The sequence below is a fragment of the Lithobates pipiens genome, unplaced genomic scaffold (assembly GCF_037356315.1).
Source record: "Lithobates pipiens isolate NorthernLeopardFrog02 unplaced genomic scaffold, aLitPip1_a1.2 Scaffold_13, whole genome shotgun sequence".
Classification (NCBI taxonomy): Eukaryota; Metazoa; Chordata; class Amphibia; order Anura; family Ranidae; genus Lithobates; species Lithobates pipiens.
The window spans coordinates 233,282,136-233,426,314 of NW_027507718.1; the positions used below are offsets into that span (position 1 = coordinate 233,282,136).

Consider the following 144,179-nt stretch of genomic DNA (forward strand, 5'->3'; position numbering starts at 1 on the left):
GCATTCGCGGATGATGTGTTGTTTTACCTCTCCGACTCTAGAATTTCAATGCCAAATCTGTTAAAAGTTATTAAAGACTATGGAGAATTATCTAATTTTAAAATTAATCCGTGGAAATCAGAAGTATTAAATGTAAATGTCGAGCCGAAAGAAGAACAGAATATCCAGAAGGAATTCCCCTTTATATGGAAGAGGGAAATTAAATATCTAGGGGAAAAGGGGGGACCTATGTCGAACGCAAATGTAAACAAGATGGTCTCTGGATATATTGGTATGGGTGGGATGGGGGAGAATATGGACCCTCTCTCTCTCTCTTAAGGGTTATATAACATATTCATGGAGATTACAGAGATGAGCAGGTTTTATGTTCCCCTTTATCTCACTTTTTTTTTTTCTTATTCTTTCCCTTCTTTTTTTGTTTGTAATAAAACTGTGGAAACGAAATAAATAAATACAAAAAAAAAAAATGTTTTTAAAATTTTAATAAGGCACTTCTTTTTTAATCAAAGTAAACACTATTGCCCATTCTATGATGTGTTGAAGGCAGAAAAGTGCATGCAGAAATGTGGAGCATGCCACCATGCAAGCAATGAAAGGATTCCATTCATTAATTCCTGACATATACTGAAAAAAATACAGGTTAATTAGACCTACATGTTTCAGTGAACAAATACGAACGGGCCCGGAGCTTCATTTACATCGCTTGGCAAAACTCTTCTAATTTAGGATTAGCAGCTGCTTCACACTTTTTTATCCTCTGATACCTGAATACATAACAAACACAAAAAAGTTAGATGTAGTTACCAAATTACCCAGGGTTTTGTAATTTGCATATATAACATCAAAAAGGTGACATACCCTGTGTTTGAGATAAGACAGGTAGACATCCCAGCCCAGGGCTATGAAATTAACGTACATTACCCGGTACTTAGTAGGTAAGAAATAAAAGTTAATTAATTGGGCTGGTGGCCACACACACCATTCTGCCTGCAAGTAATAAAACAAAAATATTAAAAAATATTTTAAGTAATTACACATAAACCCCCACCCCATGTACACATATATTGTGTACAAGTAGTATGTAAAGGAAGCTTATATAAAGCATTTGCTACGCTTTCTAGCAACATAATTTAGTCTTTAAAGCAACTTTCAGCTCTGGTTTGGGAATGTTAAACATAAATCCTAGTATTTATTACCACAATCATATAAGTCACTGCCAGCCCCTCTATTATAACTAGTCCTAATACCGAGGGTAAATGTTTCATGAAAACAAAGCTTTTAAATACCATTTTAGAGCGATCTTCAGGCCGGTCGCGTGACTCCTGACCAGTCTCCTACTCCGATCCCCGGCCTACAGGAGGAGGGCCAGAGGTCTCCCTCTGACATCAGCCGGGGAGGTCACGTGGCTGCTCAGCCCCTCCTGCTGTAGCCTTGGGATCAGAGTAGGAGACCGGCCAGGATGGTATTTACAAGCTTCTTTTTCAGAAAAAACACTTACACCGTGTGTTAGGACTAGTTATAATAGAGGGTCTGGCAGTGACGATTATCATGGTCAGTGCAGAGAGGGGTACACAGGAAGTGGCAGGGTTAGCCAGGTTTTTTTTACAGTTTATAGAGGGGCAGATTAGACAGCACACGTACTGTGCTGTTTAATCTGCTATAAGGGAACAAGATCTTTATTTTTATTTTTTTTAGGGTTACAAACACTTCAGTGGGAAAGCTGGTTTTTACTTTGAATTGCTGGAAGGGTTTAGTACAGTGTTTTTCAACCTTTTTTCAGTCAAGGCACCCTTTAAAAATTATGGACAGTCTTGAGGCACCCGATTCTAAAATATAAAAGCTATTCTAAAAGTTTTACCGTATTTGCCGGCGTATAAGACGACTGGGCGTATAAGACGACCCCCTATTTTTCCAGTGAAAACTTAGGTTTTGGGCTATACTCGCCGTATAAGACTACCCCCTTCTGAGGCAACACCATTAAAAAAAACTTCAGCCTTAACATCAGATTTGATTTAAACAGAGTCATTTTAATGAACCATCAAAAAAAAAAAAACATCAGACTTAACATCAGATTTGATTTAAACACGGTAATTTTTATGAAAATGGTTGACTTTCTGTTACTCAAAATCCTTCAAAATCCTCTTCATGTTCATCCTCTGACATCATAAGTTCATCAATGACATCTTGTGGTACAGTAAGACAATCATCATATGGATCCAATTCCACATCAGATGGTGTGGCTTCAGCTTCGGCTTCCTCTTCATCTTGCCACAAGTCATCGTCCTCCATACCATCCAATGAATTTGATATGCCACACTTCTTGAAAGACTTGATGACTTTTTCTGCATCAATATCATTCCAGGCTTTTATGACAAAGGTGCACAAAACATCCAACTGTGGAGCACGCATGTTTCCTCCTTTTGTGAATGATTTTTCGCCGCTAACCATCCACTCATTCCACTGTTCTCGAATTCGATCTTTAAATGGCTTGTTTAGGCACACATCCAGTGGCTGTACCAACGATGTCAATCCTCCAGGAATAACCGCGGCATCTGTGTTTATTCTTTTCAGCCTTTCCTTTGTGCTGGGAGTTAAATGAGCCCTGAACATATACCACACCAGTAGGCTACATTCTCGACGAAGTCAACCTGGTCGTCTACTCCATACATTTTCAAGCCATAGCTTTACCCCTTCTTCATCCATCCAGTCTTTTTCATTCACATGTACAAAAACTCCAATGGGGAACTTGATTTTCGGCATTGTTTTTCTTTTGAAAATAATCATGGGTCTTAGTTTGGTACCATCAGCTGTACATGCTAGTACCACTGTAAAACTGGACTTCTCATGTCCTGTTTTAAATTAACACAGTTTTGGCACCTTTTGAATTGACGGTTTTATTTCCAACCATATCGAAACTCATAGGAGTTTCATCCATATTTCCAATCTGACTTAACGCATAGCCATGTTTCTTGCGCTGCTCTATTACATATCAATGGAAATTGCTAACTTTGCCATCGAGATCTGCAGGTAATTTTTGTGCAATTTTTTCTTTTGCCTCAGTACCAAATCATGCCTTTCCAAGAACCTAGAATACCAGAATATAGTGGCCTTAAATCCTTTGCTGTGATCTGGGTTAGATTTGGCCCACTGAAGTGCAAAGATCCGTATGCTGTTTCGTGTCACTACAAAACCATTGTGACGATGCTCATGCACCATGTCTGCTACATGCTTCTCGAGTTCTTGCCAATGTGGGGTGCCTCTTCTTAATGCACACTTAGCCCTTGGCATACTCTTTAATGCATCTTCCTTTGCTCAAGTCTCGGATCATCTTTTCCGTTACTCCATATTGTCTTGCAGCAGCGCAGTTATTATTTTCCTTGGCAAAGTTTACAACTTTGAGCTTGAAACTGGCTTCATGTTTCCTTCTCCTTGCTGGAGCCATGCTGGGGCCCTGTCTATCAGCCATTTCCCACTACAGGAAATCTAAAATCTGTCAGGTATTGTAATCTGTCAGGTATTACGCCATCACTTTTATGTAATCAAAATGGAAACTGGTGAACTACAAGTCCCAGAGATCCCACAATTGGTAACGTACCGGTAGGTAGCAACAATGACTCCTCTCCTCCAAAGCACCATAAATCATACCAGTATTTTATATGAAGAGGAGATCTGGAGTTGGATGTGCAGTACAGTATATATGATGCTTTGTTGCTTTGTTAGTAGGTACAGTACGGTATGGTATATATGATGCTTTGTTGCTTTGTTAGTAGGTACAGTACGGTATATATGATGCTTTGTTAGTAGGTACAGTATGGTATATATGATGCTTTGTTAGTAGGTAAAGTACCGTATACTGTACCATATACTGTATATGATGCTTTGTTAAGTAGGTACAGTATTATGATGGTTACTGCAAGCTTGCCAAGTTGTCACTTCCTCACTGGTAAAAGGTTAGGTTACTGATAGGGCTTTTAAATCACAGGAAGAAGTGTACCATACAGTATACCGGTATTATTTTGTATATCCGAATACAGTGTGAATACTGAGCCAATCACAGCAGGCAATGCATTTTAATATCTCTTGGATGGATGCAAAGCCTGCTCGGATTGGCAGAGGCTGTGACATCATCAGCCCGCGCCGCTACGACTCATGCCTGCTCGAAATGGAGAAACAACCTGCCAATCCGAGCAGGCTTAACAGGCTCTCTGCATCAGCAAAACAGTGCATCGCCCGCCAGGATTGGCTCAGCAGCGCACAGTGTATGGATACAGCGCACTCGGCGGCCTCTTCACCCGGTCCCGAAAACCGGACTGTTAATACTTCAATCTGGTGGCCTCTACCCCATTTACTGAGCAGGTACACCTGCCTTGCAGCCTCTGCACCCGGCGTATAAGACGACCCCCGGTTTTTGGCTGTGTAATTCGGGTGTAAAAGGTTGTCTTATACACCGGCAAATAAGGTACATAATGCAGCAACATCCACAAGTCCAAGTAGGACACCCAACATTAAAAGTGATTTATTCTTCCAATGCAAATATACTTTTGCAAACTGGTACTGATTAGAATTCCAATGTTTCCCTTCTCCCTTCGTTTTTCTCTGACCCTCACCGCTGATGGAGAGGAGCAGGAGAGAGTCAGACAAGGATGCTATGCAGGCGACTGACATCCTCCTCATCAATTGATGATGCCATTAGTCATTAGGACGTAGACAGCTAAAAGGATGTAATGGTGCACAATGAAAACCTGTGACTTTGTGTAACTAAAAAGACAGTCTTCATTCACACATCGGCTTGTGGACAATTTTTGGGAAATTTTTAGGCATTTTGCCAAGGCACCTCTGAAGAAACCTCAAGGCACCCTGGTTGAAAAAGCCTGGTTTAGTAAGCTTTAACGCTACACGAAACTTATGGAAATCCTGTTTGACCACTTTTATACCAGGGTAATTTTTTATTAAAATTTGCATTTTTTTTGCCAGAAAATTGCTTTAAGCCCCCAAACAGTTATATACATTCTGAAAGCAGAGGCCCAAATGGAATAAATTGGTAGCATATTTTTATCAAACGCATATCTTTAAAAAAAAAAAAAAAAAAAAAGTATTCAATTCATTTGGTGCAAACAAAAACACAATATAATACCCAATTTCAGCATAAAATTTTAAAGATGGAGTTGTGTCAAGAAAATGATTACCAAGTGAGACAAGCCCAACTGCACATGGAATCACAAAAACTATGGACTGAATATTGTGCTTACACAACATTTTAAAAGCCTTTACAGGTAATCTAATTAGAGGTAGGAGCCTAACATGTTTTTATTAATTTTATAATTCAAACTTTTTTAATAAATAGAATTTTTTTAAACATTTTTGCTATCATAAGGGGGCTAACAAATCCTCTATGTGACTGCAAGGGCAGGGGACAGGTCCTCTTTAAGCAGACATCAGGGTTCTATTAGATCAAGTCACCACTGCCCTTCACTACAGCTAATCAAGCACAGATTATGCTTAACCACTACAATACAGGGCACTTTTGCCCCCTTCCTTCCCAGACCAATTTTCAGCTTTCAGCGCTCTCACACTTTCAGTGACAATTGCGCGGTCATGCTACGCTGTACCCAAATGAAATTTTTATAATTTTGTTTGCACAAATAGAGCTTTCTTTTGGGGGTATTTATTCACCAGTCCGTTTTTTTATTTTTTGCGATATAAGCAAAAAAAGAGCGGAAATTTGGAAAAAAAAAAAAAACAATATTTTCGTCTTTATATTTTAAAATAAATCCAATAAAATCGAATTTTGTCATAAATTTAAGCCGAACTGTATTCTGCTACATGTTTTTGGTAAAAAAAATTCCAGTAGGTGTACAATAATTGGTTGGTGTGATCACGGACATATGTACGCAAATTATCATGTACAGATGTGTGCAGATAATCATTGGGACATGTGATTTTAGTCGGACATATGTGGGGACATGCGTGTTTTGGGGACATTGTGTGAGGACATTGTGCGTTTTTTAGACTGTGTGTTTACACTAGACTGGTGATCAGTGAGTAAAAAGCTGTAAAAAACAGCTCATACTCACTGATCACCAGCCGGCTGCAGCGATCTTGCTCTCCTCTCCTCAGCGACAACTTCCGTGTGAGGAGAGCCAATTGCCTAGCAACCGGCTGTTTGTTTACATCATGTGACGGCTGTGATTGGACACGATCATCATGTGATCAGGAGGGCCAATCACAGAACCCTCCTGCCGATCGGAGATGTGCCGCGTCCAGGTGACACGAGCGCATCGGGATTGCGCTGCTGCGCAGGCACGCTTACGTGATCCCCCACCTTCTGAAGGACGTTCCTGAACGTCCATTTAGGAGAGAGCTCCCACCTGGCTGTATATGTACATTGGCTGGGTGGGAAGCAGTTAAATAGCTGCTTTCCCAGCTACAGTAGCCAGGAAATTACAAAATCCATGTTCCAGGTTCCTTAGTCGCAAAGGAGATCAGAGAACAGATGTTTCCCAAGCTCCTCCTGCTCTCCATGCTGAGACATTTCACCGTGTTGCTGGACCAGCCAGAGTAATGCGGAGCCTGGAACCATCAAAGGTGGCACCATCAGAGTCCCATTAAAGTAATCACTTTTTCACAAAAGCCAATTGCCATTAGCATCCTCCTCCTGAAAATGCTAGCTGCCTGCCGGATCTATTTTTTTTTTTTTTTCGGGGGGGGGGGGGGGGGGGGTTAGGTGTTGCTATTACTACACAACACATAGTTGATCTGAGACAGAAAAGTTTAGCTCTTCTGCAATATAGCATGCGATGATGCCTTGTGCTCAAGAACTATTACTTTTCAAGAAAAGTACGTGGGTGTATGAACTGAATATGTTTTTAGAATCAACAAAGTCTTGTTTTAAGTATGCACATTTTTCAGCTGGGTTGGATTTATTTAGGGTTAATTTGGCCATCCTTGCAAAACCCACCTTGTACATTTCCCAAAATTTGCTTCGAAATTCATTCCAGCTTCCATTTAGAGTTTGTCCCTCCATGGAGCCAATACCTGTAATTAAAAACATAAAGGTTCATCTTTAAAAATACATTTCTTGGTATTCATTGGGGCTTTTTAGTCATGAGTGCAAGCTAAAATGGAATAAAGGCTTTAGGGTCCATTCACACCAGATGCAGTAGGACTGCGTTGGGCGGTTATTCCAGCATAGACCCACAGCATGACAACACAAAATGCCTTCTCTCCTGTGTGCCTGGTTCACACCACTGCGTTGAGGTGATGTGTAGACACAATGAGCGGAAAATAAAACTAGTGCATGCAGCGGCCAATTGAACTGTATGAGTGAAACCGCTTTAATTAGCTAGTTCATCATCTAGTTCAACCACTGGTTAAAAAAAAAAAAAAAAAATAGAAAAGTTTCATACACAGAACCCAATACCCACAGTTTATCCAGGGAAAGGCAACTCCCTCTCCTACAGTGCAAGGTCCAAATCCAGCTGTGTATAAAAATTTAAGTTAGACTTACCGGTAACTTTTTTTCCCAAGACAGCACCCGAGAGATCATGGCTCTTTGGAAAGGTGGCAACTCACCACAGGCGTTTGACCACTATTTAAGGTAGGTCAAATTGCACATTTGGAATAGTAAATTAATTCCCACTGCCAACATCACTCTGCTCCAATGGACCCTCCAGATGAAGCTAGGGCATAAAAATTGACTCCATGGGAGACAAGAGAGGAAGTCTCATAGTGTTGTATATTTAATAAAATTTAAAAGCAATGACAAAGTAGTAGGTTACACTCACGTGTAAAAGTGCCTCCCTGGCACTAAGGAAAACAGCATGTGCGGATCTGGCTGGTTCCTAACGCGGTAGCACGCATTCCATGTCCTGCTTGTAGGGTTAGAGCCTGGTGAGGGGTGACAAATAAGGACCCGGAAGTGACGAATCCTCCTCGCGTTAGGAACCAGACAGATCCGCACACGGTTTTCCCTAGTGCCAGGCAGGCACTTTTACATGTGAGTGCAACCTACTACTTTGTCATTGCTTTTAAAGTTTATTAAATATACTACACTATTCTGTTAAAAAAAATAAAACTAATAAAAATTATAATATATATATATATATATATATATATATATATATATATATATATATATATATACACACACACACACACACACACATACATACATACACACACACACACACTACACACTCTTGTATCCCGCTCATGTGAACCCCCCAACCCTGGGAGCTAGCATCCTTCGCTAACCTTACTTGGACCAGGAAGTACCATAACAGACTTGCTGAAAACCTTGTCTGGTTCTTCCACCACCAAAGACTCCTTTTCCCTTGCTGGTGATCCCAGGCTTTTAACAAGAAACTTTGCAGGGGTCTAAAGTGAAGTCTTGCCCACTGAATTGCAGGTATGGAAGAGGGCAGGGTTCCCAATGCTGACATGATCTTCCTGATGGGCAGGAGATGACTGGACTACAACGATACTACGTCCATGAGCTTTTTTCTCCTTTTCTTCTGGAAAAAAGATCTTTTGCTCCACTGAGTTGATACGGTACCTCAAGAATAACACCTCCTATGAGAGAATTAGATTCAACTTCTGGAGGTTTAAGGTCCATCCTATGGACTCTAGGTGAGCCTGAGCTCTGATCAGGTAACAGGTATTTCTCTGGTTTGAGCGAAAAACAGCAGATTGTCCAGATAAGGAATCACTGAGATTCCTTCTAGACGCAAAAGTGCCAATGCTTCAGCCATCACCTTCATAAAAACTCTTGGGGCCGATAACGGGCCAAATGGAAGTGCTCTGAACGGCAGGTTTAACACCTTCTTCCCTACCTTCAATGCCAACCTCAGATATTTTTGGGACCTGGCAGCAATAGGTATATGGAGGTAGGCATCCTGTAACTCTACTGATGCCATGTAGCACCCTTGGTTCAGGAGGTTTTTGAGAAGATGGAATTCATCCAAAATCTTCTTTACCAAGCGATTTAGCACCTTGAGATTTAGGATGGGACGGAACTTTCCTGAGGGTTTCTGAACGAGGAAAACCTGGAAGTAGAAACCCTGGAAGAACTCCCTTGTAGGGACCAGAACAATGACTCTCTGTGATCTTAGTTCCTGAATTAGGGACTTCATGGTGAGAGCCTTGGTTGGATCCCTTGGGGCGTTTGTCACCAAAAATCTTCTTGGAGGTTCTTCAATGAATTCTATCACATAACCCTGGGAGAGAACTCCTAGAGTCTTCCCCTGACTGGGAGGAAGGAGTCACTGCGACTTTCCGAAAGTCGCAGGAGGATTGAAGAGCACTCCACTCCTACATTTGGGCTTTTGGAAAGACCATGGCTTCCTTTTACCTTCCGTTTTACCTTCCTGCTGCCCTTTCTGAGGCCAAAAAAAAAAACGCTTACGCATCTGCACCTTCTTTTTCTTGACTGAAAACGATTTCTTCTTATCGGCTGTGCGGTCAAGAATGGATTCTAATTCTGAACCAAACAGCAAGGGGATGCTACACAGCCTGTTTGATGCTGCGTCTCCAGACTAGGTTTTTAGCCATAAGGCCCTCCTAGCAGAGTTTGTTAATGCTGCGGACCTAGCCGACACACACATATGGACTCTGCTGAAGCATCCGCAATGTATGACACTGCTGCAGATAAGGTTGTAAAGGAGTCCAAAATCTCCTGTTTCGGGAATCCACAGTAATATGGTATTTTTTTTTTTATTCAGTGCTCTAAATTCCTAGCAATGCATGTTGTTGCCATTGCCAGCTTCAGATTGATCATAACCGATTGGCAGGCTCTTTTATGGAGTAGATCCAGCCTCTTATCCATGGGCCGCTTTAGTTTACCCATATCTTCAAAAGCAAGGTCGGTTGACTCCGAAACCTGCAAGAAAGCGAAATCCAGTTTTGGGACCTTGTTCCAGATGGAGTCTTTTGTGGCAGAGAAAAGAATGGTTTCCTCTTTGGCTCCAGACATTATTTTTTAATCATGTCTGTGATTATTGAATGGACCGGAAAAGTGTGGCCTTTGGAGTCTCCTAGACCTGCGTACATGCGGTCGTGCAGAGAGCTCCTTCTTCTCCTCTATCCCCAAGGTAGCGTGGATTACTTTCAGGTGTCACCCTACCTCTTCCAGGGATATCTTGTACTTAGGAGGTGGCATCTGCCTAATTTTCCTCTTCCCCAGAATCTGTCCCCTCTTGAGAGGGGGAAACAGGTTCTTGAGAAGTATCCTGGGAGGCCGGACCTCCCACCTCTATCAGAGAAGCCCTCCGAGACTCCGATAATGGCTGTAGAGCCCTGGGTTCCCCTGAGGATCCTGGCTCTTCTCTCAGGTTTGCCTGGAAAGCTTGGAAGATGGCCCAGAGCTCATTCTTAATGGTTGTATCCAGATCGCCACAAATGGATGGAAACTCCTCCTTGACTAAATCAGAGATACTATCTGCACATGAGGCTTTGTCCAGGATTCGCTTAACTCTTCCTTGCAAAGAGGGTGCCTCCGCACACCGACCATCTGCAAAGAAAATTGGGCAGCACTCCCAGGCAGTACAGCACGGAAGGGGGAGAGGGAGCCAATGGGACCATCAAGAAAGAGGCAAGTGAGAGGATCACATCTCCTGCAGATGAAGAAAACAAAAAGGACAGGTGAGAACCTTTTTGTCTCCCAGGATAGCCCCGAGAGATCATGGCTCCCACCAGAGGTGTTCCTCCGGCTAGAGGAAACACCAAAAACTGAAGGAAACTGCGTGGAGGCCTCCTATTAAAGCTTTGGATGATGAGGTGTTTCCTGTTGTGGGAGGACCCATGATCTCTCCTGTGCTGTCCTGGTAGTATTTTTGGGAAAAAACAATAAATTATTCCCTGGATCAACAATCTCTGGTGTTATTACCTGTAAATGTTAACCACTTGCCTACTGGGCACTTAAACACCCCTCCTGCCCAGACCAATTTTCAGTTTTCGGTGCTCTCACAATTACTCAGTCATGCAACACTGTACCCAAATGAATTTTTTGTCCTTTTTTTTTCCCCACAACTAGAGCTTTCTTTTGGTGGCATTTGATCACCTCTGGGTTTTTTATTTTTTGTGCTATAAATGAAAAAAGACTGAAAATTTTGGGGAAAAAAAAACGAATTTTTCTTTGTTTCTGTGATAAAATTATGCAAATTAATTTTTCTTCATAAATTTTGGCCACAATTTATACTGCTACATATCTTTGGTAAAAATAACCCACATTAGTGGATATTATTTAGTCTTTGTGAAAGTTAGAGTCTACAAGCTATGGTGCGAATTATAAAAAATTGATCACATCTGATGTACTGGTGGCCTATCTCATTTCTTGCGACCCGAACAAGCCAGGAAAGTACAAATACCCCCCAAATAACCCCTTTTTGGAAAGTAGACATTCCAAGGTATTTAAAAAAAGGCATAGTGAGGTTTTTGGTGTTGTAATTTTTTCCCACAATTCTTTGCAAAATGAAGATTTTTTAGTTTTTTATTTTGTTCCCACAAAATTGTCATTGTAATAGGTTATTTCTCTCACATGGCATGTGTATACTACAAATAATTCCCCAAAATACATTCTGCTACTCCTCCTGAGTATTATGATACCACATGTGTGGGACTTTTTCACAGCCTGGCCACTTAGAGAGACCCAACATGCAGGGAGCACCATCACGTGTTTTAGGAGCATAAATTACACATCTAACTTGTTGACTACCTATTACACTTTTGAAGGCCGTGGAGCACCAGGACAATGACACGTGACACTGACGTGGCACTGATGGCATGTGACACTGATGTCAGATGGCACTAATACGTGGCACAGATGACACGTGACACTGATGTGGCACTGATGACAGATGGCACCAATACGTGGCACTGATGACAGATGGCACCAATACGTGGCACTGATGACAGATGGCACCAATACGTGGCACTGATGACAGATGGCACCAATACGTGGCACTGATGACAGATGGCACCAATACGGGGCACTGATGACACGTGACACTGACGACACGTGACACTGACAGGTGGCACTGATACGTGGCACTGATGACACGTGACACTGACAGGTGGCACTGGGGACACATGGCACTAGGGACAGGTGGCACGGATAGGTGGTACTGGGCACAGATGACACTGTTAGGTGGCACTGGGGACAGGTGGGCATGTGTGTGTGTGTGTGTGTGTGTGTACTCACTGATGCTGCAGCACGCTGTCTCTGTGTGAGGAGGGGAGCCGACGATGAGAGATGATCTCATATGTTTACATATGAGATCACCTCTCATTGGACAGGCCGATCAAGTGCTAAATGGCCGCTGTGATTGGCCATTTAGCACGATCTGTGATTGGCTGTGTCCGAGGGACACAGCCAAAACTGAACTTCCCCGATGCGCGCCGCCGCGGGCACGCATTGGGAAAGTAAACAGGAGGATGTCCAGGGACGGCCTCCCGGCAGTTAGTGTCCGCTCTGTAGCCATCTTTTGGCTATAGAGCGGGCGCGAAGTGGTTAATATGCAGTTATATTGTTTATTTTTTTTTCACTTTTTGTTGCATCACACGTGTGATGTTAGAGAGTTTAACATATTCCCACTAGCTAATACTAAAGACTGTGTAAAGGGTTATGCCTAAAATCAACTTTTACAAGAGTGATTAGTCTTAATTTCCCTTTTGCATTTGCTCATAGGGGCTAAAATCTTCTGGTGAAATCACTGTCACCTTAAGTGGGAGAAAAGGTCCATATGAAATTTCACTGAAATTTGAAGAGAAGTAGTTTAACCCTAAACTGCGTACAGGGTTCTTTACTGTCAGAGCGTTAAGGTTGTGGAATTGGACAATAGAAGATTGGAAAAATGTTGCCTGGTCTGATGAGTCTCGATTTCAGCTGCGGCATTCAGATGATCAGGTCAGAATTTGGCATAAACAACATGAGAGCCTTGTATCAACGGTTTAGCCTGGTGATGGTGGTGTAATGGTGTGGGGGATATTTTCTTGGCACGCTTTGTGTCCCTTAGTACCAATTGAGCATCATTTAAATGCCACAGCCTTCTTGAGTATTGTTTCTGACCATGTCCATCCCTTTATGACTAGTCTACCCATCTTCTGATGGCTACTTCCAGCAGGATAATGCACCATGTCGCAAAGGTCAAATCATCTCACCACTGGGTTCTTGAACATGGCAATGAGTTTACTGTACTCCAATGGCCTCCACAGTAACCAGATCTCAAGCTAATAGAGCACCGGGAGATTTGCATCATGGATGTGCAGCCGACAAATCTGCAGCAACTGCGTGATGCCATCATGTCAATATGGACCTAAAAAGGTTCAGACACCTTGTTGAATATATGTAATGAAGAATTAAGGCAGTTCTGAGTGAAAGGAGGGTCCAACCCAGGACTAGCGAGGTGTACCTAATAAAGTGGTCGGTGAGAGTATATTGGGTGAGAAGCAGTTCTGAAGAGAACAAAAGCCTGTTGACATTGACTCCAACATTAATGCATGTATTTACTATAACGATCTTCACTGCTATGTTTAAGATATAGAAAATGTATAGAAATGCTTACCCAAGAAAAATATAACAGAAAGGATGGGTGATACCACGATCTGCTCCACAAGAACTTTCTTCACCACTGCTTGAATTGATGCACCCGGTAGTACCCGATCCAGCCAGATATACCAATAATGATCCACTGGACTCAAGCAAGTGCCAATAACAAACATCCTACCTGTAAAGGTATTTTATGCAGAAAAATATTAACTCAAAAAATGTAATTAAATCACATAATTAATCTGCAAATTCTCAATAGGAAATCACTATCACTTTATATACAATTATTTTCAATGGGCGCAAGTTAGAGTTGGGAGCTGTAGATTGTTGTGATGCATTAAGCCAGCCTTTCTCAACCTTTTCAACACAGAGGAACCCATGAAATAGTTCTCCGGTCTCGGGGAACCCCTGCTAAAAATGAGAAATCTACAACTCATGATACATTATTGTGATGGTCAGTGGGAAGAATGGTCCTTACATTTGTGGTCATTGGGAAGAATTACCTCCTTACAGATGGCTAATAAGATCAATAGTGTTGGTGGGAACATATCTGAGAGGCAGAAATGGCCCAATGCTGAAGGAACCTCTAGCAACCTCTGGAGGAACCCTGGTTGAGAATCACTGCATTAAGCTAAAGCTTTGTAAGTGTAGCGCTGGGCTCTTTAAAAAAAAATCCCAGCAGTGCTGACAAAATAAGCACAGAAAGGATTTTTGTCTTCTCTCCTGTGATGGACAGCTGCAGGGAGAGAGGGGACTGGACTGTGCCCTGACAACTGGACCTGCCCCTAGCAACCCTAGGAAAGGGGGACTACTGATAAGCCTAAGCCAGGCTGGTTCCTAATTGACTGTGGGACATTTTTCAGCCCCACCACCACTGAGAGAAGGAGGAGATCCATGTGGCATGCGACATGGCTCTGGGACCCATTTAACGAGCCTGGGAATCACTTGGGGAACAGAAGTGCCTGGCCAGTACAATATATCCCTGTGAAGTGTTCTGTGAGTAAAGAAACAGAAGTGAGAACATTCTGTGACTGCTATTACAGAGCCTGGGAGCTGAATTGTGCTGTGTGTGCCAAGAGAGTGTTAGCCTGGAAGTTTGTGTTATAGGTCTTAGGGCTGCAAGAAGCCACAGAACTGTTGTTATGACCTGCTGACCACATGCTGTTGCCAGAGGATCTGTTCTGTCAGGGTAAGTGTGCTGCACCTAAACTACGTACAAAACTGTGTGCAGGGACCAGGCTGTGGGCTGCTGCTATGCTGAACACTACTTAATGCAGTGAGGGAGGAGCTTACATTCCAGTGTGTTCCAGTTGCTCCCAGTGACCACGTATTCCAGCTACCTGCTAAAGCTGCAGAGCTGGCTCAAGAGGAAAGACCCTTTCACCAGCCACAGAGGAACCCCTCAGAACTAGAATCAGTAATTGCGGATTATCTACATCAGGGATCTTCAAACTACGGCCCTCCAGCTGTTACGGAACTACACGTCCCATGAGCCATTGTAAAACTCTGATATCCACAGATATGACAAGGCACGATGGGAATTGTAGTTCCTGAGTAACTGGAGGACCATCGTTTGGAGACCCCTGCACTACATAGTCCCACTGGCCAATGGTTAGGCAGAGAAACTCTGCATTAGGTAGTAGGTAGGCTGTATTGCCCTTTGTACTGCTGTACTGTGTTGGATTGTCATTCTGCAATTAGGCCCCTTTCGCATTGTAATATTTTTAGTGCCGCTTTACCATCATTTTATTGCCAATATTCAGCTGCTAGCGGGTTGGTTTTAACCCCCGCTAGCAGCCAAAAAAGGGTTAAATCGACCAATAAAATGCCGCCACAGCTGGGTTTTGCCGGCGGTATGACAGCGCTGCCCCATTAATTTCAATGGGAAGGAGCGGTGGAGTAGCGGTGAGTTCACCGCTCCTTCACTGCTCCAAAGAAGCTGCTGGCAGGACTTTTTCTGACGCCCTGCCAGGAGGGCTTTCACACTGAAGTGAATGGAGCAGCTATTTTAGGGCAGTTTGCAGACCCTATTTTTAAGGATATAGCGCCTGCAAAACGCCCCCAGTGTGAAAGGGGTCTTACAAGCCATTATCGCTCACTGGCACCTGTCTAGTACATTTGTGCACCAGTTGCTTCCCAGGTGGATGTGGTGAACAAACAGTGACCCTGTGAATTGTGTCACTTAATAAGGTGCCTACATTGCTATATTGTAAATTGTCGTTAATTAACCCATTCCTTTATAGGGCTTTGCCATTAAATAAAGCCTATTTAACCACTTGCCCACTGGGCACTTAAACCCTCTTCCTAACCAGACCAATTTTCAGCTTTTGGTACACTCACACCTTGAATGAAAATAACTCAGTCATGCAACACTGTACCCATATGAATTTTTTGTCCTTTTTTTCACACAAATAGAGCTTTCTTTTGGTGGTATTTAATCACCGCTGGATTTTATATTTCTGTGCTATAAATGCAAAAGGACTGAAAATTCTGTAAAAAAAAAAAAAAAAGTGTTTTTCTTCATTTCTGTTATAACATTAGTAATTTTAGTAATTGTTCTTCATAAATTTTGCCCAAAATTTATATTGCTACATATCTTTGGTAAAAATAATCCAAATCGGTGTATATGATTTGGTCTTTGTGAAAGTTATAGAGTCCACAAGCTATGGTGCCAATCTGAAAATTGATCACACCTGAAGTACTGATGGCCTATCTCATTTCTTGAGACCCTAACAAGCCAGGAATGTACAAATGCCCACCAAATGACCCTTTTTTGGAAAGTAGTCATTCCAAGGTATTTATTTAGCAAGATGCATGCAGAGTTTTTTGAAGCTGTAATTTTTTCCCCACAATTCAATGCAAAAATCAAGATTTTTGTTTTCTTTTTCACAAAATTGTTATATTAGCAGGTTATTTCTCACACACAGCACATGCATACCACAAATTACACCCCAAAGCACATTCTGCTACTCCTCCCGAGTATGGCAATACCACATATGTGAGACTTTTACACAGCGTGGTCACATAGAGAGGCCCAACATGCAGGGAGCACCATCAGGCGTTTTAGAAGCATAAATTACACATATAATTTCTTGACTACCTCTTGCAATTTTGATGGCCCTGGAGCACCAGGACAATAAAAACGCCCAAAATATGACCCAATTTTGGAAAGAAAACACCCCAACATATAATCTAATAATGAGGCATAATGATTCTTTTGAGCATGTCATTTTTTTCTACAAGTTTTTGGAAAATGTAGAAAGAAAATGAAAACGCATTTTTGTTTACACAATGTTGTCCATTTATAATATTTCTAACACACAGAATGTATATACCAAAAATTACATCCCAAAATAGATTCTCCTACTCCTCCTGAGTATAGCAATACCACGTGTGGTAGACTTTTCCACCACCTGGCCACATACAGAGGCCCAATATGCAGGGAGCACCATCAGGTGTTCTGGGGGCATAAATTTCAAATCTAATTTGACTACTCATTACACTTTTGTGAGGCACTGTAGTGGTATGGATGTGGCATGGATGAGAACTGATGTGGCATGGATTAGCATGAATGGGGATGGAAGAGACGTGGATGGGGATGGCTGAGCATGGTTGAGCCATGAATGTGCATGACCGAGTATGGCTGGGGATGACTGGGGATAAACGAGTATGGCGTGCATGGGATGGCCAAGTATGGATGGCATGCAAGGGATAGCTGAGTATGGATGGCATGCACGGGATAGCCGAGTATGGATGGCATGCACGGGATGGCCGAGTATGGATGGCATGCACGGGATGGCCGAGTATGGATGGCATGCACGGGATGGCCGAGTATGGATGGCATGCACGGGATGGCCGAGTATGGATGGCATGCACGGGATGCCTGAGCATCGGATGGCTGAGCATGGATGGATGAGTCCCCGAATTGTCACAGAGCAGCGCTGTGGGCACTACACATCCAGCCCACAGGGCTGCTGCACCCGATTTTTCCCCTTTCCCCTTGCACTGTAGCAATTGGTACAGAGAGGTGAGAGAAAAACCGGACATGACGCCAGCTTGTTTACAGCTTGTTTACAAGTGATCACATGGCAAATGCCGCTGTCAGCAGCTATTTACCGAGATCCGTGATGTGCCTCCCAGAGTTACTGAGCCACGCTAAAGCCATCATTCGGCTATGGCGCGGTTGTTAAGTGGGTAAACCTTCAAGGTGAGTCAGTGTTCTCGGGTCCAGGGAAGGGGAGAGTCAAAGGTGCAGGGCTGAAGGGACTCAATAACTGCAGGGGTAGCGCTACATGAGCAAAATAAAAGCAAATAGTTATTTTATATGGGAAACAATATATCACTATTTAGAAACCATCATGAAGGCTTCCATAGGTTCCCAGCATAGCAGTAGCTACAACATTAATTTCATTATAGTTCAGGCACAGTTGTCTCATTTATTTCTTTTTCCTTTTCAGCCATGTGATAATTGTTTTTTTGTTAAACAGTGGCTGACATCACGTTGCAAGGCAGCAGCTCCCCATATGGCAAGCTATCTGCAAACACAAGGCATCCCTGGCAAGCCAATGATGTACTATATACTCTGACAAGAAAACAAAGGGAGATCACAATTATCTATTCACTTTCCAGCAAGTCAGTTTTATTTCAGTATACATTATATTCTGCACAAACGTTTGGTGTTTATATGGGCAAATCAGTTTTTCAGTGATATTTCATTTTAGCTGCATTCGATTCATGTTAATTTTATGTTAACATTATCTTATTCCTATAAAAATGTGGTAATTATTCAGCTCCAAAAATATACCAAATTTTCCTAGAATGCCTACTTAGAAAATAAAACCAATCAAGCAGTGCACAACCTGGAGTATCTGTATTAGAATTTTAAGCCTGAAATCTAATCAGGAAGGAAGTTGCTTCCACATTGTAGATTACTTACTGATTAATTAGAAAATAAAAAATAATATAGCCCTTAATTGGTGTGTGGATGGGTAGCTTTTGTTTCAAACCTCGGCAGACAGATCAGATGCAAGTAAGAACAGAGTATTTTTATTTTTTTACCTGTCCTCTGCCAGTCTCGACTTTTCTCAGAATTTTTCCTGATCTCCCATGTCTGTTGAATAGAATCTGCAACAGCGAAAAGTATCCCACCGCTCACTGTGTTTGTCAGCAGCAAATTTTGCCCTTGAAACATTTTGTGCCAGCAGCCCGTAAACTGTTTCAATAATACCCTACCCTGGGGAGTCATTGTTTTTATAAATCTGCAACCAGCAAATAGGCATTGAGCAGGCAGAGATCACACTGTACACCTAAAGAAAGATACAAAATCACATAAAACTCAAATTAAAATCATGTAATAGAGTATTATTACACTTGAAAGAGCACATTTTCAGAAATCAAAAGTACATGGAAAAAAAAAAATCACAATTCTGATTTGCTATCAAAACAGACATGTACTTTTACAAATTCATCATCACAATGTCAACAAGACCCTGATCTTAGCCAGAACCCCCCCCCCCCCCCCCCCCCCACACACACACACACACACACACCCAAGTGGGTTATTATTATTATTATTATACAGCACTTATATCCAACAGTTTGTGCAGCACTTTAGAAGTGGCTCGGACCACACCTGCACAATAACCCTCCATATACTTGAATGAATTACATTTAAAGTGATTGTAAATCACTTTTTCTTCATTAAAAATAAGCATGTTATACTTACCTGCCTTTTGTAGTGAATTTGCAAAGGGCAGCCCCGATCTTCCTCCTCTTCTCGAGTCCCTTTTCTGTGATCCTGGCCCCTCCCTCCTGTCGGGTGTCCCCACAGCAAACAGCTTGCTATAGAGGCACCCAAGTCGAGCCACAGCTCCATGTGTCCATTCAGACACAGAGCCGCGGGACAGCCCTGCCCCCTCTCTCTCCTCATTGGCTCACTGACTTTGATTGACAGCAGCAGGAGCCAATGCCACCACACTGCTGTCCCAGCCAATGAGCTGGGGAGTCCCAGGCAGCCCAGACACTCCTGCAATATCCCTGCATCTAGATGGACCTCAGGTAAGTATTAGGGGAGCTGCTGTGCAGAAGGCTTTTTATCCTAATGCATAGATGTATGCATTAAGATAAAAAAAAAAAACCTTCTACCTTTACAATCCCTTTAAGTCCATGGGGAGTTAATGAAAACCTTTTCAAGAGCTGCTACCACTAAAACCACATCAATAAATTGTCTATACGTGCAATATAGGGAAGCGTTCCAGTGAACGTAAGTATACAGCAATTATTTAAAAAAAATGAAATGAAAAATAAATACACTAAAGCCTCCCCCCTAAAAAAAAAAAAAAAAAAAAAAAAAAAAAAAAGTCATGCAGCCACCACATTTTAGGACTGATAAGCTACAAGATATTCAATTCTTGTTTTGGGGTTCAATACCACTTTAAAGCATATGTCCACTTTTTCAGCCATATTAGAATGATATTTACTTTATATTTGTTACACACCTCGATTTACACAGCATAACCACCTAACGGTGATATTTCCTTCATAAATGTACAAATCTGCATTTTTTTGCTAGAAAATTACGTAGAACGCCATACTTTATATATTTTTAAGCAGAAGTCCTAGATAATAAAATGGTGGGTGTTGAAATCTTTTTATATCATATGATATTTGCACAGCAGCTTTTCAAACTAGGGCCAAAACAACTAATCGATTATGAAATTAATCAATTACTATTTTCATAATTGATTAATCGTCCAGTAACATAATGGGGTTAAAAAAAAACTAAAAAACTAAAATGAGCTCTTTATAGTACAAAAAGATCAAATAATTGCTACTGTAAATATTACTTTCACAATTCTACAGTATAAAGGGCTAATTTTAGTCTTTTTAACCCCATTATGTTACTAAACGTCTTAGACCTGGTTCACATCTATGTGTTTATTGGTGCTTTTTGTAGAAACGCACTACAGTTCATTTACATGGTATCCTATGGGACACGTTCACATCTGTGCTTTATTCAGCCGCTGCATATTTGGAAAGGGTCAGGGACTTTTAACGCAAAACAGTGCTTTTTTGGTTCAATGTACTTCATTGGAGAAGCTGCAGAAAAGAATGTAATGTTTTTTTGCAGCAATTTGTGTTTTTTAACCACTTCAGCCCCGGACCATTTTGCTGGTCAAAGACAAGACCACTTTTTGCGATTCGGCACTGCGCCGCTTTAACTGACATTTGCGCGGTCATGCGACGTGGCTCCCAAACAAAATTGACGTCCTTTTTTTCCCACAAATAGAGCTTTCTTTTGGTGGTATTTGATCACCTCTGATAAACGCATTATTTTTTACTTTTTGTTATAATAAATATCCCCCAAAAATATATAAAAAAACATTTTTTTCCCTCAGTTTAGGTCGATACGTATTCTTCTACATATTTTTGGTAAAAAAATAAATAAAAAAAAATCCCAATAAGCAATTATTGATTGGTTTGCGCAAAAGTTATAGCGTTTACAAAATAGGGGATAATTTTATGGCATTTTTCTTAATTTTTTTTTTTACTAGTAATGGTGGCGATCAGCGATTTTTTTTGTGACTGCGACATTGCGGCGGACACATCGGACATTTTTGACACATTTTTGGGACCATTGTCATTTATACAGCAATCACTGCTATATAAATGCAGTGATTCCTGTGTAAATGACACTGGCAGTGAAGGGGTTAACCAGTGGGTGGCAGTGTAGGGGTTAAGTGTTCCTAGGGGTGTGTTACTAACTGTGGGGGGCTGGGCTTTCATTTAGTGAACACTGATCTCTGCTCCAATCACATGGAGCAGAGATCAGCGTCACTAGTTGCTAGGGAGAATGGGGAAATGCTGTTTACAACGGCATTTCTCCATTCAGCCGCGTGTGAGACGATCGCGGGTATGCCCGCAGCGATTAAGTCTGCGGGACCCGCGACCGCGATGGCAGGGCGGCATTAAAGATTGGACGTACCTGTACGCCAATATGCCTGCCCGTGCCATTCTGCCGACGTACATCGGCGTGCGCCGGTCGGGAACCGGTTAATCTGCCCAAAAAAAATGCAAAAAACGCAAATTGCAGTAAAATCATGTGCGCAAAAATCAAAACGCACAGCAAAAAGCGCTGCAGAAACAGATCAAAAGCAAAAACTGCATAGGTGTGCACCGAGCCTTATGCTGGCCTCACAGATCAATTTTCAGGTGAGAATATTCAGATAAAAAGAATTTGTACATGAATGAAAGAATTTTGTTTGAAATTTTCACTTCATTTCTGAACAAAAACCACATTCACTGTCAGAAAACTTCTTGGTCAAAGGAATTTTTAATTTTCAAATTTTCTCATCACTGTGGATGAAAATGAACATCAATTTGACCCACTTTTTTTTTTTAAGGTTATTAACCAACTGATTGATTAATTGAAAAAATAATCGGCCAACTAATCGATTATGAAAATACAATTTTTTGGGAAAAACTACACCTATTTTAGTGTACACTAGAATTATTGTTAACACAAACACAATATAATAAACACCTTTTTTGCAAAATATAAAAGATGATGTTGCACCAAGTAAATAGGTATCAAACATTTTAGGCTTCAAAATTGTGCAGGCCCATGGAATGGCAAAAAAAACATGGTACATTGAAGATCACAATTCTCGTGGTGTAACATCATCTTTCACATTATACTGTTTCATTTTTTTTTTTATAAAATATTGCAACAACCGCCATTTTATTTTCTAGGGTCTCTGCTAAAAAAAAAAAAAAAAATTACTGATTTTAACTTGTAAGCAACAAGTGTCAGAAAAAGGTTTAGTCTTTAAATGGTTAAACTAACCTCATTTATAGACCTAAGTTCATCCTTTGATCTAAATTGTTACAATGTTTCTCTTTATCTCTGGCTAAGCTAAACTTGGCAGGCTGCCTGTTTTTTTATTTATTTTTTTAAAGCAACAAAGCTTTATTTTTAACGACAAAAATAACAGCTCTTAAAAGTTGTTCTAAAGGCAAAAGGTTTTTTTGTTTTTATTAAAAAAACCTTCAGTGTGCAGAAGCCCCCTTAATAATTGCCTGAGCCACATCCCGATCCAGCGATGTGCACGAAAAACTAGTGCCAGCACGGGGATGTGTGTGTGTAAACACACAAATCCCTGTTCTGCCAGGGGAGGAGATACAGATCGTCTGTTCCTACTAAGTAGGGACAACGATCTGGCTCCTCCTCTAGTCAGTCCTATCCCCTTACAGTTAGAAACACACCTAGGGAACACATTTAACCCCTTGATCGCCCCCTAGTGTAACCCCTTCCCTGCCAGTGACATTTACACAGCAATCAGTGCATTTTTATAGCACTGATAGCTGTATAAATGACACTGTCCCAAAAATGTGTCAAAAGTGTCCAATCTGTCCGCCGCAATGTCACAGTACCGCAAAAAAATCACAGATCACCGCCATTACTAGTAAACAAAAAATAGAATATATATTGGCCTAAACTGATGAAGAAATTCGTTTTCTAAAAACATTTTTGGGGACATTTATTATAGCAAAAAGTAAAAAAAATAGTTTTTTTTGTTTTTTTTAGGGCTGTTACTGATTAAAATTTTCGTGTTCGATTAATCGTGTTTTTTTTTTTTTAATCGATTAATTGACTAATTTCGATTAATTATAACGCACATAGAGATCCAACTACTTTTAGCTGATCTCCTTCTGCCACCATCATGCCCCTCTGCCTCCATCCATCCCCCCCTCTGCCACCATCCATCCCCCCTCTGCCACCATCCATCCATCTTCCTCTGCCACCATCCATCACTCTGGCTTGCCATCATCACCTGCTGTCACCGTCGTCAGTTTGGCTCTGGAATCTGAATGCAGGGCTCCATGTGCCGCTCAGCCTCCTGGCTGCTCTAGTGCTCCTGGATACAGTTTTAAAAACTGGCGATACTGGCGGGATGTGCTATTACATCACTCGCCTCGCCAGCATAGTGCGCCGCACAGCCTCTGTGAGATCCGCCCCCCGCCGGCCGAATACAGGATCTGGTTGACAAGCTCCGGAACTGCAAATGCACAGTTCCAAGCCAGAACGGTCACGGCTATGTGATGTCGATGTCTGTGACTCCCTGAAGACCGGAAGCCGGCAGAGAGATGAGTACCGATCAAAATAATTTTGATCGAACAAAAAAATTAACGATTAATTGAGGAATTAATCCTTAATTTCAGCAGCCCTATTCTTTTTAAATTGTCGCTCTTTTTTTGTTTATAGTGCAAAAAATAAAAACCGCAGAGGTGATCAAATACCACCAAAAGAAAGCTCTGTTTGTGGGGAAAAAAAGTTTGTTTGGGTAGAGCATTGCATGACCGCACAATTGGCAGCTAAAGTGGCGCAAACTGTTAAAAGTGCTTTGGTCAGTAAGGGGGTAAAATCTTCCAGGGCTGAAGCGGTTAAACTGAAAAAAAAGGTACCAGTTACTTACCGGTAACTGTCTTTCTGGGAAATCTTCCAGGACGGCACACCTGAGAGATGAGAGGCTCCTCCCTACAGGAAACACAATCAACCGACAGCTGTTTTAAGTCCCCACCCTTCCCCTTGATCCTCAGTTTGTAGAGAAGTAACTCCTGAACCAGGTTCACAAGGGAAATCATTCCTCATAGGTACTCACCTTCTAGTGTTCTAGAATTTTCCCTCCTCCAACGGGCGGGAAGTAGGCCTGCCGTCCTGGAAGATTTCCCAGAAAGACAGTTACCGGTAAGTAACTGGTACCTTTCTCAAGTCATCTTCCAGGACGGCACACCTGAGAGGATAAACAAGTACCTCAGGCCTACCTTAGGGTGGGGCCACTGCAAGACCCTCTTGACGAACCTTGGTTCTGCAGTGAGCTTTACCTCCACTCCATACGCTCATATGCTTGATGAAGGCATCTTAGCTGGATCATGCGGCTGATCTGCAGGTCTGCTCCACAGATGTTCCCGCCTTTTCCGCTTCGGATGCAGTATCTAGGTGAAATGGGCTCTTAAAAATGGAATCAGAAAACATGTTAAACTTGTAGGTTAGCAATCTCACACATCTAACAACCATGGCCTATTATGCCTGTAGGTGCTACTTAGAACCACTAAAAAGATAAACAAGAGACCTGTGTAAGACAAGGACACTACATTAATCAATAAGAGGGCCTGTCTTAACACTACCCGGTTGAGGGAAATAAAACTGCAACTGTTCCTTTTTATCTTTATGTCAGCAAAAGACTAAAGGGAAGCCTACTTAAGGGAAATAGATTAACAGAAGCTTGAACCCTGGGTTTAAGGCATGCCCAATCTATGTCCTTACACCTGAGAGCCTTCTTCAGGAGATTAAAGTCTCTAGCAGGAGTAGACTACCCATATTGCTACGTCTAGTTTTGCTAAAAGGGCGAAATGAAGGCCATGCACCGAGCCGAAACCTATTCGATCGGGTATACATCTTTATACTTCATCCTCAGGCCCTAATACTCCTCTGAACAGAACTCTCCAAGTTCTTACTAAACAGGGCGATTCATTATCCCCTTCCTCCAGTGTCCCATAACCCTACAGGGCTTCAACCCTAGGAAATGGTTCTGGCATCCCTGTATTATTAATATCACAAATAAAATGATCATAGATTGTGGGCACGGCACAATAGATTTAGACAAAAAGGACACAAGCATAGACAACAATGTTGTGTGCCTAAGTGTGACTAGCTAAACCAATATATCAAATATGGGAAGAGACCCAAATCTGAACCTCAATGTAGACAAACAGTCCTCACAGTCTAGTTTTCTGATGTGCTGCCAAGACGTAAAAACATTAAGACTTAAGCAAACCCTAAATGCTGCGTATTTCTTTAGTGCAGCTAGCTAGGTCATAACTGATATATAAATACAGAAAGGACAGGAACCCCCTTTACTGTTGTGTTTTATGTACAGCAAAACAAGGCTATAAACATAAAGACAGAAAGACCCAAACTTCTATGTTGTGTATTTCTGCCAAACCACCAAATACAGTTATAAGATTAATATGAACACCAACTCCCGTGTTGTGCATTTCTGCTATGCCACAGGGAAAAATACGGAACACAAGACAATCCTTTCTGTCATGCACTTCTGTAGTGTAGTTCAGATAGAACCAACACTAAGAAAGGACACAAGCAACCTGCAGCATTGTGTTTTTCTGAAACAGAAAGCACCAACAAGCTTCAATCTTGAGTATTTCTGCTGTGCAACAACATAAAAGCAGACACTGAGGAAAAAGACAGACAGCCTTTACAGCTGCAATCTTTCTGGTCTGCTGCAAAATAAAACAATAACTCCATGATGAGTATTCCTGCTGTGTAGCAAAACCTCAATCAGAAGGGACAGATAAGTTTAGGGTTCCCACACCCGTGCGACCCAACCTGCGACTTGGGACTGCAAGACGCATGAGAAGTCATATACTATGGCTTCCAATGGGTACCATTTGTGTCTGTGCGACACTAGCAGTCCCTGATTCCTGGATCCACAGACCTCAAGATTACACAGGTCGCAGGGAAAAAAAAAATTGCAATTTTCAGGTCGAACAAGTAAGGGGTCCCCAATGCTGTGACTCCCTGGAGGATTGCAGCCAACAAACCCCTGCTGTGTATCCCTAAGATGCAGAAAGGTAGATCCATGAGAAACACTGCTCACTGCTGTGCCTGATATACAAACGATAAGGCAGTAACTATAGGACATACAGGACACAAACATTCAATCTTTGTGTATGTCTGATGTGTAGCAATATACCAATACTGAGCAGAGATGCCACCATCCTCAATGTGTCTCTCAGCTGAGCAGCAAAAACTAAAATCAGAAAAAGACAAGCAATCTCCACTGCTGTGTCCTTTCTGATATGCAGCCAATAAGGCAGTATATGCAAGACATAAAAAGGACAGACAACCTTCAATCTTGTATATGTCTGATGTGCAACAATATAACAATTCTGAATAGAGATAGCACATCCATATTGAAGCGATTTGGCTTTGCGACTCAACATGTCAAATCGCATGGCTAAAATAAGCACAACACCACTTTGTGGTGCTACACGGATTACCAAAGGCAGTATATGTACTACATCTGGCAGGGGTTCAATTTGTATTTCTGCTATGTAGCCCAACAAATTCGAACCATCAATTTTCACTGCTGCCTTTCTGATAAGGCAGTAATACAGGACACAAAACCTCACAGACCTTAATGCTGTATATATCTGATGTGCAACAATAAAACACTGTGAATAGAGATAGCACATCCATATTGAAATGATTTGTCATGTGACTCAACATGTCAAATTGCATGTTTAAACTCGGCAGCCATTGCCGTTAATAGCACTGTCTGAATCAGCACAACGCCACGCAAATCAGGACCATCAGACTTCACTGCTGCCTTTCTGATAAGTAAACAAGGCAGTAATACAGAACACAAAGCCCCAGAGACAGACCTCAATCTTGTGTATGACTGATGTGAAGCAATATAACCGTTATGAGCATAGATGTCACCAGACTCAATGATGTGCATTTCTGCTGTGCAGCACAAAACCAGAAAGTACAGACCACCTTCACTGTTGTATTTTTCTGATCTGTAGCCAAACAAAAGCAGTACCTTTAGTATATAAAGGACAGCAAACAAGCTTCAGTGCAGTGCATTTCTGATGTAGAGCAATATAGCCCTTATAAGCAGAGATGTCACAAATCTCAATGTGTATTTCTGCTGTGCCACAAAAACATCCCAGCAAGCACAAACCTTCACTACTGAGGTCTACTGGTGTGTCGCCAATGAGGAGTCATGGTCTATCCCTTTATGAAATAACCAACAGGCAATTTATTTCATAGGCATAGCCTGGGCTGTAGATACTAAACCTTCACCACCAGTGAAGGAACAAATCCTAAAATGGTTGGACACCCTACTATTAGTAGTTGTTGTCCTACCTTACCTCCATAGACTGAGCAAACGCTAGCCAGATCAAACCCAGGTGGTGCTGATTAGCAACTAAAGTCTCAATGAGCCCAGCCCTAGAGACCAATTTAAGACAGCCTCTAGAAGAGGTGGTTACCAATTTAGCCTGGGGGGGGTAAATAGCTATTTGCAAGCTTCAAACAAGAAATTATGTAGCTCTTGCATAGGTTTGCACAGAAAATCCTCAATTAAAAGGATGTAGGAAGCGATCTATGGTGAATCGCCCTTAGATCTGCCACTGAGTGGATGGTAGCCCAAACCAATAAAAAAAGTTTCTTCTTACCTCCTACACTATAATATAACCACAGTGTAAAGGTGGAGTGGGAGGTTGGAGCTTATGAAAGTTACCTATAGCAAGCAACCCCCAAAAGGAGGATCTGTGACAAGGGAACCCCTACTGTGCCACACAGTAGCTTGGTCTCTGCCCATCCTTGAATGTTAGGTCAGCTTTTAAACATCGTGAAGCAACTTCAGATTCCTAGCAGCTGGGCTAATAGGGCCGGTAACCTAGTGTACCTGCTGACCAGGGGAGCTTCTGAATCCACCAACCACTGCCCAATCAATAACTTGTTCAGTGGTATACCTGACCTGTAAGTAACTTTGTATGTACCAGGTCCCCTCTGCATGCTATATTCATCCCTACTAATGTACCACAACTGGGCATGTAGGGAGAGGCTGGCAGCCTACTGCTGCGATAACCACAGTGTCTCTGCTGTAAGAGGGAGCTGTGGCTGGTGGTTTTAGCAGTGGCGTCTGCGCTATTTGTATCCCGACCCCAGGTTCTGCACTGCACCAGTCAGTATATACACAGGGAAGGGGGAGCAATGGCCTACCTACCTCTTTATCATCTGAGGTGGTTTAGGCACACTCGTTCCTCTGCACCACCTGTCCACCATACAGCTTCTCTGATGTAAGAGGGAGCTGCAGCTGGTGTTTTTAGCAGAAGCTTAAGGGCTATTTGAATCCAGACCCCAGGTGAGATCTCAAATGCCCAGAAACCCTCTGGCTGGAATTGGGGATTTTGCAGCTAAATTCCCACGGCAAAAGGAAAGTACTCACCGTTGTCGTCTTCCTCTTTTTGCCACAGCCAGCGGGCTTGCTTTTCCATCCTTATGGTCCACACGCAAGGAGGATAGCCGCCAAAGTGCTCCCCCCCCAACTGCTGTCCCCATAGGGAGGTGCCAGGTTAGGCTGTGTCCTGCACTGTACCAGTCAGTCTATATACATGGGGGGGGGCAATGCCTTCCATTCCTCATTCCCATCTTCCCATCTGAGGTGGTTAAGGCAGACATCCATCGTAGTAAACTGGTGCCTCCTCGCTCTAGAGAAAGGAGGATGTGGGCGCCTGCTCCTACTGACTCTCAGCCTTCCCTCCTGGGTAAGAACGCCGCCGCCATTTTCCCGCAGTTTGAAAATGACGCGGTGCTTGTTGCCACGCCCTCTCCGGCAGCCCACGCGAGCTACCGGGGACCCAGAAGTCGGGGACATGATCCCCCTGGAAAGAACCGATGGCCAGCACCCCCGTCTGAACAACCACCTGTACAGGTAAGGAGGGGAGACAGGATAATGGCCCCTGAAGTTCTGGGTACACCACTGTACCCAGGGTCCTTCAGCTCTCAGGGGGGCTCTTCCAATTTCTGCTGCCCCCCCTGAGGAAAAGATAGGGGAACCCCCCAGGAAGGACAAGAATATCCTACCAGGCTTGTGGTCCGGCTCCCAGGGGGAGACCACCAGCCCCAGGCTTCGGGTCATTTGGAAAAAAACAAACAGTTTCGCTGTGTAGGGAGAAACACAATCAAAAACTGAGGATCAAGGGGAAGGGTGGGGACTTAAAACAGCTGTCGGTTGATTGTGTTTCCTGTAGGGAGGAGCCTCTCATCTCTCAGGTGTGCCGTCCTGGAAGATGACTTGAGAAAAAGACTTTAATATCACTTTAAATTTATATATAAATGAGATTAGATTATAAACTCTAGCAAGCAGGGCCCTCTGATTCCTCTTGTACCAAATTGTGATGTAACTGCAATGTTTTCCTTTATTTTGTTAAGTGCTGTGCAAACTGTTGGCACTATATAAATCCTGTATAATAATTAGGGATGAGCTTCAAGTTCGAGTCGAACATTGCCTGTTCAGCGAACAATTTGGGGTGCCGCAGAACACCCTGTACAAGTCTATGGGAGAAATCTAAAGTGCTAATTTTAATGGCTAATATGCAAGTTACTGTCCTAAAAAGTGTTTGAGGACCTGGGTCCTGCCCCGGGGGGACAGGGGTCAATCCAAAAAAAAGTTTTAAAAACTGAAGTTTTTTCGGGAGCAGTGATTTTAATAATGATTAAAGTGAAACAATAAAAGTGTAATATTCCTTTAAATTTTGTACCTGGGGGGTGTGTATAGTATGCCTGTGAAGGGGCGCATGTTTCCCGTGCTTAGAACTGTCCCTGCACAAAGTAAAAAAGAAAAAAAATTCAATGACGTATGGGTGACCCCGCCCCCCTCTGATGTAACGGAAATCTAATAGTGTGTAGCGTCTGATCAAGCCAAAAATAATTTCAGTTTACCATGTTCATGACCTTCTGGAGCTCACAGAAAGGAAATATTCTACTTAGTTCTGTTTGTTATGAATACCAATCAGCTCAGGCATGTTTGGATCATAGTTTGAACCCACCTACGTGATCCCACCAGGAAGTTGTCACTGTAATGGACCAAGCATCTGCAGCCAGGATTTTCCCCACCCTGGCATGCCCTGGCAACGTATCATTGGCTTAGTGCAAAGACAGTTTCCTGGTGGGAAGCCTTATGCCGCGTACACACGGTCGGAGAATCCGTCGGAATGCATCTTATCGGACCGTGTCGTCAGATAATCCGACTGTGTGTGGTATGCATCGGACTGATTCCGTCCGAATCTCCGTCAGACCCAATTTTCCAACATGTTGGAAATATTTCCCGACCAACTGGGCCGGTCGGACGTAATCCGATCATGTGTAGAGAATTTTGATCGGACCAAGTGCCACGCATGCTCAGATCAAATTCCTACATCAAAGCTATTGGCTACTAGCCTGAATGTAGTCCCATCATAACGAAATTACGTCATCACGCTCTGAAAGATCGGATTTTTCGACAACTTAGTCCGACCGTGTGTATGCAACAGTTTCGGACACAATCCATCAGACTAAATCTGACGGACAAAATCCGACGGATTTGGTTGTGGAAATCTCCGACCGTGTGTACAGGGGCTTAGGTTGGTTCAGACTAAGTTCCAAACATGCCTGTGCTGATCCCTAGTTAGGGGGAGAGGGGCTGTGTTTGCAGTAACTAATCCTGTTTGCATTGTACAAGTAATTAACATCTCATAAACTGTAATAGATCTGAATGCCCTACAAAGCATTAAAAGTTTGAAAACTGGGCTTCTCCCATTTGGTAATGAGAACTGGATTAAGCCAATCCCTGGTCTATTAGGACAGATCATGCTATTCTAGTTGAGAAATGCTAGCAGTCATTCACATCACCTTCTCCTCAGAATCATCTAAGGCCTCTTCACACGGGGCGGATCAAGGCTGATCTTCCCCATGGATATCCGCTTGCTCAGCGATGAGCAGGAAGATGACGGGTCTGTCTCTGCACACTGTGCAGGGACAGACCTGTCAGAGCGCAGATCTGCCCTATGGGAGATCGGATGACAACAGACTGCAGTGTCCATCGTCACCCGATCCGATGACGAATGGAAAAGTAGGTTTTTCCTCCGTCACACTTTTTCAGATCAGAGTGGGTCAGATGTCAGTGGACATGTCACCGTTGACATCCGGCGCTCCATAGACCTCTATGGAGCATCCGTTCAGGTCCGCCTGAAAAACTGACAGGCGGACCTGAACGGATCGACGTGTGAAAGAGGCCTAAGGGTTCCTGCACATTGCAGGTCGAAAAAACAAAAAAAGCAAAAGCTGCTTTTCTAGGCATTTGAGCTTTTAATTAAGCTTGAAGCATCTTGTACTTTTTGGGCTCTTTTGCACATCTTTGTTGAGCTTATTTGAGCTTTTTCATGCTCTTTTGTGTGTTTTTTAGCACTTAGGCATCTTTTGTGCTCGAAATCTCCTCTGAAAAATGTGAGTTTGGTGGGGGTTTTGTTTCTGACTGTAAACTCCTGAAGAATCCAAAGTGCGCATGGGCCTAACATGGAGGGGAGTTTCCAGGCAGAAAAAATGAGAACTTAAAAACCTGAGCAGCTTCTTTGAGTTGCAGTGTGCATGAGCCCTAAAACAGAGGAAGTATGTCTTAAGGGTTCCCACATGATTCACATGTAGTTCTGTGCTGTGCGGTTTCAGTCCTATTAATTTTGAATGGGCTAAAATGTCACCACACCAAAAGAAGTAATGCATGCACTATTATTTAAAATCCATGGCAACTGCATCGCATGCTACTTTTGTACGATGCAATCCGGTGTGGGCAAACGCACTGCGTTTGCAACCTGTGCTTGGGGTGTTGTTAAAGGGGTTGTGAACCTTTGTGGTTTTTCACCTCAATGCATTCTAGTGCATTGAGGTGAAAGACCTCTTGCAGTGCAGCAGCCCCCCAGTGCCCCTGTTTTACTTACCTGAACCCTCTTTTCCTCACACCGGGGATGAGCCCACCAGCTCTAGACGCTGTCTTGTGTCCTGATTGGCTAGACTGATAGCAGAGCAGTCATTGGCTCACACTGCTATCAATCAAATCCAATGATGCGGGCTCGGGGGAGGGAACTGAGTCCGGCATTCGTGTCTGTGGATGGAAATGTTGGACTAGGGAGTGTGCCCGCAAGGTAACCCTCTCAGGAGAGCGCTTCTACTAGGGGGTTATCTGATGCGGAGAGGAGCCTCTGGGGGACCCCAGAAGAGGATATGCAAAACGAGCTGCACAGTGGAGAAAAGTATGATATGTTTATTATTTAAAAAGGAAAAACGATCCTTTACAATCACTTTAACTTTGCAATGACCCCTGCAGCAGATCGCAAGGACAGTGTGCCTGGAATGTAGTGCGGGAAGCACATTCTAGTGTGCACAGAGACCTAAACGTTTTGCAGAGGATGCTGTGTAAATGGGAACACAAGTTAAGCAGGATACACATTATGCAATTTTTGTTGTGCAATTTCCTTTAAATTTCCCTTCAACTATGTATTGCAGGGGCCTACCTGATTGCATACAAATTGAAAGTGTTTAGATCTGACTTCATATTATATGGTTTTAGTAAATCTAAAGAAAATTGTATAGTGTGTAGCCAGTAAGGATGAGCTCCGGCGTGTTCGCACAGCCCACATGCAGAGCCAGGAAGTCAGCACTGCACAGCACTAATCACAGGCAGTGAGACATTGTCCCAATGCATGGCTGCAGCGATCAGGAAATGTCTCACTGCCTGTGATTAGCGCAGCGCCGACTTCCTGGCGGGCTCTGCAAACACGTCAGAGCTCGTCCTTAGTAGTCAGCTTTAGATTGGAAGCTCCAACGGCCAACAAACCCACTTGTATTGTATGTGTACTGTCTCCCTTTATAATGTAAGACTTGTATAAATCCTATACAATAATAATTTGACTGCAAAAGTGGAAATACCCTTTAGGAAATTTTTGAGACAAAAATGCTGATCTTTAACATGGTTTGCAGCAGCACGTGTCGCAATTAGCCCCACCTTTTCTCAGGAATTTTCAAAATCTTCCTGATAGCACAGAATTGTGTGTGTTAACGTGTATTTCCTTTCCTTCCTGGACTGAAACAACAAACAAGCAAAACCTGACAGAGGTTGTTTTAATCCTTCAGCTCCCCTGATCATCATATCTGACCATACATAGAATTGGGAAACCTCACAGCCTGCAGCGCCACCTGCTGGGCACTTCTGGAACAGAACTCGCACATGAGGTTTACTATACTTGAGGAATAGGTTATCAGAACGTAATGACGACATTCTAATAACAGGGAACAAAACGAGGGGTAATGCGCAGTAACTTTTGCCTTACACCCCTAAGATGTGTATAAATTTGTACCATGTCCTAATGTAATAACCACACACCATACCTCCAACCGGAAGAACAGGACACCAGCAGGTGATACCACCGAGAAGGCGGAAGGACCTTTGCCGACGTCATCATCATGTGACAGCTCACATGGTGCCCTGAGACAAGCTTATGAATGGGGTCACTGCCAACTTTGCTGAGATGTGTGTGATTCACGAACAGACATGTGTTGTGTTACAGTCTGACTCCACTGATAAAACTCTTGGGTGCTTTTTGCTTACCTTACAAACATGTGAGCTCAACCCATGTACATGGGAATTAAAAATTTATTTTGGGGTAAATTCATTTGCTTTTCTTTTTTTTTTTTTTGTATAAAAATGGGGGGGTTATTGCTGTTGGGAGGATAGATCACCTCTATTTGTACTGGCAGGGCCCCTGTTGGAAATCACAGGGCCCATACAGAACATATCTAAACTACATTTTTAAAATACGCTCAAATCATTATTAGCAGACACAACATAACCATACCTCTCAACTCTGGGGAATGAGGGACACCTATTAGCAAAAGTGTGTAGGCAAAGCAGTATATAAAATAAAGATTAAACCCGCCAGTGCTTTTTATTTTATTTTTTACCACTACTATTTCTTTATATTGGCTTTGGGAATTTACAAATGCAGCCGTTTAGAAATTGAATGAAAGGTTTAGCACTGGGAAATAGTGCATTTTATATAGAACAGACCAAAATGAGGGACAAATGTGGAGAAAAGAGGGACAAATTATTATTATTATTTCAGTTACTTATATATATACATTGTACATTCACATCAGTCCCTACCCTCAAGGAGCTTACAATCTAAGGTCCCTAACTCACATTCATTCATACTAGGGACAATTTAGACAGGATACAATTAACCTACCAGCATGTCTTTGGAGTACAAATGTAGAGGAAAGAGGTACAGAGGGACTTTGCTCCAAATCAGGGACAGTTGGGAGTTATGCATCACTTCAACAAAATTCCTGCTAAATGTAAAGGATAGAACTGTATTGAGTTACTAAAAAGTTGTTTGTAATGAGGTCTTGAGGCTCGTTCACATAGGTGCTGTGTCCTGTACAAATACATGTCTTCATTTAACAGGCTTTTGGATGCAGGTGTATGGCCCCCGAACATTGACCGTGTGCATTGCGGTTCACTCACCCACACCCATCAAATTAGGACCTGAGGCTGTGTTCATACAGTGCTGCATCCTTATAGAGCAACAGACAACAACCCAAGATACATTTTTACACATTTTTTGTACAAATATTAAAAATTATTTTTTACAATTTATAATTATTTTTTTTCTTTCACAATGCTGTTGAGGGGAAGAAATTATAGGAACAATGCCTCGTGTCTGTGTTTCTCCCTGCAGCAGCTTAAAGCTGGTGGGAGGGCGAGGAACTGGCTCTCAGCTTCGGCAGACAGCCACACAGGGTACCCTTCTGTAAGATTTAATTCACACCTCTGCGTGTGGCTGTGGGAACACACAGTGAAATACCACCCACAGTGAAACCCGCCCAGGACTTCTATTCATTCTTAAGCCCCATACACACTATCAGATTTTCTGCTGATTTTTTTCCTTCAGATTTACCAAAACCATATAATATGAGGTCAAACCTTAGGCGTTCCAATTTGCATGCAATCAGGCAGGCCCTTGCACTACATGGTTTTGGTAAATCTGAAGACAAAAATCAGCAGAAATTCTCATAGTGTGTATGGGGCTATATTGGCACCCCCACAAATGCAAAACCACAGTGTGGACACCACAGGGAAACCGCTTGGTCACGATTTCCCTGCAGGCTGCGTTTTGAAAAAGGTGTGTGTACCTTTTTCTGCAGGAGACACTGGTACGGCAGCCCATTAAAATGAATGGTCTGCCATACCCGCACAAACATGGCCCGCAGAAAAATACACATGTGAATCTAGGGTTATTGCCCCTCTGCCCTGCCGCACCGATTTCCCCTGCTATTCAGCCCCTCCCCATGTGACCTGGGCCCCTATAAAAAGGAACAGTAGTGTGTGTCCCCCCATCAACGGCCCTGCGTACTAGTGACTAAGGAATAGATAAGCTTGGGTGTGTTCGGATGCTCTTCTGAACCCACCAGAAAGTTGTCACTTCTAATCGTCCGAGCTGGAAGCATCAGATGTTCATGTTCCTCCTGTATATATGCAGCCTGAGGGTAGGGAATGCCTGCCATGGATGATTGGTCCATTAGAGGGTAACCAGTTTCCTGGTGAGCTCAGCCACATTGGTTCAGAAGACCGTCCAAACACATCTTAGCTCATCCCTGCAGAAAATTTTCAAATTGCAGCTGCACAGAACCCCATTTTCCGATGTGTGGGGGTTCCATTATGTGCTATAGGCACTCCCACATGTCTGCTAAGACGCAGTGCTTTTTACTTGATTAGCTTTAGCACACAATCTCTGACCTGTATATGTGTGAACCTAGGTTAAGAGGGGGATTCTCAATTCCCACCAATGTGTCTCTGGGACAGAAAGTGAAGGGAAATTTCCCTAACGGCACACAGATAGCAAAAAATAAAAAAATAGATAACCTAGATGGAGGTTTTAATCCTACCCTGGAACAGAAAAAAAAATGGTTTGGCTAAATATACACTTTAAAGCAGGAATTAAATAAAAAAATAGTCAATGTTATTGTGCCATGACAATATGGCTCCTGTGCACATGCATGGGAGTGACATTATTGCAGCTTGGCCAATCAAGGGGCCGAAGAGTCTAAATCCTGAAGGAAGACTGGGAGAAGATAGACATACCTGTTGAGTGCTGACAGCACAGTGCTGGAAGTAAGCCTGCCAAATTGTGCTAATATGCTGTGCATCTAGATGCCTAAATGCATTGAGTTGCTGCCATGCATGCATACATACACACACACTATATGTGATTTTTTTTTTATTGCTCCTTGTATAGCCACTGTGGATGGGCAGCAACTACAGACACTGCAATGTACTGGTACGTTGCTGCCCGTTTCCGGCCCCACTGTGATTTGACTCAGCAGAAGTATGTCAGCAGATCCCAGCCAATGATTCATGGCCAGGACCTACTGATCAGTGGTGTCAAATCAGCCTAGAGCTGTGTTGGTAAACACCTACACCCTTGCCTGTCTCTGCACTGTATCTCACGGGTACTGTTCCCTTCCTGCTGTACGGCAAGACTATAAATATAGCTGCCGTCCAGACACATTCCAGGTGTTCTATCCCGTATTTTAAACAAAATGTACCAAAAAAAAAAAAAAAAAAAAAAAGGTCCGCAGACAGTGTCCAAAACTGGCCCTTACTTTTCTACTCCAACAGTGGATGCACCTGATAACTTCTCTTACGGGCATGCAGTCTCAGCAGTACAATGGCCATAACCATGAATAAGCCTGCAAGTGCAGGCATCTTCTCTACACAGCACTCAAAAGGACAATTCCAAGAGATAAAAAGGAAAAATCCGGAAACACATCAAACATGCATTAAAAAGCACATGCAGAAACGATCTGGAGGACGTTTTTGTGCTGTGAACTAGCCCTATAACAGTTCATGTGATTGTTGGTACTATTCTGAAAATCATAATCAGAAAGTCAGTAAAAGGTGAACAAACCTTTGCTGCACTGTTGCCCATTTTTTTTTTTCTATTGCAGTACTGGTGGGGTTTCCAAGCCATTAAGCTGCAAGAATAGTGTGTCGTGTACCCTATGCCAACCCCTAAGAATGACACTCGCATTTTGCGAGTGAATTTTGAGGGCTGGTGGGAAGGGCTGCCTGGGAGCAGGGGGGGGGGGGCAAGCACTGCCGATCACAGGAGGGAAGAGAGGAGAGCCGCCAGCTGGATTATCAGAGCAGGAATCATCACAGCTTTCATTTCAACAGCTGTGTGTTCCAGCGCCGTGCGCCATCACATAAGCCCCTCCTCTTTTTCCAGGACTTTGATCGACCGATCATCCGTCCAATCCTACGACGGGTGACATGTATCAAAGTTCCCCAGGACAAGGGGGAGGGGCTTATGTGACGGCGCATGGCGGAGGGACCACACAGCTATTGAAACGAAAGCTGTGATGTTCCCTGCTCTGATCATCCAGCCCGCTGCTCTCCTCTGCACATGGCGGACACAGGCTGCATTGGCGGGCATGGATAAAGTTGTTAATATTTTTATAACTTAATTGCATAAAACATTAATGTGTCATTTCATTCGATAATTTGAGGATAGGTTAAGGGGCGGGGCAGGGTAGGGGTTGGGCAGGGCAACTGGTGGCGAGTAACCCTTGAGGCCTGGCTAGTAGCTCAGGACTTGACATTTTGAGGCCTGCCCTATGCTATTGTGACCATATGTACAAGGTTTGATTTGATTTAATTGCACACTTGGCAACTGGCTTTTTCTCTGTACCTTTAACGTCCTCCTGCCCGCAGTATGGACAAATGGCAGCAGACGGGATTCCCTATCATTCTGGGACAATGTCATATGATGTTGCCCAAGTCTCACAGCGATCTCGGTAACCATCTGCTGCACAGCAATCTCGGTAAAGAGAGTTAATGACGTGGCTCTTTACCCATGTGATCGTCTTTGTCCAATCACATGTAAAACACGGAGCTGTCGTTTAACGGCTCTCCTAGCCTCACACTGACCAGGTGTGAGGCGAGGAGAGCTGATCAGCGGCATCTCCCCACAGGGGAGAATGTACAGATAAGCAGCGCACTGCTTATCTGTGCAGCCCCAACAGTGCCCAGCAGTGATGCCAGTCAGTGTCCATCAGTGAAATCAATCTGTGCCCATCAGAAATGCCAGCCAGTGCTGAATTTCAGTGCCGCACATTACTGCCAACTCTTCCGAGAAAAATTACCCATTTACAACAACATTTTCTGACAAACTAAAAGAATTCTAAAAAAAAAAAAAAAAAAAAAAACACACCACGCCCAGCGGTTATTAAATACCACCAAAAAGAATGCTCTATTTGTGTGAAAAAATTATCAGTTTAATTTAGGTACAGTGCTGCATGACCATGCAATTGTCATTCAAAATGTGACAGGGCTAAAAGCTGAAAATTGGCTTGGGCAGGAAGGGTGTAAAAGTGCCCAGTATCAAAGTGGTTAAATAAAGTGGTTTAATTACTTTCCGGAGAAATCTCTCTCTTCCTGCATTAATAATCTATCAGGTTCTAGATTAACAAAAATGATGATGCGCACAATAAATTATGTTTAATTATATACATAATTTACAAAAAAAATATATAAAAATAAGCACCAATTATAAAAACAGTTATTTCATACAATACCCCCATGAATTTTACATATCAGTACACAAGAATAGCAGCCTCTTTTGCAAATTTAGAAATATACAGCAAAATAATTGTGACATCTGGTGGTTATAAATTGCATTTTAAAAGGACACCTTTGAACTTTAATATAAAATACTGTAGAAATGGCAAAATGTGTTGGTATATCAAAATCATGCTTAGTTTTACTTTGCAAAAAAAAAATAAAAAATGAAGGTTGGGTGGTGCTATGGCATCAAAGATAAAATTATATCTATATGTCAGACGTATGCACAAGGCAGATTTATAGGACAAGTAGTACTTTCCCCTAGACATTTTTATCTAGAGTTTTTGGCAGCGGAGTGGACATCGTAGTGGCAGGCACACTTTCTTCTAGAATTGGTCTCTTTGGTTCTTCGGCAGATTCTTCAGGCTGTACATGATAAAAAACACAAAATAAAATTTACTTCCTAAAATGTTTAATATTTTACAGCTTTACAGAGAAAAAAAAAAAAAAGCATGAACAAAACAAGAGATTTTTTTTGGTTCAAATCTAGTTTTACATTGCCCAGGTTTGTTCCTCCTCTTATATCAGTTACTGTTTCAATGACACAAACAGCAATAAAAACCTAATGTCTAACTTATCATTTTATCCAAAAAATGTTTTGCATGGACATACACTTTCCCACCTGCTGCCCAGACCAATTCTGGGCATCTCAAACACATGTTAAAAATCAGCATTTATTGTGCTAGAAAATTACATACATACACATACACATATACACACACACTTTTTTTTTCAAAAGAGGCCCTGAAGAATAAAATGGTTGTTGCAATTTTTGTTATTTGTAGCCAGTCATTTTTAAAATGCACATTGTCAGGAAAAAATACACTTGAATGAATTTAAGTGCACATAAACAAAATATAATATCAAATTTTATGGTAAAATATAAAAAGATGATGTTACACTGAATAGATACTCAGCATGTCATTATTTAAAGCGGAGTTCCACTTAAAAAAAATAAAAATAAAAAGTCAGCAGCTACAAATACTGCAGCTGCTGACTTTTACTGATCAGACACTTACCTGTCTCAGGGTCCATCGATGCGGGGGATCGAAGCCCCACTCGGCTCCCCCTCCGCTCAGCGGCATCAGCATTTTAACTGTGGGCTGTGGCTTCACAGCCGGGCACCCACTGCCGTGACTGGCCCCGCAATCATCTGGGACCTGTGACGTGTCCCATATGACTGCCTAGAGGGAGGGGAGAAAGATGATCTCCCTTCCTGCACCAAGGCAAGTGATGTCAGGAGCCAGATTTCAAGGGACCACAGAGCAACAGGCATTAAAAAAAAAGTAAAAAAAAGTTACACACGTCCATGGAATGGTGACAAACAAGGGTTTCCAGTTTAGAGCTGAAAGGGAGGTCTGGTGCTAGAATGATTGCTCCCATTCAAATATTCAGTGATACCTCACATGTGCGATGCAATCACTGTGTACATATGCATGTGGGACCTACGTATACGGTCAGATTTGCAGAGAGTCAATAGGCGCTTTGAATTTTTTTTTAAATATTATATTTTATTTCTCTCTCTTTTTTTTTTATTTATTTTTTTAACACTTCATTGCCATCACAAGGGATGAACAACATCCTTTCTGACAGCATGGGCAGCGACAGGTACTCTTTACTGACAGATGTACCTAATCCTCCCGTGTGGCCAGCTGAACACAGAGCAGGGCCCCCTTCCACACACTGCTGTAGAAGTGATTGGGCAGATACAGTGGGGAAAATTTTTTGAGCCCCTGTAGATTTTGTAAGTTTGCCCACTTACAAAGACATGAAGGGTCTATAATTCTTATCATAGGTGTATTTTAACCACCTTCAGACCGGACCATTTTGCTGGTAAATGACCAGAGGTCTTTTTACAATTTGGCACTGCGCTGCTTTAACTGGTAATTGCGCGGTCATGCAATGTTGTACCCAAACAAAATTTGCGTCCTTTTCTTCCCACAAATAGAGCTTTCTTTTGATGGTATTTGATTGCCTCTGCGATTTTTATTTTTTTGCGATATAAACGTAAAAAGACCGCAAATTTTGAAAAAAAATGATATTTTCTACTTTTTGTTATTAGAAAAATCCAATAAACTCAATTTTAGTCATACATTTAGGCCAAAATGTATTCAGCCACATGTCTTTGGTAAAAAAAAAGTCAATAATTGTATATTTATTGGTTTGCGCAAAAGTTGTCACATCTACAAACTAAGGTACGTTTTCTGGAATTTACGCAGCTTTTAGTTTACGACTGCCTATCTCATTTCTTGAGGTGCTAAAATGGCAGGGCAGTACAAAACCCCCCCCAAATGACCCCATTTTGGAAAGTAGACACCCTAAGGAAATTGATAAGTGGCATGTTGAGCCCATTGAATATTTTATTTTTTTGCCTCAAGCGATTGAATAATGACAAAAAATAATTTTTTTTTTTTTTTACACAAAGTTGTCACTAAATGATATATTGCTCACACATGCTATGGGCATATGTGAAATGACACCCCAAAATAAATTCTGCTGCTTCTCCTGAGTACGGGGATACCACATATGTGGGACTTTTTGGGAGCCTAGCCGCGTACGGGGCCCCGAAAACCAAGCACCGCCTTCAGGCTTTCTAAGGGCGTTATAGTTTTGAAGGCCATAAAATGCCAAGATGGCACAAACCCCCCCAAATGACCCCATTTTGGAAAGTAGACACCCCTAAATTTAGGGGTACACTAGTGAGACTAGGTAATAAATGGCGGGTGCCCTGAAACTATAAAAAAAAATAACTAACCAACCAGCGTCACCTGTAACAGTTATATGGTGATCACTGGTGAAAGGGTTAACTAGGGGGCAATCAGGGGGCTTTATGCGGTAGTATATGGGGGTCCCTGGCGCTATAAAAAGCTGCGGCGAACCTAAATACCTACCTGCCTAACTAGCGTCACCTGTGATACTAATACAGTGATCAGAAAAACGATCGCTTATTAGGCTGGGTTCACACTGGAGCGATGTGGGAACGCCACGAATGCGCGGCGGGTTCCCGCATCACATGCCTCCCGGCGGCAGTTCACACTGCCCTATGCGAACTGCTGGGAGTGTCAGTGAAATGTTAATGACACCCCCAGATCAGTTCGCATATCGCAGTGCGATCTGCAAACTCGGATCGCATGGTGTGAACACCCATGCGATCCGATTCTGCTGCGGACCAAAAAAAGGGTCCCGTGCGAGTTTGCGGCGGGTGCGGTGGGTGCGACACGAATTCAGCCATACTATCTGTATGGCTGAACTCGAATCGCACAGAGATCGGATGTGATTTGCACTGCAGTGCGGTGCGAATCACATCCGTTCTCATAAACCGCTGCAATGTGAACCCAGCCTTAGTGACACTGGCGACGGGGGGTGATCACGGGGTTAAACCTTTATTGGGGGGGTTAGGGGGGTACCTTAGAACTAAAGGGGGCTAACCCTAACTGCCCTAACAGTTATTACAGTCACAAATGACACCCGTCGGGTGATCAGGGGGTTAAACCTTTATTAGGTAATAAATGGCGGGTGCCCTGAAACTATAAAAAAATAACTAACCAACCAGCGTCACCTGTAACAGTTATATGGTGATCACTGGTGAAAGGGTTAACTAGGGGGAAATCAGGGGGCTTTATGCGGTAGTATATGGGGGTCCCTGGCGCTATAAAAAGCTGCGGCGAACCTAAATACCTACCTGCCTAACTAGCGTCACCTGTGACACTAATACAGCGATCAGAAAAACTATCGCTTATTAGGCTGGGTTCACACTGGAGCGATGCGGGAACGCCATGAATCCGCGGCGGGTTCCCGCATCGCATGCCTCCCGGCGGCAGTTCACACTGCCCTATGCGAACTGCTGGGAGTGTCAGTGAAATGTTAATGACACCCCCAGATCAGTTCGCATATCGCAGTGCGATCTGCAAACTCGGATCGCATGGTGTGAACACCCATGCAATCCGATTCTGCTGCGGGCCAAAAAAAGGGTCCCGTGCGAATTTGCGGCGGGTGCGGTGGGTGCGACACGAATTCAGCCATACTATCTGTATGGCTATACTCGAATCGCACAGAGATCGGATGTGATTTGCACTGCAGTGCGGTGCGAATCACATTCGTTCTCATAAACCGCTGCAATGTGAACCCAGCCTTAGTGACACTGGCGAGGGGGGGTGATCACGGGGTTAAACCTTTATTGGGGGGGGTTAGGGGGGCACATTAGAACTAAAGGGGGCTAACCCTAACTGCCCTAACAGTTATTACAGTCACAAATGACACCAATGCAAAAAAAAAAATAAATAAATAAAAAAAAAAAAAGCAATTGGTGTCACTGTGACTGGGGGGGCAGGGGTAATTGGGGGGTGATCGGGGGGTAAAGGGGGGGTGTGAGTGTGCCTGGCATGTTCTACTGTGTAGTGTAGTGCAACTCACCGATGCTCTCTCCTCGGTGCCGGAACGAAAAATACCGACACGGAGGAGAGAATACATCACTTCCTCTCCTGTGTTTACATTACAGGAGAGGAAGTGATGTCACGGGACATTTTCATTTGTCGGGAGCGATCGCGAGGGGGTGGCCATGAATGAATGGCCGTCCCCTCGTCCGGGATCGCTCCCGAACGAATACCGACCGCCGCAGGCACCGGGCGGGGGCCCGATCGGGCCCCCGACCGGCGGGCAGGCAAGGACGTACATGTAAGCCCTTATGCCTGCCCGTGCCATTCTGTCGACGTACATCGTCGTGCGGCGGTCGGCAAGTGGTTAAACAACAGACACAGAATGTGAACCAAAAATCCAGAATAAACACATAAAATAAATGCTATAAATTAAGTTGCAGTTCAGTGAGTAAAATAAGTATTTGATCCCCAAGCAAAACACAACTGGTCCTTGGTGGGCAAACCCTTGTCTTCTAGGACATGTGACAGGTTCCAGAGGACTTCATCCATTATTCACGATTCGCAGCGCTGCTCACGCATGCGCAGCACGCTCCTGGCTCTGAAGCCGCAAGCTGTCACAGCCAGGTGACCATAGTGAAGATGCCGCCGAGGAACGTTGATAGTGGGTGAAACCGACTGGGTCGAGTACACAGCTGGATCATGGGACAGGCGAATGGATGTTTTTTTTTTGTTTTTGTTTTTTTTGTAGTTGCTGACTTTTTCCCCAGGAGACTGGAACTCAGCTTTAAACAAAATGTGCAACTAGAGATCTACTGAAAGTTTCTTTTTTTTCGTTTAAAAGTGAAGAAACAAAAATTAAAAAAATAAATAAGTAATGACCCCTTTCATATCTCTACTAATACAAAATAGTGTGAATAGACTTAATATTTTTTTAACTTCTGTCTACTACATCTAGAAATAAAATTAACAGTAAAGTAAGGACCCATTCACACCATAGAGCAGAGCATGGAGTGGATGCGCTTTTGTGTGTTGGAAAGCCAATTCATAATGGACGACCTCGACGTATGGAAAAATAGGACTTGCAAGATTTTTTTCAGCACAGGACAGGGAAGGGGTAGAAATGTCCAGAGGTGCAATTCTCTGCATTTCTCCACATGTCTCCAACACATATAAGCTATAATGCAGGATAGAACACGTGCTATGGTGTTGATGAGCCCAAGCAGGATGGATAAAAAAAAAAAAAAAAAAAAAAAAAAAAGTAATAGGAGGCAAAATCTTCTAGTAAGGAAACTAATTGTGGTGACCTGGGGGGGTCACCAAAGAGTGCTCTTAATTTGCAGGAATTTTCTCTTACTTCCTGTTTGACTATGGGGCAGGGAACGGAGGTACATCTCCACAATGGGACACAGATGGTGTATTGCTATGGCCATTTGTATTGTTTTGATATCCATAATAATAGAGTTAGATTTTTAAGAGCATATGTTTGCAGAGAAGCCAGCCCCCCACCCCTCCATTGATATGTAAATAAAACCAGTTGGACAGGTTTTTCGAGCTGAAGCTCCAAAAATATTGAATAAAATGTATTATTATATATTGTTATTTTATAATTTATGATTTTGTGTTTCAAACTTTATCATACCCGTGATGTCTACTAGACTCTGGTTTGGACAGATTTAAGCGAGTTATTCCTAAGAATTACAGGCCTACAATATAAAACATCAAAATTTCCAAGCAAAATAATTGTACCGCTTTCAGCGCCAAAAATCCGACATAATCATACCGCCAGGGAGGTTAAGGAGTTGAAGCAAGTGGTTGGAAATGATAGTTTGTCACTTTAAGTGTTTCTGTTGCCATAAAATGTCTTCAAAGCCATGCTGTGAAGACTGGACATGCAAGTTTATTTGTTACGCTGGAAGCCATTGCCTTTCAGTGAAAGCGTTTCAAGGCAACAGTGGGCACCCTACAATAGTTTTGCAGTTAGAAATGGGCAGATAATGTCAGCAGTGAGCTGTTTTTAGCACAGTTGGAAGGAACATATAATCTGCTTTGTCTCTTACTCTTTTCAGGTACTGAGCATCGGGAGGTTGAGTAGGCAGAGCAAATGACCAGGCTAGATGGGAGGAGGCAGGCCAAAAGAAAGCCTAAGGAAGATGCGGATGATTTCCTGATGGTGGCTGAATTGCATTGGACTTTTATCTGAGCGTTTCCTTATGATCAAGACAAGAGACTTTCATCTGGGACTTTTACACTAACTGCCAAAGACATTATTAACCCTGCTCAAAAGTAATGTTGCAGGCTTCCAGGGACAACAAAACAAAAAGTCTTGGGGTTGAAAGGGAATTTTTTTCCTCCCATTTACAATACGGGGGGTATTTCACCCTTTTCTGGACAAAAGGCTTGATGTTGACGTTTCTTATATTATGCTATAAAGTCAAGAGGTTGTATGTGTTGCTATGGCTATTAATCACTAAAAATAATATAGTTGGATTTTTAAGAGCATATTTTTACAGAGGCTCTTCCTCTCCATTGATATGCAAGAAAACAGTTGGATAGGTTTTGGAGGAGACAGGAAGTTGGTGGGAGGTGCTTGGGCCCTTTTGAAAGAAACATGTTGTCGGACAAGAGATGTGTTTGGAAGGAAGACATGAATGCGAGGAGCTTAGAGTACTTTGGAGACGTTTTGAGTTGGACTGAGCAAGGAACCATGAAGGACATTACATCTTAAATCCTAAGCTGAGTAACTGTTTAGTTTACTTAATGCGTACATATTGTACATGCTTATATTTGTAGGCATATTTTGTAAGCTATGAATTGTGTATCCTACAGTTGTAAGTGCATCTATTCTGTTTAATAAAGCATTGATACAATACAGAAATCTAAGCTTCCTTGGTTTTACCGCAAGAACTTTGATAGAGACATAAAGAAAAACAGATGGCGGAACACATGCGCCAGTGTCCTGAAAGTGGCCGGACGCATGGATGGGAGGGGGCAGAGGTGCCCGTGCGCCCTTAATGGACAGGCCGCCCCTGGTTAAAACCCTCCTTTACTCTATCCAAAATGAAAAAAAATTTAAAAAATTGTTTTGCCTACAGTTCTACTTTAATCCGGTTTGTCAAAAGAAAAGCAGCTACACAGAAATTGCATATGTTGGCAACACACTTTATTTTCTTTTTGCAATTTCTATCTTTCTGTAGCCCAAGGTTCAAATTAGATGATCAAAACTGTGCTTTGGATCAAACAAAACCCACTGCAGTGTAACTTCAAAGATATTTTTTTTTATGCATTTCTGTGCCTAAATCTATTTTTTTCTTTGTCACTTGCAACAAAAGGACTGAAACAAGGGCTGTGGTTGAAAGCTGACAGAAAGCAAAATTAAAACATGAATGGCCAGTATTTGGAACAGAACACTTTATGTAGGTATAGTTAACTTAAAAGACTCACCCTGTGTTTAAGGTAAGAGAGGTATGTGTCCCATCCTAATGTGATCACATTGACATAAATAACACGAAATTTTGGAGGTAGAAAGTAGAAATTGATCATTTGTGCAGCTGGCCACACAGTCCAATCAGCCTATAAGAAAAACAGAAGTGTATAGCTAATATTATATTATACAGGATTTATATAGCTCCAACAGTTTACGCAGCACTTAACAAAATGAAGACAGATATTACAGTAAGAATCAATACATTTTTATGTACATGTTAATTAACATTGCGCTTAAGAACAACAATGTTATTATAAGATTCAAAGAAAAACATTTACTAGAAGGAAAACTATTTGTAGTTTACAGAATTAAAAAATCCTTCCCATGCCAGGCCCTGCCATCCATTTTTCACCTCAAGACATATAGCCATCAGAGTTAGTAAAAGACCTCCCAAACCATATATTTTCTGAAAGCACAGGACTGGTAGAAAATGGTGCTACAGATTTTGTACAGTTGGTATAGAAATGAATCTCAACCCCCCCCCCCCCCATTTTTACATAATCACATTTTGTTGCTTTGTAGCCTGAAATTAAGACTACACAGTTTTATACAGCTGTATTTATAACACTCAAGTGAAGGATTTAATACAGGAAAACAAAAAAAACAAAAAAAACAAAAAAACACACAACAAAAACAGAATCATCGAGTTGGAAAAAAGGATTGCCCCCCTCTTGAAAAGGGCTTGTAAACTCACGCATGGTGTAGCTAATCACCTTCTCAATGGCACACAAAGCCATATGACTTTCAACTGTGATCAGTTGTGGTCATTCTGATTAGCTCAGCATGAAAAAAGCTTTCCTTGAGCATTTCAGTTCCCTGGTAGTGCAACTGAAGCAAACAATCATCTATGGGTGGCAATGCACTGTCAAAAGATCTCTGGGATAATGTTGAAGACAGGCACAAGTCAGGAGATGGATACAAAATAATTTCAAAGGCTTTATAAAATGTCTAGAAGCACAATGAAGTATATTATTAAGAAGTGTAAGGTATTTAGTACAACACAGACCCTCCCTGGATCAGGACGTCACTCCAAACTGCATGAAAGAGCCAGGGAGGTTACCAAGTGGCCTACAGCAACTCTGAAGCAGTAGCAGGAATTTATGACAAAGAGTGGTCGTTGTGTGCATAAGACAATAATCACAAATTCTCCACAAATGTGGCTTGTATGGGAGGTTGCAAGGAAAAAGCCACTCCTCAAGAAAGGCCACATGCAGTCATGACTAAGCTTTGCCAAAAACGCACCTTAAAGTCTGGCTGAAATCCAATGCAGCTCACCAGCCACATAACAGCATTCCTACAGCAAAGCATGGAGGTATTACCTGTTATCGGGGTCTTTTTCTGCGGCAGGGACTGGAGCACTTGTCAGGATAGAAGGAAGAATGGATGGGGCAAAATACCATCACATTCTTGAGGAAAATCTGCTGCCCTCTGCTAAAGTTGTCAATGAGAAGAAGGCTTACCTTCCAAAGCATGCAGCAAAAATGACCGAACAGTGGTAAACCGATTCACCCCCGGAAGATTTTACCCCCTTCCTGACCAGAGCACTTTTTGCAATTCGGCACTGCGTCGCTTTAACGGACAATTGCACGATCGTGCGACATTGTACCCAAACAAAACTGAAATCCTTTTTTCCCCCCACAAATAGAGCTTTCTTTTGGTGGTATTTGATCAACTCTGTTTATTTTTTGCACTATAAACAAAAAAAGAGCGACAATATAGAAAAAATAAAATAAAAAATAATGCTTTTTTTTTCTTTGTGCTATAATAAATATCCCCCAAAATAATATTTTATATTATATAATATTATTTTGGGGGATATTTATCTTCCTTAATCTCCTTGTCCCCTGATACCCAGCGCTAACCAACACTGAAAATGGAAGTGCTCAGTATTAAATGCTTCCTTGTAAATTAGTAAACATGCTTTTCATCTTTACCAATCTCCCTCAGTGCTCAGTACAGTGCTGAGATGGCAGAGACAGCGGCCAGCACATGGAGGGACGGCACACAGTGGTGGAGGGCAGTTTCATTCTTTAAGAATTGATGCAATTGCTGTAGAGCACAACTGTTCATGAAGCTGTAAAGTCTGGGGGGACCATTCTGCTGCAAGTTCATTGTTGCTACTGCAACCATCAACATACAACATAGCGTGATTGTAGCAGATGCAAGGATTTCTGAACCAACCCGCTGCAAGAAGTTTTGTTCACGTGTAACATTTACATACGAACACAAGAGTTTTACAAGGGGCTGGCTTAGTGGCCACTTGACTCTGGTCTCATCCCTAGTAAGAGCAGGAGTTGTTTTTTTTCTATTAACCACTTCAATACCGGGCCTATTCTGGCACTTCTCTCCTACATGTAAAAATCATAATTTTTTTGCTAGAAATATTATTCAGAACCGATAGATATTTTTTTTTTAACAGACACCCTAGGGAATAAAATGGTGGTCATTGCAACTTTTTATCTTGCACGGTATTTGCGCAATCATTTTTCAAACACTTTTTTTGGGAGAAAAAAACAGCTTAGTGAATTAAAAAAATAATAAAACAGTAAAGTTAGCCCATTTTTTTATATAGTGTGAAAGATGATGTTACACTGAGTAAATAGATACCCAACATGTCACGCTTTAAAATTGCATACACTCATTGAATGGTGCCAAAAACTTTGGTACTTAAAAATCTCCATAGGCGACATTTTGAAAATGTTTACAGCTTACTAGTTTAGAGTTAAATAGGAGTTCTAGTTCAATTGTTGCATACACTCTAACGCATGCAGCGATGCCTCACATGTGTGGTTTCAACAGCGTTTACATATGTGGGCAGGGCTTACATGTGCGGTTCAAATTTTTTTTTTTTAACCTAATTTTTTTTCTTTTTGCACTTTTTTTTGGATCACTTTTATTCCTATTACAAGGAATGTAAACATCCCTTATAATAGGAATGGTGTGTGATAGGTCTTCTTTATGGAGAGATGTGGGCTCAATAAGATCCCACATCTCTCCTCCAGGCTGGAAAGCATGAGATCGGGAAAAAAAATTAAATAAAAAACAATTCACCAATCTCATGCTGACAGCTGCGATCACGGCTTTGTTTATTTCCGGGAACCTGGGCGCGACGTCATAACGTCGCGCCCAGGCCTCCGACAGCCATAGAGATGACTGGTGACCATCTGGTCACCGGAAATCTCTATGCTCGTCATCCGGCGATTCTTTCTCCAGTGCCCCGATGGCACGGGAAAGCACGGAGAAGCATCGGGTGGCGGGAGGGGGCATCCACTCCCGTCACCTATAAGAACGATCAATCGGTGGAAATTCCGCTATGATCATTCTTATCGTGCACAGAATCACCGGCCGGAAAGAATGATATCTGAATGATGCCTGCAGCTGCAGGCATCATTCAGATATTCCCACTCAATGTCAAGGGCGTCATATGACGCCCTTAGTACTGAAGTGGTTGAAGGAAGAATTAGCCTTAGCTGGGATTTAGGCCTACTGGCTAAATATTATTGCTTTTATTATTACTATAACTTACTATTTCCTTACCTTATAGAACTCCCAAAATTTGTGTTTGAATTCCAGCCAACTCTCATTCAAGCTTTGCCCTTCCATGGAACCCATACCTGTGGTGTATGAGAATATAGTTATTGCTTTTCATAAAACAGACACTTAAATAAGACTGCTGTAGCTATGTTGCAACAAACATGAAATCATATACAATCTTCTGACAACCAAGAGGGCTGGTCATTAATATTTGCCACAAATTACTAGTAAAAACTCAATGTGAAAGTTACATTGTAAAATGTTCTCCCAAAAAAAAAAAAAAAAAAATTAAAAAAAAAATGTAAAAGAAAGCCAAATCAGTTTTTGGTTAGCAGCCAATGCCAAAAAGATGAAGTTGTGCTGCTTGCAGCCTTATGAAAGTTTATATATACCCCAATCTGCTATAACTTTACGACCACTGACAGGGTACCGTAAGTGAACAATTACCTTGCTACAATGGCATCTGAAAAAGTCAATGGGATATATTAAACATGTTGTCCGTGAAGAAGTTGATGACTTGAAAGAAGAAAAAATGGCCATAGCAGTTTCTTAATTATGGAGCCGTCAGCCCATGCTGACCCACATCTATAGCCAAAAGCCCCTACAATGGGCATCAGAACTGGACCATGGAGCGATGGAAGGCAGCTTGAATTACTTTTTCTTTTACATCGCGTAGATGGCTGGGTGAGAGATGGCACCAGGATGCACCACGGGAAGAAGCCAGCAGAGGCAGTGTGATGCGTTGGCCAATGTTCTGCTGGGAAACCTTGGGTCCCGTAATTCATGTGGATGTTACTTGACATGTACCACCTCCCTAAGACCCCTTTCACACCACACCGTGCTTTGCGTCGGCGCTAAAAATAGCGGCGTTTTACCGCCGGATTTGCGGCACATTTCGGCCGCTAGCGGGGCGCTTTTACCCCCGCTAGCGGCCGCGAAAGGGTTTAAACCGCCAGCAATACACCGCAATAGCGGCGTTTTGCCGGTGGTAATACAGCGCTGCCCCATTGATTTCAATGGGGAGCAGCGGTAAACACACCGCTCCAAAGAAGCTGCTGGCAGGACTTTTTTCTGACGTCCTGCCAGCGCACCGAGGGCTTTCACACTACATACAATGGTGCAGCTTCTTTAGGGCGGATTGCAGGCGCTATTTCTAACGCTATAGCGCCTGCAAAACGCCCTGGTGTGAAAGGGGTGTTAATGTTGCTGCTAACCAAGTATGCCACTTCATGGAAACTGTATTCCCTGGCGGCAGTGGCATCTTTCAGAAAGATAATGGGCCCTGACACATGGCAAAAAACGTTTTAAGAGTGGTTTAAGAAAGACAACAACAAGTTTGAGGTGTCGACTCCAAATTCTCCAGATCACCTCACAACTTATTAAGACTTAGGAGTATCTGCAGCTTGGTGCCAGATAACATAGCATACCTTCAGGAGGTCTAGTGGCGCCCATGCCTTGATGTGTCAGGGCTGTTTTAGCGGATAGAGATTATATATATATATATATATATATATATATATATATATATATATATATATATATATATATATATATATATATATATATATATATATATATATATATATATATATATATATATATATACATACATACATATATACACACACACACAGTATATTATACAGTGATACACATTTATGATTGTAGTTGTTAGATGTTCCTGATCCCACTGGCAAATCCTCCCTCCCTAGAGCTGTTAGCTAGCAAGCTTTGGCTGCTGTTGTAGATTTAAGAAAACTTGCATAATTTGAGCTCATGCACATGGGCAGACAAACAGCTGCTGCTAGGGACCTCAGGCTTTTATTTTTTTATTTTTTTTTATTTTTTTTTTAATGCAGCATCATGTTATATACAGTAATGTGGCCATGCACAGGTGCTTGCTTATGTGTGAATTAACACACAGCATTCAGGAACATTATATAAAAAAAAAAAACTTTTTTTTTTTTTTAAATCCCGAAAGCCGATTTGGAGAAGTGCTGGTGTAGCACATATACACACTACCTTTAGCTAGATGGAATAAATAAATACCTGTGTATCTGTAATATTTATTTACACCATAAATTATAATATATATATATATATATATATATATATATATATATATATATACATATATATACACACACACACTTTTTTTTTTAATAATAAACAAATTGAGCATGTGCAAATTCTAAAGATAACCTGACCAAGCAGGGTCAGTAATTTCCCCAGGGCCAGGAAAATCTTCTTGCACACTCTGCATATGGCAGGTCCTAAAACAGAAAACTGCTTTTACACATTTTTCTCTTTCCCCTCCAGTTCTTTACAGCAAAACTTATACAAGACTATGCAACTGGTAAAATGTTTAATAAGGCACTGAGGAGAATTTAAAAAATAATCCTAAAATCTTACCTAAAAAGTACCACACGCCAAAGAATGGGGAAGCCACTAGCTGGTCAGTAAACACCTTTTTCAGCACCACTTTCATCCCCTGGCCAGGAAGGGTCCTATCCAACCATGAGTACCAGAAATGCATAATCGGGCCCATTGAGCAGCCTATAACAAACATGTGGCCTGAAAGGGAAAAAAAAAAAAAAAAAGGAGAAGACAACAAATGAACAGTGAAAAACGTATGTCCTGGATTAGAAAGACCAATACTTGTTAACATTTACCTGTGGTATAACATTACAGCAGGCCTAGATGCTAAATTAATCCAGTTATTCAAATGTTAGAGAGTGGGTAAGCGTATAGGGCTTTATTCACACTAGTAGCATATATCTGCCATTTAACAGCATGTTGAAAGAAGAGTTTCTTATGTTTTTTAGGCTTCAGAGTATGAGGTGTCTATTAAATAAAGAACGATACTGGGATCCCACCTAGTAATCAAAGCAGTCAGAACTGCATGTGTGGTGACCTTGAACAGGTTTGAACCTACACAACAAGCAGCAACACTGACATTCAGTTGATTGCGAATCACCATTTAGTTTGTTTTCTCTAGTGTGCCAAAACAAGTGCCATGTTTAAAAGTTAAACAACGTGTCAATTTGAAATTTTTAGTAAAACTTTGTAAAATTGCACACACGTGTGGTTTGAACACTGTTTTCATATGCGGGTGCTACTCGTATGCGTGCGCACAAGCTCGGAGGACTGGGGCACGTATAAAAAAATTATTACATTTTTTTCTGATTTTTCTTTTTAATCTTTATTTTATTTTCTTTTATTACACTAGTTAAAAAAAAAAAAAAAAAAAAAAAAATTGTGTCACTTTTATTCCTATTACAAGGAATGTCTCTTGTAATAGAAAAAAAAAAAAAAAGTATGACAGGATCTCTTAAATATAAGATCTAGGGTCAAAAAAACCCAGTTCAAAACTCAGTTCAAATATTTACACTAAAATGCAAAAAAAATAAAAAAAACGTAGTTTAAAAATAAATAAAAAAAAATTAAAATAAAGTCCCTTTAACCACTTTCAGACCGGACCAATTTGCTGGTCAAAGACCAGACCACTTTTTGCGATTCGGCACTACGTCGCTTTAACTGACAATTGCGTGGTCGTGCGACGTGACTCCCAAACAAAATTGACGTCCTTTTTTTCCCACAAATAGAGCTTTCTTTTGGTGGTATTTGATCACCCCTGCGGTTTTTATTTTTTGCGCTATAAACAAAAATAGAGCGACAATTTTGAAAAAAACGCATTATTTTTTACTTTTTGTTATAATAAATATCCCCCAAAAATATATAAAAAAAAATTTTTTCCCTCAGTTTAGGCCGATACGTATTCTTCTACATATTTTTGGTAAAAAAAAAAAAAAAAAAAAAAAAAAAAAAAAAAAAAAATCGCAATAAGCGATTGATTGGTTTGCGCAAAGGTTATAGCGTTTACAAAATAGGAATAGTTTTATAGCATTTTTATTAATAATTTTTTATTATTTTTTTTTTTTTACTAGTAATGGCGGCGATCAGCAATTTTTATTGTGACTGCGACATTGTGGGGGACCCATCGGACATTTTTGACACATTTTTGGGACCATCGTCATTTATACAGTAATCACTGCTATATAAATGCAGTGATTCCTGTGTAAATGACACTGGCAGTGAAGGGGTTAACCAGTGGGTGGCAGTGTAGGGGTTAAGTGTTCCTAGGGGTGTGGGCTTTCATTTAGTGAACACTGATCTCTGCTCCAATCACATGGAGCAGAGATCAGTGTCACTAGTTGCTAGGCAGAATGGAGAAATGTTGTTTACAACGGCACTTCTCCATTCAGCCGTCCCGTGAGACGATCGCGGGGATGCCCGCGGCGATCGAGTCCGCGGGTCCCGCGACCGGACTCACGGGGGTCCCGCCGGCGTGCTCCCGATGGCAGGGCGGCAAATTTAAAGGGACGTACATGTACGCCCATTTGCCTGCCCGTGCCATTCTGTCGACGTACATCGTCGTGCGCTGGTCGGCAAGTGGTTAAGAGCAATGGGCGGAAGTGGCGTTTTGATGTCGCTTCTGCCCTGCAATGGTATGGAGCTGGGTGGGGGCCATATTCCCCTCACTCGTCTCCATACCCAGGAAGCAGAAGGATCCAATCGCCTCCACCGCTGCTGGCAGCTCCGGTAAGAGGCGGAGGGTGTGGGCCCCCCCCCCCCTCACCACCAATAAAAGTGATCTTGTGGTGAATCCACCGCAGAGACCACTTTTATCTGAAAACCGACCATCCGTTCTCGATGACAATATTTTCAAACAGCCGACGAATAACTACGGCAGGTGGTCGGCAAGTGGTTAAAGAGACACGCTTTGAGTCATTTGATGCTGTAAAGAATAAAACAGCTGAGAGAAATTGATTTTCTCCAGTGGAAAACAAGACTGCAGCAATGTATTAGTGCAAATGGGGAATATATATTGAAGGACAAGCATTAAAATTTGTAATCCATATAAAAATTTGTAATGTCGTTACTTAATAGACACATTTCGTATATTCTTTTACAAGCGCTTGTATCAGTTTACATGTTTATACATTTACCATGCATTTCCCATAAAGTAATGGGAAATAAAAGGTCCCATAAAGACCTGAAATGCTTGTACTTTGTACAATGCAGGTAAACTTTCTAACCATGTAATTGGTATAATTTTTTAACATTACTTTTAGTACGCTGCATATTAACCCAGTTCTACTTTGCGTCACATGATCTCACTTTCATTGGAAATGGCCTTTAGGCAAGTTAGGCTGGATCATCTAAACTGCTATGCATATTTGTGGGCAATGTCTGCTCCCTCCCCCAGGATAAATTCCTGTACTTCAAATGGACCACAAATGGTTGCAAAAGCAGTTCAATTGGCACAAAAATACAAAGCTGACCGCCAAATGCTCTCTGAACAGCGTTTGGAATGCCAATTGCTCTTCAAAAAGCAAAGCTTGTGTGAACCAGCCTTTAGATGTCTTCCTCAGAAAGCAGAATGTACAGGGCTGTGGGAATTGTTAGGGAATACAAATCACACACAGACCTGGCTGGACCTGTTTTTTTTCAACCTTATAAACTATAATGCCAGCCATAGATTGAGTGATTCTTTCCTGCAACCATGGGTTGCAGGAAAGAAAATCACTAAAATCCCCCATCAACACAGTAAGTGTTGATGGGGGAATCCCTCCCGCTGAGCCAATGTATTTTCCTGGCGGGGGGCAGTCATGCACGGCGGGAGAACACAGTGATTACTGCTATGGGCTATAATAGCCACTTAGCTGGTTATACCCAAGTTGATCGATCGATTGACTTGTCTACATTCAGCCTGCCCATACATGGTTTGAATCTCAGCCGCTCCCTGCTTAACCAGCCAAGATTCAAACCATCCATGTCCTGCTTTAGACACAGAGATACCTCCCTGCAGCCATCTGTCATATTGAACCCTTTCCCGTAAGTCTTAATCTGATCAGTGACTCTAGAGAAATAGCTGCAATAATAAGTACTGTTCCTTTCCTATTTCCCTGTGGCTCACAGAAGTGCATTTATTCTTCACTCCTGTGACCCATTTTCAGCAGACCGTGGACTGAAGCAAGCTCACTGTCTAGTCTGCGGGAAGATCCCAACAACATGGCTTGGATCTGCCCACAACCCTGGACTGTCACCTAGCTCAGCCACTTGATGAGCCACTGAGAGCCTGAGCCAGCCGCTCCCACCCCTTCCACAGCCCAGTGCTCCAGTGAGCATGGGGGGGGGGGGGTGCAGAGAGCTGCTGACTGACAGTCATCAGCTTTGCTAACAGAGCTCTGAGAACTAAGTGAGCAGCGGTCTTTGATTGCTCGGTTCTCAGTCTTAGAGCCAGCAGGGGACTAATGCTGCATTCACCTAGGCAAGTACGATCTAAAAAAATAAATAAGAAATACATCCAAATCTGCTCATTTTTCAGCTTCCCTGGTTTCTCCAACATGCTAATGACATTATTAAATAAAACATATACCTTTAGACTCCATGATACCATTTCTATTTGTGTCTTTGTGCAATGGGCCGCAAAAGGTGCTATACAAAGCTTTCTGAAAAGGGGAAGCTGCGATAACACCCACATATGGTGCTGACCCCTCCATGGATTTAAATAAACTGCAATCCAATTAAAGGGTGGGCCAGGAACTAAGTGGATGCTGGATGTCCTCCAGCTAGGACATTAGGTAGGTGAGCTCCGATTTGCTGCAGGTTCTAATGCACACTGTGAGAAGTTTATAGCAACCAGTGAAAAATCAGAGTAAGCAATTTCAGTACAACTGTGCAAGACTGAGCTCAGCTTTAACTCCAATCCAAGAGCCTTTCCACCCTATAGCCCCTTGAGTTGCAGAGTGTCGCCCCCCCCCCCCCCCCCACCTTCCCATTTTGGAGCCCCTTTAGCCTTATGTAGTCTACCCCAACATTTTACATTGTTTTTAGTTTTCTGAGGACAGAAAGCAGTTTAACTTTGTAGCAGATTTGGACACATTTTTATTTCCTAGATTTAAAGTGTATTTCCACTTTTGCAGCCAAATTGAGATAACGCCTAAAAAACAGATGAATGAGGGTGTTCCCCATCTGTCTAGCGGATCTAATGGCACTCAGGTGTAAATCAGCAGGTGGTCCATTTACACCCAACCGCCCATAGAAGAGAGCGTGATGCGTCTGTGTCCGCTCTGCATAAGCAAAGCAGACATGGACCAGCCATCCACCTGCTAAGCGGGGATCAGGGGACAGATCCCCCACTGAGTAGGCGGACTTCTAGCAGAGCCCACTCCATGTAGAAGAGGACTGAGTACAAAAAGATGGTAGCCCAAGATTCTACACCTTCAAAACACAAGCAAATCCCATAAAAATGTAGACTGCTTGGAAAGAAAAGGAAGAGAATGTAAAATTCCAATACAAACCACCATCAGGGGAGATAAAACCATAAAGATTAGATTTTTTTTTTTTTTTTTTTTTTTAAATAAAAAGAAAGAAAAAGGGGGTTCCTGGTTTGTTATTACAGGCTTTAGCAATGACACGTTTACCTGTTCGTAGCCAGTCTCGTTTTTTTTCTGGGTTCTTTCGCTGTTCTCTTGTCTGTTGGATCGTATCACCAATACCCAGCAGGACTCCACAGCTAACCGTGTTGGTGACCAACAAAAAACGTCCCGTAAAGAGGGGCTTCCAATAGCCAGACATTCGAGCCAACAATAATCTACCCTGGGGAAGCATCCTGCCCAAATGTCACAAACCACAAGAAACACTGCAGCATCGACCTGCAACATAAAAACGGATGTTGAAAATAAAGCAAACTTTAAACTGATGTTTCCATTTTAAAGGAATCCTCTATATACGCTACAAGGTTAAAAGAATATTTATTAAAGCGGTGTTAAAAAAAAAAAAAAAAAAAAAAACTTAAATTTATTGAAATGTAATTTATTGTAGCTAAACAATTCTTAGATGTGATGGCTGCATTAGGTTTCTTTTTTTAGACTTACTTTCTTTTATTATCCCCTGGTGATCCAGACAGTAATTCTGTTTTTTTTCAACACAAGAAGCTGTAGTGCAGATGTAGCAGATAGAAGGTTAAAGAGGAAGTAAACCCTGATGGGTTTACTTCCTCTTTTTTTCCCTGCAAAGGTAAAGCATAATGGACTACTATGCATCGCATAGTAGCTCATTATGTGTCACTTACCTGACACAGGAGCCAGCGAAGTCGCCGCTGTCCCCTGTAGTCCGCCGCATCCATCTTGCTGGTGGCGTCTCGCAGCTCCGCCGAATCACAGCGGCGAAGCCGCGATGACGTCACTCCCGCGCATGCGCACGGGAGTCGCGTCTCGCAGCTCCGCCGCTGTCATTCGGCGAAGCCGCGATGACATGCGCACGGGAGTCGACAAATTAGGCAGCTCCATTCTTGGATTTGCCGCGTTTAGTGCGCCTGCGCGCCGCTGTCTACGGCGCATGCGCCGTAGACAGCGGTGCCCATTTTCGGGCAAATATCTCCTAAACCATATAGGTTTAGGAGATATTGCTTGGACCTACAGGTAAGCCTTAATCTAGGCTTACCTGTAGGTCAAAGTGGTTTGAAAGGGTTTACTTCCTCTTTAAGCCCCGGTACACACTGAATGCGGGTTTGAAATTGTGTGAGCTCAGCTGAACTAGCATGATTCCAAACCAGCATTTCAGTGCGACTTCAGGGGCGATTTGAGAGACATCTGTGCGGGTTCATGCACGGATTTCAGTAGACATCTCCCCTGAAGTTGCCAAAAGTAGTGCAGGAACTACTTTTGGGAAACGGTGTTCAGCCACAAAGTTGGTGTAGCACCGATTCAGACAGTGCCCTTGCCAGCAATAGGCTCCGATTTGACATGTCAAATTGGCCCCGGTGTGAACAAGGGATAAAGTATATACAGTGCCTTGCGAAAGTATTCGGCCCCCTTGAACTTTTCAACCTTTTGCCACATTTCAGGCTTCAAACAAAGATATAAAATTTTTATTTTTTGTGAAGAATCACCAACAAGTGGGACACAATTGTGAAGTGGAACGAAATCTATTGGATTTTTGAAACTTTTTTAACTAATAAAAAAATTAAAAGTGGGGCGTGCAAAATTATTCGGCCCCCTTGCATTAATACTTTGTAGAGCCACCTTTTGCTGCGATTACAGCTGCAAGTCGCTTGGGGTATGTCTCTATCAGTTTTGCACATCAAGAGACTGAAATTCTTGCCCATTCTTCCTTGCAAAACAGCTCGAGCTCAGTGAGGTTGGATGGAGAGTGTTTGTGAACAGCAGTTTTCAGCTCTTTCCACAGATTCTCGATTGGATTCAGGTCTGGACTTTGACTTGGCCATTCTAACACCTGGATACGTTTATTTGTGAACCTTTCCTTTGTAGATTTTGCTGTATGTTTGGGATCAATGTCTTGTTGGAAGATAAATCTCCATCCCAGTTTCAGGTCTTTTGCAGACTCCAACAGGTTTTCATCCAGAATGGTCCTGTATTTGGCTGCATCCATCTTCCCCTCAATTTTAACCATCTTCCCTGTCCCTGCTGAAGAAAAGCAGGCCAAAACCATGATGCTGCCACCACCATGTTTGACAGTGGGGATTGTGTGTTGAGGGTGATGAGCTGTGTTGCTTTTACGCCAAACATATAGTTTTGCATTGTGGGCAAAAAGTTCGATTTTGGTTTCATCTGAGCACCTTCTTCCACATGTTTGGTGTGTCTCCCAGGTGGCTTGTGGCAAACTTTAGACGAGACTTTTTATGAATACCTTTGAGAAATGGCTTTCTTCTTGCCACTCTTCCATAAAGGCCAGATTTGTGCAGTGTATGACTGATTGTTGTCCTATGGACAGACTCTCCCACCTCAGCTGTAGTTATCTGCAGTTCATCCAGAGTGATCATGGGCCTCTTGGCTGCATCTCTGATCGGTCTTCTTGTCTGAGCTGAAAGTTTAGAGGGACGGCCAGGTCTTGGTAAATTTGCAGTGGTCTGATACTCCTTCCATTTCAAAATGATCGCTTGCACAGTGCTCCTTGGGATGTTTAAAGCTTGGGAAATCTTTTTGTATCCAAATCCGAGTTTGCTGCACTGAAAGTAAAGGGGCCGAATAATTTTGCATGCACCACTTTTCATTTTTTTATTAGTTAAAAAAGTTTCAAAAATCCAATAGATTTCGTTCCACTTCACAATTGTGTCCCACTTGTTGGTGATTCTTCACAAAAAATAAAAATTTTATATCTTTATGTTTGAAGCCTGAAATGTGGCAAAAGGTTGAAAAGTTCAAGGGGGCCGAATACTTTCGCAAGGCACTGTATCTGCTCAAATCCAACTCTGCATAGTGTCCCGGTCCTGCCGTTCATAGTAAACCATGGCTGCTGGAAATCCTCACAGGGCTGGAGGAGATGTATAGGCAGTCCACCCCCAAGCTGACATCACTTCCTCCTTATACCCACAAGGGTCCCGGAACTCCTTACATCTCCTCCAGCAGCCATGGTTTTCTATCATCGGCAAAAAGGAGGACACTATGAAGAGATGGACTTGACCAGATGTGTACTTCAGCCCCCGTTCACACCGGTGCGACAAGTCACACCCTATTGTCTTCAAAAGGAACTGTTCAAATTGCTGCAATACCAACTTTGTGGTGCCACACTGATTTGAAAAAAGTAGATCCTGTACCAATTTTGGTGATTTCGGGGCGATGCCAATAGAAATCTGTGCATGAACCTGCACAGATGTCTCTCAAATTGCCCCCCCCCAAGTTGCACCTAAAGTTGCACTGACATGAAGTTTTGAAATCGTGCAAGACACTGGCTTTTGCTGGTGTGCACGTCTCAGGCACGAGATAGAGGGGGTACAGGTACATAACCCAGGGGCTCAGGGGAGCTTCAGCATTACATGAGGTTTTTCACTTCAATGCATAGAATTCATTGAGGTGAAAAACCTTGAGGGGTTACAACCCCTTTAACGTGAGTTATAACATTTGTAAACTGCCCACAAGATGGCACTTCCCTTTCTATACTGGGTTCACACACACACACACACACACACACACACACACACACACACACACACACACGGTGGGGGAAAAAAAAATCACATGCAACGCAGACAGGAATTCCACCGCATTCCTGTTCAAATCGCATGTGATCTTTTGCAGTGCGATTCGCACCCATTAATTTTGTAATGACACAAATCGCACAGCAAAACCAAAAAGTACTGGTATTTTGTATTGGGGAGTACTTGATTAAAAGAATCGGTACTCGTCGACAAAAAAAAAAAAAAAAAAAAAAAAAAAACACATTACGGGTGAAACCCTAATGTCAACTATAGATTGATTATGCTTATCACTAGAGATCAACTAGAAAAATAGGATTTTTGTACTCACCTTAAAATCCTTTTCTCTGAAGTTCACTAATGGACACAGCTCCATTAAATCTTAACCGTAGGATTTATCACGCCACCTTCAGGAGAGGACTAGGCAGAACATGTAATACATGTGAAAACAGGAGCTGTACAGTTCCACCCAATGGGCGGTCCCTCTGTCTATAACCCCTCGAGCTGCTTCCTGGAGCTCAGTACATCAACAAGCAGTATAACGTAAAATATTAGGAGGGGTGGGTGATGTGTCCGTCAATGAACTTCAGAGAAAAAAAAATCCTATTTTCCCTTTCGTTCATTGATGGACACAGCTACATTAAACCATAGGGACGTCCCCAAGCAGTGTCAGAACGAGGGGTGGAAACAGCAAAACATAACTTCACCCACAGCCAGAGGCTCCTCAACAGAGGCATTGCTATCTGAAATGACCGCATCAGAACGCGATTACAACCAAAATGTAACTTTCTCATACAAGGAAAAAAAGATAAAAAAAAAAAGTGGAAATTGCAACGATTACATGGCCGCCTGCAAAACTTTGCGGCCAAAGCAAGCATCTGAAGATGGGCTCACATCAATTATGTGAAATAGTGAACGGACACCTGGGAGACAGACGCTTGCTGTCGGAAAGCCCAGGAGGTCCCAATTGCCCTGGGGGGAATGGGCCGTGACAGAAAAGGGGAGCACCTGCCCCTGCAAGGCGTAAGCTTGGACCACGATCTGTCTGATCCACCGCAAAATGGTGGTCAACAAGACCGCCAGCCCTTTTTTCGGCCCAGTAACCAAAACGAACAGAGAATCTGACTTCCAGAAGGGAGCCGTGGCAGACAGATATACCCTTAGGGCCCCGACCACATCCAGGGAATGGAGGGCCACCTCCTTAGGATGTGTTGGCTTAGGACACAGGGATGGTAAACACAATGTCCTCATTGTGATGAAAAGCTGAAACCACCTTTGGAAGAAAGGAAGGTTGCGGACGCAACACCACCTTATTCTTGTGGAAAACCAGATAGGGCGACTTGCAAGACAAGGCTGCCAACTCAGAAACCCCCCTGACAGATGTAATAGCCACTAGAAAGACTACTTTCTGAGAAAGAGTCAACAAGGGAATTTCCTGATGTTCTCAAACGGTGGTTTCTGAAGCACCAATAGCACCAGGTTCAGATCTCACGGAGGTAGGGGCGGTCAAACCGGAGGGACTACATGCCAAACCCCTTACACAAAAAGGTGCTTACCAATGAGTGATATGCCAGGGTCATTGGGGGAAAAAAAAAAAAAAGACAGCCAAGGCTGATATCTGTCCCTTGATGCTTAAGACCAGTTTCTGGTCCACTCCTCGCTTTAAGAACAGCAGGATCCTGGAAACGGAATAGGTGCGCGGACGCCACCCCATCTCCTCACACATGGAGATATAAGCCTTCCAAGTACGATGGTATATCTTTAGAGAAGAAGATTTTCGTGCCCTCAGCATAGTGGAGATTACCGAGTCCGACAGACCTTGGTTCCTTAGCACCTGGCTTTCAACAGCCATGCCATTAAAACCAGAGACAGTAAAAGCAGGATGGAGCATCGGACCTTGCGAAAGAAGGTCTTCTCCCATCGGCAACCGTCAAGGAGCATCCACCACCAGGCGTAACTAGGTCAGCGTACCAGGGACGCCGGGGCGATCAGTATGACTGGAATCCCCTTGGCCTCCACTCTGCGAAGCAGACGAGGCAACAGTTTGAGCGGAGGGAAAGCATAAATCAACCGGTACTGCTCCCATGGAGCCACCAACGCGTCTGATGCGTCCGCCCAAGGATCTCTTGTCCTGGACACGAACCTCCGCACCTTTCGATTGAGCCGAGAGGCCCACCAAGCTGCAAACTCCCGAAGGCGACCTCCCACCCGTATGTTGGTCGGGGGCAAACCTTCATGCGGTAGTACTTTTGCTTGCAGGCTTGCGAGGCCAGGGACGCTTTTGTCCCTCAGCAGTCACCCTGTCAGACTGGGAGTGCTTACCTGACGTCCCGGACAGACAAAAAAATATTTTCTGAGCAGAAAAGGAGGGCCCTTGCCTGCGGCGTGGCTCCTTACCCTTCCCTGACTGTGGGAGCAACGTGCTTCCCACCTGTAACATTCTTAATGATGTTGCCCAGAGAAGCTCCAAATAGCCGCTCAACAAGGAAGGGCAAATCCGTCAGCTTTTTTAGATGCCTGGTCCGCAGACCAGCATTTCAGCCAGATCAGGTGCCGTAACACCACTGCGGATACCGATGCCCTAGAGCAGGCATATGCAATTAACGGACCTCCAGCTGTTGCATAACTACAAGTTTCATCATGCCTCTGCCTCTGGGTGTCATGCTTGTGGCTGTCAGAATCTTGCTATGCCTCATGGGAATTGTAGTTCTGCAACAGCTGGAGGTCCGCTAATTGCATATCCCTGCCCTAGAGAGTAGGGGAAATTTATCCAGGGCCGCATCACGGACATACTTAATGCCGTGCACCAGCTGGTCCGATAGTTCTACGCAGACTGGAGGAGACTGTTGCTTCTCCAATTCACGGTGCAATAGTTTTGCCCACTCAGTAAGGGTCTGCGACACCAATGCCATGGCCAGTACTGGTCGTAGCGTTGACCCCACCACCATAAACATGGACCGGGCCACTGCCTCGGCTCTCCTGTCAGTAGGGACCTTAAATGCAGGAGCCCCTTCTACTGGAATCGTGGTTACTTTATTTAACCTGGATATGGGGGGGGGGTCAACGACTGGGGGAGCCAACCATTTTTTAAGGAGGCTCTCTTCAAAAGGGTAACGCACCGCCATCCTTTTTGGAACTGAAAAGTCAATTGTGGGCTTCCCCATTCCTTGTATATGAACTTATCAAAATAAATCAGATACGGAAACACCTTATGTGTACAGGCCGGCTTACAAGACCCAATGGGGACTGTCACCTCAGCAGAGGATCCTACTGCATCCTGTATTTTCAGGGTATCCCGCACAGTGGTGATAAGTGCTCCAACTAGCACTTTTTCCTGCGTGGACCCGGAAACGGAACCATCCTCACTGTCCGAACAGTCCTGGTCAGCATCCTCTGACACATCCGAACAGGGGCTGCCAGTCACCACAGGGCCCGAGTCTGAATCAGAGCTCTCCCTGGAGGACGGGGGGGGCAGGGGACTTTTTTTAACCCCCTTGCGCCCGCACGCCGCCTCAACCCTGGCAATGAACGTTTCCGGGACCGCAGACAAAGCATCCAAAGGCACTGAAATATTTGCAGGCGAGCCGGTTGCAATTGCATGGAGATCTGGGGAAGAAACTAGATGTCGACCGATATTTGGCGTTTTTTTAATTAATCAGCATTGGCCGATTGTGTTGATAAAAAAGGCAGATTATAACTTCAGCGGGACTTGCAAATGACTTCTGTAATAGAAGTCAATGCAAGTTGTTTGAAGTCTTCTGTGGAGCCCCTTCTCCTCTCTGAGCAGTCTGCCAAGAAAAGACCAAAGAGATACAATGTTTATACTTATGAATGACCTTAACTGGAGGAGTTCTCAGTTTAACCATTTAAAGATTACATCTTTTCTGACACTTGTTGCTTACAAGTAAAAATCCTGTATTTTCTGCTAGAAAAATCACTTAGAACCCCCAAAAATTATATATATATTTTTTTTAGCAGAGACCCTAGGGCAGTGAAGGCGAACCTTGGCACTCCAGATGTTTTGGAACTACATTTCCCATGATGCTCAGGCACTCTGCAGTGTAGTGGAGCATCATGGGAAATGTAGTTCCAAAACATCTGGGGTGCCAAGGTTCGCCATCACTGCCCTAGGGAATAAAATAGAGGTCGTTGCAATATTTTATGGCACACGGTATTTGCGCAGAAGTCTTTCAAACGCAATTTTTGTTATTTTTTTAAATACACTAATGATTTTTAAAAACTAAAACAATAAAGTTAGCCCATTTTTTTCGTCCAAAAGTTTTGATTACCTGTTTTTGTGTATTTAATATATAGTTTTTTTTTGTAACCTAAATTAAACATACAAGTGAACTGATTGGAGGTTTGTTTAATAAATGTTTAAATATAAGGAGGTTTTCTGTGTCACTTATTACTTAAGGCTGCTTACACACTGACGTGGGCAGGCGTTGATGGTAAAACGCTGCTAGTTTTAGCGGCGCTATTCGGCTGCTAGCGGGGCACTTATATCCCATCTAGTGGCCGGGGAAGGGTTTAAATGCACCCGTGAAAGCGCCGCTGCCAAATCACATTGCAGGTGCTTCGGGAACGGTACCCATTCATTTCAATGGGCAGGAGCGGTACACACTGCTCCAAAGATGCTGCTTGCAGGACTTTGTTTAACCACTTAACAACCGGCCCATAGCCGAATGACGGCTACAGGGCGGGTGTTTAACTCTGGGAGGCCGTCATATGACATCCTCCTAGAATTCCGCTCTCTCGAGAGCATCCGCGACCGCCGGGTCCACAGGATCCGGCGCATCAGGGATCACGGTAATCGCGGCCGTTTACCACGTGATCGCTCCGTCAAATGACAGAGCGATCACTTGTAAACAAACCGGCCTCATCCCTCCCCTCTCTGTACCGATCGGTACAGCGGAGGGGGAAGAGATCGGTGTCAGCAGCTCTGTAGGCTGCATCTGCAGTGCCCACATCGCTGCTCACCGAAATTGAATCCCTCAATTCCCAGCCAATACTCTGCAATACCTTGCCAATACTCTGTAATACCCTGCCATAAATTGCCATACCTGGAGATACCCAGCCGTACTCGGAGATACCCTGCAATACCCAACCATAGACATCCCCCCCCCCCCCCTCCAGCCGCCCTCCGGTGCTTCTACCGACTCGCCAATACGATCAAAGCCAAAATCTTTTTTTTTTTTTTTTTTTTTTTTATTTCAGGCTTCCCAGCTTAGAGATGAGATGAGATGTGGGGTCTTATTGACCCCATATCTCACTGTAAAGAGGACCTGTCATGCCATATTCCTATTACAAGGGATGTTTACATTCCTTGTAATAGGAATAAAAGTGATCAAAAAATTTATTTTTGGGGAAAAAAAAACGTCAAACTAAAATAAAGTAAAATGAACAATAAGAAACATTTTTTTTTTTTTAAAGCGCCCCTGTCCCCATGTGCTCGCATGCAGAAGCGAACGCATACGTAAGTCCCGCCCACATATGAAAACGGTGTTCAAACCACACATGTCAGGTATTGCTGCGAACGTTAGAGCGAGAGCAATAATTCTAGCCCTAGACCTCGCCTATGGGGATTTTTAAGTAGCGACGTTTGGCGCCATTCCACGAGCGTGTGCCATTTTGAAGAGTGACATGTTAGGTATCTATTTACTTGGCGTAACTTCATCTTTCATATTATGCAAAAAGTGGGCTAACTTTACTGGTGTTTTTTTTTTTTTTTTTTTATAAGCACAAAATTGTTTTTTTTTTCCAAAAAAAAAGCATTAGAAAAATTGCTGCGCAAATACCGTACGAGATAAAAAGTTGCAACGACCACCATTATATTCTCCAGGGTGTTTGCTAAAAAAGCATATATAATGTTTTGGGATTCTATGTAATTTTCTAGCAAATAAATGAATGATGATTTTTACATGTAGGAGAGAAATGTCAGAATTGTCCTGGATGCTCCAGAACGCCTGATAGCGCTCCCTGCATGTTGGGCCTCTGTATGTGGCCACACTGTGTAAAAGTCTCACACATGTGGTATTACCGTACTCGGGAGTAATAGCAGAATGTGTTTTGGGGTGTAATTTGTGGTATGCATATGCTGTGTGTAAGAAATAAACTGATAATATGACAATTTTGTGAAAAAAAAAAAAAAATCTTGATTTTGCAAAGGATTGTGGGAAAAAAAATGACAAAAAAACTCATCATGCCTCTTACTAAATACCTTGGAATGTCTTCTTTCCAAAAAGGGGTCATTTGGGGGGTATTTGTACTTTTATGGCATGTTAGGGTCTCAAGAATTGAAATAGGCCGTCAGTACTTCAGGTGTGATCAATTTTCAGATATTGGCACCATAGCTTGTGGACTCTATAACTTTCACAAAGACCAAATAATATCCACCAATTTGTACTTATTTTTACCAAAGATATGTAGTAGTATACATTTTGGCCAAAATTTATGAAGAAAAATTACTAATCTGATACATTTTATAACAAAAACGAAGAAAAATTCATTATTTTTTATTTATTTTTAACAGAATTTTTGGTCTTTTTTCTTTTATAGCACAAAAAAATAAAAAAAACGAGCGGTGATTAAATACCACCAAAAGAAAGCTCCATTTGTGTGAAAAAAAGGACAAAAATTTCATATAGGTCCAGTGTTGCATGACTGAGTAATTGTCATTCAAAATGTGAGAGCACCGAAAGCTGAAAATTGGTCTGGTTATTAAGGGTGTTTAACCACTTGAGGACCGCCGTATTGCCATTGTACGTCAGCACAATGGCACAGGCAGGCATAATCACGTACATCTACGTGATTGCCTTCCAGCGGGTGGGGGGTCCCATCGGACCCCCTCCCGCTGGTTACGGCGGTCCGATTCGGTCCAGGAGCGCTCCGTGATGAGGGGATGGCCGTTCGTTTTCGGCCACCCCCTCTGGATCGCTCCTGGCCAATGAGAAGCTTCCTCCCCTGTGTATTGTTTACACAGGAAGGAGGAAGTGATGTCATTCTCCTCGGGGCGGTCTTTTTGACCGGACTACGAGGAGAAGAGTAAAAGTAAGTCTGCACGAACACTACACTGACATGTAGGTACACACAGGCACACAAACCCCCCCCGATCCCCCCCCCGCCCCCCCTCCCCCCCCAGTCACAGTGTCACTGATTGCATTGATCATTTCTTTACTGATCAATGCATTCAGTGTCAGTTGTGACAGTAAAAACTGTCAGGACAGTTAGTGTTAGGTCCAGGGTAGCCCCCTATCACCCCCCAATAAAGATTTAACCCCCTGATTGCCCCTAGAGTTAACCCTTTCACCCCCTTTTGCCAGTGTCACTAAGCGATCATTTTTCTGATCGCTGCATGTGTCGCTAGTGTCGCTAGGTAGCTAGTTATTTTTTTAGGTTCACCGCCAGGTTTTTATATCGCTAGGTACCCCGATATACTACCCAATAATGTTTTTAACCCCCTGATTGCCGCTAGTTAACCCTTTCACCCCCTTTTGCCAGTGTCACTAAGCGATCGTTTTTCTGATCGCTGCATTAGTGTCGCTACAGTCGCTAGGTAGCTAGTTAACTAGGCTCCCAAAAAGTCCCCCACATGTGGTATCCCCGTACTCGGGAGAAGCAGCAGAATTTATTTTGGGGTGTAATTTGACTTCTGCCCATAGCATGTGTGAGCAATATATCATTTAGTGACAACTTTGTGCAAAAAAAAAAAAGTTTGTAATATTCCCGCAACTTTTGGCAAAATATAAAATATTCCATGGACTCAACATGCCTCTCAGTAAATAGCTTGGGGTGTCTACTTTCCAAAATGGGGTCATTTGGGGGGGTTTTGTGCTATTTTGGCATTTTATGGCCTTCGAAACTGTGATAGGTAGTGAGGAGTTAAATCAAAAATTTGCACCCTTAGAAATCCTGAAGGTGGTGATTGGTTTTCGGGGTGCCGTGCGTGACTAGACTCCCAAAAAGTCCCACACATGTGGTATCCCCGTACTCGGGAGAAGCAGCAGAATGTATTTTGGGGTGTCATTTCACATATAACCATGGCATGTGTGAGCAATATATCATTTAGTGACAACTTTTTGTAAAAAAAATTTTTTTTTTTTTTTTTTGTCATTATTCAATCCCTTAGGACAAAAAAAATAAATATTCAATGGGCTCAACATACCCATCAGCAATTTCCTTGGGGTGTCTACTTTCCAAAATGGGGTCATTTGGGGGGGATTTGTACTGCCCTGCCATTTTAGCACCTCAAGAAATGAGATCGGCAGTCATAAATTAAAAGCTGTGTAAATTCCAGAAAATGTACTCTAGTTTGTAGACGCTATAACTTTTGCGCAAACCAAAAAATATACGCTTATTGACATTTTTTTTACTAAAGACATGTGGCTGAATAAATTTTGCCCTCAATGTATGACTAAAATTTAGTTTATTCGATTTTTCTTATAACAAAAAGAAGAAAATATCTTTTTTTTTCAAAATTTTCGCTCTTTTTCCATTTATATCGCAAAAAAAAAAAAAATCGCAGAGGCAATCAAATACCATCAAAAGAAAGCTCTATTTGTGGGAAGAAAAGGACGCAAATTTCGTTTGGGTGCAATATTGCATGACCGCGCAATTACCAGTTAAAGCAGCGCAGTGCGAAATTGCAAAAAGACCTCTGGTCCTTAAGGTGTTTATTGGTCCGGAGCTGAAGTGGTTAAGTGCCCAGTGGTCAACGACCTGCCAGCGCATCGCCTCAGTGTGAAAGCCCTTGTGCTTTCACAAAGACTGCAGGGGAGCTGTTTTTCAGACACTTTACAGGTGCTATTTTTAGCCCAAAAGTGCATGAAAAACGCCCCAGCGTGAAAGGTGTGTGTTAGATTTTATGAAATGAAGGGAAAAAAAGAAATAAAAAACGGCTTTGTATATCGGCCGCCACGATTTCTAAATATCGGCATTAGAAAAACCCATATTGGTCGACCTCTAGAAGAAACGCCAGCTTCTGGCGCCATGCTGACCCACCCTTTCTGCCACCCTTGGGGACTTAGGACAAGGTGCTCAATCCCACCCTCCTAGCTGCTCACAGCCTGAGGGGCCCCACCACAGGACTCACCACCCAGACTGAGTGCTGTGCTGCCACTGATCGCCGTGTCCTGTGTCAGTCCCAGGTGTCCAGGAGTAAAAACTGCGCTGTTCTGAGGCACAGGAACCAGCGCTGGGGAGAAAAACCACGCTGAGGCTACAAGAAAATGGCCGCCAGCCATTCTTGTATAGACAAAAACCACTATCAAAATGGGCGCCGGACTTCGAGAAAAATGGCCGACGGCCATGCTTCTCACAGAGAATAACAGAAAATGGAGGCAGCACATGCAGAGCCCACAGACATCAGCAGAGAGACAGATGGCAGCACAAGGAAAAACAGACAGTCAGAGCAGCCCCCACCTAAGGGTCAGAGCCCCCCCAGTCCAGGTACATACACCGCACCACAGCCCAGCCATGCAGCATCCCCCCAGCAGGAGAGGGGGGGGGACACAGGGACAGGGAGAGAGGAAAGGGAGAAGAGGGACCCCCTAATAGACCTCCCAGGGAATTTCCAGCTGCACTGTCCTGCCAAGACAGAGAGTTGTACTTACCATCCGGACGAGCTGGAGGCATCCCATCACAGACCCACACCCGAGCAGTATGGGGTAGCTGCTGGCCACAGCACACAGTGACAAAGACATCCGTAGTCCGGTCATATGTGTGCCCCGGAGCATATAGCTCACCGGCCACCCCTGGAGCCTGAGGGGCATGTCGGGGCCGACCCAGCGCGTAGCTAGGGTCTGCTCACGCTCAATGGCCAGGCTGGGGAGACTACAAGGATCTATATTTATCCAGCCTGTCACCCAGCCGGCTGTTAATAGATCACAGGATCAATATCTTGCGCAAAAGGCTAAAAATCCAGAAAAAAAAAAAAAATCCCCAGGACCGATGGTCCCGACAGGGAGCCTAGGTCCTTCTACTTCACTAGGCATAAAAAAAAAAACTGGAGCTGCAGGAAGCAGGCTGAGGGGTTATTACCAGAGGGACCGCCCCCTGGGCGGAACTGTACAGTTATGTTTTTTTTCACATGTTCTGCCTAGTCCTCTCCTGAAGGTGGCATGATAACCCTACAGTCAAGATTACTGGAGCTGTATCTATCAATATGGATTCCTTCCATGGCACTTGGAGCCAAGATACCTTCTCGCATCTTCCCAACAATATTAGCGACACTTAAATCCTGGGTTCGATTTCTGCATCTAACTTCCTCACACCCTCTTCCTACCAAAGTCCAAATTCCGCTAAATACTCTACATAATGTCATGAAGACAACCTCATTCACACCATGGATAGAGAAGGGAACTAAATATCTATCTGATCTACTTGATAATGGGGTGATCACACCATTTCCTACACTTCAAAAGAAATTTCAATTGCCAAATTCAGATTTATTCCTCTACATCCGAACTAAGAATTGCATTTCCAACCTCCCATCATGGACCTATAATGTTCCCCAATCGGCTTGGTCCTTCCTGAAGATCCCCATACATCAACAAAAAGGGATCTCTCTTTTCTATAATCTTCTTCAACAAAAAGTGTTTACAAAGACTATCCCTTTAATTAGATGGGAAGAAGACTTAGGATACACCTATACAGTTGACCAATGGGAAAAAGCTTGTAAGGCCCCTTTCACACATGCTGATGGTATGTCCGTATTTCATCCATCCGCTTGCGGATGAAATACGGACATCCATTCATCCCTATGGGATAGCGGGTGTCTGCGGATGAGCATCCGCAGACACCCGATTTCGTCCGCCTCCGCAACAGTCCGATTCTGCAGACGGAGGAAAATCCTATTTTTCTATCCGTCTGCAGAGCGGATCGGACAGACACACGGTCCGTGCTCGTCCGATCCCCATAGAGGAGAGCGGAGAGCTGACAGGGCGGTCCCCGCACAGTGTGCGGAGACCGCCCTGTCCGCAGCCAGCTCAGCGGGGACAACGGAGCGATCCCCGCTGAGCGAGCGGATCTTCACGGGGCGGATCATTACTGATCCGCCCCGTGTGAAAGAGGCCTAACACCACATATAAAGCCACATGCTGCTCTACATTATGGGAAGTATCCATTAAATTGACTCAACGCTGGTATCTTACTCCTGAGAAAATATCTAAATTCAACAGCACATTTGACGACAAATGTTGGAGATTGTGCGGCAAAAAAGGTGATATGTTACATACATTTTGGACATGCCCTAAACTTGGGAAGTATTGGGAACAAAACTTTCAAGTTATGTCTGAAATGACCAAAACAGTCATTCCTCCAAATCCCTCACTGGCTCTATTATCCATCGATCTTGATCAATATCCTATCCAGTTTAGAAATGTGTTTACACATATTTTGCTGTCAGCCAGGATCAGTATAACGAGGAACTGGAAAAATCCTGATCCTCCTTCCATAAAAGAAGTGATAGAATCGACTCAAACTCATTACATTTATGAATTAATTCTAGCTCTTCGGCCTCACAAAAAAAGAACATACTCATAAAATATGGCAGCCATGGTTAAAATGGGCTAGTCCCCAAAACATTGCATGAGTTCTTTGTTCCTAGATAACTTGAATTAAAAAATTACTTACCCCGCTCTAATATTTTAATCTTTGTTTTGTATCTATTAAATGACAGGTTACTATTACTGTCCCGAACATAGTTTAGCACCCATAGGGGTGTTCAGGAATATATTTAGGTTCATCATCTTTGAATTACTTGAATTGGCAGTATGTAAATATATGAAGATAATATTTATATTACTTTTGTGTATTGTCTCCACAATGGATGTATTAATAACCTCCCGATCGTTATCTTTATTATCCCTATTATAATTGAGATAATTAATATGGTTTTCTTTATATTATATTTTTTATTATTTTTGGATACTATTATCTATGTATATAAATACAGTAACTGATCTGTTATTTAGTCATAATTTCTGTCATTTGTCTTGATAAAAATTTAAACTTTAATAAAAACTATTGATAAAAAAAAAAAAAGAAGAAGATTACGGGAGCTGTGTCTGTCAACGAACGAAAGAGAAATAAATCATTGATCGAACCAAGTATGGTCACCAAAAGATTGTAACGTGTGTGGTGAGCTTTACACGATGCAATCATTTGGTGCTGACTCCATCTGAGCTTTCCCACCAGGAAGCTGTCATAGACAAACATCAATCATAGGTGGGGAATGCCTGCGCCACCTGTGATTGGCTCCCTGGTAGGATGGCTCAGGTGGGTGCAGACTCATGTGTGACCTAATCACTATTATAAATGATGAGCCCCAGTTTGTAGACACAGCATTGCCAAGAACATGATCCGCTATTATATCAATGATCACCAAGAATGCACACAGCTAAAGATACATTGGACTGTGATTGATAAAAGTTCTTTCCAGTGATCTGACCTTGGGATAGAAGACACCACAGTGCAGTCTATATAGAAATAATAAATCTCAATTCCCCTTTACCATCCACCAACACACCCCCAGTATACAAAGATTGCTTGCTGATGCAATTGGTAGGCAATCAGCTGAAAACCTCATACAATGACAATGGTAAAATGTCAACTAATATTAAAATACACAATAGAAATCCTCACACACAGTGCAGAACTCCTTCACCAATCAACACCAACTTACCCTCTATCAGTGGACTAAAGCTGAGTGTCTACAGGTCACAGCACGCTAGTACCTTCCGCTATGAAGACATTACAGTATACAGCATTGCTCCCCGGTGTGCCAGGGACACATACAGTCACGTGGGTGAGCCTCTTCCTGGTATACACTCGCGCCACTGAGCATGCGCACCTCTCCTGCGCACGCTCACATCGCTACCTTCGTCTTCATTAATGATTACCCAGATTACAGTGAAGCACCGCCGCCCTAGACGATTATTCCACACACTGCCCCTCTTTAACCCTACACCCTTTCCAGCACACACTGCCCCTCTTTAACCCTGCGCCCTTTCCCGCACACACTGCCCCTCTTTAACCCTGCGCCCTTTCCCGCACACACTGCCCCTCTTTAACCCTATGCCCTTTCCAGCACACACCGCCCCCCTTTAACCCTATGCTCTTTCCCGCACACACTGCCCCTCTTTAACCCTACGCCCTTTCCAGCACACACCGCCCCCCTTTAACCCTATGCTCTTTCCCGCACACACTGCCCCTCTTTAACCCTATGCCCTTTCCCGCACACACTGCCCCTCTTTAACCCTATGCCCTTTCCCGCACACACTGCCCCTCTTTAACCCTACACCCTTTCCAGCACACACTGCCCCTCTTTAACCCTACACCCTTTCCAGCACACACTGCCCCTCTTTAACCCTGCGCCCTTTCCCGCACACACTGCCCCTCTTTAACCCTATGCCCTTTCCAGCACACACCGCCCCCCTTTAACCCTATGCTCTTTCCCGCACACACTGCCCCTCTTTAACCCTACGCCCTTTCCAGCACACACCGCCCCCCTTTAACCCTATGCTCTTTCCCGCACACACTGCCCCTCTTTAACCCTATGCCCTTTCCCGCACACACTGCCCCTCTTTAACCCTATGCCCTTTCCCGCACCCACTGCCCCTCTTTAACCCTATGCCCTTTCCAGCACACACTGCCCCTCTTTAACCCTATGCCCTTTCCCGCACACGCTGCCCCTCTTTAACCCTACACCCTTTCCCGCACACAATGCCCCTCTTTAACCCTACGCCCTTTCCCGCACACGCTGCCCCTCTTTAACCCTACGCCCTTTCCCGCACACACTGCCCCTCTTTAACCCTATGCCCTTTCCCGCACCCACTGCCCCTCTTTAACCCTATGCCCTTTCCAGCACAAACTGCCCCCCTTTAACCCTACACCCTTTCCTGCACACACTGCCCCTCTTTAACCCTACGCCCTTTCCCGCACACTGCCCCTCTTTAACCCTACACCCTTTCCCGCACACTGCCCCTCTTTAACCCTACACCCTTTCCCGTACACACTGCCCCTCTTTAACCCTACACCCTTTCCAGCACACACTGCCCCTCTTTAACCCTGCGCCCTTTCCCGCACACACTGCCCCTCTTTAACCCTATGCCCTTTCCAGCACACACCGCCCCCCTTTAACCCTATGCTCTTTCCCGCACACACTGCCCCTCTTTAACCCTATGCCCTTTCCCGCACACACTGCCCCTCTTTAACCCTACGCCCTTTCCCGCACACACTGCCCCTCTTTAACCCTATGCCCTTTCCCACACACGCTGCCCCTCTTTAACCCTACACCCTTTCCCGCACACAATGCCCCTCTTTAACCCTACGCCCTTTCCCGCACACACTGCCCCTCTTTAACCCTATGCCCTTTCCAGCACACACTGCCCCTCTTTAACCCTATGCCCTTTCCCGCACACGCTGCCCCTCTTTAACCCTACACCCTTTCCCGCACACAATGCCCCTCTTTAACCCTACGCCCTTTCCCGCACACGCTGCCCCTCTTTAACCCTACGCCCTTTCCCGCACACACTGCCCCTCTTTAACCCTATGCCCTTTCCCGCACCCACTGCCCCTCTTTAACCCTATGCCCTTTCCAGCACAAACTGCCCCCCTTTAACCCTACACCCTTTCCTGCACACACTGCCCCTCTTTAACCCTACGCCCTTTCCCGCACACTGCCCCTCTTTAACCCTACACCCTTTCCCGCACACTGCCCCTCTTTAACCCTACACCCTTTCCCGTACACACTGCCCCTCTTTAACCCTACACCCTTTCCAGCACACACTGCCCCTCTTTAACCCTGCGCCCTTTCCCGCACACACTGCCCCTCTTTAACCCTATGCCCTTTCCAGCACACACCGCCCCCCTTTAACCCTATGCTCTTTCCCGCACACACTGCCCCTCTTTAACCCTATGCCCTTTCCCGCACACACTGCCCCTCTTTAACCCTATGCCCTTTCCCGCACACACTGCCCCTCTTTAACCCTACGCCCTTTCCCGCACACACTGCCCCTCTTTAACCCTATGCCCTTTCCCACACACGCTGCCCCTCTTTAACCCTACACCCTTTCCCGCACACAATGCCCCTCTTTAACCCTACGCCCTTTCCCGCACACACTGCCCCTCTTTAACCCTATGCCCTTTCCAGCACACACTGCCCCTCTTTAACCCTATGCCCTTTCCCGCACACGCTGCCCCTCTTTAACCCTACACCCTTTCCCGCACACAATGCCCCTCTTTAACCCTACGCCCTTTCCCGCACACGCTGCCCCTCTTTAACCCTACGCCCTTTCCCGCACACACTGCCCCTCTTTAACCCTATGCCCTTTCCCGCACCCACTGCCCCTCTTTAACCCTATGCCCTTTCCAGCACAAACTGCCCCCCTTTAACCCTACACCCTTTCCTGCACACACTGCCCCTCTTTAACCCTACGCCCTTTCCCGCACACTGCCCCTCTTTAACCCTACACCCTTTCCCGCACACTGCCCCTCTTTAACCCTACACGCTTTCCCGTACACACTGCCCCTCTTTAACCCTACACCCTTTCCAGCACACACTGCCCCTCTTTAACCCTGCGCCCTTTCCCGCACACACTGCCCCTCTTTAACCCTATGCCCTTTCCAGCACACACCGCCCCCCTTTAACCCTATGCTCTTTCCCGCACACACTGCCCCTCTTTAACCCTATGCCCTTTCCCGCACACACTGCCCCTCTTTAACCCTATGCCCTTTCCCGCACACACTGCCCCTCTTTAACCCTACGCCCTTTCCCGCACACACTGCCCTCTTTAACCCTATGCCCTTTCCCACACACGCTGCCCCTCTTTAACCCTACACCCTTTCCCGCACACAATGCCCCTCTTTAACCCTACGCCCTTTCCCGCACACACTGCCCCTCTTTAACCCTACGCCCTTTCCCGCACACACTGCTCCCCTTTAAGCCTACACCCTTTCCCGCACAAACTGCCCCCCTTTAACCCTACACCCTTTCCCGCACACACTGCCCCTCTTTAACCCTACGCCCTTTCCTGCACACACTGCCCCTCTTTAACCCTACGCCCTTTCCCGCACACTGCCCCTCTTTAACCCTACACCCTTTCCCGCACACTGCCCCTCTTTAACCCTACACCCTTTCCCGTACACACTGCCCCTCTTTAACCCTACACCCTTTCCAGCACACACTGCCCCTCTTTAACCCTGCGCCCTTTCCCGCACACACTGCCAATCTTTAACCCTACGCCCTTTCCTGCACACACTGCCCCTCTTTAACCCTACACCCTTTCCCGCACACTGCCCCTCTTTAACCCTACACCCTTTCCCGTACACACTGCCCCTCTTTAACTCTACACCCTTTCCAGCACACACTGCCCCTCTTTAACCCTGCGCCCTTTCCCGCACACACTGCCAATCTTTAACCCTACGCCCTTTCCCGCACACACTGCCCCTCTTTAACCCTACACCCTTTCCAGCACACACTGCCCCTCTTTAACCCTATGTCCTTCCCCGCACACACTGCCCCACTTTAAGCCTACGCCCTTTCCCGCACACACTGCCCCTCTTTAACCCTACGCCCTTTCCCGCACACACTGCCCCTTTTTAACCCTGCACCCTTTCCCGCACACACTGCCCCTCTTTAACCCTACGCCCTTTCCCGTACACTGCCCCTTTTTAACCCTGCACCCTTTCCCGCACACACTGCCCCCCTTTAACCCTACGCCCTTTCCCGCACCCACTGACCCTCTTTAACCCCACACCATTTCCCGCACACACTTCCCCCCTTTAACCCTACACCCTTTCCTGCACACATTGCCCCCATTTAACCGTACACCCCTTTCCTGCACACACTGCTCCCCTTTAACCCTGCACCCGTTTCCCGCACAAACTGCCCCCCTTTAACCCTACACCCCTTTCCCGCACACACTGCCCCCCTTTAACCCTACACCCTTTCCTGCACACACTGCCCCCCTTTAACCCTACACCCTTTCCTGCACACATTGCCCCCCTTTAATCTTACACCCCTTTCCTGCACACACTGCCCCCCTTTAACCCTACACCCCTTTCCTGCACACATTACCCCCCTTTAAGCCTACACCCCTTTCCTGCACACACTGCCCCCCTTTAACCCTACACCCCTTTCCTGCACACATTACCCCCCTTTTCAGCACACACTGCCCCCCTTTAACCCTACACCCCTTTCCAGCACACACTGCCCCCCTCCTCCTCATGTGTGTACAGAACATAGAAGGAGGAGGAGGGGAGGAGCTTTGATACACTGACGCTCTGCTCTACTGAACCAAGCTGCTGTCAGGGAGAGGAGAGACATGTCACTCTTGGTGCAGTCCGTGTGAATAATGTGTCGGAGTCTGGGGCGGAAGTAAACTCGAACACATCATTCAAAAACTGGACTATCCGGGAAAAAACTATACAGGTGGAAACCCTAATTCCATGTGTAAAAAGCAGCAGCTACACAAACTGCCCCCCTTTTAGGTCTATGGCTACTGCTCGGGTGATGGGTCTGTCCATGGAATGCGTCCATCAGTCCCTACAGGAGGGGTAAGTATGGTTCCACCTGTCTCGGCAGGATGGAGCAGCTGGGCATTCCCTGGGAGGTCGACTAGGAGGTCTCTCACCCTCACTTTCTTATTTCTCTGTTCCTGCCCTCCTCCCCATACTATGGGTCACTGTGTGACTGGGCACATGGGGGTGCAGTGCACATACCTGGCTGTGGGGGCTCAGGTTCCTGGCAGGGGGCTGCGCTGGGTGTTGGGGGTCCGCTTGTCCTATTCTCTGTTTCTGGGCCACGGTGGGGTGTTTGTGGTGTGTTTGCCATGTGGGGAGGACGTTGCGTGCTCCGCGGTCATTTTCATGGGGCCGCAGCCATTTTTCTGTAGCCACAGCTATTTTTTTCCTTTCAGACATTTTCTGGAAGTTCGGGGGCCATTTTCTCCCCACCTTCTTCAGGGGAACGCTCTGATTCAGACTCAGGCCCCGCTGTGACAGGCGGCCCCTGTTCTGATGTGTTAGAGGATGCGGACAAGGACCATTCGGACAGTGAGGATGACTCTGTGTCCGGGTCAGTACAGGAAAAGGCGCTTGTAGGAGCACTTATTACAGCGGTGCAGGATACCCTAAGGATGGAGGATACAGCGGGGGCATCTACAGAGGTGTTGGTCCCTTTCGGATCCCACAAGCCAGCCCACACGGCTAAGGTGTTTCCTTACCCAACTTATTTTGATACGTTTATTTACAAGGAGTGGGGAAAGCCGCAGCGGGCCTTTTTAGTCCCAAAACGCATGGCAGTGCGTTACCACTTTGAGGAGAGTTTCCTCAAGAAATGGACATCTCCTTCGATTTTTTGACCCCCCCCCCCCCCCTGTATCCAGGTTAAATAAGGTAACCACGATTCCAGTGGAAGGGACTCCTGCTATCAAGGACCCTGCTGACAGAAGGGCCAAGGCAGTTGCCCGGTCCATGTTTACGGTGGTGGGGTCAGCATTGCGGCCAGTGGTGTCACAATTGTTGCACCAGTTTGCATGGAGCTGGCAAACCAGTTGGTGCAGGGCCTCAAGTATGTCTGTGATTCGGCCTTAGATAAGGCCCCCTTGCTCTTTAGAGCCTCAGCAGTAGTGCTACGTAGCCTGATTTGGCTTAAATGCTGGTCTGCGGACCAGGCTTCTAGGAAGGCACTGGCGGACCTGCCCTTCCAGGGAGAGAGGCTATTTGGAGCCTCGCTGGATGACATTATTAAGAATGTTACTGGGGGTAAGAGTACATTGCTCCCACAGTCCAGAAAGGGTAAGGAGCCACGCTGTAGGCAAGGGCCCTCCTTTTCCACGCAGAAGCGGATTTTTCGTCCGCCCGGGTCGGCAGGTCAGCTTTTCCCGACCGACAAGATGCCTGCTGAGGGACAAAAGCATCCATGGTTTCGCAAGTCTGTTAAATCTGTTACCACATGAAGGTTTGCCCCCCACCCAACACTTGGGTGGGGGGTCGCCTTCGGGAGTTTGCAGCCCCGTGGACCCCCCTACTTTCCGACTAGTGAGTCTGCGAACTGGTTTCATCAGGATACAAGATAGAGTTTCTTTCTTGTCCACCAAACAGATTTTTTCCATCCACCTTCATCTTCTTCCGGTTCGTCGGGAAGCCCTGTTTGGGGCGGTACTGGACCTGCTGTTGCGTGGGGTGATCGTGCCTGTTCCCGATGCTGGAAAGGTTTCAGGGATTCTACTCCAATCTGTTTGTAGTCCCAAAGAAGGAAGGGGTCCGTCCGGTCCTGGACCTCAAGGCCTTTAACAACTTTGTGAAAGTACAAAGGTTCAGGATGGAATCAGTTCGCTCAGTGGTCACTGCACTCCATCAGGGGGATTTTCTGGCATCCCTGGACATTAAGGACACATACTTGCATGTCCCAATATGCATCAAGCATCAGAGGTTTCTGCGATTTGTGGTCAGGGACGAGCACTACTAATTTGTACCTCTCCCTTTTGGCCTGACGTCGGCACCAAGGGTCTTCACCAAGGTGCCGACGCCAGGCCGCCCCAATTTTGGCTTTGCTATGGCAGCGAGGGATCGCAATCGTGGGTTACCTGGACGACCTCCTTCTGAGGGTGGCTTCCACCTCAGAATTAAGGGAGGATGTGGCAATCATCATGCAATCTCTTTGGGAGTTTGGTTGGGTACTGAACCTACAGTTGGTACTGTCTCAACGCCTGAAGTGCCTGGGCCTGCTTCTGGATTCCTCATCCAGATGTATTTCGACTCCTTTGCCTAAGGTGGGGTGAGCCAGATCTGGATCTCCTGGCTTCTCGACTTAATCAGAACGTACAGAGGTTTGTGGCCAGGTCAAAGGATCCCTGGGCGGACACGGCAGACACATTGATGGCTCCATGGGGGCATTATCGGCTGATTTATGCCTACCCCACTCAAACTTCTACCATGTCTGCTTCGCAGAGTGGAGGCCGATTGGATTCCGGTGATCCTGATTGCCCCAGATTGGCCTTGGTGTCCGTGGTATGCCGACATAGTACGAATGATGGCAGATGCTCCTTGGTGGCTGCCAATGCGAGAGGACCTTCTGTCGCAAGGTCCAATACTTCATACTGCTTTACAGTCGCTGGCTTTAACGGCATGGCTGTTGAAAGCCAGGTGCTAAGGAACCGAGGTCTGTCAGATTCAGTAATATCCACTATGCTGAGGGCACGGAAGTCATCTTCTCGGAAGATTTATCATTGTACGTGGAAGGCCTACATCTCCATGAGTGAGGAGATGGGGTGGCGTCCGCACACATACTCAGTTTCCAGGATCCTGCTGTTTTTCCAGCGAAGAGTGGATCAGAAACTTGTCTTAAGTACCATTAAGGGGCAGATATCAGCTTTGGCTGTCTTTTTTCAGGGGCCCTTGGCGACTCATTCATTGGTGAGAACGTTTGTTCAGGGGGTTCAACATGTAGCCCCTCCAGTTCGATCACCGCTGCCTCCATGGGATTTGAATCTGGTGCTCTCAGTGCTTCAGAAACTGCCGTTTGAAAACATTAGGGAAATCCCCTTATTGACACTTGCTCAGAAAGTTGTCTTTCTGGTGGCTATTACATCTGCCAGAAGGGTTTCTGAGTTGGCGGCCTTGTCTTTCAAGTCTCCCTACTTGGACCTCCACAAGGATAAAGCGGTGCTGCGTCCACAGCCTTCGTTTCTGCCAAAGGTCATTTCGGCCTTTCATCTAAATAAGCACTTTGTGCTTCCGTCCGTATGTCCTCAGCAGTCAAATCTCAAAGAGGTTGCTTTGCATTCCTTGGACGTGGTCCGGGCTCTACAGGTGTATCTGTCTGCTACAGCTCCTCTTTGGAGGTCAGACTTGCTGTTTATATCGGTGGCTGGTCCGAAGAAGGCTCTGGCGGTCTCGTCGGCCACCATTTCTTGGTGGATCAGACAGATTGTGGTTTAGGCTTATGCCATAAGGGGGCGGGGCTTCCTTTCCTGTCACGGTACATTCTACCAGGGCAATTGGTGCCTCCTGGGCTTTTTGACATCAAGCGTCTGTTTCTCAGGTATGTAAGGCAGTGACCTGGTTGGCCGTTGACACTTTCACTAAATTTTACATGGTTGATGTGAGCGCATCTACGGATGCTTGCTTCAGTAGCAAGGTTTTGCAGGCGGCTGTTTAAGTTTGCAACTCCTCCGTTGAGGAGCTCTGGTTGTTATGGGTGGAGTTATTTTCTTGTTCTCAGCGCTTGTTTTTTTGACACTGCTTACGGACGTCCCTAAGGTCAAGATGAGGAAGCTGTGTCCGTCAACGAACGAAAGAGAAAAGGATTTTACGGTGAGTACAAAAATCCTATTTTTTTTATCGTACATAACGGGACACAGAGCCATAGTAGTTACTATGTGGGATGTCCCATAGCAATTCCAACTTAAATGAGAGAGACACAACAAAACGTAGGGCAATAAGAGACTAGAGGACTTATACTGCAGCCCAAAGGCGATATCCTCATGACCTTTTACATCTATTTGATAGAATCTGGTAAATGTATAGACTGAAGACCAAGTTGCGGTCTTGCAGATTTGAGCCATGGAGGCTTGGTGATGCACTGCCCAGGAAGCACTAACAGCCTTAGAGAAGTGTGTCTTGATTCGATTGGGCGGAAACCACCTCTTTAACCCATAAGCTTGAACGATTACTTGTCAAATCTATTTAGAATAGTATATTTCAATGCTGCCTGTCCTCTTTTAGGACCTTCAGGCAACACGAACGAAAACATCAGTTTCCTGAATCTGAGCAATTGCCTTTAAGTAGACATTGACTGCTCTCACCACATCAGAAAAATGTAGTGATGTTTCTTCCAAAGAACAGGGTTCTGGAAAAAACACTGTAGAACAATATCCTGGTTTAGATAAAAACCTGATACTACCTTTAGTAAAAAGTTAGGATGAGGACGCAATACTACCTTATCCTTGTGAACAATAAAGAAATGTCCCTTTACAAGAAAGAGCAGCCAATACTGATACCCTTCTTGCAGCAGATATGGTTACCAGAAAAAATTGTTTCCTTGTCAAAAAAAAAAGACCAAGGGAATATGTCATTAAAAAAGTCTGTTATGTAATGCCGACAAAACTAAATTCAAGTCCTAAGGGTTCAGGGGTTACTTAACTGGAGATTAAGCTCTGTTACCCCATGAATAAAGTTATGGACCAAAGAATGGGAAGCAAGTGGCCGTTGAAATAATACCGATAAGGCCGAGACCTGTCCTTAGAAAGCACTCAAGACCAGCTTTATCTTTCACCCCATCTGCAGAAAAATCAAGGACTCTACCTTGACTTAGTTCCTGGGGTGCAGCTGCTGGTTTCACACCAGGAGACATATGTTTCCCAGACTCCATAATATATAACCACGGAGGCTGGCTTTGCATCAACCAAGGTAGAAAACTACCGAACCTGATAGCCCACGCTTCTTCAGAGTGTGGGCCTCAATAGCCAAACCGTTAAATTTAGCGTTTGTAAAGTAGGATAGAACTCCGGACCTTGAGAGAAAATGTATGGCCGTGAAAGCAGGGTCCATGGGTTCCTTACTGCCATCTCTACGATCTCTGCATACCAAGATTTCCTGGACCCCACTGGGGGTCACAAGAATCAACGACTTCCCTTGCTGCTTGATCCTGTGAAGAAGTCGTGGATGTAGGCAGAATAGAAGTGTAAGCACAAATCAGTGAGAACAGATTCCACGGGAATAGTAAGGCATCCGCTCCGCATGCTAGTGGATCCTTTGTTCTTGACACAAAGTTGTCAATCTTTTTTGTTGATCCTGGACACAAACAGATCTATCTCTGGGATCCCCCATCCTTGACGTATTGACAGGAAGATATCGGGGTAAAGGAACCATTCTCCCAGGAACAACTGCTGGCGACTCAAGTAGCCTGCCTGCCAACTTTCTATCCCTAGAATGAAAACTGCGATAGGCCAAGTACCTTGTTTTCTGCCCAAGAAAGGATAAGATTCACCTTTCTCTGGGCCGCACAACTTCTTGTGCTCCCTTGATGGTTGATAGGGATGAGCTTGGTGTTCGCCCATTTGGCGAAGCCAGAACTCTGTGGGCTGTTCGCACCAAATTCGTGTGACGCTCACGGCCCAAAATGCACTGCGCCATCGCAGTGCATTGCTGTTTCATGATTGGCCAAGCATGCACTGTGATCCCGCATGCTTGGCCAATCACAGCGCCGACAGCGAGGAGAGCCATAATTGGCCACAGGCAAGGTGCTTGTGGCCAATTATAGCTCAGGCTGTTTAGTATCCACCCCACACTATATAAGGCCGCCAGCGCAGCGGCCTTGTGTAATGTTTCCGGCATCTGCAGGAGTTAGTGTGCCTCCAGCACAGTATACACCTGTATCTATCCTTTATTGCTGTTCTCTAATTGAGCCACCTGCAGGAGTTAGTGGGTGTTGTGTGCTTCCAGTGCAGTATACACCTGTATCTACCTTTATTGCTGTTCTCTAATAGAGCCATCTGCAGGAGTTAGTGGGTGTTGTGTGCCTTCAGTGCAGTATACACCTGTATCTACCTTTATTGCTGTTCTCTAATAGAGCCATCTGCAGGAGTTAGTGGGTGTTGTGTGCTTCCAGTGCAGTATACACCTGTACCTACCCTTTATTGCTGGTATTCTCTAATACGGCCATCTGCAGGAATTAGTGGGTGTTGTGTGCCTCCAGCACAGCACAATATACACCTGTATCTACCCTTTTATTGCTGTTCTCTAATACAGCCATCTGCAGGAGTTAGTGGGTGTTGTGTGCTTCCAGCGCAGTATACACCTGTATCCATGGGCGTCCGCAGAACTTTTTCCAAGGGGGGGCATCGTTTTAAGGCCGCTCATGCTCCGCCCCTTTTTGACAATCTCATGAAAATCTTTCCACTGGTAATACATTTGTGTTATATAAGAGATAATTCATCTTCACTTTGTATTGGGAGTTACTCTGGCGGCTGTGTTCCAGGCCCATATTGCCTAGAGAATGTACATCTGTTTACATTGCAATACATCTGTTGTGGCCATATATTGATCTCATAGTGTCACTGTATTGGCTGTTTTCATCAAGATAAAAATATGGCCACAACAGATGTATTGCAATGTAAAGAGATGTACATTCTCTAGACTATATGGGCATGGTACCCAGCCACCTGAGTAACCTTGCGGACGCCCATGCTTTCAAAAACCAGCCCTGGAAAAAATTTCATACCAGCCCAACAGCATTATTATACCAGCCCAACAGCATAACGTCATTATTTTCTTGTTCATGAAAGGAAAACCATACATTTTACCAGTTAGTAGTGGTAAGTGATCAATCATCAAGGGGGACCCCAGGAACTCAGAAGGTGGGGGGGGACCACCTTCTGCAGAAAGAATATTCGAAGGTAAGGGGGGTGGGTTGCTAATATAAGGAGGAAACCCTTTATATCAGTGCCCCTTACATTATCGTATTCACTCCCCCCCTTAAATCAGTGACCCCCCCCCCCCCCATCTGGCCTGGCGGTGCTTTCACTGACCTCCTCTCAGGTGCACTGTGCAGGGCTCAGTCAGTCGGCTCCAGCTTGGTGGCTCTGGTTTTATCCTATAGTCTCCTGTCCACAGTCCACACAAGTCTGACTTCTCCCATGACCCCCATCCCAGCGGCGCTCCCACTCTTGACTCCTCTCCAGACTCCCTTAGAGGCTGCAGACATGCTACAGGAGATGGACAGAGACTGCAGACTTGATGCAAGAGTTCAATGCAGCCTCACCAGTGCCCACCAAATGCAGCCTCACTGTGCCCACCAAATGCAGCTTTACTGTGCCCACCAAATGCAGCTTTACTGTGCCCACCAAATGCAGCCTCACTGTGCCCACCAAATGCAGCTTTACTGTGCCCATCATTGCAGCCCCTCCTGTGCCCCATGTCCCAGTCTGCAGTCCCTGTCTGTGGGAAGGTGTGTTGTTGATGCTTGGTACGGTACCTTGCATGCCAGCAGGATATCCATGATGGGCAGCAGCAGGCAGGGTCTGTTCTCGTTTTGGATGGGGACGGTGCTCCTTCCAGAGAATCTGTCTGCTGTGGGATGGAGTGGTCCCTGGCCACCTGCACCTTCAGCCGTCCTCATTTTCCGGCCCCAATCAGCCTGTCCTCTTGTCCTGGGGAAGTGGAGAGCACTGGGTGGGAGTTGGAGAGAAGGGGGAGCGTACTAGAGAGTAGAGAGTACTGGCGGGGTTGGAGAACACATGGGTGGGGGCAAAGAGCGAGGGGGAGTGGAGATCACAGGGGTGGGGAGCAAAGAGCGCTGGGGGGCCAATAAGAACAGGGGTAGAGAGCACGGTAGGCTGAGAGCACTGGGGGGGGCTAAGAGTGTGGGGCGGTGAAGAGCACTGGGAGGGCAGAAATACAGGGGTGGAGAGCATGGGGGCTGGAGAGTACTGGGGGGGTACAAACAGCCGGGGGGAGTGGAGAGCACCAGTGGGGGCCAGAAAGAACAGGGGTGGAAAGCACTGGGGACTGGAGAGCACTATGGGGGAGTGGAGAGCACTGGTAGGGTTGGAGAGCACATGGGTGGGGGCAAAATGCAGGGGTGGAGAGCACGGAGGGTAGAGAGCACTGGGGGGGGGGGGCTGGAGAGCACCAGGGGGGCAGAAAGGACAGGGGTGGGGAGAATGGGGGTCTGTAGAGCACTGGGGTGGGGGCTGGAGAGTGATGGGGAGAGCTGAAGAGCACTGGGGGGGAAAGAACAGGGAGGAGAGCAGTGGGGGGGAGTGGAGAGCATAGGGGGGAGAAAGAACAGGTGGGGGGAGAACAGAGGGGAGAGCACTGGAGGGTGTGGAGAGCACTGGGGGGGGAGCACTGGGGAGGAGAACAGTGGGAGAGCACAGAGGGGAGAGGACTTGGGGGAGTGGAGAGCACTGTGGGGGGAGAGCACTGTGGGGAGTGGAGAGCACTGTGGGGGGAGAGCACTGTGGGGAGTGGAGAGCACTGGGGGGGGGGGAACAGGGGGGAACTGGGGAGAGCACTGGGATAGTGGCTAGAGAAGGATGGGGAGAGCAGGGGGGGCAGGAGAGTGTGGTGGTGGAGGAGAGCACGGGGGGGCAGGAGAGTGTGGTGCGGTGAAGAGCACTGGGGGAGCAGAAAAACAGGGGTGGAAAACACAGGGGCTGGAGAGTACTGGGGGGGTACAAAGAGCAGGGGGGAGTGGAGAGCACCAGTGGGGGCAAGAAAGAACAGGGGTGGAAAGCACTGGTGACTGGAGAGCACTGGTAGGGTTGGAGAGCACATGGGTGGGGGCAGAATGTAGGGGGAGTGGAGAGTGCTGGGGGGAGCCAAAAATAACAGGGGTGGAGAGCACTGGGGGGGGGGGGGGCTGGAGAGCACCAGGGGGGCATAAAGAACAGGGGTGGGGAGAATGGGGGGGCTGGAGAGCACTGGGGGGGGCTGGAGAGTGATGGGGAGAGCTGAAGAGCACTGGGGGGGGGGAAGCACTGGGGGGAGTGGAAAGAAGAGGGGGAGAAAGAACAGGGGGAGAGCACGGAGGGGAGAGGACTGGGGGGGGGCGGAGAGTGCTGTGGGGGGGGGGGGGGCGGGAGGAGCACTGGGGGAAGTGGAGAGCATTGGGCGTGGGGAACAGGGGGGTGAGCACTGGGGGACAGGGGGGGAGCACTGGGATGGTGGCTAGAGAAGGATGGGGAGAGCTGGAGAGTTGGGGGGGCAGCAAGAACAGGGGAGGAGAAAACTATGAGGGGGGCAGGAGAGTGTGGTGGTGGAGGAGAGCACTGGGGGGCCAGGAGAGTGTGGTGGGTGAGAGAGGGGGGAAGCAGGAGAGTGTGGTGGTGGAGGAGAGCACTGGGGGGGGGGGGCAGGAGAGTGTGGTGGGTGAGAGAGGGGGGAGGCAGGAGAATGTGGTGGGGAGGAGAGCACTGGGGGGGGGGGCAGGAGAGTGTAGTGGTGGAGGAGAGCACTGGGGGGGGGCAGGAGAGTGTGGTGGTGGAGGAGAGTACTGGGGGGGCAGGAAAGTGTAGTGGTGGAGGAGAGCACTGGGGGGTGGGGAGGAGAGCACTGGGGGGGCAGGAGAGTGTGGTGGTGGAGGAGGCACTGGGGGGGGCAGGAGAGTGTGGTGGGGAGGAGAGCACTGGGGGGGCAGGGAGCACAAGGTGAACTGGGGACAGTAAAATAAGTTGGATACCCCCCCCCCCCCCGGACAGAGAGAACGGTAACACCCCCAAAATTGGGGTCAGAGGGCGCTGATCACCCCTGGTATGTTATAAACAAAAAAAGAAAAGAAAAGGTGTCCCCGGAACGGGGCTTTTTGCCAGCAAAGTTTAACCTGTGTAGTATAAATAACATTGACATGTAGAAAAGTAAACTAATATTGTAAATATTTATTAATAATAAAAAGAGGATAAAATGGGTCACGCAGTAGTCAAGGACTGAGCTCCACTAAATAGGTAAAAATGTATAGTATTACATGTATGAACAGAAATACACATATACATAGAATTGTGATGCTTGAAACATAGTATCAGTACAGTAAGAGATATATGCGTGTAGATAGTAAAAACCCTTTACGCGTTTCAACCCTCCCAGGGGTCTTCTTCAGAAGGTTACTATCTATTTATGAAAGAATAGAAAAAAGACAAGCATAAATATATATCACAATACATGATGCACTGTGTTGTACTAAAAATAATCTGTTGTAGACAGAGTATATATCAAAACATTGTAAGATTACACAGTTAACAATCAAGCGATACATATTGTAACAATAAATACCTATATTGATCACAAAGGAAATCCTCTTTTAAAAGACCGGACAGGATTCCGTACGCTCTCCCATAATCTTCATAGATGTGCCGACCTTATGCAGATGGAAAAAGTGGCTGGCTCTGCCCGGACAAAGGGGGAAAGAGCAAGGAAAATGGATCCAAAGGGGTAAAAAAGCTTGCAAGGGATCACATCACTGTTACCACCTCCAAAACATAATAATGGAGGAAGGTATGGGTATGGGTAAGCGGGATTAGGAGAGAGGGCAACCTACAGGAAAAGAAAGAATATAAGACATGGGTATATATATATATATATATATATATGTATATATAAAGAGGGGCCCTATTTAGAAAGCTATCACCTCTGTATAGAGAGATAGGGCATGCCCGCATGCAGTGTCAATAGTATACACATGTCTAGGATACGCATATGTCAAGTGAATCCTGCCATTTCAGAGTGGAATATTTCACTCGGTTAAGGTGTGAGCAGATGCCCAAAGAAAAACCCCAAAGAAAAGACCAACGCCAAACCAAGACACCATATACAGCGAAAGTGGGAAAGGGGGGAAGAGTGGAAAATTGAAGAGGGAAAAGAAGCAGAGACGGAAAGGGAGGTGAAGTGGCTGCGAACACGTGCCAAACAAAACTACAAAAATAAACAAACAGTGAACATAACTGAAGAAAAAGGTGAATGGGGAAAGAAAGTGAAGTGGTGTAGCAGCTTCAGAATATCACAACGTGACCACAGTAGTGCAGAAAGTAAAATAATGTATATATACCTATAGCCAATTTCCAATGGGTCCACATTGGACAATAGAGCCAAAAAGAAAACACTCAAATAATGAGTGGTAAAGTGACTTAGAAGTGGTGACCTTTATAATACAGCCCTTCACATTAATATGTTTCCATAGGGCCAGAGTGGTCTTAAGTCTGCAAATAGACAAGAGATAGTCTTATACTCCTGCCGACAGAACTAATATAGTGCAATAAAATGAGTGGAACAGCATAGGACAAAAGAACCCAAGGACTTACCCAGTTGCGTGAAAGCAGTGTGCGTGTGCTCCTGTGGATGAGGAAGTGATGTGCAGTGTGAGGGGGTGGAATATAAGTAGCCCAGGTTGGGTTGATGGGTCAATCAGAAGTCTCCACCCGTTAACCCATAACCACTTTTGGTCGCCTAGAGAACGACCGGATGTGGTCCCCTCGGCGTTCCGGAAATGACTCTCCTGATAAGGCGGGAGAGTACACGATAGCGTCGCACCGGCGTGACGTGGGTGCGTCGCGTCGTACGCGCGGAACGCGCGTGCGCAGTGAGGCCACCAGTCCGATACCGTTCGGAATGCCGCCGACCAGAAATTATCGTCCCGGGTGGACGGGCAGCGCTCACCCGTTCGTACCCCGGGACCTAATGGGGAGAGGCAAGCGCGCGCCACTGCCACTCCCCTCTTCTGGTCGTGAAGCCCTACCCCATTGGTCCATCCAATCGACATAGATAAGGATGGGAGATGACCTCACATGGCACCATCTAGTGGAGAAAAATGGGAAAGCATAACCGGACCCTCCGTAGTACAGCATAAGGGATAGTAAATCCAAAAAAAGTATATTTTTTGATAGCAACATGTCACAAGTAAAGAATAACAATAAATAAACATAAATGAAAAACATTTCATAATAAGCATGTAATCTACAGGTAAACTGGGCACCCCCCCCCGATCCTCCTATCCAGGCACTGTGGCACATAGGGCGGGCTGTACCTGCAGCATCTCCTTCTCTTGATCATAGTGCTGGATGGCTCTGTGTACTGCGGCCGCTCTGTAACATGGCCCCGCCCCCCCCCAGACCGGCTCATGTGATAGGTGGAACGTTGATTCTCTTTACTATCACACGAGTCGGTCTGAGGGGGCGGGGCCATGTTACAGAGCGGCCGCAGTAAACAGAGCCAGCCAGTGCTCTGATCCATAGGAGTCGGAGAGGGCGGAGGATGCAGCTGCCAGCGGACAAAAAAAGTGAAAAAAATGCAGCACTGCTACGGCAGACACCTTGGGGATTCCAGGGGGGGGCACTTGACCCCCCTTGCCCCCTGCTGCGGACGCCCATGCTGGCTTCATATATGGGCTACTCCTTTCCTCTCCAATCCAGCTAGTGAGCCTATGTGTGATGGCATGGCCCTCTCTGGGGTGGTTTCTGCCTTACCCTTGTTAAATTTGGACTAACATTTGTTGCAAGAAGCACTATCAACATAAGGATTCTCACACACACTGCTGGATATTTCTTCCTATCAGCATTCTCCTTTGTATCAATATTGAGTGTTAAAGCTTTAAATATGAAGTGAATCCTGAAGAAGCCCATCCTGACTGAACTGCCTTGATCCCGTCGCCCTCTGTTTATTTGCAAGTGCTTTGCTGGCTGTATAACAGCCTTGGTAGCGTTTACTACATGCTTTTAGAAAAAATATTTCTAGATTTTAATGATGGATAATAAATATTATTGATTTTACTTAGTTTTTGATTGTATGTTTGCATGATAGTATGTTTTCTTGTTTTTTTTTTTGGCACGCTAAAATCCCACACTTCCTCATATCTCTCCTTTCGGGGAGATCTGGGGAGACCTTATTATTTCTACATGTCCAGTGTTATACCTTTGACCTCGTCCTCATGACATGGATGCGATTCTTTGCCTTGCGGCTGTTACAAATTTAACGTGGCTTGTCGAGTTGATAGGCTACACCGCCGTCAAACTTGTCTATTCAAGTCAATGAGGCTGTGCGAACTGTGAGCCAAACACTTGTCTTTTAGCTGTGGCATGTTAGTTTCATTTTAAATCACTGTTTGGCAAAGAAAAAAAGTAAATAATAAAAAAAAAGGGATTTAAGCAGGTGGCAAGGTTACCTCCCGAATGTGTAAAAATTTCTGCTTAATCTCCCTCCACTGTAGATTGCTTTTCAGAGCTGACCACAGTGTAAACTTAGCCTAAGTGTTTGTGAGTCATGACATGATGATGCTACAAAGTGACTAAATGACAAAATGTCTCAAGTAAACTATGGGGGCTGCAATTACTATACCTATTTTGAAAATACTAGTTTCTTTGCTGTGTCTGGCTGAATGCATAAAAGTTGGGCAAGGTGAATTTAGGGCTTACAACCTGGGGTTAAGCACACAGCTAAGTTCAAACCTTCCTGAGGAGGTCCCTGATGGAACCCCTGTTGCTCCTTAGACTCTCTGTTCTGGGGGAATCCATACCACATGCTTAAAAAGAGGTTCAAAGCTCTTTTGGCTAAATCGACACACATTCCCATAGACACGATCCAAAATCTTGTGGAACGCCTTCACGGAAGAGAAGATTGTTATAGCCAAAAAGGCTGGGGGGGGGGGGGGACTCTACATGGTCATGGTTTTAGAATGGGATGTCCAACAAGCTCATCATGATGGTCAGGTGTCCACAAACCTTCGACCATTAAGTGTAGGTATAGTAGCCAGATATCTCCTTGCATTATTCTTAAGAAAACAATCTGTGTGTAACCGGCATTAGAAAATGTTCAAGTTAGCTGTGAGCTCCTCCTGTATGTGTGCACATCTTTATGCACGTGTGTGAGCTAAGCGTAGCATTCATAAAGGCCATATAAATGTACATTTAAAGGTTAAGTTTACCTTTGGGTACATGTTACATGTTCCGCCCATTTTTAGTGTGAAGCATGTAACATGTTCCCACTGCTGCAGAGTCTCCCTGATCTGCTGCCTGTAGTGACAACAAGCCAGGGACCTTCTCCCCAATCTTGCTGTCACAAATAAAAAAAAAAAAAACGTAACCGAGCAGGGCTCCGCCTGGCCATGTCATTCATTTACAGAGTTCTGTGAATGGGAGAACTACAAGTATCAACAGCCTTTGCAACCATCAGCTTGTAGTTCTCAGTGAACTTCCAGGGTGCTGTTGAGCTCTCTAGGTAGTTCATTGATGCTCCCTGACAGTGTGTAACTGCCAGCCCGTATGAGGTATGAGCAGACAGCTTATGCAGGCAGTCTGCAAGAGGCCTCCATTGCACCCACAATCTGCTGATCATGGGGGAACATAAAATCATTCATGCACATTTTTTTACCTGCAAAAAGATGTGCATTTATTATTTTTCTTTAAAAAGGTGAACTTACCTTTTAATGTAAGTAAAACAGAGGAAATGTGTATAGCTGTCCTAATCAGTGTGCTGCTGCTCCTTAATTTCCCAATCAGGAGGCTAAGTTGGATGCTGTTGACTAAGATCTGTTGATGCTGCAGTGGAAGGCAAGAATCTGGCTGCATTGCTTGGCAGAGTTACCTTGTAACTACAGTAGATCATAATCCTCGCTGCACACAATTACAAATCTTTTGGCAGATATGATCTTCCATAAATGTATTTAAAATGTGAATGTAACTGTTTTCCTGCAGAAACATCAAGGAGGCCGTTGCTGACCTCCCCTGCCGAAAATGCTATTTGTCAGGTTGTCATGCTAACCCTTTAATATTCTGAATCTAAACATGTGTGCTGATAAGGACTCATGGCTTTTTTTTTTTTTTTTTAAGCATTAAGCCAGTGGCTCAACAGCAAGGGATTTTTCATAAATCACACTGATTTGCGGCTTTGAAATAGCTCTGACTTGCGATTTCAAACCCATACTGGTATGCACCAGGGCTCAGAGGTGAATAATGGCAACTCCTATATTTCTATTATGACGGATCGAAACAATCAGCAACACCTCTAAAAAATATTGTTACTTTGTAATTTTGGCATGCTTTAATGTTCTTGTTTTATGTCTCTGGATCACCCCTTTGGCAATGTCCAATCATAGTCCTGTTTCAGACTACCTTCATTCTCAAAGATGTTTGCATATGTAAAATAGTTGATCCTCATACATTTTACTGAATCAAGTCATTAGCAAGTTTTATTTAAAATTTTAACTTTATTATTAGAAAAAAATCATGTTAATAGAGAATTATTGTCATTAATTCATTCATCATCTTGAAAGTTTTTCTTCTCAATAGTTGCTGATTTAGTTTAAACACACAGATTCCCTTTTCAAAGGTGTCAAATCTTTTCCTGTACAAGCATCTGGTTTTGGTCCCTGTATTGAAAAAATATTCACAATGAGTTTTTTTTTCTCACATGGTACCTTTAGAACAGTTTGTGTTTGAGCGCACGACTGTTGAGTGCTCTCTCATTTACAAAGGCCATATAACATCACATGCTTTATTATTAGGGGGTCACACTGGGTGCCATGCCGAAAAATAAAGACTAGGTCAATGAGCACCGATTCTGCAGCTCTCATTTCGTTTTACTGATGGCAACACAGCATCTGGATTCCTGCATTTGTTGAACTACAAAGATCAATTCATCTTTGTACACTAGTCTCTAGGGAACTGCTTAGTGCTTACGTGTTTGAGTCTGTAAGATAAAACAAATAGAATATTCCCATCTCACATGTTCCTGGAGATGGCTCAAAGCAAGTGGGTGCTTTAGCAACTATCAGTTTGAAACCAGTAGCAACACAAGTCAACACATATATCACCAGGGATCTTCAAAATAATGTCCAAAGATTTATTTTAGCGATCACATCACAGCACTAAATTGCAACATTTTAGGGCCATACAGGACCCCTTCATCAGGCGTGCCATGCCTGATGAAGGGGTCTTGCATAGCCCTAAACATTGCAATATACTGCCGTGATGTGATTTCTCTAATACATTTTTGGATACTATATTGAAAATCCATGGAGTGCTGGTGATATATTCAGTACTTCAACAGTTTTGTAAGCAGCGTCTTTGGGGCGGTTAAGGAGCGGTGTATACATATATATTGAAATCAATGGGCAGCGCCGAAGCTTTGGGGGCGATTTTAACTCTTTCCTCGGCCGCTAGTGGGGTTAAAAGCACCCTGCTAGTGGCCGAAAAGCGCCACTAATATGACGGTAATGTGCCGCTCAAACTAGTGGCGCTTTAACGCTAACGCGGCCGTGCTAGAAGTGCGAAAAGGGAATTAGTCTCACTGAAATGTTGGGCTGCAGCTGGCTGAGCCTCTCAGCGGCACACTTAGAAGCTGAGCCAGCTACCAATCCAGGCATTTGATTGGATCCTGACAATATGGTAATATTGCACTCTTGTACAAACAGAAAGGTGCAGCGCTCTGAACAAGGGAATACCAACAGGCAGGGCAGAGTCCACAGATGGGTGCTCAGGTTACAGTGTCCTCCAGACAACACCCAAATAGGTAGACAAAATAAAGAAAACTGTATTGGCACATGTAGGAAACAAAAAAGTAGACGCGTTTCGGCTGAAGAGACTTGGTCAATGCAGTGACCAAAGCTCTTCAGCTGAAATGCGTCTGCTTTTTTGTTTTCCTACATGTGCCATTAAATGTTTCTTATGGATTGGAGTTGCCGGCTATTTTTCTAATTGCACTCTTGTGACCCAGAAGAAAAGTATGACCAAAAATCTTTGGCCATACTTCAATTTTAAGATTCAAATATTTGGGAATAACATAGAACTGTCTTTTTAATTCCAGACATCTTTCCTATGTTTTTATGTTGTTTTTAGGAATGTTTAGCTGTGGTAATGCAAACTTCTCAAAATGTGGAGAATGAAGTAAGTTGAAGGGTCATCTGAATAATGAATTTGCATATGTGAACATATGAAGTATGTCGCTAAAGAAAAAAAAAAGATCAAAAATGTGTTCATTTTCCCCTTCTCTCAGTCTGTCCTATTGAACTCATAAAACATAAGTGCAGCCCTAAAATGACATGAAATAAAAAATTCATGAGGTATAAATTAAACAAAAGTGCACAAATCAGTGCGCATGACCATAAAATCAAATCAAAGTTCAAAGTAGAAAAAATTTAATAGTCCAAAATTGAAGAAAACCAACTTAGGGATAGCAGTCTTCCAATTGAGGGAAAAGAAAGGATACATGTAGAATCCCAGACACCACCAAATTTCTCCTGTTGTAAAACCACACATCACCTTTGTGCACAATGGCCTGCTTTACCCAGATCCACATGTCAAAGATGATGTTATAATGTTGTCAAAGGTTTCTAAACACACATGCTCAGTGTGGAAATAGTATCATGAAAAAAGGAGACAATCTCCATAGCGTGACCAAGTTAAAGGACAGCAGTTTTATATGGCGAATGCACTTACAATAAAATAGTTGTAAACAGGCACATCATATTACAAAACAGCTCTTATTCTATAAAGTAATATAGCTGCAGCGAAATTGTGCATGCGCAGTGGAGTGTATTCCAGCTCCTTCCAATGTGTTTTGTCAGAAGTTACGTCATTAGGTGCCCTTCATTGGCCCTGAGGTGTTGTGTGGTTTTATAACACGAGAAATTTTGTGGTGCTTGGGAATCTACATCTATCCCCACAATTGCAAGACTGCGTTCCCTAAGTTGGTTTTCTTCTTTTTGAAGTCTCTAATTTTTTCTACTTACTGTAGTTTGGACTTTGATTTGATTTTATGGTGATGCACACTGATTTTTGCACTTTTGTTTAATTTACACCACATGTATTTCATGTAATTTTAGCGCTGCATTAATGTTTTATATTTGTTATACAATGTATTTATGGTATTGTGCTAGCAGCTATTTGCTTCACCACTTGTAAGAGCCCTACCACAGTTTTCTTAGTGTTTACATTGTCCTATTGAACTGACTGAATATACTTGGTGTGGTGGAGTCAAAGCGTTTCTTTAAAATAATTATATATTATAATAATAATAAACAACAGTCCCTTCACCAGTCCTTACAAATACTGTGACAAATTCTAAGTAAATTATAAAGTGTTATTACCAACACATTGGGTATCTATCCCCATTATGTCAAATGAATCAGGCCTAAGTAAAGTGACTTTGGTACATACGGTACTTACTTTGTAAAGTTCACAGACTAGATTAAATAATGCAGCTTGAGCTCGAGTCTGCAGCTCGTCACTATGTTTCTAAAAATAAATAAATAAATAAATAAAAGTTAACATTAGGGTTGACATGATAATGCACCCTTTAGAATGACTTTGACAGAATATGAATTCTCATACTGTTCAACTGTACATGCTTTATTTCTGTATTGTGCTCTGTGCTTTCACCTCTGAAGTAGGCTTGGTGATGTACCATTAAAAAAAAAAAAAAAAAAACGTACACAGGTGAGTGGTAAGTGATGCAGAGTTCAGAGATCAGTAGTAAATGATGCAGAGTTCAGAGATCAGTAGACATGTGCGATTCGTTTCGCACGAATCTCAAATTCGTACGAATTTCTCAAAATTCGTACGTTCGGGAGGATCCGAAATACGAATTGCCGTGCGTCCGAATTCTGTACGGAATACGAACTTTTGTTTACGAATTCCGGATCTCAGTCATTATGCTTATTATGACTTGCAAAAGACTTCTGTGATAGAAGTCAATGTAAGTTGCCTGAAGACATCAGTGAAGGACTTTCATCCTCTCTGGGCAGGCTGCCAAGAAAATAACAAAATGATACAATGTTTCTTCTTCAATGGGCTGAACTCTGTGTGTAGAAGTTCTCAGTTTAACCATTTAAAGACTAAATCTTTTCTGACACTTGTTGCTTACAAGTATTTTCTGCTAGAAAATCACTCAGAAGCCCCAAAAATTATATATATATTTTTTAGCAGAGACCCTAGGGAATAAAATAGCAGTTGTTGCAATATTTTATGTGACGCGGTATTTGCGCAGAGGTCTTTCAAACGCAAGTTAGCCCTTTTTTTTCGGTCGACCTCTAGAGAGCACTGACATTAGCAGCGCGACATACAGCAATGACACCTGCACCGAGATAGAGTGATCTGACACCAGTACCGTGACATAACACATGTATGAGGTGAATCTGGGATCGACAACTACAAGCATTCTTTTTTATATGTGAAATTCTGAAAGTTCAGGAATCTTGAGATAATGGAGGCGAGGGAAGGTCAGGGTAGGCAAAGAAAAGGGTGCAGGAGATGATCACCAGCACCTGCACCGTGATATAGAGCACTGATACCTGCACCGTGATAGAGTAATCTGACACCAGCACCGTGACACCGTAGGCCTACCCTGACCTTCCCTCGCCTCCATTATCTCAAGATTCCTGAATTTTCAGAATTTCACATATAAAAAAAAGAATGCTTGTAGTTGTCGATCCCAGATTCACCTCATACATGTGTTATGTCACGGTGCTGGTGTCAGATCACTCTATCACGGTGCAGGTGTCAGTGCTCTACATCACGGTGCTGGTGATCATCTCCTGCACCCTTTTCTTTGCCTACCCTGACCTTCCCTCACCTCCATTATCTCAAGATTCCTGCATTTTCAGAATTTCACATATAAAAAAAGAATGCTTGTAGTTGTCGATCCCAGATTCACCTCATACATGTGTTATGTCACGGTGCTGGTGTCAGATCACTCTATCACAGTGCAGGTGTCAGTGCTCTATATCACGGTGCTGGTGCTCATCTCCTGCACCCTTTTCTTTGCCTACCCTGACCTTCCCTCACCTCCATTATCTCAAGATTCCTGCATTTTCAGAATTTCACATATAAAAAAAGAATGCTTGTAGTTGTCGATCCCAGATTCACCTCATACATGTGTTATGTCACGGTGCTGGTGTCAGATCACTCTATCACGGTGCAGGTGTCATTGCTGTATGTCACGCTGCTGATGTCAGTGCTCTCTATCACAGTGCTGGTGTCAGATCACTCTATCACGGTGCAGGTGCCATTGCTGTATGTCACGCTGCTAATGTCAGTGCTCTCTAGAGGTCGACCGAAAAAAAAAGGGCTAACTTGCGTTTGAAAGACCTCTGCGCAAATACTGCGTCACATGAAATATTGCAACAACTGCTATTTTATTCCCTAGGGTCTCTGCTAAAAATATATATATATATAATTTTTGGGGCTTCTGAGTGATTTTCTAGCAGAAAATACTGGATTTTTACTTGTAAGCAACAAGTGTCAGAAAAGATTTAGTCTTTAAATGGTTAAACTGAGAACTTCTACACAGGGAGTTCAGCCCATTGAAGAAGAAACATTGTATCATTTTGTTCTTTTCTTGGCAGCCTGCCCAGAGAGGATGAAAGTCCTTCACTGATGTCTTCAGGCAACTTACATTGACTTCTATCACAGAAGTCTTCTGCAAGTCATAATAAGCATAATGAGCAATGTTTTTTGCCTTCAAATTCATCGTAAAGAACGTTCGTACACATTAACGAAAATTCGTATTTCGTACGAAACAGAACGGAATTTCGGACACGAAATACGAATTACGAATTAATTTTATTACGAATCGAAACGGAACAGAACAAAACTAATTTTTTGACGGCGCCCATGTCTAGAGATCAGTAGGAAGTGGCGGCTGGTGCTCCAGCCAGGGGGCAGCAAAAAGACCACCCAAACCCCCCCCCCCGTGGGTTGGGCTCCGGTGTTCACCCTCTAATGAGGACGGCCAATCCCAGATCTCTACGTACATCCTCCCCTAGTACAAGCCAATACGGTCAATTGGGGTCTCAGGACCTGCTTTCTGATTGGCTGGGAGTGTAAGCAGGAAGACAATAGCAAATATTAATTCACTATTGTCACACAACTGGGCGGACTCAGGGCGCAGTGCTCTGTTCCCTGAGTTCACCTTTTTTGAAGCCAATTAATAGCCTCAGGCTCTAATCATGTTCTTCCAAAATAAACAAAAAACATAGAAATCAATGCGTCCAATGCCTTACATGTAGATTAAGGTCCGGATCCTGCTAATGGATGGCCGCCACTGCCAAGGTCAGAGATCAGTAGGAAGTGATGCCAAGGTCAGAGATCAGTAGGAGGTGAGGCAGAGTTCAGAGATCAGTAGGAAATGATGGCAAGGTCAGAAATCCGTAGGAAGTGAGGCAGAGGTTAGGGATCAGTAGTAAGTGAAGCAATGTTCCCAGGTCAAGAGTAAGTGTTGTAGAGTTCAGAGATCATTAGTATGTGACACAGAGGTCAGAGATCAGCAGTAAGTGACACAGTGGTCAGGGATCAGCAGGAAGTGAGGCAGAGGTCAGGAATCAGTAGGAAGTGAGGCAGACATCAGGAATCAGTAGGAAGTGAGGCAGACATCAGGAATCAGTAGGAAGTGAGGCAGACGTCAGGAATCAGTAGGAAGTGAGGCAGACGTCAGGAATCAGTAGGAAGTGAGGCAGAGGTCAGGAATCAGTAGGAAGTGACAGAGATCAGTAAGAAAAGACACAAAGGTCAGAGATCAGTAGGAAGTAACGCAGAGCTCGGAGCTCAGTAGGAAGCAATGCAGAGTTCGTAAATCAATATGAAGTGAGACAGAGTTCAGAGATTAGTAGGAAGAGATTCCTAGATCAGGGATTAGTAGAAAGGATGCAGAGTTCAGATATCAGTAGTAAGTGAGGCAAAGTTCAGAGATCAGTAGTAAGTGACGCAGAGGTCAGGGATCAGTAGTAAATGACGCAGAGTTCCCGGATCAAGAGGTCATGGGTCAGTAGGAAGGGAGACAGAAATTAGGGATCAGAAGGAAGTGAGGCAGAGTTTAGAGATCGGTAGGAATGGACACAGAGTTCAGAGATCAGTAGGAAGTAAGGCAGAGGTCAGGGATCAGTAAGAAGTGACAGAGGTCAGAGATCAGTAGGAAAGGACACAGAGGTCAGAGATCAGTAAGAAATGACGCAGAGCTCGGAGCTCAGTAGGATGTGATGCAGAGTTCGGAGATCAATAGGAAGTGAGACAGAGTTCGGAGATTAGTAGGAAGAGATTCCTAGGTCAGGGATTAGTAGGAAAGGATGCAGAGTTCAGATATCAGTAGGAAGTGAGGCAGAGATCAGTAGGAAGTGAGGTAGAGTTCAGAGATCAGTAGTGACGAAGAGGTCAGGGATCAGTAGTAAGTGACACAGAGTTCCTGGGTCAAGAGCAAGTGATGCAGAGTTCAGGGAACAGCAGTAAGTGACACAGAGGTCAGGGATCAGTAGGAATGGAGGCAGAGTTCAGAGATCAGTAGGAAATGACACAGAGTTCAGAGATCAGTAGGAAGGGAGGCAGAGTTCAGAGATCAGTAGGAAGTGACACAGAGTTCAGAGATCAGTAGGAAGTGACACAGAGTTCAGAGACCAGTAGAAAGTGACACAGAGTTCAGAGACCAGTAGAAAGTGACACAGAGTTCAGAGACCAGTAGAAAGTGACACAGAGTTCAGAGATCAGTAGGAAGTGACACAGAGTTCAGAGATCAGTAGGAAGGGAGGCAGAGTTCAGAGATCAGTAAGAAGTGACACAGAGTTCAGAGATCAGTAGGAAGTGACACAGAGTTCAGAGATCAGTAGGAAGGGAGGCAGAGTTCAGAGATCAGTAGGAAGTGACACAGAGTTCAGAGATCAGTAGGAAGTGACACAGAGATCAGTAGGAAGTGACACAGAGTTCAGAGATCAGTAGAAAGTGACACAGAGTTCAGAGATCAGTAGGAAGTGACGCAGAGTTCAGAGATCAGTAGGAAGTGACGCAGAGTTCAGAGATCAGTAGGAAGTGATGCAGAGTTCAGAGATCAGTAGGAAGTGATGCAGAGTTCAGAGATCAGTAGGAAGGGAGGCAGAGTTCAGAGATCAGTAGGAAGTGACACAGAGTTTAGAGATCAGTAGGAAGTGACACAGAGTTCAGAGATCAGTAGGAAGGGAGGTAGAGTTCAGAGATCAGTAGGAAGTGACACAGAGTTCAGAGATCAGTAGGAAGTGACACAGAGATCAGTAGGAAGTGACACAGAGTTCAGAGATCAGTAGGAAGTGACACAGAGTTCAGAGATCAGTAGGAAGTGATGCAGAGTTCAGAGATCAGTAGGAAGTGATGCAGAGTTCAGAGATCAGTAGGAAGTGACGCAGAGTTCAGAGATCAGTAGGAAGTGATGCAGAGTTCAGAGATCAGTAGGAAGTGATGCAGAGTTCAGAGATCAGTAGAAAGTGAGGCAGAGTTAAGAGATCAATACAAAGTCAGGCAGAGTTTAGAAATCAGTAGTAAGTGACTCAGAGATCAGTAGGAAGGAACATAGAGGTCAGAGATCAGTAGGAAGTGATGCAGGGCTCAGAAAGAAGTGACACAGAGCTTGAAGTAGAGACTACTTAGCTGTTCCTACTCCATAACTTTTTTGTTTATTAGCTCTTAAAGCTGAACTCCAAGCACAAATACTTTAATTTAAATATACTCCTCCATTGCCACAAAGTATACACTTTGTGAGCACCAGATGTCCTTGGAAACCCACTTACTACCTTGTTAAAGTAGTAGTGATAATATCATTGTGCGGTACATAGCCTGTGCAGAGAACAGAGCTACGGGATGGGGCCCAGCAGGCCCACCCTCTACAGGTTCTCTGCATAAAACCACAGGAGGGGTGGAGACCAGACCAGTCACCCTGCACAAGAAGAAAGAGCAGCAGTGACTGGTCTTTATTACAGGAAGCTTCTTGTTCCACATTTGATTACTGCACAGATCTGGAAGAAATACACAAAGCACACCACGATTCAAGTAAGAATACAGCAAGCATTAGGTAGCTGATTCCTCTCATATTTCCTCTGTTTCTGTTTAAGCCCAAAAACAGTGTGTACAACGAATCTATCCTGCTTTCTATCATGCAAACAATACTCAATACAAAACAAGATGGCAACATAGATTTTTTGTTATAGCATGTACTCACTCCATTGATGACTATCCATGGCACATATTGGTGTGGAGGGTCAAGTGCTTGGGTTCGCTGGGCATTAGCGTGCATAAGTTTGTTACCCAGGTCCCCATTCACACAGTCCAGTACTGTTTTGACTGGTAAATCTGGCTCATGAGCTTGGAGGCACTGCAGAAGAATGAACAAAAAAAAATATTAAAATGATTTGAACATAGACCATATTCACATAACTAACCTTAGCCACTTCAGCTCTTGTACTTTTATGCCTTTTAAAGCAGAGCTCCACCCAAAAGGGAAGCTCCACTTGTTCACAACCTTCCCCCCCTCCACTACCACATTTGGCACTTTTTTTTTGGGGGGGTGGAATGTGGGTACCTGGTTTTGACAGGTACCCACTCCCACTTCCAGGCAAGACATTTCCAGCCCCTCCTCTTTCCCCCGCTGCAATCTGTGACACACACAGGCTCCAGTAGATGGCGGGACCAGTCAGAAAGAGCAGAGCGACTCACGCATGTGCAGTAGGAAACTGTCTGTGAAGCCTGCAGGCTTCACTGCTGGTTTCCCTTACTTACAATGCTGGTACCTGCACCCAAAGCCGATTGACGAATCGGCTTGGGGCACAAACATCCCAGGTTCCATGGACAGGTAAGTGTCTTTATATTAAGGGTCAGCAGCTACGGTATTTGTCATTTTTTTTTTTACAGACCAGAGCTCATCTTTTAAACATTTTTACATTTTGTTATGGGCCTGTTTATTCGGCAATGTTTTGTCACTGGTTAAGATAATAAAGTAACATACAATATTTTTTGGGGGACAAACTAGGCTTTCATTTGGTATCATTTGGTAAATATTTGAGTAAAATAACTGATTTTTTTTGTACATAATCTATAGACAAAAAGATATAAAAAAAAATAAAACAGTATAATTTTCTTTATTGACCAGTGTTCGTTTTAAAATAAGTATACATTAAAGTGGTTGTAAACCCTTACAACACACTTTGACCTACAGGTAAGCCTAGATTAAGGCTTACCTGTAGGTCCAAGAAATATCTCCTAAACCTACACGGTTTAGGAGATATTTGCCGAAAGACAGGCACCGCTGTCTACGGCGCATGCATAGTAGTAGTCAGGTAAGTGACACATAATGGACTACTATGCGATGCATAGTAGTCCATTATGCTTTACCTTTGCAGGGAATGAAAGAGGAAGTAAACTCATCAGGGTTTACTTCCTCTTTAATAATGTCAAAATAACGTTAAAAACAAAACAAAAAAACTTGATACTGAATCCTTCAATAAGAGCTTCAGTTTTATATGTTTATAGAAATGAATAGGATGTCATATTAGAATATTAAAGTTTGGGGGGTAAAAAGGGGGAAACAGTGCCTTGCGTCTTAAACACGCAAAGCACCATCCCCAAAGTGTGATCACTGTCCCCCACTTGCATAGTGTGAACCTATCCATAATGATAATGGTATGTGCAAGTTTCTATACAAAGGAGTGGCTGCATTTTGACAGCTACGTCTTTTTCTGTAATACAAGGATGTTCTTATAATAGGTCCACCATTTAAGAAGAAATCCAAGGGACGTTCTTATTATATGTGCAACAATTAGAAGATCCAAGGATGTTCTGCTAGTAGCTCCATCAATCAAGAGACGATCCGAGAACTTTCCCAGCCGAGAAATGTTGAATACATGTGTGTCAAGAGAGTGTCAGAAACAGGTAGGGGAAGGGTGTGAGATATGCCCTAGAATTTTTTTCTCAGCAAGAGTCCAGGCTTGGGTATTGGGGTGGTGATGATACAGGGGGCATGCTACTGCAGGGTGCTTCACATGATAATTTATATAGTGTTTGGAGAGAAGAAAATCTTGGCTTCAGTTTAAAGCTACAGTATGTTAGCCCTCTTGACGGGATTAATAAATAACGAGTAACAGAATGCCTGAAATACTATACATACATTTACTGGAGCAAATGCCGTTCACATCATCAAAAGCTTAGTCAAGTGATCATATGCACTTTTAGCAGAATTAGACAATCTGAACCTTGGTATGCCTCGTCAGCAGCATTCTGTTTAACGTGAAAAAAGTATTCATACCCCTTGAAATTTTCCACATTTAGTCATGTTACAACCAAAAATGTAAATGTATTTGATTGGGATTTTATGTGATAGACCAACTCAAAGTGGCACATGATTGTGAAGTGGAAGGAAAATGATAAATGGTTTTCAAAATTGTTTACAAATAAATATCTGAAAAGTGTAGCGTGTATTTGCATGTGAGAAGAGAAACACAGGTGCCTCTAGACCCACGACTGCGCAATTGTCAGTTAAAGTGACGCAGTGCCATTTCGCAAAAAATGGCCTGGTCATTAATAATAAAAATACCATAAATCTATCTGCTATTTTGTAGACGCTATAACTTTTGCGCAAACCAACCAATGTAAGCTTATTGCGTTTTTTTTTACCAAAAATATGTCGAATACATATCAGCCTATTTATTATAGCAAAAAAGTAAAAAATATTGCTTTTTTTCCAAAATTGTGGCCCTTTTTTTGTTTATAGCGCAAAAAAACAAAACACAAAGGTGTTCAAATACCACCAATAGAAAGCTCTATTTGTGGGAAAAAAAAGGACATCAATTTTGTTTGATTGCAACACTGTACGATCGCACAATTGTCAGTTAAAGCGATACAGTGCCGTATCGCAAAAAGTGCTCTGGTCAGGAAGGGGGTAAATTCTTCCGGGGCTGAAGTGTTCTGATCATGCTACTATCTTGTTTTCTGTCAGCCTCTTTTTCCTTCCTTGTTTCCCAGCATCAGGGTCTTCTCCAATGAGTCATCTCTTCGCATTTGGTGGCCAAAGTATTCGTATTGCAGCTTCAGGATCTGTCCTTCCAGTGAATATTCAGAGTTTATTTCCTTCAGGATTGACTGGTTTGATTTTCTTGCCATCCAAGGGACTTTCAAGAGTTTTACAACACCATAGTTCAAAAGCATCAATTCTTTGACGTTCCGCCTTCCTTATAGTCCAACTTTCACATATGTTACTACTGGGAATACCATAACTTTGGCTATAAGGCACTTTGTTGGTAGGGTGATGTCTCTGCTTTTTATAATGTTGTCAAAGTTTGCCATTGCCTTCCTCTCAAGAAGCAAGAGAGTCTCTTAATTTCATGCCTACAGTCACTGTCTGCAGTGATCTTGGAGCCTAGAAAGATAAAATCTGTCACTGTTTCGATTTCTACTCCTTCTATTTTCCAAGGAGTGATGGGACCGGTTGACATGATCTTAGTTTTCTTATTGTTCAATTTCAGGCCAGCTTTTGTGCTCTCTTCTTTTACCTTCATTAAGAGATTCTTTAGTTCTTAACTTTTTTCTGAATATCTCAAGTTGTTGATATTTCTCCCTGTTAATATTTTTCCAGAGTTACCATGGCTGCGTCTCTAATTAATGTTTGCCTTGCTTGGCCTGTCAGTTTAGGTGGATGGCCATGTCTTAGTAGGTTTGCAGTTGTGCCATACTCTTTTCATTTTCGGATAATGGAGTGAACAGTGCTCCATGAGATGTTCAAAGCTTGGGATATTATTCCATTACACAATTATATGGCAATTTGTGTTGGTCTATCACATAAAATCCCAATAAAATGCATTTAGGTATTAGGTCGTAACATGACAAAATGTGGAAAATTTTATGGGGTATATTTTTCAAGGCATTGTATGCCTAAACCTGTTAACCCCCCCTTTGAACTCATATTCTAACTACCCTGTAGAAGGAAAATGCATTTACTTACCTATTTTGAGGGTGCTCTGGTCCGGTCACATTGTCTATCTGGTGTCTGGCTTCAGGGGAGAGGAGAGAGTACCAACAATGGCTGCAATGCCTGCACAGTGACGTCACCCAGAAGCTTATTATGGGGCATCTGTTGTCGGCTGTCCCTCCTCTCTGAAGCCAGCACTGGAGCTGATCATGTGACCAGACCGAAGCATCCTGAGGAATAGCTAAGTATAAGCATCTTCCTTCTACAGTGTAGTTAGAATAGGATTTAGAAAGGGGTGGGAGTAGGTTTAACCACTTCAGCCCCGGAAAGAATATGCCCCCTTAATGACCAGGCCTTTTTTTTGCGATACGGCACTGCGTCGCAAAAAGGCACGTATGTATTTAGATGTGTAGACTTCTAGCTCTATATCCTCCTTCTCTGTTTTCAATGCCAGAATGCAGCTTTTGCATCTACTGTATGTATGAACGTATACGTGTGCTTACATGCATATGCACATGAAGTGCGTGTTTTCAGGTGTAGAGTTTTTGTTAGGGATGTGCTTTCTGATCTGTAAACAAAAATGCTTTGAATTGCCATATGAATATACACTGAAAAATACTGTATAATACATATACTGTATAAATGTATATATATTTTTTGTGTGTATATATAAAAATTCCAGGTTTTTGAGGTCACTTCTGAATTTTTCTAACTGATATGATTTATAATCTGTGCAATTCAATTAAAAACAACCTGAAATCTTTAAAGGGGGAAAAAAAAATAAACAACTTACAAATATCTTGGTTGCATAGATATGCACACCCTTAAACGAATACTTTGTTAAAGCACCTTTTGATTTTATGACAGCACTCAGTTTTTTGGGGCAAGAGTAAAATCAGCACAGCACATCTTGTCTTGGGAATCTTTGCCCACTCTTCCTTACAAGTGCACTTCAAATCAAATTGGATTCAGGTCCATCGCAAAACTTTGATCTGTATGTATTTATCTGAATATATTACATCACCTTACACATCACTGACTTACTGGCTCTAGAGCTCCGGTGACATTGGGGGACATTTCCATACAGTCAATGACAGGAAAGTAGCTAGTGCTGTCCGGCAGGAGGTGAATAAGACATGCCTAGAAATATAAAAGAAAATTTCACTACAAAACATATGCATCTGTGGCAATACTTCAGCAGGTAAAAAAAGTTTTTTTATTATAATATTATATCTCTCCAGAGAATATAATTGCATGCAGGGAATACAAATTCTTATTTTGTTTCTTGATGTTGCAAAGTTCTGCTGAACAACAATGTATTCATTACTTTGTACAACTAATCATGTTTATATACGTTTATTAAATCTGATTCGTTTGTCACACATTACGTTTTTGGGAACAGCTATTTCAATTAAAGTGTATCTCTAGGCAAACCTTTCATTTTAGTTTCAGAATGGAAAAGACAGTTTTTATTGAAGTGTCCCCATTGGGGACATTCACCCCTCTGTTTGTACTGGTAGCCATTGTTAGAATGGGAGAAATCCAATTAGAGTTGTCCCCAGAACAAGAGATATGGGGGAAGTCTTTCACAGGGGACACCTGTTCCAGGTACAACTGTCTAAAGCAGCCTATAGATGAGTCATTTGTTTTCATTCAACCGAGGGTTAAATAAAAAAAAATAGGGGGGCGTGGTCTGGACATGGCCGAGTGAAGAGGTGTTTGCTCTGAGCTCCCGGCCACCTTCCTCCTAGCCTTGCACTTACCTACCGATTTGCCTAGAATGCACTCTTCTAGAAAGCGGACAAGCCAGAGGCACAAGCACCGGACAACTCTCACCCCTACCACTCCGGCAACTGGGGAGTTACAGAGACTTTTTGGCCGTACGAGTCCGGGCATCCCGGGATCCAAGATGGCGGCGCCACGTGCCTCGCATTCCTCAGCCTTGGTGCCAGAGGATCTGCCGGCCGCTTCAGAGGGATCCCAGAGCCCAATCCTTTATCCAAACTCACCGGCGGCACCTTTGACGGACCCAGGGGGAGCTCCTCCACTGCCACTACTCTATCGGGCGGATCCGGAACTGAAGGCTATCCTGCAGTCCCTCCCGACGAAAGCGGACATCGAGGCGATCGTGGGGAGAGTGGAGGCGGCGCACAGGAAAGAAATAGCGGCTGTCCGCCAAGAGGTCAGCTCCCTGGACAATCGCCTTACATCGGGGGAGCAGTCAGTGGCCTCCCTGGAACACAGGGTCTCTGCACTGGAGAACCAGCATAGTGCTCACTCCCTGGCAGCTGTAGACCTCCAGCTCCGCATGGAGGAAATTGAAGACCGGAGCCGCAGGAATAACTTGCGGCTCCGCGGCATCCCGGAAGCTACCGGTGCTACCGATCTCCTGGCCACGGTCACGGCGATCTTCCGGCGGATCGCGGGCGAGCAACTCCCAGAACAGCTGGAGGTGGACAGAGTACACAGAGCCCTGGGCCCACGATCCTCTGACCCAGCCCGGCCGAGGGACGTCCTTTGCCGGCTGCACCATTACACCCACAAAGAATTGATTGCCCGCAAGTCGTGGGAAATGGGTGCTGTGGATTTTGACGGGGCCGAAGTAAAGATCCTGCCTGATGTCTCCAGGCCGACCCTGCACCGACGAGCACTCCTCAAGCCTCTCCTGGACCTGGCCAGACGCTGCAGTGCTACCTATCGCTGGGGCTTCCCCCTCTCCGTTACTTTCACCAGGAATCAGCGATCCTTCATGCTGCGATCTCCGGAGGCCCTCCCAGCGCTATTTAACTTCCTAGACGCCGACCCCATTGAGGTTCCCGACTGGCTAGCCTACCTTCCACGCTCGCAGAACCGCTCGGCCGCTCCGGGGCGCAACACGTCTCTGCCGCAGAGGAGACCACGAGAAGCCCGCCGCCCGTGCTCTATCTCTCGGGATGGTGAGAGAGAGGCGTAAGTGTTGTTTTTGGACCTTCTTTTTACCTTCCTGGCCTTGCCGACACCTCCCCCTTTGCTTTTAACACAGTGGTTTTTGCTTTTTTGCCCCCTGCTCCCCCCTGCCTACCATTTAACCTTGGTTCTCACTGTCCATAACCCCCTGGACACTGGCTGCCGAGCTACCGGATCGTTTCAGGGGAGGGACCTATAGCTGCCTCGCACTGCCACAGTTAACTGGTCGCTCGGAAATACGGCGACGGATCCCATGGCTAGTCCCTCCTCTCTGGCTGCCTTGCTCCTGTCCCTTCATTAGACGAGCTTGCCACCCCCCCTTGGCTCGGCTGCCCCCATTACCTGGTGCCCCCCTGGGTCATTGCTGCCACCCGCCTTCTTGACGGAAGGGTCCTATCCTCACATGAGCAGGCTCTTGGGGTTCGTTGTGTTTACCCCCCCCCCCCTTTTTTTTTTTTTTTTATTTTTTTTTTAGGTGTTATCCCTGAGGACCGGTCTTCTGTCTCAGAAGTGCGCTGTAATCTCACGAACGGACGTTGACGTTTTGTCTCCTATGAAGCACCCGCCTACTGGACGCCTATACATGGTACGAACTGGGGAGGGGGGGGTCCTTAACGGGGGAGGGCGGTGGCTAAGCGGGACTCTTGAGAACCACCGAAGTTCCCCTCAATGGGATGGAGCTGGATGGGGGGGCTGTGGTGGTGGTGGTGTGGGGGGGGGGGGAGGACTGGGCATAGAAGGGTATTGGAGACTTGTGTGCCTATTGAGGGTCAAACATTTATCTGCCTGTTTTGTGCCCTCTCGCTTGCTTGGGGGGTGGTATTGTGGGCAGTGGTCTATTTTTATGCTGGCTGCCGGGCTGGTTTGGGTGTTCCCCCCCCCCCCCCATACTGGTGGGGGTGGAGCGTCCCTGCCGGACTGTTCTCCTCCCCTTTGGGTGCCCCCCTCTCCTCCCCCCCCCCCCCTCCTTTTTTTTTTTTTTTTTTTTTTTACCACCTGGGGTTACTCGGCAAGTGCCAGGTTTAGTTTTGGTTTAATATGTATTCCACCTGTGTCCTGAAGTTTGGGGTCAGCGCTCAGCGCTGGACCTCGGATCATACATGCGGGTAGTTGCTGTTAATGCTACTGTTGCCTGTTGGATGTGATTAATGTGTTTGCATCTTCCCCGTTGTGTCCCTTCCTCTCCTTTTTCCTCCTTTTGGTGCACGCTCTGCATCTAGTATTCTCTATTTCCACTGAGTCATTCTTTCCTTTTCCCTTTTTATGGGTGCGCCGGGCTGGGAGGGAGGCCCGGGGGCTCGCCACCGGTCCCCCGTCTGCCCTCGCCCCACATAGGCCACTGTGTACTCCCGGCAATCCGGTGCTGTACACTACTGAAGGCTAGGCCTTCCTATTAGCTTACTCCCGGCCGCTCCCGGTGGTGCCGGAGTGGTGGGTGTATTTTACCCTTCTACCCCCTAGACTTCACCCCCTTTCCTTCCTTCCTTCTCTTTTCTCTTCCTCGTCCCCTTTCTCTCCTTCCCTACCCTCTCTTCTCCCCCGCGTTTGTTTTCTACACTACCTTCTTGGGATTCTCTTTCTGTTCCCTCTCACCCCACACTTGAGACATGGCGGTGGCCTCCGTCAAGGTGGTTTCCTTGAACGCTAGGGGTTTAAACACCCCGGAAAAGAGACGTATGCTCCTTCATGATCTAAAGAGATCTCACGCGGACATAGCTTTTATTCAAGAGACCCACTTCAGAAATGATAGACTCCCTCTGCTTCAGAACAGACACTATTCCAAGGTCTACCACTCCACTAACCCCCTTTCTAAATCCAAGGGAGTGTCTATTTTAATATCTAGCAAGCTACCCTGGCAGTGCCAAAAGGTAACTATTGACCCGACAGGGCGATTCCTCTTTTTAGTGGGTCATATTGGGATGGCGCAACTTACGCTCGCCACGCTCTATGCCCCTAACGACCACCAAGACACTTTTCTCAGACACACCCTTTCTAAGCTGATGGAGGTCAAGACAGGTCAGTTGATACTAGGAGGTGATTTTAATGTGCCTTTGTTCCCGGCATCTGACACGTCTTCTGGGTTCTCCTCTACACCGCCAATCTGCAGGAAACGTGTGACACAGACCTTACATGACACCCAACTCATAGACGTCTGGCGACTCCAACATTCTGGAGAGCGAGACTATACTTTTTACTCCTCCCCCCATAAAGTCTACTCCAGGATAGATCTCTTTTTGATTCCGCACGATCAGCTACACTTAGTCAGTTCTACCGCCCTGGGTCAGATCACGTGGTCCGACCATGCGCCCATCTCTTTAATTTACACTCTTAGCGATCACCCCTCGCCCAGGTCTCTATTTTGGCGGTTAAATGAAAGCCTCCTGCAGGCCCCTGAGGTTCTTGCGGATGTTTCCCAAGCCCTTAATCTTTATTTCCAGGAAAATGCCACCCACGATTGCGACCCCGGGATTCTCTGGGAGGCTCATAAACCGGTTATCCGGGGTGTTCTTATCAAACATGGAGCCACCCTGAAAAAGAAAAGAAATGCCCATATAGCTCATTTACTCACCCGGCTGGCCGCTGTGGAGTCTTCCCATAAGCATTCCCCCACACAACCCTTGGAAGTAGAATTGACATCGCTTCGCACACAAATCACGGAAGCCCTCCGTTACAAGGCGAAAGCGGCGGTGCAATTTACCCGTCGGCTGTCGTACGAAACGGGAAACAAATGCGGGAAGATGTTGGCCAGGTCGGTCAAAGCGATTAAATCAGCATCCTACATCCCCCAGGTGATAGATGCGCAAGGCCAACGGGCCTCCACCCCACAGCAGATTGCCACGGCCTTTGGTGAATTTTATTCGGGTCTTTATAATCTTCCGCGCTCTACTTGCACACAAGCACAAATCGATAGTTATATTGCAGACTCTCGGCTCCCTTCGCTTTCTCCAGAAGCCCAGGCCGTTTTAGAGGCGCCGATTACTATTGAAGAACTGCGGGTGGCTGTGAACGCGATGAAGGCGGATAAGGCCCCGGGCCCGGACGGCTTTACCGCCCAATATTATAAGGCCCTACTCCCAATTTTAGGACCCTACCTGGTGTCTTTCTTTAATGCTTTAAGTGCGAGCACTAGCTTCCCCAGGGACACATTGAGAGCCCATATATCACTGATCCCTAAGGAGGGGAAGGATCCCAACCAATGCGGCAGTTATAGACCGATCTCCCTGCTAAACCTGGATTTGAAACTGTTTTCTAAAATAATTGCCTCTAGATTAGCGCACCACCTCCAATCCCTAGTACATCTGGACCAAGTGGGGTTCATACCCGGTAGAGAAGCAAGAGACAACACTATCAAGGTCCTGAACTTGCTCCAAGTAGCCAATTCACGGAAGATCCCCTGCCTCTTGGTCAATACCGATGCCGAGAAGGCATTTGACAGGGTCAACTGGCAATACATGTTTTCCGTTCTCAAGCATATAGGACTGGGAGAGAGGATGATGAAGTGGATCACCAGCATTTACTCGGTCCCCTCGGCTCAAGTTAAAGCCAACGGGGTCCTGTCGACCCCCTTTCCTATTAGGAATGGGACGAGACAGGGCTGCCCTTTATCCCCGCTACTCTTTGCTCTCTCACTAGAACCATTTTTAGGTACCATTCGACATAATCCAGACATTTCGGGGCTCCAAATCGGTAATTCGCATTATAAAATCTCTGCATATGCAGACGACCTCCTCTTCTCCCTAACGAACCCCCACATTTCTTTGCCGAATTTACTTAAGGAGTTTGGGAAGTTTGGGGAACTTTCCCATCTAAAAATCAATTTTACCAAATCGGAGGCCATGGGATTGGCAATCCCCGCCCGCACTCTGTCAGACCTTCAGGCTAGTTTTAGTCTTAAATGGACCGACACGGCCCTCACGTACCTGGGCACGAAAATCCCGGCGGACATTTCCCGAACGTTCGATCTTAACTTCCCACCCCTATTGACGTCTACCCGTTTACTGCTTGAGTCATGGACCGGAGGTCTTCACTCCTGGTTCGGGAGGTGCAATCTCCTCAAAATGACCATCTTACCCAAATTTATCTATCTCATCCAAGCATTACCTATACATATCCCTCCCTCCTTTTTTAAACAGACACAAGCTCTCTTTACCAAATTTGTCTGGGCTGCTAAGAGACCTAGACTACGTTATTCTCAAATGACTCTTCCCAAGCAATGGGGAGGCCTGGCGCTTCCCGACATTCGCTGCTATTATCTAGCCTCTCATCTCGGACGGATTCTTGACTGGCGCCGCAACAGGGCCTCCAAACTTTGGACCACCGTAGAACAATCCCAAACCCGTATACCCCTGCCTGGAGCACTGTGGTGCTATAGGGACCTTCCGACTGCCTTGAAGACGCACCCCCTGATAGGGACGACATTGACGCAGAGTCATAGGGCCGTTACTCAAAAGTCCCTTTTGTCATCTGTATCCCTTTTACTTCCCATTCTGGGTCACCCGAAATTTGAACCGGGTCTCAACCAGACGGACTACACATCTCTTAGAGACTCAGGTCACGATCATGCGGCCAAGTTCCTGGCCGGTGGACGCTGGCCTTCCATTTCAGAACTTTCGACAATGACGGGGACGTATCGGCTCCCTTTCTGGGAGGCCCTACGGTTGCACCATTTCCTTCACTCGTTACCACGGCCACGGGACTTTGAGCAGCAACTAACCCCTTTTGAGATCTTATGCCCAGGCACAGAACCATTGACCCATATTCTTTCTCAGACTCATGGTCTGTTATCCACACCGCGGGATCCGTCCCGCCTACCCTGCCTAGCTAAATGGGAAAGAGACCTTCAGTGCACTTTCTCGACCGCGCAGGCACAGCGCATTGTCACTCTAGCTCTTAAGTCCTCGTCCTGCACCAAAATTCAGGAAACTAACTTTAAGGTCCTTAACCGCTGGTACCTGACCCCCTCTCGCCTGAGTAAATGCTTCCCCGCCTCTTCGGCACGGTGCTGGCGCTGCAATGAAGAGGAGGGTACTTTGCTCCATGTTTTTTGGACTTGCTCTTGCCTAAGGGGGTTTTGGGATGAGGTCCGCCGCATTACTCAGCAATTTACGGAATATGAGGTCCCGAATGAGGCGGCTTTCTTCCTGCTTCATCACTCCCCGACTCCCGTCCGGCAATATAGGAGATCCCTGGTCTGCCACCTTCTCAATGCAGCTAAAGCGTGCATCCCTCTACATTGGAAGCAAAACTCCCCCCCAAGTGTGGCACATTGGTTGAGGAGAGTGGAGGACGTGCGGAGGCTAGAGGACGTGATTTTAACGGCACAACATAAACAAGACGTTTTTAAAAAGACCTGGGACGCCTGGTGCCTGTTTATTTTCTCAGTCGAGGGTCAACGCATATTGGCGTCCTGTCCTTCTTCGCCACCTTGAATGGGGGGGTGGTTGGGGCCGCCGTCATGTCCATGTCTATTTCTGCCCTCTGAATTTCTTCTATGCTTTCTCTCTACCTTTCTTACCCCCACTTCCCCCCCCCCCCTTCCTTTTCTCCGACCCTTCTATCTCACTCCTTTGCTTTTAGTTACTAATTCTTCTTAGTCCCGCACTCCTTCTCTCCGGGAGCTCGGGACGCCCCCCCCTCTTAGTTACAGGGGGGGGCGGAGGGGTCGACTCCTGCTCCGGTGCTGTTTGACTGGGCGTAGACATGGGCTATTTCTACATATTTTCCTCCTACTTTTTTTTTTTTTTTTTTTTTCTGAATATATATTTTATTAATCATTTTGCAGTAAAAATAATTAAGGGTACAGAATAAAGAAAAAGGGGGGGGGAAATGGGGGGTAGTGGTAAACAATTACAACCACTCAGATGGTACTTAGCGTATGAACATTTAAACGCGATTAACAGTGCAGAAAGTTGCAAACATTTTCCTGAGCGTATAACATGTCCAAGTAGATGGACATAGTATGCTGTATAACCCAAGGGTAGGTAGGAGGGGAGGGGAAGGGGGGATGGGGAAGGGTAAGGTTACAAAGTTAATATTGAAAACTTGTGTACGACTATATGCCAGGTGGGATAACATAGTGTACCTGATAATGAGTAGGCATATAACTCATGTCACCAACAACGACTACTAATGCACATTGTTAAACACAATAGATCAAGGGAGGGGGGGGGGGGGAAGGTAAGTACTACAGGGAGATGGGGAGAGGAAGATGGGAAAGAAAAGAAGACAGGTGAGGGGGAAAGGGGGGAGTGCACAGCAGATTCATTTAGTGGAAACGAAATGATCAACACATGTATCAAAATACTTGGTTTATGTGAAGGATAAAAGCACCACAGTCGCCTAGTTTCAGTTGTGGAAACAATTATGTATGTTCTTCCGGTGTTACCTGTGGCTCTCCCGGCGCCACCACTCTCTGCTCAATCATGGCAGAAGGATTGTTCAAGTGAGTTTAAGATTGTTAAGAAATATTTCCTTTTGAGAGTGATGTCGCCAGACAGACCACAGCATAGTAAACTTATCATAAGTATCATCCGCCTTCGCCTGCAATTCCTCCATGAGCATGATGTCATTAATGTTATCCACCCAAGTTGAAATAGAGGGAGCGGATTCCCTCTTCCAGCACAGGGAAATGGTGTGACGGGCTGCTGAAAGAAAGAATCTTAAAAGACTACCTTTCTGGGACCGAATTGTCCCTGGGAGAATGGATAGAAGAGCAGACAAAGGCGAAGGAGGCAACGTGGTCTGATATACCTCATTATAAATTTCATATATTTTATTCCAAAATGGGCGAACCTTATCGCAGTCCCACCACATGTGAATATAAGAACCTTGTGCTCCGTGACAGCGCCAACACATGTTTGTGGTTGAAGGGAACATCCTGTGCACCGAGACCGGGACCCTGTACCACCTCGAGAGCAATTTATAGTTCTTCTCTTGGGAAAACCCTGACCTAGAGGAGTGATGCGTGTGGGTGAAGGAGGTAGTCCACTGTGTTGGGGTGATATCCAAATTCAGGTCTCTAGACCATTTACTCGTATAGGTCGGGAGGGCGTCGTATGAGCGAGATTGAACATCTTTGTAAATTAATGACAGAGTGTGTCTGGGGGTTTGGGCTAGTTTACAGAGATCCTCAAACAACGTGAGTGGTCTGTGTGTTTTGCCCGAGAGGTGAAGGTCTCTGCATAGCTGGTTTAAGGAAATCGTGGTCAACCAGTCCGAAGAGGTGGCTGCTTGTGAGTCAGAGGGAGGACGGAAATGTCCAGTGGTGGGGTGGACAAACTGGTTTGCTGTCGGCCAACCGTCACGCTTGTAGTTCCCGCAGGACGTTTTAGCTGCTATGGAGGAGAGGGCCAGATTATCAAACAGGGGCGTTAATGGGCTGGGATCTGTGGATAAGGCATAAGGAGTAGCTTTAGTGTACCACAATGTAAGGGCCGCCCTCGTTAAGGGGGAGAGCCCCTGCATCGTGCGATATCTGGTGTTATACCCCCATAGCAGGGCACGCAGGTCCACCCCTGCCATGTCCTGCTCAACTGAGGTGGAAGGTTTGACGTTCGATTGCGGAAACCAGTCTAGAAGTCGGGAAAATACCGCTGATGTATGATATAGTTGGAAGTCCGGGAGGCCCGTACCCCCCCTAAGTTTGGGGGCACATAAAATCTTATGCTTAAGTCTGGGAGGTTGGTGTTGCCAGAGGAACTTGTTTACCAAAGCTCGTAGCGTCCGAAAGAAAGTCCCCGGTAAAAGAATGGGAAGAGCCTGAAATAAATATAATGCCTTCGGGAGGATATCCATTTTAATAACACTCATTCTCCCCCACCAGGAGAGCTTGAGGTTGTGCCAGCTCTCGAGGGAACGTCTGATAGAAGTCAGCAATGGGCTAAAGTTTAGGGTATATACGTCATGATCAGCTGAAGGAATCTCTGTCCCAAGATATTTGATCGAGCGTGGTTGCCATTTAAAGGAGAACCGCTCCCGAACAAAGTCCAGATCTTTCGGGGGTAGAGAGATATTTAAAGCTTCCGTCTTGTTTAGGTTAAGTTTAAAGTTACTATGAGTGCCAAACCGGGCAAGCTCCTCTAGGATGGCTGGAAGACTAACGCGGGGTTGAGTGATATATAAAAGCAGATCATCTGCATAGAGTGACAGCTTGCGGGGAGCCGAGGGGGTGTTGATCCCATGAATGGAGGGATTGTTTCGGATGGCTTGAGCCAGATGTTCTACAACAATTGCGAACAGGAGTGGCGACAACGGGCATCCCTGCCTGGTGCCGTTCCGGATTCCGAAAGCCCCCGACGATTCTCCATTAGCTAAGACTTTGGCAGATGGGCTCGTATATAGGGCCATGATTTTAGAGAGCATTCGCGGGCCTAAGCCTATCTGTTGCAGGGAGGCCTGGAGGAACTTCCAGCTCACCCTATCAAACGCCTTTTCGGCATCGCAGGCTAGTAGAAGGGTAGGGATATTGTGGGATTTGGCGTATGAAATGAGATGTAAAGTCTTAGTGGTGTTATCCCTAGCTTCTCGGCCCGGGACAAAGCCCACTTGGTCGTTATGAATGATGGAGGGGAGTAGGGGAGCGAGACGTGTTGCCAAGATTTTGGAGTAAAGCTTGAGGTCTACGTTCAGTAGGGATATGGGCCTATAATTTCCACATTGCATGTGGTCCTTACCCGGTTTGGGTATAACAACTATCTGTGCCTGGAGAATTTGGAGTGAGAGGGGATGTGCATCATCTATGTCCTCGAATGTTTTGGCCAAAATCGGGGCGAGTTGGTGTGCAAATGTTTTATAGAACTGTGGGGAGTAACCGTCAGGGCCGGGGCTTTTGCCATTCTTTAGGCCTTTAATCGCTGTCAGAAAATCAGAAGTGGACAGGGGTAGCTCCAAATCAGCTCTATCAGTTAAGGGAATAGAGGGCAAGGCAGTGTCCTGAATGTAGCAGTTTAAGTCGGGCGTTGAAGTGGGGTTCAAGGCACCCGAGGGGGGAAGATTATAGAGGGAGGAGTAGAAGTCCCTGAACTCCGAAACAATCTCGGAGTTCCTGAACCTCTTCTGCTGAGCAGCCGATAAGATGCAAGGGATGGTTTGTCTCTGTTGTCTAGGGTGGATAACTCGTGCTAAGTGTTTTCCGCATTTGTTAGCCTGTGAGTAGTGGGTATGGCGGCCCTTATGGTATGCGGTTAGTGATCTATCTGAAAATATCTGAAGCAATTCCCGCCGTGCGTTAGAGAGCTCCGCCAAAGTCCGAGTGTCTAAAGAACGTTTATGGGAGGTCTCTAGGAGAGCTATCTGAGAGAAAAGCCGGTGTACCTCCTCTGTACGAGCTCGCTTCAATCTAGACCCGTGTTGGATAAAAATCCCGCGAATAACGCATTTCAGGGCTTCCCACTTAGTCATATTACTAGTCTCGTCCTGGGCATGGTCTTTGGTGAAATCTGTGATCGCTTGAGAGATTGCCGCTACACACACCGTGTCAGTCAGTAAGTTGTCGTTCAGCCTCCACGTACCCCGACGGGGGCAGCGGGGAAGCTTCCCAAGTGTCAAATGTACCGGAGCGTGATCCGACCATAGTCGCATCCCAATCTCGCATTGAGGTTCAAAGTCCAGTAGGTTTTGGCTTAGAAGGATGTAATCTATCCTACTGTAAGAGTTGTGTGCAGGGGAGAAGTAGGTATAGTCCCTATCTGAGGGGTGTAGCAATCTCCAGGTGTCTACTAGAGACATGTCAGCTAGGGCAGCCCTGATTTTGTTAAGTGAGGTGGGTGATAGGTGAGACTTACCGGTAGAGGAGTCCAGTCTCGGCACAAGGGGAACATTTAAGTCACCTCCTAGGATCAGGTTAGGAGTCCGGAAAGATTTAAGGCGCGCAGTCACGGAGCAGAGGAACTGAAGTTGGTTCTGATTAGGAAGATAAATATTGGCAACAGTTAGTACATTTTGTAGATACTGCAATTTCAAAAATAAAAACCGCCCTTTTGGGTCTATGACACTTTCGAGTACTTGTGGTGTAAAGGAACGATGAAAAGCAATCGAAACCCCTTTGGATCTTGCTAGGGGGTTCGTGCTGTGGAACCAGGTCGTGTAGTGTCTATCTGGAATGGGAGGTATCTTGTCGGATCGAAAGTGAGTCTCTTGTAGTAAAAGAACCTGCGATCCGGCCTTGTGAAAGTGGTGTAGAATCTGTCTACGCTTTTCCGGGGTGTTAAAGCCTCTGCAATTAAGAGAGGAAAACTTAAGGTCTAGAGCTGCGGCCATTGAATGGAGAGGTGGGAGGAATGTTCCTGGGTGCTACTGAATTCTACTGAGTAGGCGAGTGTACTGGTAGGCTGTGCAACAAAGGTGAAGGGGAAAAGGGAAGAAGGGGAGGTCAAGGATGGATAGGGAAGAAGAAGATCAGAGCGCTGAAGTAGGAAAATTCGTGTGTGCTCCTCCAGAGGAGCCTGGGGTGCTAAGTGCAAAAGAGGGTGGGAAACTAATTCCTGCAACAGCGTGATGCAATGCTTTCTAGGAAGCTGAGGATGTAAAGTTATAGGGAGAAAACTCCCTCTAGTGTCCATAGGGGGGTTAAATCTATGAGCACTACAGTGAAAAACTAACAGGTACAACCGTAACAAAGTCAGAAATCGACTCTGTACACCCTAACGTGGGGATACGCGGTCAAGCTGAACTCAAGGGCTCCGCCCCAACTGTAGTTAACTGTGAAACTGGATAAGCTGATATGTAGCACACAGCGTCTATATATGTAAGGATCATACGATGGCGTGTGCAGAAGTTAACAATGGGCTAGCCAACAAGGCAGCCTTCCATCCGGAGGGGCAGAAAAAGTGCACGTCATCTGTATCAATGGAGAGATCAAGTGGGTCTAGCATATAGTCATTTACCATTCACCATATTGAATCTAAAGAGTGTGAAAAAGCTTACCAAATGACATACAGATCTGTTTAGACAGTACAAAGACCCAATGGACCGTCCCCCCACCCTCCACCCCTACATCTGAATAGCGTAACATAATACAGATCCAAAACCATGAGAGCTCATATCAACAGAAGAAGCTCGTAAAACTTATAGCTAGGGGGAGGAGTGGTGGGGATTGATCCACACCAAAAAAAAAAAAAAAAAACAATGAGATAAAATAAGATGAAATAAAATAAGAGCAAATAAGAGCAAATAATAGCAGGAAAGGGGTCGAGTGAAGGACTTTCAAGTCACAAAGTGCAGGGGGATAACCTGAGGCATATGTCTCAAAAGAGACATAGAGGCAGAGATGTGGAAGTCAGACAACCACTTATCAGTGGTACTCAATGCGTTCATCCGGGAGGGGATTTGGTGGTACGGGAGCGGGACCTCTTCTTCTTGGTTTGTGTAACCCAGGCTGAAGTGGTAGGTAGGCCAGGGGTGACGGCCGTTAGTGGCCAGTCCGGAATCCTGATTTGAGGTAGTTCAAAGGTGCCAAGAAAGTTGGGTAGATCTCCCAATGTGCGAAAGGTGGCAGATTTACCATCATGGGATGCAAAAAGGTGGAACGGGAACCCCCATCGAAACTTGATCTGTTTAGCATGCAAAGCATCCGTTACTGGCTTCAGGGCTTTCCTCATCAGCAGCGTCTGCTTTGATAGATCCGTCAGGAGCATGACCGGTGACCCATTAAACAGGATGGAGTCTTGTGTGCGGGCAGCATGCATTATTTCAGCTTTGACGTTGAAGAAATGGACGCGGCAGATGACGTCTCTAGGGTGTGCAGGATTAGGGTTGCGAGGGCCAAGGGACCTGTGAATCCTATCAATTTCGATCGGGGTTTCTTTGGGTTTGTTCAGCAACTGGTTAAACATAGTGGAGGCGGCTGACATTAGATCTTTGTTTTCAATCGCTTCAGGGATACCGCGGATGCGGATATTGTTGCGGCGACTTCTATTCTCCTGGTCGTCGAGACCATAGAGCAAGTGCTGAATTTGATTGGTATGCTGCTGCAGGACGTGGTCATGTTCTTTGAGTCTAAGTGCTGACTCTTCCACATGAATCTCAATGTCCTCCATGCGGTGGCCTATGTCCTGGCGCAAGTCCTTAATCTCCCTCTGATATGACCTCTCTAGCCTGCTGATATATGCTTCAATGTCTCTCTTAGTTGGGAGAGCTTTAATGTAGCTCTCCATGTCCCAGCCTCCATGTTGTGTGCCAGGGGCCGGGGAAGGGCTCCTTGAGTGTGCTGGGCTGTCAGGGCTCCCACTATGCCGCTCCGGGGATCCGGGAGAGGACCGAGGCGAGGGGGGTCGAGAGGCCTGTACCTTAGATGCGGCGTGCGCCGCATGTGCTGCTGCCGAGCGGGTCGCCGCCATCTTGGATTCCGGCGCGGCCTTGTTGTTCGGTCCCCTCGAGGGGAAAAAACTGCCGATGTCCCCGGTTTTCTGGGTCCCCGAGGTGCGGGGGGTGTTGGTGCCTCCTCTCCTGCTCATGGAGATGTTCGGGTCGGTGCGGTCTGGCGGCGCTGTGTGCCGGTGGGTGCAATGGAGCGGGAGCTGAGCTCTCACACGTCCTTCTCCTCCATGCGCTTGGCCACGCCCCCTTCCTCCTACTTTTTGTTGCACGTACATTGGAATGTTATTTGCTATATCTCATGACCTGTTTTTATTTTTTTTGTACTGCTGCACCTGTAACATTTGCCCTGTGTGTATGTTTTACTATATGTACTGGGGAGCCTTGACCCCTCTGGAATTCAATAAAATTTTATATTTGAAAAAAATAAAAATAAAAATAAAAAAAAATAAAAAAAACTTGATTTCCCATAAACAAACTCAAGGTGGATGGAGGAATCCTCCAAGTTGAGTCATTGTATTCTGACAGTGGGGAGGCTTCTCCACCGTCAGAATAAATGACTAATATAGATAATGATCAGTGCTGCAGGTTATAGCTGACGGTGCTGGTTGAACAGTAAAAATCCAACAGGGTGGATTGGTACAACCACCCTGCTCATACATGTATTGAAATACTGCCGCTCCCAAATTTCGATCCATGTATGACCAGCTTAAGAGCAGAATTTCACTAACTTTGGGAGATTTCCTCTGGCTTACTGTTACATCTCTAGTACAGGAAGTGACATTTCCCCAATGGTATTCAGAAAAGTATGACTATACATAAACTCTAAGTTCATAGGTAGCACGCATATCTTATATAGATGTAACTGTAAAACTGCACGACAAAATGCCGGCACATAGAGTATATATTACAGCAATATCTTTCTTCACATATTTATCAAAAATAATATTTTTCCTAGATTTTTAAACCTTTCAAGAAAAAAGGTACAGTAATTGGTATAATTGCACCAGATACTTTCTGAGTCTTATATAAAATTTTTACAATAGTAATTTCAACAAACCTCTATGGTATTTCCATAACATTCCTCAGGTCCATGCTGGCATACATATTCCCACTTTCCTGAAACATTTTTTTCCTGACAAAAAAAAAAAGGTAAAAACATAACTCTAAAAATATGTTCCTTATATTGTTAGGCAATGAAAATAAACATATAACTGATAAATCCATAAACTGTACATTTTTTAGTTTGCCTGCATTTACACAGGCAGATTTGTCCAAAGAAGTATGAAATGTGATTGTTGGGATTGCTAAATTACTTGATTCTCTACAGATCCCAGTGACGTATTCCTAGTGCATGTACTACATGCAGTGCACACAGGTCTCAAGGCTCATGGGACCCACTGTACTCACTGAATACATTGGGAATTTGATTTTGGAAGCACTCTTCTGCCGTATGGCTGGTAGCTGCTTAGCATGGGTATAGTAGATGATTGGATAGCCCGGCTTTATTGAAGAGAATGGGAGAGAAGCTACAGTGTAATTGGGATTATTGGCAGCCTCACTGCCCTGGAAACCAGGGCAGAGGGGAGAGAGAAGTCTACCTCAGAGCCTGAGAATGGACTACCAATTCAATACCAACTCCTGCCCCCCCCCCCCCCCCCCAAGCTCAAATACAAGATCAGTGCGGGGGCAATGGTGGGAGACAACTGAGATTGGGGGGGGGGGCGGGCAAGGCTGTTGGCATCTGCTCCTGATCTCTGTAATGCCTGTTCTCCATTGTTAACTTCCTACTTTGTACTGTATGTAACCTCTATCAACCGCCCCCTCTGTATCGCCTTTCCCCACCATGAACTGCCCTTTCGGCATTGCCTGTCCTCACCATCAACTGCAACTTGTGCACTGCATATCCCCACTATCCGTTTTACCCTATGTAATGCCTGTCCCCACCACCAACTGCCTCTTCTGCACTGCATGTTCCCACAATCACTTCCCCCTCTGTACTGCCTGTCCCCACTACCAACTGCCTCTTCTGAACTGCATGTCCCCAACTTCACTTTCCTCTCTGTACTGCCTGTCTTCACCATCAACTGCCTCTTCTGCACTGCATGTCCCCAACTTCACTTTCCTCTCTGTACTGCCCGTCTTCACCACCAGCTGACACTTATGCACTGCATGGCCCCACCAATCACTTCCCTCTTTGTGCAGCCTGTCCCCACCATCAACTGCCTCTTCTGCACTGCATGTCTCCACCATTACTTCCCCCTCTGTACTGCCTGTCCCCACCATCAACTGACACTTATGCACTGCATGTCCCCACCATTCACTTCCCTCTCTGTGCTGTCTGTCCCCAACATCAACTGACTCTTCCGCACTGCATGTCCCCACCATCAGCTTCCCCCTCAGTACTGCCTGTCCCAGTCGTCAACTGCCACCCTATGTACAGCCTGTCCTCACCATCAATTTTCCTCTCTATACTGCCTGTCCCCAACATCAACTGCCCCTTTGTACTCCCTGTCCCTACAATCAAATACCCCACTATCTGCCCCCACCATCAAATGCCCCCCTCTGTGTTGCCTGTCCCAACCATCAAATGCCCTCTCTGTCTGCCTGCCTCCACCATCAACTGCACTTTCTGTACTGCCTTTCCCCACAATCAGCTGCCTCGTCCTCCTTTGTGCCGCTTATGTTGTCCCTATTTTTCTTCTGGTGACACCATCTACACAGGGACATTTCTTTCTTTTGCCATTGTTAGCAATTTTTAGTGGATACAAGGACTGCTGCATATGTGTACAGCCACCATTTGCCACAGCATGCATAAAACATTCTCTTCTATAACAGGGCACCACGGGTCTTTACAGTAATTATCTTAGTAATACATTTTGTCACACTTTTTTGACTTTTTAGCTGTAAAGCCAGGAAGAGCACACTTATGGGTATTGTTAGGGTTTACATATTGTTTATACTGTTAATTAACTGTTAACTAATTAAAATCAGCCTTAGTGCAGTAAGAAGAACTCAACATTAAACATTGACCTGAATTAGCCATCACTATAGATAGCTTATATATGTAACTCCTCATTACTTATGGCAATGTATACTGTAGGTGTACATTATATAATCCCATATGATTGATCTGTGTTTCCTTCCTCCTTTTAATTAACATATTCTTCACATGCTTTCTGTACTTTCTTGCAACATTTTTTGTTTGTAATTAAAAGATAACCACAATGACAAAATTATGCTGTTACAATGTTTTAAAGACTTATCATCAGACCAAGTGTTGGGATGTTTTGCAAGATACACAACACAATAGTGATGTTTCAGTCTTGAGTGACCATGGTTGAGTAAAGTCCTTGCTCAATTTTTGTATCTTGTCGTGAGTTTAGGGAAGAGATAGCCTTATCTTTGTATACGTTTCAAGATGGTAAAATAGATATGTTCTTTTAGTGCTTGGAGGAGTACACCTTAAGGGCTCTTTCACACTGGTGCATGCTGTGGCCACAGCAATTTTAAATCCAGCTGCAGAATTTGACAAGTGAAACTGCCTGTCAAACTTGACAATTGGGATCAATGGAATCACATTGCCATTGAAAGTCAAATAGTCAAATGCTTGCCTGGCAGTTGTGGCATTGGCCACAAGGTAAAATTGTCATTCAGCAATTAAAAAATAAAAACTTGTGTCAGGGAATGCAAGTCCCTACTATACCGCCCTTTGAAAAGCGTTCCAACGCAGATCCTTTCTCAGAAGGCGTTAAGCATTACCACCTATCTGAAAGAGCCCTTAAGAAACAGCTAGTCATAAAAATAACATTTGGTCAACCGGAAACTGTGGCACACACTCTGACTTGTTCTTTTTCACATTTAAATTAGCCAGTCTGTGAAATGTAAATGTAGGCTCATACCTGTGCATTCCCATAAGGCACCAGTGTAATATTCATAATGTCATGTAACATTAGAAATGTGGGGTACAGCTGAAGAGCAAGGAAATTCCGGCAGCCCCCACAAAGACTCTCGTAATAAAGTTCCACGTTCACATTTTGTTCATTGTTCTTTTTGATGTCTTTACGGTTATTGTAATCCAGACACTGCTCCTCTACCTGAATATAAAACACATTAATTTCACTCAATTACCTTAAATAGTGACATTTCTATAGTCATATGATCCAAGTGTTGATATTGGCTATTCAAAATTGCACACGGTTATATATGCTTATAGCTTGCCAACAAAGTGTAACAATAAACCTTTTTCATCTTTCCACAAGATTCATTGTAGCTGATCTCATGAAACCTAGCTGGACACAAAGTGAACAGAACAGAACTATGAATTGTGACAATGATAACTATTAAAATAAAAATAGTAATAAAAAAAAAAAAAATATATATATATATATATATATATATATATATATATATATATATATATATATATATATATATAATACTATGTATACTGTGTTTACCATGCTTCAATTTGGCTGCTCAGCATAGAGCATGTACCATTCGTTCACTGTCGAGGCTGCAGAAAAAGGTATGTGTGTTTGAGCTATGGGGTGCACACTAGGGGTGTTGAATTTAATCGTAGCATCAATGCATCGCGATTCATCCATCCGCAATTCTGCATTGATGCAGGGAACGGCTTAATTATGATTGGTGGATGACGTCATCCCGACTTGCCCTGCCTCACCTGGGAGAGTGCTCAAAGCGTACTCTACTTATAGGTGTTAAAATAACTGTCTTATTGAATCCTGTCTCACAGTACAAGTGCCTCACTGTACATGTTTTTTTTTTTAAATATGTAGTTACATATTCCGCATTTAAAAGCGCTCTTGGCGCTCAGTCCAGTGATCGGCTTTTCCTCACTCGTGTCTGTCTCCTCTGACGGGGGGGGGGGGTCTGTGCTGATCAATTATCAGCAAAGCCCCCCCAGGATGCCCACACTGGACCACCAGGGACTCCACTAGGACCACCAGGGATGTCACCACCAGGTATGCCACCCTAGACCACCAGGGATGCCAATCAGTGCTCACAATGGGCATCACTGATTGGCAGGCATTATTGTTTGGCACTGATTGGCATCCATCAGTAACATACATAGTAACAGTGCCCATCCATGCCACCTATCCATGCCCATCCGTGCCACCTATCAGTGCCCATCTGTGCCACCTATCAGACCCGTCCATCAGTGCCACATATTAGTGCCCATCATCAGTGCCCATCAATGCCACCTCATCAGTGTCACCTCATTGGTGCCCATCAGTGCAGCCCCATCAGTGAAGGAGAAAACGTACTTATTTACAAAGTCAGTCATTCTTTTAACCACTTACCGACAGCTATCAGCACACATACGTTGGCAGTATGGCATGGATGGGCAAAGTAACGTGCCCGTACGTTACTTTGAATTTCCGCCCATGCATGCGTGCGCCTGCCGCAAGCTCCATGACCGTGTCTGCGAGACCCGCAGACTCGATCGCCACTGGGATACCCGTCACGGAGCTGAAGAACGGGGAGATGCCGATGTAAACAGCATCTCTCCATTCTGTCTAGGGACACCGATCGTTTGCTCCCTGTCATCGGGAGCAGCGATCAGTGTCATGTCACTGCTAGCCCATCCCCCAGACAGTTAGAATCACTGCCCAGGACACATTTAACCCCTCCCCTCCCCCTAGTGGTTAACCCCTTCACTGCCAGTGGCATTGTTACAGTAATCAATGCAATTTTATAGCATTGATCGCTGTATTAATGCCAATGGTCCCAAAAATGTGTCAAAATTGACCGCTGTGTCCTCAATAATGTCGCAGTCACGATGAAAATGATTGCCGCCATTACTAGTAAAAAATTTTTAATAAAAATGCTGTAAAACTATCCCCTATTTTGTAGACGCTATAACTTTTGGGCAAACCAATCAATACACGCTTATTGCGATTTTTTTTTTTTTTTTTACCAAAAATATATAGAAGAATACGTATTGGCCTAAACTGAGGAAAAAATAAAAACATTTTCGATATTTTTGGTGGATATTTATTATAGCAAAAAGTAAAAAATAATGTTTTTTTTCAAAATTGGCGCTTTTTGTTTATAGCGCAAAAAATAAAAACCGCAGAGGTGATCAAATACCACCAAAAGAAAGCTCTACTTGTGGGAAAAAAAAGGACGTCAATTTTGTTTGGGAGCCACATCGCATGATCGCGCAATTGTCGGTTAAATCGACACAGTGCCGAATCACAAAAAGTGCTCTGTTCAGGAAGGGGGTAAATCCTTTCGGGGCTGAAGAGGTTAATTGTTTAGCAGAAAATAAAAATCCCGGAGATGCTCAAATACCACCAAAAGAAAGCTCTATTTGTGGGAACAAAATAATACAAATTTAGTTTGGGTACAGTGTAGCTTGACCGCGTAATTGTCATTCAAAGTGCGACAGAACTGTAAGCTGAAAATTGGTCTGGGCAGGAAGGTGTATAAGTGCCCGGTATTGAAGTGGTTAAAGAACCTACACGGTACAAAAAAATAAAATAAAATAACATTTTAAAATTGTATCCGACAACTTGTGATATGAAACATGGTTGTAAGGCATATAACAGTGCAGTAAATATCAAATAATACCATATGAAGGTTATGCAGATATTTTCCTAAAACTGTACTTCAATTGTTCTGCAAAGGCTAAACAAACTATGGTAATAATGAAGGTCATATCTTATTGTATTAGTTCATGTGCTGTGACCTGATGCAGCACAAGTGGTTAAAAATTATTTTTGTGAAACCTAAAAGAGATGAATCATGAAACACATGATAGGGGATTTCCAGCCCAATATATCCGGGATAAGGAAAAAGCTTGTCTGAGATATTACACTATCTTTTGTTTAAACATACATAATAATCCCCTATTTTACTTTGGTAGAGTGCCAGTCTTTAATTATACGTTCAGTTTCACTACTGTTTTACAAAGTGTTTTTTTTACAAAAAAAAAAAAGGATTATATAAAATGATAATTGTATATAAAAAAATAATCATCTATCAGGGATTCCCAATGTGGGTTCTGCCACTGTCCACCACTGGAGTGGATTCAAACCTGCTGCAATGGTTCCGTTACTGTTCAGGCACCCAATGCTGACCTTTACAGTAGCACTGCAGCAGACTAAATCTCAGCCCATCCTTATAAGCCTCGTGAGAAAATTGGATTTTTTTTTTTCATGCTAGTCTCAATTTGAAAACCAATAAACTAAAGTTACAAAAATTCTCATACGAGAGAATACAACTTCAGAAGTGATATAATGTGTTGTATTGTAATGTATTCTTTCGTTTTCCGAGCATGTGTGGTCTTGGTCACACAATTATTTCCATACAACTGCTATAATAATTACACGAAAAATCATTTCATGAAAAATGTCATGCTTGGCCCTTTAGATATTTGCGTAGGAACTATCGTGATCGGCCCTCAAAAACTGTGTACTAACAATCAGATTATTGGACGATCGCTCTTAAATCGTAATTTTTCCATCCAATTTACTCATCGTGTGTACTAGGCATTGGGGTTCTGGCACCAATGTCACTAGTGAGAGACAGCAGTGTTGGGTGAGTAGAGCTGCTCTGGCCTCTCAGGTAAGCTCTCATTGAACACCAATACAAATATGGTATTGAATTACATCTTCTACTGAACACATGCAACCATGTGCAAATATGCTATGAAATATCATGTTATGGGTGGCACAGTGGTGTAGTGGGTAGCACTCTTCCCTAGTAAAAAGGGTCACTGGTTCAAATCCCAACCATGACACTACCTGCCTGGAGTTTGCATGTTCTCCCTGTGCCTGTGTGGGTTTCCTCTGGGTACTGCGGTTTCCTCCCACACTCCAAAGACATTCTGGTAGGTTAATTGGCTTCTGTCTAAATTGGCCATAGTATATGAATTTGAGTTGGGGACATTAGATTGTAAGCTCCTTGAGGGTAGGGACTGATGTGAATGTACAATGTATATGTAAAGCACTGCGTAAATTGATGACGCTATATAAGTACCATAAATAATAATAATGTTATGAGTATTTCTTACTGAACATCAGTGCAAGTATGTGAAATAATAATCAATACGTTGATGAATAACATTTCCTAGTAAACACCAGAGCACATACAGCTTGTTATTTAATATTATATTTCCCACTGAACACCAATGCAAATGCTTTACTCGCACACTGAGCACAAGTGTAAATATATTGTTTACACTGAACGCCAATGGAGTATGTTTTTTTTTTTCAATCAATGTGAATGAATGTTATTCTTTTAACTAAACACCAGTGCAAGAGCTTCCGATTTCAGAGAAGGGGAACTTTCCAGTTAATATTAAACTATATCTAAACCCAAGACCCACAGGGCTTGATTTACTAAATTTGCTGAGTTCAAAATGTGGTGCAGCTGTGCACGGTAGCCAATCAGCTTCCCATTTCAGCTTGTTCAATTAAACTTTGAAAAAACAACAGGAAGCTGATTGGTTTCTATGCAGAGCTGCACCAGATTTTGCACTCTCCAGTTTTAGTAAATCAATCCCAAAATGTCTAGTGCACCAGCTAGATCTAGGGCACTGGAAAAAGCACTTTTACTTACTTGATCCCTGAAACTCCAGGCAGCTGGAGCTCTCCTCCACTCCCCTATGCTCCTGCAGCAGACTTTCCATTCTCATGTCCTAGGCAGGGCTATGGGCCCTGCATTGTTCTTGATGAAATCAGAAAACCTATGACCACCAAAGGGTAAGGGAGAAGCAGCTTCAGGCCCTGTTCTAGCAGTGCGGAGGAAGCCTGTGGGGCCTAAACAAGCATTTAACCCTTGCAGTGTGAGGGCAATTCCATTGCAAAGACCTTGACACCGTGGTCATTCCTCCATCGTCTGCAGCACTCCTCTCTGCTCTCTGTCTCTCTTTCATGCCCCTCCCCTCCCTGCCAGTCAGCTAATTAGTGTCTGCACCCTAAGCTCTTTCTGCTGAATTAAAGTGTGGTACCCTTTAAAAAAAAAAAAAAAAATTCAAAGTCAGCAGCTACATATACTGCAGCTACCGACTTTTAATAATCGGACACTTACCTGTCCCAGGGTCCAGCGATACGTGGGAACAAAGCTCCGCTCATCCCCCCCCCCCCCCGCGCTCAGCCGGGCACTCACTGCACATGTGCGAGCGGTGCATGACTGACTGCACTGTGGCGTCGGGTGCCCAGGCACTGAAGGAGGCAGACTACGAGGGACCCCATAGCAACAGGCATTTAGAGGTGAGTTAAAAAAAAAAAATCTAATTTTTTTTTTTGGGGGGGGGGGGGGAATTTTACTCATATTTTTTATTTTTTTTTGGCAGACAGACCACTTTAACTTTAACTTTTTCATACAATCCTCTCTGTTTTCTAATGCTAGGCCATCTGTGCCTTATTTCAGAGTGCTGCTCACCTGACCGGCCACTTCTCTCCTCCTCCCCTTCCAACTGACGTCCGTGGCGGATCCTCAGTCCCTCCCCCTACAGCTGTCACATCAAGAGAGGGGAGAGCCAGCTGGTCACGTGAGCAGCGCTCAGAAAAAAGATATAGAGGGCATTTTTTTTCATAAAGCATGTACACAGGGGTACCTAGCATTAGACAACAGAGACGATTGTATAAGGTGGGCAGAGTGGCTTAACAACCACTTTAAGGATGGAGGCACCATCACCGCATGCTGCCTCCTACTATCCAGAGGAGCTGCCAGCAATTCCACATCACTGCATGGCCAGTTAACCCATCCCTATGCTATCCAAATCTAAAAATAATTTATTGTCTGGAGTGTACTTGTTCCAACTTACATATACATTCAACTTAAAGCAAGACGTTAGTCATTTTTGTGTTTATGAAAAGTCAACGGCTACAAAAAGTGTAGCTGCTGACTTTTAATAAACACACACTCACCTGTCCCAAGATCCAGCAATGTGGTCACCTAAACTCTCGCTTTCCTCTCACCAGTATTTCAACTGTGGGCACCCAGCTGTGACAGCAGCCAGGTGCGCGCTGCACATGCTGATTGGTCCGGAGGTCTTCTGGGACCTGTTATGTGTCCCAGAAGATTGAAGGGAGGGAGGAGGAGAGGAGAATTTCCACTTGGATCGCCTAGGCGGTCTGAGTGGAAGTGGGAGAGGGTACCTGTCAAAACTAGGTACCCCCCCCAAAAAAATGACATGCCAAATGTGGCAGGGGAGGGTGGAGGAGCGCTTAAAGCAGAACTTGCCCTTTTGGGTGGAACTCTGCTTTAAGAACAAACCTACAGAACCAATCTTGTTCGTAACTCGGGGACTGCCTGAAAAGTCCTTCTCTTGAGAGCCTTTTATTTTACTGTTCTGATTCATTCAGGATTGACACTTTGATGGCACTAGAAATTTAATTTTTGGAATTCAGGGTTTATGGCCAGGCTTGAGAAATCTGTACCCGCATCTCTGCTCTCCAAGCTGCGGGCAGCTTCACTTGGACCTCTACTGGACTTCCATTGTGCCTTGCTAACCGCATTTGTACCTCCTATTATCTCATTGTCTTTAAACCTTGCACTTAATAAAAATGATTGCAACAGAAAAAAAGAAATATTCATTATTCTGTTAGCAAGTTTATCCAACATGGCATCACACACACTCTACATCTGATAATACTATACTCTGACTTTGTTTAAATGCTAGATGTCCGTACTGCCTGCTGTGAACTTCTGCATTTGGTTGTCCTCTGGGAATTCAGGTTGGGAACTGAAAAAATGATTTGCATGTGCTTGGCAGCTATTTATGTTAGCCTGATCACATTTTCTTCTACAACCACCTTTCCTTTTTCACTTGAGAATGTTTATTTTCAAAATGTATGTATTGCAAATGTTACAGATACTCGTTCAATTATTTGCTTTACATTTCATATAATGCCATTTGGGTGAACACACATATTAGGGTAAGATTGCGCTTTTCAAAGGCACCTTAATGTGGTGGCGTGACAACGTTGTATTTTAACCACTTACTTACTGGGCACTTAAACCCCCCTCCTGCCCAGACCAATTTTCAGCTTTCAGCGCTGATGCACTTTGAATGACAATTGCGCAGTCATGAAACACTGTACCCAAATGAAATTTTTTGCATTTTTTTCACATAAATAGAGCGTTCTTTTGGTGGTATTTAATCACCACTGGAGTGTTTATATTTTGCTAAACAAACAAAAAAAGACAGAAAATGTTGAAAAAAATAAAATCATGTTTCATAGTTTGTTATAAAATTTTGCAGACAGATAATTTTTCTTCTTCGTTGATATGCGCTGATGAGGCGGTACTGATGGGGACAGATAAGGCGGTACTGATGGGCATAGATAAGGCGGAACTGTTGTGCACCGGTAGGCAGCACTGTTGTTCACTGATAGGTGGCACTGGCAGGTGTCACAGATGATTAATTGTATAATTGTCTATGGACATGATTGGGCATTCTTTGTGAAGTGAAATTTTACCACATTCACAAATCTTTGGGGTAAATTCCCTTACAAAGTGCAAAGTGAACAGCCTATTTGTCTTTAGCAAATCGTCCCCATTCTCTCAACTCTGTCTCAACTGGAGCACAGCCGATCAGCATTTATCTTTCATTTGCTAAGCTATGTGGAAAAAATGAAAGACGGAAGCTGATTGATGGACAAGGGCACCAGTTGAGATAGAACTTGTCTAAAACACTTTATATTTATTCCCTCAATGTCTTTTTTAAGCTCATGCACTTTGCTATGTTGTGAATGCAGAAAATATTTCTCCCCAGAAAAGTAGATTGGCACAAACAGATATATAGATGATTGACTGATCTGACTGAGGACTAGTACATGTCTATCATCTGTCTGACAGCCCTATAATAATACCTACATTTAAACAATTAATTTTAGGGGTAATCCAAAAGTTTCTTTTTCAGCCTATTATTATAGAGTGTGAATGGAGGAAGTTTAGTATTGTGCTGTTATAAAATATTTGATAACCATTTTTAAAAATAAAATCTATTTCCCTAAACGGAAGTACTGCTAGATTGCCTAGTCCAGCCCTGTCCAGCAGCAGCTCCCTATCATAGAGTTCGACAGGCTGCAGGCAGCAGGGCTGAACAGTGCACCCATGCCTTCAGCCCACAGCTAAGGCTGCATTTACACCTGAGCGTAGCATATTTGAGCGTTTTTACACATGATTTGCGTGTTTTTATACAGTGTTTTGTTTAGCTCTGCCATTTTTTTTATTAGCCAATAAGAAAACTATTATCTGTTGCATCATTTGTTGCTAGGTATTTTGGCTTTTTTAGCTTTCCCCATTAGCTTTTATTTATTTTTTTATTATTATTTATTTTTTTAAATTAGTATTATTCATAAATAAAAACTATAATAAGGCTTACCTGTAGGTACTGTGAATATCTCTTGCACTGTTTAGTAAATATTCAAAGTGCATGCAGCCCATGACATCACTGTCGCATGCACTTGAGAACTCACGGCGTAAATGGCCGGTCTCATGCGGGAGTGATGTAATCATGCCCTCAGCCACTCATGTAGCCAGAGGCTGTGAACCCCAAAGGAAGCCCGGGGGAAGATGTCAGCCGTGACATTGCAGCGCTAGAGGGCTTCGTTCTAATGCATACTAGCACATTATGACATTGCCTTGCAGGGAATTTTTTTTTTTTTTAATCACCTGCAGTTTACTACTCCTTTAATTTGTTATAGGATTTGTCATCTTGAGGCACTGGAGCGACATGCATTATGACTTTGAAAGCAAAAGTCGCACCCCATTAAGTGCAATGGAACTGTTCTAATAGGAGCGACTTGAGTTGCTATGACTTAAAAAAAGGTTCCTTCACTACTTTTGGTGCAAGTTTGGCATGACTTGCATTGACTTCTGTTATTTTAAAGTTAGCTTCAAAGTCGTGTTGAAGTCATGGCAGTGTGAACCGGGCCTCACTGCACCGTTTTAAAATAATCATTTTATATAGAATCAGGCAATATCATGTAAACGTGTAAAGAAAGCAAGCTCTAATAAGAGTCAGGTTTCTTTTAAGTGAAAACAGCAGACTATAAAGTCCACGCACTCTGGAATTACAGGTTAATCGGCTCTGTTAATAAATGCCACTTATTTCAAAATCAAACTGGGTGGAATATTTACAGCAGGCAAGTGAGTACAACTAAAGTATGAGAAACAAAATGAGACTACAAAACAGTAAATCCTTGGTAACATGGAAATAGCTACAAAACGCAAAGTTTCCAAAACAAACTTTTTTTTGCTTACCTGGCAGGCCTTAGCAATTTCCCAGGAGGTACACCATTGACTTGGAGGATGCTGACACTTGTGCTGGGCTGATGCACCCACAAAGAATAAGGTAACGAGTAGTACAGCCGAATTCATTGTGTGCTCAGTAATGTCTAATGAGAAAGTGTAAGTAGAAAGGAGTTATAAATACTTAGCCACTCCTCCAAATCTCAGTCTCTTCCTCATACTCCCACACTTACTTTACACATACAGTCTATGCAGAGAACAGAGACTTCATTTATAGTAGAACTAGTGCCAGCAAAAATTAGGCAAGGCGATAAAATGAGGTGCTCATGTTGGACATAAGAGTAAAGTTTACCTATGACATTTAATTGTGCCAAGGTCATGTCACTAAGTCTCTGCTAATGCAGGGCACGATTGGGGGATTTTTGGCAGTATTTACTTTATTCAGAACTGGCTACAGATATCAGGAACAATACAGGAGTCAGGGATGGGGAAAGAAACTAAATAGGGGTTGTGGAACTAGAAGTCCCAGCTGCTCTTTAAATGAATAAATGCACAAAATATAACTGGATATTAGCATTTATAGGTAATAACACCAGGGGTAGTTGATCCAGGGAATATCTGATTGCCTCAAGAGGGATCAAGAAGGAATTTTTCCCCCTGCTGGAGAAAATTGGATCATGCTTTATTGTTTTGTTTTTTTTGCCCCCGTCTGGATCAACTGTGCATATAGAAATGTTCTATTTTTTTATTTATTTGTTTTTATTGGTTGAACTAGATGGTTGTAACTTTTTTTCAGCCTAATTACGTAATTATATATAAGTCATCCAGGATTTTGCAGAGGACTTTTTTTTTTTTTTTAATTCTTGATTTAAAAAAGAAAACAAAAAGCTGATTCTGTTATTGCTGGGTGATTCGAACAGGTCACCCTTGCACCTTATGTTATCTATTATTGATGCTGTGTTTCTTGGGGCCACTTCACGTATATATCCTTCTAATGTGTTTAACTGCTCTGTGGATTCTGGATGCTTTAACCGATTGCTGACCGTATACTATATACAATATCTCACAAAAGTAAGTACACCCTTCACATTTTTGTAAATATGTTTTTTTTATCTTTTCATGTGACAACACTGAAGAAATGACACTTTCCTACAATGTAAAGTAGCGAGTGTACAGCTTGTATAACAGTGTAAATTTGCTGCCCTCTCAAAATAACTCAACACACAGCCATTAATGTCTAAACCTCTGGCAACAAAAGTGAGTACACCCCTAAGTGAAAATGTCCACATTGGGCCCAAAGTGTCAATATTTTGTGTGGCTACCATTGTTTTCCAGCACTGGTTTAACCCTCTTGGGCATGGAGTTCACCAGAGCTTCACAGGCTGCCACTGGAGTCCTCTTCCACTCCTCCATGATGACATCCATCACAGAGCTGGTGGATGTTAGAGACCTTGTGCTCCTCCACCTTCCATTTGAGGATGCCCCACGGATGCTCAATCGTTTAGGGCGGCACAGTGGTGTAGTGGTTAGCACTCGCGCCTAGCAGTAAAAAAGGTCACTGGTTCAAATCCCAACCATGACACTACCTGCCTGGAGTTTGCATGTTCTCCCTGTGCCTGCGTGGGTTTCCTCCAGGTACTCCGGTTTCCTCCCACACTCCAAAGACATGCAGGTAGGTTAATTGGCTTCTGTCTAAAATTGGCCCTAGTATACAACTGGGGATTTTGGATTGTGGCTCCTTGAGGGTAGGGACCAATGTGAGTGTGCAATGTAAAGGGATAGGGACAATTGTAGACACTCACTCAGGTTGAACTGGATGGACTGATGTCTTTATTCAACCTTACTAACTATGTAACTATGTGTTTAGGTCTGGAGACATGCTTGGCCAGTCCATCACCTTTACCCTCAGCTTCTTTAGCAAGCCAGTGGTCGACTTGGAGGTGTGTTTGGGGTCGTTATCATGTTGGAATACTACCCTGCAGCCCAGTCTCTGAAGGGAGGGGATCATGCTCTGCTTCAGTATGTCACAGTATGTTGGCATTCATGGTTCCCTCAAAAATCTGTAGCTCCCCAGTGCTGGCAGCACTCGCACAGCCCCAGACCATGACACTCCCACCACCATGCTTGATTATAGGAAAGACACACTTGTCTTTGTACTCCTCACCTGGTTGCCGCCACGCATGCTTGACACCATCTGAAACAAATACGTTTATCTTGGTCTCATCAGACCACAGGCCATGGCTCCAGTAATCTATGTCCTTAGTCTGCTTGTCTTCAGCAAACTGTTTGCGGGTTTTCTTGTTCATCATCTTTAGAAGATTCTTCCTTCTGGGACGACAGCCATGCAGACCAATTTGATGCAGTATGCAGCGTATGGTCTGAGAACTGACAGGCTGACCCCCACCCCTTCAACCTCTGCAGCAATGCTGGCAGCACTCATACATCTATTTCCCAAAGACAACCTCTGGAGATGGCGCTGAGCATGTGCACTCAACTTCTTTGGTCGACCATGGCGAGGCCTGTTCCGAGTGGAACCTGTCCTATTAAACCGCTGTGTGGTCTTAGCCACCGCGCTGCAGCTCAGTATCAGGGTCTTGGCAATTCTTTTATAGCCTAGGCCATCTTTATATAGAGCAACAATCCTTTTTTTCAGATCCTCAGAGAGTTCTTTGCCATGAGGTGCCATGTTGAACGTTCAGTGAAAAGTATGAGAGAGTGAGAGTGATAAAACCATATTTAACACACCTGTTCCCATTCACACCTGAGACCTTGTAACATTCATGAATCACATGACACCAGGGAGGGAAAATGGCTAATTGGGCCCAATTTGGAAATTTTCCCTTAGGGGTGTACTCACTTTTGTTGCCAGCGGTTTAGACATTAATGGCTGTGTGTTGAGTTATTTTAAGGGGACAGCAAATTTATACTGTTATACAAGCTGTACACTCACTACTTTACATTGTAGCAAAGTGTCATTTCTTCAGTGTTGTCACATGAAAGATAGAAGAAAATATTTACATATTACAAATGTGAAGGGTGTACTCACTTTTGAGAGATAATATATATATATATATATATATATATATATATATAGCGGCAAGACGGCTCTGCTGCGCAGGGTCACATACTAGGTACCAGATCCTGCACTTCCAGAGATTAGACACAGTGGGAGCTGGTCAGCATGTACAGCAGACTTGATGTCCACTGGCACCTGCCAATGCTTTGGTACACAGGCAGAACAGCGGTCTGCCTATGTAAACAAGGCAAATCACTGTTCTGTCACTACAGAAGACATAGATCCTGTGTCTCTGCTAATCAGGGGCACTGATCCATGCCTTCTCCTAGTGCAAGCACCTCCCACACAGTAGTAAAGCACTGGTCAGGCACACATTTAACCCTTTAAATCGCTCCTGATGTTAACCCCTGCCCAGCCAGTGTCATTAGTACAGTGACATTGCATATTTTTTAGCACTGATCACTGTATTCATGTCACTGGTCCCCACAGAATGTGAGTCAGTGTCCTGACTGTCCACCGCAATATCGCAGTCCCACTATAAGTTGCTGATCACTGCCATTACTAGTAATAAAATAAATAAATGAAAATATCCCATAGTTTTGAGATGCTTTAACCACTTTCAGACCATACCATTTTGCTGGTCAAAGACCAGACCACTTTTTGCGATTCGGCACTGCGTCGCTTTAACTGACAATTGCGCGGTCGTGCGACGTGGCTCCCAAACAAAATTGACGTCCTTTTTTTCCCACAAATAGAGCTTTCTTTTGGTGGTATTTGATCACCCCTGCGGTTTTTATTTTTTGCGCTATAAACAAAAATAGAGCGACAATTTTGAAAAAAATGCATTATTTTTTACTTTTTGTTATAATAAATATCCCCCAAAAATATATAAAAAAAATTTTTTTCCCTCAGTTTAGGCCGATACGTATTCTTCTACATATTTTTGGTAAAAAAAAACGCAATAAGCGATTATTGATTGGTTTGCGCAAAAGTTATAGCGTTTACAAAATAGGGATAGTTTTATAGCATTTTTATTAATAATTTTTTTACTAGTAATGGCGGCGATCAGCGATTTTTATTGTGACTGCGACATTATGGCGGACACATCCGACATTTTTGACACATTTTTGGGACCATTGTCATTTATACAGTAATCACTGCTATATAAATGCAGTGATTCCTGTGTAAATGACGCTGGCAGTGAAAGGGCTAACCAGTGGGTGGCAGTGTAGGGGTTAAGTGTTCCTAGGGGTGTGTTACTAACTGTGGGGGGGTTGGGCTTTCATTTAGTGAACACTGATCTCTGCTCCAATCACATGGAGCAGAGATCAGCGTCACTAGTTGCTAGGCAGAATGGAGAAATGCTGTTTACACGGCATTTCCTCCATTCAGCCGTCCCGTGAGACGATCGCGGGTATGCCCGCGGCTATCGAGTCCGCGGGTCCCGCAACCGGACTCACGGGGGTCCCGGGCAGCGCGCTCCCGATGGCACGGCAGCATTGAAGATTGGATGTACATGTACGCCAATATGCCTGCCCGTGCCATTCTGTCGACGTACATCGTCGTGCGCTGGTCGGGAAGTGGTTAACTTTTGCGCAAACCAATCATACGCTTATTGGGATTTTTATACCAAAAATATGTAGCAGAATACAAATTGGCCTACATTGATAAAGATTTTAGATTTTTTTACTGGACATGTTTTATAGCAGAAATTAAAAGATATTGTTTTATTTTCCAAAATTGTCTGTCTTTTTTTGTTTATAGTGCAAAAAATAAAAACTGCAGAGGTGATCAATACCAGCAAAAATAGGATTTTTGTACTTTCCGTAAAATCCTTTTCTCTAGAATTCATTGACGGACACAGCTCCTATAATTCTGGACCTAAGGGTTATCATGCCACCTTCAGGAGAGGACTAGACAGAATATGTAAAAACAAGACTGCACAGCACCGCCAAGGGGGAGGTCCCACTGGCTATCATTGATGGACACAGCTCCTTTAATACCTGACCTTAGGGACGTCCCAAGCAGTGTCAAAAAACAAGGGGTGGAAACAGCAAAAAAAAACTTCACCCACAACAGGAGGAACACCTCAACAGAGGAGTTGCCACCTTAAACGGCCACCATTATGCATTTAAAGACTTGTAACTTAATGAAAGTGTGAATTGCAACCTACACAGCCGCTTGCAAAACCTTGCGCCCAAAGCAAGCATCCGAAGATGCGCTTACGTCCACTTTGTTGAATTTAGTGAAATTGTGAACTGATGACCAAGTTACTGCCTTACACACCTGGGAGACAGACGCTTGATGTGGAAAGCCCAGGAGGTTCCAATTGCCCTGGTGGAATGAGCAGTGACAGGAAAAGGGGGCACCCACCCCTTTAAGGCATAGGCCTGAACCACGATCTGTCTGATCCACCGAGAAATGGTGGTCGATGAGAATCTGACTTCCGGGAGGGAGCCGTAGCAGACAGATCCACCCGTAGAGCCTGGACCACATCCGGGTAATGTAAAGCAACTTCTTTTGGATGTGTCGGCTTAGGACATAGGGATGGTAACACGATGTCCTCGTTTAGATGAAATGCCGAAACCACCTTTGAAAGAAAAGAGGGCTGCGGTTGTGGATGACCAGGTAGGGAGACATGCATGACAAGGCCGCCAACTCAGAAACTCTCCTTGCAGATGTAATAGCCACTAGAAAGACTACTTTCTGAGAAAGCGTTAACAAGGGAATCTTGTGGTTTATGAAGCGCGATAGCACCAGATTCAGATCCCACGGAGGTAGCAGTGGTCGAACCGGAGGGACTACATGTCAAATCCCTTGCACAAAAGTACTCACCAATGCGTGAGTTGCCAGGGGACGTTAGAAAAAGACAGCCAAAGCCGATATCTGCCCCTTAATGGTGCTTAAGGCAAGTTTCTGATCCACTCCTCGCTGCAAAAACAGCAGGATCCTGGAAACTGAGTATGTGCGCGGACGCCACCCCATCTCCTCACACAGGGAGATGTAAGCCTTCCACGTATGATGGTAAATCTTCCGAGAAGATGACTTCCGTGCCCTCAGCATAGTGGAAATGACCAAGTTTGACAGACCTCGGTTCCTTAGTACCCAACTTTCAACAGCCATGCCGTTAAAACCAGCGACGGTAAAGCAGGATGAAGTATCGGACCTTGCGATAGAAGGTCCTCTCGCATCGGCAGCGGCCAAGGAATATCCACCAGCAGTCGTACTATGTCGGCATACCAAGGACGCCAAGGCCAATCTGGGGCAATCAGAATTACTGGAATCCCCTCTGCCTCCACATCTGGTGTGCCCTACTTTAGGCAAAGGAGCCAGAATACATCCGGATGCAACGACCATTCCCCAGGCTCCAGCATCTGATGACTTAGGTAGTCCGCTTGCCAGTTTTCTATGCCCGGAATGTATATGGCTGACGGGTGGCACGTAAGTCATCTAGGTATCCCATGATTGCGATCCCACGTTGCCTTAACAACGCCAGAATTGGAGCTAACATCTTGGTGAAGACTCTGGGTACTGACGCCAGGCCAAAAGGGAGAGCCACAAACTGGTAGTGCTCTTCCCCGCAGAAACCTCTGAAGCCTGAGGCATATGGGTACATGCAAGTACGTGTCCTTGATATCCAAGGACGTCAGGAAATCCCCCTGATGGAGTGCAGCGACCATGGAACAAACTGATTCCATCCTAGACCTTTGCACTTCCACAAAGCTGTTGAGGGCCTTCAAGTCCAGGATTGGACGTACCCCTTCCTTTTTGGAGAATACAAACAGATTGGAGTAGAATCCCTGAAACCCTTCCAATGTCAGTACAGGTACTATCACCCCGCACAGCAGCAGGTCCTGTATCGCCCTGAACAGGGCTTCCCAACAAGCCGGAAAGCAGATGCAGTTTGGAGGGAAAAAAATCTGTTTGGTGGACAAGAAAGAAACTCTATCTTATATCCTGATGAAACCAGTTTGCAGGCCCATTGGTCGGACAGTAGGGAGGTCCACTGAGCTGCAAACTCCCGAAGGCGACCCCCCACCCGAAAATCAGGTGGGGGCAAACCTTCATGCAGACTTGCATTTTTGCTGACAGACTTGTTTGGCTTGCAAAACGAGGGACGCTTTTGTCCTTCAGCACGCCTTGTCGGACTGGGAACGCTTACCTGCCGACCCGGGCGGGCGAAAAAGCCATTTGAACGGAAAAGGAAGGCCCTTACCTACAGCATGGGTCCTTACCCTTCCTGGACTGTAGGAGCAACGTGCTCTTCCCACCGGTAACATTTTTAATAATGTCATCCAGCGAAGCTCCGAATAGACTCTCACCTTGGAAGGGCAAATCCGCCAGTGCTTTTTTAGATGCTTGGTCCGCAGACCAGCATTTCAGCCAAATAAGGCGCTATAGCACCACTGCTGATACTGATGCTCTAGAGAGCAGGGGGACCGTATCCAGGGCCGCATCACAGACATACTTAAAGTGGTTTTCCAGCCACAATTATTATATATTTTTTAAGTCAGCAGCTACAAACACTGTAGCTGCTGACTTTTAATAAGGACACTTACCTGTCCAGTTAGCGTGCAATGTCAGCTGCCCGAGGCCGATCCGTCCATCAGATCGGCTGCCGGCACCTCCATCTTAACAAAGGGAAACAGGCAGTGGAGCCTTGCGGCTTCACTACCCATTTCCTACTGCACATGCGAGTCGTGCAGAACTTTGTGAACAGCCCCGTTATTTTCTGGGACACACACACATGTCCCAGAATGCAACGGGGCCACTTGCCGAAGAGGAGGAAGCGCCACGGAATAGGAAAAAGCAGATTAGGAAGACTACCTAGCAACAGCAGTTTCAGGTAAGTTGAATTATTATTTTTCACATTTTTTTTAAAGAATATTAATGCATTTTTTTATTTGAGGGTGGCCCTCCACTTTAAGGCCATTCACTAACTGATCTGCCAGTTCTACGCAGACTGGGGAAGTCTGTTGCTTCTCCAATTCACAGTGCAACAACTTTGCCCATTCAGTAAGCGTCTGTGACACCAAGGCCGTAGCCTGCACAGGCCGTAATGCTGGCCCCACCACCGTAAACATGGACCAGGCCACTGTCTCGGTCCTCCTGTCGGCAGGAGTCCCTTCTAACGGAATCGTGGTTTCTTTATTTAACCTGGATACCAGGGGGTCAACGACCGGAGGAGACTGAAAAATAAGTCAAATCCGGAAATACCTTAGGCGTGCGGGCTGGTTTGCGGACCCAGAAGTTCCTGCTGCATCCTATATCTTCAGGGTATCCCACACCGCTGTGATAAGTGCTCCTACTATCGCTTTTTCCTGCGCTAACCCGGACACAGAGTCATCCTCACTGTCCGCACGGTTCTGGTCCACATCCTCTGACCCATCAGAACAGTGGCTGCCAGTCACCGTGGGGCTCAAGTCTGAATCAGAGCTCTCTCCAGAAGATGGGGGGGGCAGGGGGCATTTTTTACCCCCCTTGCGCCTGCACACTGCAATAGTAGGGATGTCTGGGGAAGATGCGCCAGCTTGTGACGCTATGCTGACCCTCACTCGCCTGCCACTACTTAGGGACTTAAGGCAAGGTACACAAAATCCCACCCTCCTAGCTGCTCGCAGACTGAGGGCCCCCCCCGCAGGACTCACCACCCTGACCGAGTACTGCGCTGTGCTGCCGCCGGCTGCTCTGCCCTTTGTCAGTCACAAAGTGCTCAGAATAAAAACCATGCTGTTCTGAAGTATACAGACACCAGAACTAGAGATAAAATGTGCAGAGGCTACAAGAAAATGGCCGCCGGTCGTCTTAGCAAAAGAATCACCAAGAAAATGGCTGCCAAACCTTCTAGAAAACATCTGACAGCAAATACACTGCATAAGGCTACAGGAAAATGGCCGCAGCCTCAGCAGAATGGCTGCGGCCCATGCGGTGGCATCCCCTAATGGCAAACAGCCTGAGTACCTCACTGTGAAGGAAAAAAGCAGGGAACGAAAGAGCGGACCCTGACAGCCAGTGCAGCCCCCCCACCAAGGCCCAAAGCCCCCCCGGAGGACCTCCGGCCAGGTACATACCCCACACCTCATGCCCAATCACACAGCGGAGTGAGGAATAGGGAGGAATAGGGAGAGAGGAAAGCTGCCAAGGCAGGGGGAGCCGTACTTACCCCTGCTGCAGGGACTGCTGGATGCATTCCACCACAGACCCATCACCCGAGCAGTACAGGGTTGCTGTTGGCCACGGCACACTGTGACA

At 44.6% G+C, this 144,179-nt stretch overlaps 3 protein-coding genes across 6 annotated transcripts; all 3 read right to left on the minus strand.

The window, feature by feature from the left end:
- Window positions 1-467: 467 nt before the first annotated feature.
- LOC143974705 (mpv17-like protein 2) lies at window positions 468-33,679 on the minus strand. 4 transcript variants are annotated; one of them, XM_077476332.1, is made up of 6 exons: window positions 33,555-33,679; window positions 18,602-18,849; window positions 13,560-13,721; window positions 6,959-7,035; window positions 859-987; window positions 468-764 (listed from the first exon to the last, which is right to left on the minus strand). In XM_077476332.1, exons 2-6 carry the CDS (start codon window positions 18,786-18,788, stop codon window positions 741-743), a joined length of 579 nt encoding a protein of 192 aa, XP_077332458.1. In that variant the 5' UTR covers window positions 18,789-18,849; window positions 33,555-33,679; the 3' UTR covers window positions 468-740. The 4 variants fall into 4 exon arrangements, with proteins under 4 accessions (XP_077332458.1, XP_077332460.1, XP_077332461.1 ...); XM_077476334.1 differs by lacking the exon at window positions 33,555-33,679 and adding an exon at window positions 29,897-29,938; XM_077476335.1 differs by lacking the exon at window positions 33,555-33,679 and adding an exon at window positions 24,368-24,492.
- Window positions 33,680-38,479: 4,800 nt separating this feature from the next.
- Window positions 38,480-74,089, minus strand: LOC143974706 (mpv17-like protein 2). Its single transcript, XM_077476337.1, has 6 exons — window positions 73,926-74,089; window positions 57,732-57,962; window positions 52,654-52,815; window positions 50,245-50,321; window positions 46,665-46,793; window positions 38,480-39,213 (listed from the first exon to the last, which is right to left on the minus strand). The coding sequence occupies exons 2-6, from the start codon at window positions 57,916-57,918 to the stop codon at window positions 39,109-39,111; spliced, it is 660 nt and encodes a 219-aa protein (XP_077332463.1). The 5' UTR covers window positions 57,919-57,962; window positions 73,926-74,089; the 3' UTR covers window positions 38,480-39,108.
- Window positions 74,090-93,918: 19,829 nt separating this feature from the next.
- Window positions 93,919-135,057, minus strand: IFI30 (IFI30 lysosomal thiol reductase). The gene is made up of 7 exons (XM_077476338.1): window positions 134,924-135,057; window positions 125,581-125,775; window positions 122,739-122,813; window positions 107,465-107,560; window positions 102,683-102,835; window positions 96,898-96,966; window positions 93,919-94,100 (listed from the first exon to the last, which is right to left on the minus strand). The coding sequence occupies exons 1-7, from the start codon at window positions 135,038-135,040 to the stop codon at window positions 94,029-94,031; spliced, it is 777 nt and encodes a 258-aa protein (XP_077332464.1). The 5' UTR covers window positions 135,041-135,057; the 3' UTR covers window positions 93,919-94,028.
- Between the last annotated feature and the right edge of the window lie 9,122 nt (window positions 135,058-144,179).

Excerpts from the sequence above, each read along its gene's own strand:
- LOC143974705 (XM_077476332.1), bottom strand. The coding sequence starts at position 18,788 with ATGACTCCCCAGGGTAGGGTATTATTGAAACAGTTTACGGGCTGCTGG. Across the intron at positions 13,722-18,601 it reads TCGAGACTGGCAGAGGACAG|GTAGGATGTTTGTTATTGGC; the intron begins GTAAAAAAATAA and ends ATACCTTTACAG. Across the intron at positions 7,036-13,559 it reads TTCTGTTATATTTTTCTTGG|GTATTGGCTCCATGGAGGGA; the intron begins GTAAGCATTTCT and ends TTTTAATTACAG.
- LOC143974706 (XM_077476337.1), bottom strand. The coding sequence starts at position 57,918 with ATGCTTCCCCAGGGTAGATTATTGTTGGCTCGAATGTCTGGCTATTGG. Across the intron at positions 50,322-52,653 it reads TGGCGTGTGGTACTTTTTAG|GTATGGGTTCCATGGAAGGG; the intron begins GTAAGATTTTAG and ends CATACACCACAG. Across the intron at positions 39,214-46,664 it reads TCTCTTACCTTAAACACAGG|CCTGAAGAATCTGCCGAAGA; the intron begins GTGAGTCTTTTA and ends TATCATGTACAG.
- IFI30 (XM_077476338.1), bottom strand. The coding sequence starts at position 135,040 with ATGAATTCGGCTGTACTACTCGTTACCTTATTCTTTGTGGGTGCATCA. Across the intron at positions 107,561-122,738 it reads GTTATGGAAATACCATAGAG|GCATGTCTTATTCACCTCCT; the intron begins GTTTGTTGAAAT and ends TTATATTTCTAG. Across the intron at positions 102,836-107,464 it reads TCACCGGAGCTCTAGAGCCA|TGCCTCCAAGCTCATGAGCC; the intron begins GTAAGTCAGTGA and ends ATTCTTCTGCAG.